The following is a 144,179-nucleotide window of genomic DNA, read 5'->3' as shown; positions in this document are numbered from 1 at the left end:
CCCCCAGTCCCGTCATCTAGATCGTTAATATATAAAGAGAACAGCTGTGCCCCAACACTGAACCCTGCGGGACACCACTCGTCACCAGTTGCCATTCCAAAAAAGAACCTTTTATCCCAACTCTCTGCCTTCTGCCTGACAGCCAATCGTGCCTTAATGTCAAGGACAGTCACTCTCACCTCACCTCTGGCGTTCAGCTGTTTTGTCCATGTTTGAACCGAGGCTGGAATGAAGTCAGGAGCTGAGTGACCCTGGCGGAATCCAAACTGAGTAGATATTGCTAAGTAAGTGATGCTTGATAGCACTGTTGTTGACCCCTTCCATTACTTTACTGATGATCAAGGCATGATGGTAGATTGATGGGGCAATAACTGGTCAGTTTTGTTGTACCTGCACTGGAGCACTTCGACAGGGTCACGGCAAGTTTGGAGCACAAGGGCAACATGGTGGTGCAGTGGTTAGCACTGCTGCCTCATGGCGTCAAGGACCTGAGTTTGATCCCGGCCCCGGGTCACTGTCTGTGTGGAGTTTGCACATTCTCCCCATGTCTGCGTGGGTCTCACCCCCACAACCCAACAAGATGTGCAAGGTAGGTGGACTGGCCATGCTAAATTGCCCCTAACATGGAAAAAAAAAAATTGGGCTATTTAAAAAAATATTTTTTAAATCACTGCAAATCTGGAACCAACGAAGGCAGCATTTCAAGCTGAGAGACATGTCCGTCTCAGCTCCCATTTGTAATAATCATAGATTCATCCCGGCCAGAATGGATGCCACACACAAGACTTGGAGAAGGGGTGTTGAGTTTCAGGGGCATGTACATTTTTGGCAAAGTGGCAACTTTGGCAGAACTAACAGAGAAGCTCCAACTCTTGAAAGGAAGTGAGCTCAGATACCTCCAGATATGGGACTTCCTCCGCGAGGAAGTTTCTCTAGTTACCTAGGCACGCCCTGCTGGACAGACTAATATCACAGGACAAGTTAGAGGAGGGAAAGTGCACAGACATATACGGACGACTGCTAGAGGAAGTAAAGACCCCATTAAACAAAACAAGAGAGGTGGGAAGGGGAACTAGGCCTCAAGCTAGGGGGCAGGACTCAGGAGCGAGATCTTATACAGAGTTAACTCCACCACCTCATGCGCAAGGCTGGACCTGTTACAACTGTAGGTGGTGCACAGGGCACAGCTGACCAGGACATGCATGAGCGATGCCAGAAGGTCTGGCAAACCACTCCCACATGTTCTGGTCCTCTCAAAACTGATCGAATTCTGGAACACATTCTTTGAAGCTATGTTCGAGGTCACGGGGGTTAAGGTGGAGCCATGCCCATTGGTGGCGGGCGATCTTCTGAATGTCACGTTGGCCAGAGCTCTTTGAGGGGAAGCGGACCGACGTCTTGGCATTTACCTCCCTGATAGCCCAGTGACGACTCCTACTTGGGTGGAGAGCGGCAGTACTGCCTGGGGCCTCAAACTTTCTGGCAGGACTGGTGGAATTCTTGAGGGTAGAAAAAAATCAAATCTGCCACCAGGGCACATTCAGAGTGTGGAGACAACAACTTGGAGGAGGGAAGCAGAGACTCATGGATTGTCTCTCCCATGCCTGTAATTTGTTCTCCCTGGCTACAAGAGCCAAAAAACCATAGCCGAGGGACAATATGTTGCATCTAGGTTCCTGATCACACTTAAAAAAACTCCACTGGAAGTGGTTAGCAACCTGGGTCCACGATGATAGATAACCTGTCCGTTGATGCAGAGCTCAATACACACATTGGTAAAGTAACTGCTACCTTGGGCCAATACTCAAATTGACCATTGAATAACACCAAGCTAATCCTTCGAACAAAGCCGATGGTTTGCATTACCCATGTTTTGAGGATCTTGCGATACAATGATGAAACCTCAACACAGCTACCAGGAAAAGGAGCTCAATCATTTCCATTCTGTTGTCTGCTGCGCATCATGGCTATATCCTGGCAGGATCAAATCATGAACACCTCAATAGATTGTTTGCTGTGTGTCTATCATCGCTTATAGATAGAAGGATGGCAACAGAAATGTTCCCCTAGTGACATTCTTAATCAACTGAATAGAAATGATTTTTAGAGTTTAAAAGAAATACTCACCAGCTGTTCAATCAGCTCCTTCACTCATCCAATGGCCGGGATTCTCGGTCCCGTGTCCGCCTCGCTACCATTGCCAGCGAGAACGGAGAATTATGGTGCTCGGCCAAATCTCCATTCACTGCAGCTGACGTGAAGGAATGGAGAATCCCGCCTAATTTTTTTATTTACCTCTCTCCGTAAAGTTTGCTATCCCTCACTATTGAACTCTGCAATTCCACATATTTTAAAAACTAATTTATTGCTGTAGATTAAGTTCTACATTGTTTATACACTAAACACTGTGAAATTTAATATTTTACGGTTCATGTATTTAATCAAAAGTGTCTTACATTTTAGTTTTTAACTCATTAATGTAGCTTGTATTCAAGCTAGATCGAAATTAATTAAATCTTTACAGACTGAAGCCTACACTGTTCCTTGTATTGTGAAGATTGTGAGAATCTTTTTCCCCAGTTCCATTCACTCACAGAGAGCAACAGGTAAGGGGAGAGAAAGAGAGAGAGAGACAGACAGGCAGACAGACAGAGGACAAGAGTATGTGAGAGAGCGTGAAATAGAGTGAGAAAGAGAGCAAGAGATATAGACTGCTCTGCTCACGGCCTCTGTGACCACTCCACTCAAGACCTCGGCCTCTGTGACCGCTCCACCAAGGCCTTGGCCTCGTAACCACTCCACCCAAGGCCTCGAACTATGTGATGGTTCTCGTGACAGTCTCGGCCTCTATGTCTGCTCCACTTACTTCTGTGACTGCTCACCTATGGCCTTGGCCCATTTGAATGCTCTGCTCATGGCATAGGCCTCTGTGAACACTCTGCTCCCGGGTTAGCCTTCTCTGAGGCCATATGGGTTGAAGTGAGGAACAAAGAAGGAGCAATCACATTGGATGTGTATTGTGGATGCCCATAAAAAGAGCTAAACAGAAAAACAAAAAGAGCAGCAATACGGGTTCGCAACTATCCTAATATTAGCTAGGATAAAATCAGAGGTACAGATGGCGCAATATTGTTAAAATATGTTCGAGACAACTTCTTTAGCCAGGACATAGAAAACTCAACAAGAAAAGGAAGAATTCTGGAGTTAGTTTCAGGGAAAGAATCTGGGCAGGTGGAGGTGGTGTGAATGGGAGAGGTTTTTAGTGGTAGCGGTCATAATTCAATTCAACTTGTAGAGATGGGAAGGCCAATTTTACTCAGATGAGATCTGATTTGACAAAAGTGGACTGAAAAAGATACTTGAGAGTAAAGGTCAGGTAAAGTCACCATAGTCCCAGATGACCAGAGGCTGCTATGCCCTTTGATGGGGAGAGTTGACTGTACAGAAGAACTAGGAGGAGTAGGCAATTCTATCCCTCAAGCCCGCTCTGCCATTCAATAGGATCATGGCTTCTCATCTCTGTTTGAAATCTGCTATCCCTTATCCTAAAACTATGACCTCTCGTTCTAGATTGCCCCACAAGAGGAAGCATTCGCACCATGTCTACTTTGTCAATATCTTTTATCATCTGAGATACCGCAATTAGATCTCCTCTCATCTTCTAAATTCCAGAGAGTGTCGGCATAAACTGCTCAATCTCTTTTCAAAAACAAACCCCTCATCTCTGGAGTCAATCTAGTGAACCTCCTCTGAACTGCCTCTAATGCAACTACATCCATGGTAGCACAGTGGTCAGCACAGTTGCTTCACAGCTCCTGGGTCCCAGGTTCGATTCCTGGCTTGGGTTACTGTCTGTGTGGAGTCTGCACGTTCTCCCAGTGTCTGCGTGGGTTTCCTCCGGGTGCTCCGGTTTCCTCCCACAGTCCAAAGATGTGCAGGTTAGGTGGATTGGCTATGCTAAAATTGCCCTTAGGTTAGGTTAGGTGGGGTTACTGGGATGGGGTGGAGATGTGGGCTTAAGTGGGTGCTCTTTTCAAGAGCCGGTGCAGACTTGACGGGCCGAATGGCCTCCTTCTGCACTGTAAATTCTATGATTCTATGATCCCTCCTCAAATAAGGGGACCAAAACAGGAATCAAACAGCAACAAAATATTCAGCTCACACCGAAGTCTGAATCAACCAAAATAACAAAACATTTGAAATTTACTCAAGAACTTTCGCAGAATGTGAAATCAATCTTGGAAGATAACCATGTCACACCGTTATTACATCTGCAGAGATTGACCCCCCCACTCCCTCACCATACTCAGGATAGTTATCCTCCCAGACTGGAGAGTACAAACATTAGAACATAGAACATTACAGTGCAGTACAGGCCCTTCGGCCCTCGATGTTGCGCCAACCTGTGAAACCACTCTAAAGCCCATCTGCACTATTTCTTATTTGTCATATGTCTATCCAATGACCATTTGAATGTCCTTAGTGTTGGCGAGTCCACTACTGTTGCAGGCAGGGCATTCCACGCCCTTACTACTCTCTGAGTAAAGAACCTACCTCTGACATCTGTCTTATATCTATCTCCCTTCAATTTAAAGGTATGTCCCCTCGTGCTAGACATCACCATCCGAGGAAAAAGGCTCTCACTGTCCACCCTATCCAATCCTCTGATCATCTTGTATGCCTCAATTAAGTTATCTCTTAACCTTCTTCTCTCCAACGAAAACAGCCTCAAGTCTCTCAGCCTTTCCTCATAAGATCTTCCCTCCATACCAGGCAACATTCTGGTAAATCTCCTCTGTACCCTTTCCAATGCTTCCACATCCTTCCTATAATGCGGCGACCAGAATTGCACGCAATACTCCAAATGCGGCCGCACCAGAGCTTTGTACAGCTGCAACATGACCTCATGGCTCCAAAACTCAATCCCTCTACCAATAAAAGCTAACACACCGTACGCCTTCTTAACAACCCTCTCAACCTGAGTGGCAACTTTCAGGGATCTATGTACATGGACACTGAGATCTCTCTGCTCATCCACACTGCAAAGAATCTTACCATTAGCCCAGTACTCAGTCTTCCTGTTATTCCTTCCAAAATGAATCACCTCACACTTTTCTGTATTAAACTCCATTTGCCACCTCTCAGCCCAGCGCTGCAGCTTATCTATGTCCCTCTGTAACTTGTAACATCCTTCCGCACTGTCCACAACTCCACCGACTTTAGTGTCATCCGCAAATTTACTCACCCATCCTTCTACGCCCTCCTCCAGGTCATTTATAAAAATGAGAAACAGCAGTGGCCCCAAAACAGATCCTTGTGGTACACCACTAGTAACTGGACTCCAGTCTGAACATTTCCCATCAACCACCACCCTTTGTCTTCTTCCAGCTAGCCAATTTCTGATCCAAACTGCTAAATCACCCTGAATCCCATGCCTCCATATTTTCTGCAGTAGCCTACCGTGGGGAACCTTATCAAACGCTTTACTGAAATCCATACACCACATCAACTGCTTTACCCTCATCCACCTGTTTGGTCACCTTCTCAAAGAACTCTATAAGGTTTGTGAGGCACAACCTACCCTTCACAAAACCGTGTTGACTATCTCTTAATCAAATTATTCCTTTCCAGATGATTATACATCCTATCTCTCATAAACCTTTCCAAGATTTTTCCCACAACAGAAGTTAGGCTCACTGGTCTATAGTTACCGGGGTTATCTCTACTCCCCTTCTTGAACAAGGGGACAACATTTGCTATCCTCCAGTCTTCTGGCACTATTCCTGTAGACAAAGATGACTTAAAGATTAAGGCCAAAGGCTCAGCAATCTCCTCCCTAGCTTCCCAGAGAATCCTAGGATAAATCCCATCCGGCCCAGGTGATTTATCTATTTTCACACTTTCCAGAATTTCTAACACCTCCTCCTCATGAACCTCAAGCCCTTCTAGTCTAGTAGCCTGAATCTCAGTATTCTCCTCGACAATATTGTCTTTTTCCTGTGTGAATACTGACGAAAAATATTCATTTAGCACCTCTCCTATCTCCTCGGACTCCAAGCACAACTTCCCACTACTGTCCTTGACTGGCCCTACTCTTACCCTAGTCATTCTTTTATTCCTGACATATCTATGGAAAGCTTGAGGGTTATCCTTGATCCTACCTGCCAAAGACGTCTCATGTCCCCTCCAGGCTCTTCTTAGCTCTCTCTTTAGGTCCTTCCTAGCTAACTTGTAACTCTTGAGCGCCCTAACTGAACCTTCATGTCTCATCTTTACATAAGTCTCCTTTTTCCTCTTGACAAGTGTTTTGACTGCTTTAGCAAACCACGGTTCCCTTACTCGACCACTTCCGTCCTGTCTGACAGGTACATACTTATCAAAGACACGCAGTAGCTGTTCCTTGAACAAGCTCCACATTTCCATTGTGCCCATCCCCTGCAGTTTTCCTCTCCATCAAGTCTTGCCTCATCGCATCATAATTGCCTTTCCCACTTCCGGTTGCGGCGGGGATGAGCTAGCCGCACGTTTCGGCGGCTCCAGCTCCGACGGATCTTCGGGCTCTTTTAAGAGCCCCAACGGGGACTTTGCCGGCCGAAAAACCCAGTGTGAGGTGCGTGGGAAGGGAGTTCCCCCCGAACGACGGAGGGAAAAGCTGGCGGCGGCGGCTGCAGCCCGAAGAATCTTCAACCACAAGGTCAGAGGGAGTGGAGAACAAAATGGCGGCGGAGAAATCGCAGGCGACATGGGGGTCTGAGCAGGATGAAGTAGTGAGACGGTGCGTGGATCTGCTGAAGAAGGAGGTAATGACCCCGATGTTACAGGCAATTGAGGTGCTTAAGGAGACTTTTAAGACCCAGGAGGCTGAGCTTCGCGTGGTGGAGCAGAAGGTGTCAGGTATTGAGGACGAGGTCCTGGGCCTGGCGGTTAAGACTCAGACGCACGAGGCACTTCATAAAAAGTGTGCTGACAGGATTGAGGCCCTTGAAAATGGAGCGCGAAGGAAGAACCTTAGGATACTAGGTCTCTCGGAGGGTGTGGAAGGAGTGGACTGTGGAGCATACGCAAGTAAGATGCTGAGCTCACTGATGGGTGCTGAGGCCCCTGCGGGCCCCATGGAGGTGGAGTGGGCAAATCGGATCCCGGCGAGAAGACCAAAAGCGGGAGAACCACCGAGGGCGATAATCGTGCGATTTTACCGCCTTAAGGACAGAGAAGAGGTCCTGAGATGGGCTAAAAAGGTGCGGAGTAGCAGATGGGAGAATGCTGTGGTAAGGATATACCAGGATTGGAGTGCGGAGGTGGCGAGAAGGAGGGCGAGCTTCAACCGAGCCAAAGAGGTTTTGCACAAAAGGAAGGTGAAGTTTGGGATGCTGCAGCCGGCAAGACTATGGGTCACGTATCAGGAGAGACACTATTATTTCGAGACGGCGGAGGAAGCATGGTCCTTCATCAATGAAGAGAAACTGGACCGGAACTGAGGGACTGATGCTCCTGGGAACTGTTATTGTTGTTATTGTTATTGTTTTTGTTAATGTGATGGTGAAAGTTGATCGAGAAGTAAACAGGGAAGGGGAGGGACACTGGGGAAATGTGGGCGCCGGTGAGGGGGGAAAGGCAGGACATAGTCGGAGAATGGGGAAGGAGAGGGGGAGGGGAAAGGGAGCTGCGCCATAAGAGGCGGGTCAGGTAAAGGGATGTTCCCGCGCCAGAAAGAATAAGGCGGGAAAACAGGCGCAAGGCGGATGGGAGTTCCCTCACACCGGGGGGGTCGAGAAGCGAGCAGGAGTAGCCGGGGTCAGTTGAGGTCAGCTGACTTACGGAAGTGATATGGGGGGAGCAATCAAGTTAGATAGGGATCTAGCGGGGTGGGGAGGGGGGGGCAGGGGACAACTGGGTTGCTGCTGCGGAAATCCAAAAGGAAATGGCTAAAGAGTGGGTGGTCGGGGGCGGAGTGCGACGCTGGGGGAGCGAGCGGGAGCGCGGAGGCGGGATATGGGACTGGCCTAGAGAAGGTAATGGCTAGTCGACACGGGAGGGGGGCAGGTAGCCCCCCCAGTGAGGCTGATCACGTGGAACGTGAGAGGCCTGATTGGACCGATAAAAAGGGCCCGAGCGCTCGCGCATTTGAAAGGACTAAGGGCAGACGTGGTTATGCTCCAAGAGACGCAACTAAAGGTGGCGGACCAAGTTAGGCTAAGGAAAGGATGGGTGGGACAGGTGTTCCACTCAGGACTGGACGCAAAGAACAGAGGGGTGGCCATTTTGGTGGGGAAACGGGTAGCATTTGAAGCAAAGAACATCGTAGCAGATAGTGGAGGTAGATATGTAATGGTGAGTGGTAGGCTGGAGGGAATGGAGGTCGTGTTGGTTAATGTGTATGCCCCAAATTGGAACCGTGCGGGGTTCATGAGACGGATGCTGGGGGGTATTCCGGACCTGGAGGCAGGAAATTTGATTTTAGGAGGGGACTTCAATACGGTGCTGGACCTGGGGCTAGATTGATCCAGCTCAAGGAGCGGAAGAAGGCCGGCAGCGGCCAAGGTACTTAAGGGGTTTATGGACCAAATGGGGGGAGTGGATCCATGGCGATTTCTTAGACCCAGGGCTAGGGAGTATTCCTTCTTCTCCCACGTCCATAAAGTGTAGATTTTTTTGTTTTAGGAAGGTCGTTGATCTCTAGGCTGAAAGAAGCTGAATACTCAGCCATAGCGGTTTCGGACCATGCCCCACATTGGGTGGACCTGGAAGTAGGAGAGGACAGGGAGCAGAGAACACTCTGGCGATTAGATGTGGGACTGATGGCGGATGAGGGAGTGTGTGCAAGAGTGAGGGGGTGTATTGAGAGATACCTGGAGGTCAATGACAACGGCGAGGTCCCTGTGGGAGTGGTATGGGAAGCACTAAAAGCGGTGGTCAGAGGAGAGCTGATTTCTATTGGGGCCCACAAAAGGAAAACAGAGGCCAAGGAAAGGGATAGATTACTGGGGGAGATTTTAAGGGTGGACAGGGAACTTGCAGAGACCCCGGAGGAGGAGCTGTACAGGGAGAGGAGACGACTCCAGACCGAGTTTGACCTTCTGACCACCAGAAAGGCGGAGGTACTGTGGAGGAAGGCACAGGGGAGGAGGTATGAATATGGGGAAAAGGCTAGTCGCCTGTTGGCTCATCAATTGCGAAAGAGGGCAGCAGCGAGGGAGATAGGAGGAATTAGGGATGAAAGGGGAGACACTGTGCGAAGGGCAGGAAAGATAAATGAGGTGTTTAAGACCTTTTATGAGGAACTGTATAGGTCTCAGCCCCCAGAGGGAGAGGAGGGGATGCGGCAGTTCCTGGACCAATTGAGGTACCCGAAAGTGGAGGAGCAGGCGGTGGCAGGCCTGGGGGCGCCGATTGAGGTGGACGAGGTTATTAAGGGACTGGGAAGCATGCAAGCAGGGAAGGCCCCGGGGCCGGATGGGTTCCCGGTGGAATTCTACAGAAAATATGTGGACTTGTTGGCCCCGTTGTTGGCGAGGACGTTCAATGAGGCCAGGGAAGGGGGGACTCTACCCCCGACGATGTCGGAGGCGACGATATCGCTAATTTTGAAGAGGGACAAAGATCCGTTAGCAGTGCGGGTCCTATAGACCTATTTCACGATTGAATGTGGACTCCAAATTGCTGGCAAAGGTGCTGGCATCGAGGATAGAGGACTGTGTCCCGGGGGTGGTGCACGAAGACCAGACAGGGTTCGTAAAAGGGAGACAATTGAATGTTAAGAGACCTGTTGAGGGAAGGGCAGGATTGGCAGCTAAACGTTCCAGGATTTAGATGTTTCAGGCGGGATAGAGGGGGATGTAAAAGGGGAGGCGGAGTTGCACTACTTGTTCGGGAGAATATCACAGCCATACTGCGAGAGGACACCTCAGAGGGCAGTGAGGCTATATGGGTAGAGATCAGGAATAAGAAGGGTGCAGTCACACTGTTGGGGGTATACTACAGGCCTCCCAACAGCCAGCGGGAGATAGAGGAGCAGATAGGTAGACAGATTTTGGAAAAGAGTAAAAACAACAGGGTTGTGGTGATGGGAGACTTCAACTTCCCCAATATTGACTGGGACTCACTTAGTGCCAGGGGCTTAGACGGGGCGGAGTTTGTAAGGAGCATCCAGGAGGGCTTCTTAAAACAATATGTAAACAGTCCAACTAGGGAAGGGGCGGTACTGGACCTGGTATTGGGGAATGAGCCCGGCCAGGTGGTAGATGTTTCAGTAGGGGAGCATTTCGGTAACAGTGACCACAATTCAGTAAGTTTTAAAGTACTGGTGGACAAGGATAAGAGTGGTCCGAGGATGAATGTGCTAAATTGGGGGAAGGCTAATTATAACAATATTAGGCGGGAACTGAAGAACATAGATTGGGGGCGGATGTTTGAGGGCAAATCAACATCTGACATGTGGGAGGCTTTCAAGTGTCAGTTGAAAGGAATACAGGACCGGCATGTTCCTGTGAGGAAGAAAGATAAATACGGCAATTTTCGGGAACCTTGGATGACGAGTGATATTGTAGGCCTCGTCAAAAAGAAAAAGGAGGCATTTGTCAGGGCTAAAAGGCTGGGAACAGACGAAGCCTGTGTGGCATATAAGGAAAGTAGGAAGGAACTTAAGCAAGGAGTCAGGAGGGCTAGAAGGGGTCATGAAAAGTCATTGGCAAATAGGGTTAAGGAAAATCCCAAGGCTTTTTACCCGTACATAAAAAGCAAGAGGGTAGCCAGGGAAAGGGTTGGCCCACTGAAGGATAGGCAAGGGAATCTATGTGTGGAGCCAGAGGAAATGGGCGAGGAATACTTTGCATCAGTATTCACCAAAGAGAAGGAATTGGTAGATGTTGAGTCTGGAGAAGGGGGTGTAGATAGCCTGGGTCACATTGTGATCCAAAAAGATGAGGTGTTGGGTGTCTTAAAAAATATTAAGGTAGATAAGTCCCCAGGGCCTGATGGGATCTACCCCAGAATACTGAAGGAGGCTGGAGAGGAAATTGCTGAGGCCTTGACAGAAATCTTTGGATCCTCGCTGTCTTCAGGGGATGTCCCGGAGGACTGGAGAATGGCCAATGTTGTTCCTCTGTTTAAGAAGGGTAGCAAGGATAATCCCGGGAACTACAGGCCGGTGAGCCTTACTTCAGTGGTAGGGAAATTACTGGAGAGAATTCTTCGAGACAGGATCTACTCCCATTTGGAAGCAAATGGACGTATAAGTGAGAGGCAGCACGGTTTTGTGAAGGGGAGGTCGTGTCTCACTAACTTGATAGAGTTTTTCGAGGAGGTCACTAAGATGATTGATGCAGGTAGGGCAGTAGATGTTGTCTATATTGACTTCAGTAAGGCCTTTGACAAGGTCCCTCATGGTAGACTAGTACAAAAGGTGAAGTCACACGGGATCAGGGGTGAACTGGCAAGGTGGATACAGAACTGGCTAGGTCATAGAAGGCAGAGAGTAGCAATGGAAGGATGCTTTTCTAATTGGAGGGCTGTGACCAGTGGTGTTCCACAGGGATCAGTGCTGGGACCTTTGCTCTTTGTAGTATATATAAATGATTTGGAGGAAAATGTAACTGGTCTGATTAGTAAGTTTGCAGACGACACAAAGGTTGGTGGAATTGCGGATAGCGATGAGGACTGTCTGAGGATACAGCAGGATTTAGATTGTCTGGAGACTTGGGCGGAGAGATGGCAGATGGAGTTTAATCCGGACAAATGTGAGGTAATGCATTTTGGAAGGGCTAATGCAGGTAGGGAATATACAGTGAATGGTAGAACCCTCAAGAGTATTGAAAGTCAAAGAGATCTAGGAGTACAGGTCCACAGGTCATTGAAAGGGGCAACACAGGTGGAGAAGGTAGTCAAGAAGGCATACGGCATGCTTGCCTTCATTGGCCGGGGCATTGAGTATAAGAATTGGCAAGTCATGTTGCAGCTGTACAGAACCTTAGTTAGGCCACACTTGGAGTATAGTGTTCAATTCTGGTCGCCACACTACCAGAAGGATGTGGAGGCTTTAGAGAGGGTGCAGAAGAGATTTACCAGAATGTTGCCTGGTATGGAGGGCATAAGCTATGAGGAGCGATTGAATAAACTCGGTTTGTTCTCACTGGAACGAAGGAGGTTGAGGGGCGACCTGATAGAGGTATACAAAATTATGAGGGGCATAGACCGAGTGGATAGTCAGAGGCTTTTCCCCAGGGTAGAGGGGTCAATTACTAGGGGGCATAGGTTTAAGGTGAGAGGGGCAATGTTTAGAGTAGATGTACGAGGCAAGTTTTTTACGCAGAGGGTAGTGGGTGCCTGGAACTCACTACCGGAGGAGGTAGTGGAAGCAGGGACGATAGGGACATTTAAGGGGCATCTTGACAAATATATGAATAGGATGGGAATAGAAGGATACGGACCCAGGAAGTGTAGAAGATTGTAGTTTCGTCGGGCAGTATGGTCGGCACGGGCTTGGAGGGCCGAAGGGCCTGTTCCTGTGCTGTACATTTCTTTGTTCTTTGTTCTCGTTTGTTAACGTGCGACGACTATTAGGGGTGATAATGATGCCCTCAATGGAGGGGGAGGCAGAGATAGTGGCCGCAATGGACGCAGAGAAGGCATTTGATAGGGTGGAGTGGGAGTATTTATGGGAAGTGTTAAGGAGGTTTGGGTTTGGGAACAGGTTTAATCGCTGGGTCAGACTACTTTATGGGGCACCAACGGCAAGCGTAGTTACAGGTCGACATAGAGCGGAGTATTTCCGATTATATAGGGGAACAAGACAGGGATGCCCGCTGTCTCCATTGTTGTTTGCATTGGCAATTGAACCTCTGGCCATGGCGTTGAGAGACTCCAGGAAATGGAGAGGGGTGACTAGAGGGGGAGAAGAACACCGAGTCTCGTTATACGCGGATGACCTATTGTTATACGTGTCGGACCCAGCGGGGGGGATGATAGAGGTTATGCGAATTTTGAGGAGGTTCGGGGAATTTTCGGGGTATAGGTTAAACATGGGGAAGAGTGAATTATTTGTGATACACCGAGGCAACCAGAGTAGAGAGATAGAAGGCTTACCGCTAAGGAAAGTGGACAGAAACTTCCGATACTTGGAAATTCAGATCGCTAGGAGCTGGGGAACCTTGCACAGACTTAATCTGACACGGCTGGTAGAACAAATGGAGGAGGACTTTAAGAGGTGGGACATGCAGCCTTTATCGCTGGCGGGCAGGGTGCAAGCAATTAAGACGATGGCCTCCCGAGGTTCTTATTTGTATTTCAATGTCTTCCTATTTTAATCACCAGGACCTTTTTTAATAAAATAGATAGGAGCATTACGAGCTTTGTGTGGGCAGGGAAAGTTCCGAGAGTAAGGAGGGGGTTCCTTCAGCGCAGACAGAGGAGGACTGGCACTACCGAACTTGGGAGATTATTATTGGGCCGCCAATGTGGCAATGATACGTAGATGGATGATGGCGGGTGAGGGAGCGGCGTGGAAAAGGCTGGAGAGAAGGTCCTGTAAAGGGACGAGTCTAGAGGCGCTGGTGACGGCACCGCTACCGCTCTCACCTAAAAAGTACACCACGAACCCTGTGGTGGCGGCAACACTGAACATATGGGGACAGTGGAGGCGACAGAGAGGGGTGCGGGGAGCCCTGGTGGGGTCCCCTATCAGGAACAACTATAGGTTCGCCCCAGGAAGAATGGATGGAGGATTTCAGAGCTGGTACCAGTTGGGAATTCGGAAGGTGGGAGATTTATTCATAGATGGGACTTTTGCGAGCTTGGGAGCACTGGAGGAAAGGTATAAGTTACCCCGGGGAAATTTCTTGAGATATATGCAGGTGAGGGCGTTTACTAGACAACAGGTGAGGGAATTTCCGCGGCTCCCGACACAGGGGATACAGGACAGGGTGCTTTCAGGGGTGTGGGTCGGAGAGGGCAAGGTGTCAGAGATTTACAGAGAGATGAGGGAAGAGGGGGAGGAGTCGGTGGGCGAACTAAAAGGAAAGTGGGAAGAAGAACTAGGGGAGATAGAGGAGGGTATGTGGGCTGATGCCCTGAGCAGGGTAAACTCCTCTTCCTCATGCGCCAGGCTTAGCCTGATTCAATTTAAGGTGCTACATAGAGCACACATAACGGGGGCAAGATTGAGCAGGTTCTTTGGAGTGGAGAACAGATGTGGGAGGTGTGGCGGGAGCCCGGCAAACCACGCACATGTTTTGGGCGTGCCCGACACTGGTAGGATATTGGAAGGGAGTGACGGGAGTGATCTCGCAGGTGGTGAATGCCCGGGTCAAACCAAGCTGGGGGTTAGCTCTATTTGGAGTTGCGGAAGAGCCGGGAGTGCAGGAGACGAAAGAGGCCGATGTCGTGGCGTTTGCGTCCCTCGTAGCCCGCGCAGGATCCTACTCATGTAGAAGGAGGCGAAACCCCCCGGACTGGAGGCCTGGGTAAATGATATGGCGGGGTTTATTAAACTGGAGCAGATAAAGTTTGCCCTGAGAGGATCGGCTCAAGGGTTCACCAGGCGGTGGCAGCCATTTCTCGACTACCTAGGGGAACGTTAGAGGGAAGACAGATGACCAGCAGCAGCAACCCAGGGGGAGGGGGGGGAGGAGGTTTAGTTGAGTATAGGTCAATAGAGTATGAGGTTTTGTTACTTGTGTATTATTATTATTGTTAAAAAGTTAAAAATTTCTGTTTTGTTATTGTTATCGTTTTGTTTGTTTTGTAAGCGGGAAAAATGTTGCTCAGGGAAAAAAAAAATTTCAATAAAATATATTTTTAAAAAAATAATAATTGCCTTTCCCCCAGATATAACTCTTGCCCTGCGGTATATACCTATCCCTTTCCATCACTAAAGTAAACGTAATCGAATTGTGGTCACTATCACCAAAGTGCTCACCTTCCTCCAAATCTAACACCTGTCCTGGTTCATTACCCAGTACCAAATCCAATATGGCCTCGCCTCTCGTTGGCCTATCTACATACTGTGTCAGGAAACCCTCCTGCACACATTGGACAAAAACGGACCCATCTAATGTACTCGAACTATAGCGTTTCCAGTCAATATTTGGAAAGTTAAAGTCCCCCATAACAACTACCCTGTTGCTTTCGCTCCTATCCAGAATCATCTTTGCAATCCTTTCCTCTACATCTCTGGAACTTTTCGGAGGTCTATAGAAAACCCCTAACAGGGTGACCTCTCCTTTCCTGTTTCTAACCTCAGCCCATACTACCTCAGTAGACGAGTCCTCATCAAACGTCCTTTCTGCCACCGTAATACTGTCCTTGGCTAACAATGCCACCCCTCCCCCTCTTTTACCACCTTCCCTGAGCTTACTGAAATATCTAAACCCCGGAACCTGCAACAACCATTCCTGTCCCTGCTCTATCCATGTCTCCGAAATGGCCACAACATCGAAGTCCCAGGTACCAACCCATGCCGCAAGTTCACCCACCTTATTCCGGATGCTCCTGGCATTGAAGACACACTTTAAACCACCTTCCTGCCTGCCGGTACACACATGCAACTTTGAAACCCTACTCATGACCTCACTACTCTCAACCTCCTGTATACTGGAGCTACAATTCAGGTTCCCAAGCCCCTGCTGAACTAGTTTCAACCCTCCCGAAGAGCATTAGCAAATTTCCCCCCCAGAATATTGGTCCCCCTCTGGTCCAGGTGCAGACCATCCCGTTTATAGAGGTCCCACCGACCCCAGAATGAGCCCCAATTATCCAGAAATCTGAAACCCTCCCTCCTGCACCATCCCTGTAGCCACGTGTTCAACTCCTCGCTCTCCCTATTCCTCGTCTCGCTATCACGTGGCACGGGTAACAACCCAGAGATAATAACTCTGTTTGCCCTAGATCTAAGTTTCCACCCTAGCTCCCTGAATTCCTGCCTTACATCCCCATCCCTTTTCCTACCTATGTCGTTGGTACCTATGTGGACCACGACTTGGGGCTGCTCCCCCTCCCCCTTAAGGATCCCGAAAACACGATCCGAGACATCACGCACCCTGGCACCTGGGAGGCAACACACCAACCGTGAGTCTCTCTCGTTCCCACAGAATCTCCTATCTATCCCCCTAACTATGGAGTCTCCAATGACTAATGCTCTACTCCTCTCCCCCCTTCCCTTCTGAGCAACAGGGACAGACTCTGTGCCAGAGACCTGTACCCCATGGCTTAACTCTGGTAAGTCGTCCCCCCCCCCCAACAGTATCCAAAGCGGTATACTTGTTACTAAGGGGAACGGCCACAGGGGATCCCTGTACTGACTGCTTGCTCCCAGCCCCTCTCACCGTTACCCATCTATCTTTATTCTTCGGAGTAACTGCGTCCCTGAAGCTTCTATCTATGACCAACTCTGCCTCCCGAATGATCCGAAGTTCATCCAACTCCAGCTCCAGTTCCCTAACGCGGTTTCTGAGGAGCTGGAGATGGGTGCATTTCCCACAGATGAAATCTGCAGGGACACTGACGGCGTCCCTCACCTCAAACATTCTGCAGGAGGAACATTGCATTACCTTCCCTGTCATCCCCTCTAGATAAAAAAAAAGAGCTTACCTGTTATTCACTCCCCTTCTCAGCAAGCACTCACTCAGCAACCTCTGCGCCCCGCACGATAACACCTGAGGGAAAATAAATAAAAACTACTTACCAGTCACCAGCCAATCCCTTACCTGCAGGCTGTGACGTCACGGTTCAACTTTCCACTCCTACCTGCCCTCGAGCCATGGTATTAGTCAAACACACGTCACCTGAAGAGAATCTGTCTATAGTTCACATCATCCACTAACGCAGGGTCCGAATCTACCCCATAATGACTCCTGAGAGTTGGCTCACTTTACTAACACACACAAAGAACTCTCTGCCCTTTGACTCTCCATTCACCACAATGCTTCTGTAGCCATCAATCTGGTTTAATCACCCCCTCATATTCACCTTCTGCACCCTTGTTCCCAACATTACTGTTATTCCCTTCCTGGTCGATCTCCCTGCTGCTCGAGTTCAGCGGGTGAAACTTTGAGTGTATCTGGTACACAATTGGTTAGCCATCCATCTCCAGATCTAACTGGACCACATCAAGCACTAGTGGTCCTGCTCTCTTCTGTCAAAACTGCTCATTACTCCAGGACCATCCTGAAAAGATAATCCACAACTTATCCTCCCCAAAACCAACTGTGTCCTTGTGGAAGTTCTGTTCCAGCTATACAGAGCTCTGTTTAGACTCTATCTGATGGGGACAGGTTGTACAGATTTGAGCTTGTTCCTCGAATGTAGAAAATGAATGGGTAATTTAATTGAAGTGTTTGAATGATTAAACAAATTGATAGAGTAGTTTGAGAGAAACTATTCCTCTAGTGGGGGAGTCCAGAACAAAGGAACATAGCATTAACATTAGAGCTCGAGGGCAGCACACGTTACAGTCAGAACAAAGGAACATAGCATTAACATTAGAGCTCGAGGGCAGCACACGTTACAGTGGTTAGCACTGCCGCCTACGGCGCTGATGACCCGGGTTCGAATCCCGGCCATGAGTCACTGTCCGTGTAGAATTTGCACATCCCCCCCCCCCCCCGGTGTCTGTGTGGGTTTCACCCCCACAATCCAAAGATGTGTAGGTCAGGTGGATTGAACACGCTAAATTGCCCTTTAATTGGAAAAAAAATAATTTGGTACTCTAAATTTATTGGGAAAAAAAATTAAAAAACTTAGAGCTCGGCTGTTCAGGGGTGATGTCGGCAAACACTTCTTCACAAAAAGGGGACTGGAACTCTCCCCACAAAAATCTGTTGAGGCTGGGGGGTCAACTGAAAATGTCAAAACTGAGATTGATAGGTTTATTGTTACTCAAGGGGATTAAGGGTTACAGAGCCAAGGCAGGTAGACAAGAGTTAAGATTCAGATCAGCCATGATCTAATTGAATGGTGTAACAGGCTCAAGGGATAATTCCAGTTCCTACATTTCAGAAATTCCTCTCGATTTCTCTCTCCACTGTCGTCTCCAACAACAATTGGTCAGTGTCATCCTCTTCAACCTCCAGCTGAGTTTACCGACCCATTACCCTCCCCATCACAAAGATCACCTACCTCCCCCTCTGTAAACATCGTCCATTTCCAACACCTCCACCCACCCCTGCATTAGTCCATCTGCTGTTGAAATCCTTGTCCACGCTGACTTGAGTGAAGTCTTTGTCAGACACCTCACACTGAAACTTTGTTTCCTCCGTGTGGATGGGTCAGTGTTTCATGAGCGTTGCGGACTGTGTGAGCCTTAGTCACTCAACTCACTTGCCTTCCCCGCTGTGTGAATACGACGGTGATCCAACATGCCCCACAATTGTTCAAAATCTTTCTTGCACACGTCACAGGTGAATGTTTTCTTCTCCCCTGTGTGAATGCGCCGGTGCTTCACCAGGCCTGTTAACTGAGCAAAGTCCTTATTACACACCTCACACTTGAATGGCTTCTCACCAGTGTGAAGATGTTCGTGTTCACGGAGTTTCGATTGCCGGGAGAATGATTTCTTGCACACTTTACACTTGAACGGTTTCTCCCCAGTGTGAATACGTTGGTGGACACGGAGGGTCGATGATTGGGAGAATGATTTATTACACAATTCACAGGTGAATGGTTTCTCCCCAGTGTGACTGCGTCGATGTTGTGCCAGTGCCGATGAACGTGTGAAGGCTCGGTCACACAACTCACACTTGAAGGGATTCTCCCCTGTGTGAATGCTCTGGTGTATCAGGAACTCCGTAGATGTTGAGAAAGCTTTATCACAAAATGCACACTTGAAGGGTTTCTGCCCCGTGTGGATTGTCTGATGGACCTGGAGGTTTGATAACTGTGTGAAAGCTTTCTCACACACGTCACAGCGGAATGGCTTCTCCCCTGTGTGAATGCGTTTATGAATGTGGAGATGTGATGACTGCGAGAATGATTTGCTGCAAACCTCACATGTAAATGGTTTCTCTCCAGTGTGAGTGCGTTGGTGATTACGAAAATGGAATAAGCACGAAAAGGATTTGTCACACAACTCACACTTCAACGGTTTCTCTTCCATATGGCTGTCCCTGTGGTTGCAGCTGGTACAACTACTGAGTCTATGGAGCCGTACTTACACCGCCCTCAGTCTTGACCAGACTTCCACCTGCAGGAATGAGTCAGTGGTTCATGAGGCTCGATGAGTGATTGAAGCTGTCACCACACGTGGAGCCCACTCACATTTTTTCCCAGGCTTACCCTGACCGATCACCCACAGCTTGTTTTGAATCTGGCGATTTGTCAAAGCTCCCTTGACCCAGCCAATTTCCAGATGATGGTTTCACTGCCCAACCTTCTCTGTGTTGAGCAATGCTGTGAAGGGACTGGATGCCTTCCCACAGTTGCTCTTTGGGTGAAGGGCAGGATCTATGTGCGGTGTCTATCCTCTCTGTATTCTCTGGTGTCCAACGCTGCAATCCTTCTGTAAAACAGGAAAAGGAAACATGATTTCCTCCAACACCCTCTTCTCCTTTGCTGAAGGGACTGACTCCTCAGTTAGAGACTGTGCCACAGTGAGCGTCAGTCTGCTATTCACCTGTACAGGAGATCAGAGGCAAGTCCTTTCTTTTTCCTCACTTGTCTGTCATACACCCTCTGTTTCCAGCAGTGATATTGGATCGCGACCAGGAATATATATAACTCCTTCTTTTCTCTGCCAAGTTCCCCCAGTCGCCATTTACCTGGCATTGTGAAGGCAATGGAGAGTGGTGGAATGGAAAATGGGCCATCAATTCACCATGAGCGCGTGCTGTGCTCGCCAAGACCAGTTTTACCGTTAAGAAAATGTGTTTAATATAAATATTTCAGGAGAAATGTTAATTCAATGGAGATTTTGGAATTTCTCCCCTTGATTTCCAAAACCATCTTAAGATGGAGCAGCATAGTAGCACAGTGGGTAGCATCGTTGCTTCACAGCACCAGGAACCCGGGTTCGATTCCCAGATTGGGTCACCGCCTGTGCAGAGTCTGCACATTCTCCCCGTGGTCTGCATGGGTTTCCTCCGGGTGCTCCGGTTTCCTCCCACAAGTCCCAAAAGACATGCTTGTAGGTGAATTGGGCATTCTAAATTCTCCCTCAGTGAACCTGAACAGGAGTCGTTGTGAGGCGGCAAGGGGATTTTCACAGTACCTTCATTGCAGTGTTAATGTAAGTGACACTAATGTGTGAGACTAATAAAAATTATTATTAAATTTCCTGACACAGGTTAGGAATTTCCTGTGCTGGAAGCTGAATACATTTTTTTTAGTGTAGCTGATTGAAGGGTTTTCGTTTATCCTGGGAAATTAGATACACTGCACTCACTCAGACTGCACATCCCAAATTCAGCTCTGACACAGCACTGGGCTATCAAATCGAAGGCCAGGCTTCTGGGAAAGGCCGAGGCCTTCAGTTAAAATCTTTAAAGAAACATTAAAAGACATTTCAATAAATGTGTCTCTGCCCCTCCCAGATAATTACACCTCACCTTCTCATATTCAGCAATGACCCATCAACAAAACTCAGCCTGTAAATCAGAAGGGAAATGCTTCCAATAAACACTCAATATCCAACACACAGCTCCAATCGAATTCAGCTCTGTGATTGATGGCTCTTGCAGCCAATCAGAGACAAAGAGACCAATAGCCCTGCCCACAACGTACATGTTAGTCATTCTGCTGAGCCAATAATAGAGTAGTCGGGCTCATTTCGTGCTCCGCCTAGTTCCGCGCAGCCTCCTTCCAAACAGACTCTCACCCAATCGGAATTACATTACCCATGCTACTTGTGGTCGCGGGGCCTGCGCAGTGAGAGTGGCAATATGGAATCAAGGGAGCCTGATGGGAGTTGTAGTTCCTCCGCGGTGAGGGAAGCCGAGAGCGGCTGAATCGAATTGAAAAGCAGATTTTGACTCTTCGTTGGAAGCAGAACGACGGCAGTGGTAAGATTCACCATTGCACCAGATTACAATTTAAGAGGGAAAAAGTGCCACAAGTCACAGCAGTGCCACTGACTGGACAACACAGAAGAGTTAGAGGAGGAGATAATGTGGTCGGGCATGTCAAAGGCTGCAGAGAGGTTGCTTCTCTCTCCACAGACCTGAGCATTTCCAGCATTTTCTGAATCGCTGTCACAATTTCCAGCATTCACAGTTTTTGCGGCATTGGATTCCAAGAGCTGGCTGTGTGCTTCAGGGAAGTGGAGACTATGGGCTTGAAAGTAACAACAGTCATGACTTCATGTGGACAAATTATTTCAATTGAAGAGGTTAGGGTGGACCAACGATATATTTACAAGTTGTGCAAGGGCAGAACGACAGATTCATCAATCATTAAAAGCTCAAAGGACATTTTAGAGAAAAAAAATCAAACAATAACACTGATCCATTTTTGGAGGAAGAATTGAAAAACAAAAAAGTGATGTTGAACTTGTCCAGAACCTTGTTTAGACCACACTGAGAGCTGTGCACAGTTCAAATCAACATATTGAAACAAAACAAAACTTGAAGATGCAAAAAACATTGATAAAGATGATATTGAAAATTGAGAGACTGTAACTATCAGGACACTCCTTTTAAAAAAAAAAAAAAAAGCCTGAGGGAACATCATACTAATATTTAAAATGATGAATTCTAAAATTAAGAATTTGGGAGCAACTGGGAGCGAAGATGTTCACACTTGCGGGGGCAGTCCAAAATTAGAGTCCAAAACTGCACACAATATTCCAGGTATGGCCTCACCAAGGCCCTGTGTCATTGCAGCAAGACTGCCTGCTTCTGTATTCGAATCATCTTGCAATGAAGGGCAGTGTACCATTTGCCATCTTTACCTAAATGCTCAGTGACTGGTGTACAAGGACACCCAGGTCTTGTTGCATTTTCCTCTCCTAATTTATGGCCATTCAGACAATTGTCTGCTTTCTTGTTTTTGCTCCCACTCAACTTGTCCAAGATGGTGGTGAGTTGTCGAGAACCGCTGCAATTCTTGTGAGACTTTGTCAAAAGCCTTCTGAAGGGCCAAATAAATTAGATTTACTGTCAGGGCTGGTTTAGCACAGTGGGCTAAATAGCTGGCTTGTAAAGCTGACCAAGGCCAGCAGTGTGGGTTCAATTCCCATACCAGACTCCCCGAACAGGCACTGGAATGTGGCGACTAGGGGCTTTTCCCAGTAACTTCATTTGAAGCCTATTTGTGACAAGCGATTTTTCACTTCATTCATCAATTTTACTAGTTACGTCCTCAAAAAATTCCAGTTGATTTGTCAAGCTTGACTTCCCCTTCATAAATCCATGCTGACTCTGTCCAATTCTGCCACTGTTTTTGAAGTGCTTTGCGACAAAATCTTTGATAATGGATTCTAAAATTTTCCCACTACTGACATTAGGCTTACTGGTCTATAATTCTGTTTTCTCTCTCCCTCCCTTTTTAAATAGTGGAGTTACATTAGCTCCCCTGTGGATCTTCCTCATTTGATCTGCTGTCATACACATCCGAGGCCACACATCCCACATTGATGTTGTCAGTTTGACAGCCTTCAAGAATGAAGAATGCTATTTCCACACTAGAAATTCTCTGTCAAAAGTTTACCAGGGGAACTGAGACAGCAGCTGTAATAAGTGAGGTTTTATTCAGATGGGACAATGACAAGTTTAAATCCCCACCTGATCTGCTGCTCAAAGTCGCCTCCGTTTCACTGATCAGTTTTCCGAGCTTCAGGAAACTTATGTTACTCCAAAATATTTGAAGAGACGTTTGGGCAGCACGGCAGCACATGTGGCTAGCACTGTGGCTTCACAGCGCCAGGGTCGCAGGTTCTATTCCCGGCTTGGGTCACTGTCTGTGCAGAGTCTGCACGTTCTCACCGTGTGTCCGTGGATTTCCTCCGGGTGCTCCGGTTTCCTCCCACAGTCCAAAGACGTGCAGGTTAGGTAGATTGGCAATTCTATATTTCCCTTAATGGTGGAAATGTGGTAGCCAATTAGTGCACAGCAAGATCCCACATGCAGCCATGTGATAATTACCAGATAATAATGTTTTTAGTGGTCAACTCTAATGTTGGTCAGGACACCAGGAATAACTCCCCTGTTATTCTTCAAAGAAGTGCCATGGGATCTTTTACACCCATCTCAGAGTAAAGAGCGGGACCTCATTTTAGATCTCATCTCAAAGACAGTTTTCTCCATCATTTCCCGATGTTGGTCAGGAATAGGGACACTGAACATAGGACATGGTACAAGCTCCATTCACAGGAGAGAGCACTGACTAAAAGCAAATTACTGCAGATGCTGGAATCTGAAACAAAAGAGAAAATGCTGGAAAATCTCAGCAAGTCTGGCAGCATCTGTAAGGAGAGAAAAGAGCTAACGTTTCGAGTCTGATGACTCTTTGTCAAAGCAGTGACTCCCTGCCTCAGCTAATCTGCTGCTGAAACCCTCATCCATACCTTTGTAGACTCCTGACTCAACTATTCCACTGCTCTCCTGGCTGCCTCACACCGTGCACTGTAAACCTACTCTTCCCCCAAAACTCTGCTGTGTTTGACATGACACCAAAATCCATTCACCAATCACCCCTGTGCTCACTGATCGACACTCCTGGTCAAGCAACACCTCAATTTTAAAATTCTCACCTTATTTTAAATCTCTCCAATGCCTTTGCCCTTCCCTATCTCTGGAATCTCCCTCTCAATTTGACTGCAATAACTGGAGACACATTTATTGAAATGTCTTTTAATGTCTTTTAAAAAATTATCTGAAGGCCCCGGCCTTTCCCAAAAGCATTGGCTTGGATTTGATAGTTTTGTCCAGTGCTGTGCCTGAGAGCTGAATTTGGGATGTGCAGTCTGAGTGAGTGCAGTGTATCTAATTTCCCAGGATAAACCAGAACCCTTCAATCAGCTGCATTGAAGAAATATTTTCCTTAGCTTCTAGCACTTCCTGCCCAGTGTGTTTTCTACAAATAAAAATTTGTGAAAGGGGAGAATTTTCAAAACCTCCATTGAATTAACATTTCCCCTGAGTGTTTCCTATATTAAACACATACTCTTAAAGATAAAACTCAAGCTCATAGTGAATTGATAGCTGGTTTTACGCTAGGCCTAACTTTTCCATTGCCCTCATGGTGTCTGGGAAGATGGGGACTGGGTGGAGGAAAGAAAGTAGCCACGTTGTCTGCTCCTTGTCACTATCCAGTGTCCCTGTTGGAAACAGAGGGTGTGTGACAGAGGATTCACACAGGGGAGAAACCCTTCAAGTGTGAATTTTGTGAGATAGCTTTCTGGCAAACCTCTGATCTCCTAAGGCACCAGAGGATGCACACAGGGGAGAAACCCTTCCAGTGTGAGGTGTGTGACCGAGACTTCACAGTCATCAACGCCGATTAAAACATCAACGCAGTCACACTGGGGAGAAACTGTTCAAGTCAGATGTGTGACACATATGTCTCGGAATCATCGCATCTCCGCAGACACCAACGCACCCACACTCAGGATAAGCCAATTCTGGCAAGATGTGTGACAAATCATTCTTGGATTTCCTGTCACTCTGTGCACAGCAACACATTCACACAGGGGGGACCTTTCCCAGATGAGGTATGTGATAAACCATTCTCAGACTCATCGACCCTCCGTGCACACCAACACATTCATGCAGGGAGAAACATTTCACAAATGGGGTGTTTGACAAATCCCACTCTAGGTCCTCAGACCTCCTGTTCCATCAGAGGATGCACGCAGGGGAGTGAGTCTTCAATTGTGAGCTTAGCATGGGGAAAGCAACACTCTAATTGCAAGAAACTGAAACACTTTGGCTGGTATACTTTCTCCATCAATGGGTTTATAATTTCTAGTTCATAGGAAGCAGTACATTTCCTGAAGAAAGACTTGCATTTTTATATCAACTTTCATAAACTTTCATAAGCATTTAAAAACACTCTACAGGAAATAAAGTCCTGAGACCATGAGACAGGAGCAGAATTAAGACAGGAGCAGAATTAGGCCACTCGGCCCATCGAGTCTGCTCCACCATTCAATCATGGCTGATATTTTTCTCATCCCCATTCTCCTGCCTTCTCCCTATAAACCCTGAACCCTTATTAATCAAGAACCTATCTATCTCTGTCTCAAAGACACTCCGTGATTTGGCCTCCACAGTCTTGTGCGGCAAAAAGTTCCACAGATTCACCATCCTCTGGCTGAAGAAATTCCTCTTCATCTCTGTTTTAAAGGATCGACCCTTTAGTCTGAGATTGTGTCCTCTTGGTTCTAGTTTTTTCTCCAAGTGGAAACATCCTCTCCACATCTACTCTATCCAGACCTCGCAGTATCTATAAGTTTCAATAAGATCACCCCTCATCCTTTTAAACTCCAACGAGTATAGACACAGAGTCCTCAACCGTTCCTCATACGACAAGCTCTTCATTCCAGGGATCATTCTTGTGAACCTCCTCTGGACCCTTTCCAAGACCAGCACATCCTTCCTTCGATACGGGCCCAAAACTGCTCACAATACTCCAAATGGGGTCTGACCAGAGCTTTATGCAGCCTCAGAAGTACATCCCTACTCATGTATTCCAGCTCTCTCAACATGAATGTTAACATTGCATTTGCCTTTCTAACTGCCGACTGAACCTGCACATTAATCTTAAGAGAATCATGAACAAGAACTCCCAAGTTCCTTTTGCTTCTGATTTCCTAAGCATTTCCCCATTTAGAAAATAGTCCATGCCTCCATTCCTCCTTCCAAAGTGCATAACCTCACACTTTTCCACATTGTATTTTATCTGCCACTTCATTGCCCACTCTCCTAGCCTGTCCAAATCCTCTGCAGCCCTCCTGCTTCCTCAATACTATCTGTCCTTCTACAGATCTTTGTATAATCTGAAGTGCTGTATTTTTGAAATGTGGTCACTGTTGTAATGTCGGAAACGTGGCTGCCAATTAGTGCACAGAAAGCTCCCACAAACAGCAATGTGATCATGACCAGATAATATGTTTTTGTGATGTTGACTGCTTAATCCATATTGACCAGGACATCAGGGATAATTCCCCTGCTCTTGTACAATGTAGTGTCATGGGATTTTTTACATTCACCTGAGAGGGCAGACAAGGCCTTAGTTTAACTGATCTGAAAGATGGTACCTCTGACCATTTTGTCAGTACTGCACTGGAATGTTAGCCTCAGTGCTCAAGACTCTAGACAAAGAACAATACAGCACAGGAAGAGGCCATTCAGCACTCCAAACCTGTACCGGTCATGAGACCACCCTTGGACAAAACCCACAGCACTTCCTCAGTGCTGTATTCATTTATATCCATGTATTTTTCGAGATGCCTTTTGAACGCCGTTAATATATCTGCTTCCACAACCTCCCCGGCAACGCATTCCAAGCATTCACCACCTGTGTAAAAAAACCTGTGTCGCACATCTCCTCTAAACTTGGCCCCACAGACCTTAAACCTATGCTCCCTGGTGACTGATACCGCCACCCTGGGAAAGAATACCCCTCATAATCTTGTAGACCTCTATCAGGTCACCCCTCAACCTCCGTTGTTCTAATGAAAACAGTCCAAGTCTATTCAGCCTCTCCATGTAGCTAACACCCTTCAGATCATGCAACATCCTGGTAAACCTCCTCTGCACCCTCTCCAAAGCCTCCACATCCTTCTGGTAGTGTGGCGACCAGAATTATGCGCAATATTCCAAGTCCGGCCTTACCGAAGTTCAATACAACTGTAGCATGACTTGCCAATTTATATACTCTGGAGTGAGACTTGAACCCACAACCTTCTGACTCAGAGACGAGAGTGCTAACTAATGACTGACAATAATGTTTAATATTTCTGTTGTATTAGATTCAGTTTCTGAGGGGTTAAGACTATATATTTATGAGGAAATTCAAGTGTAACAAAAACTTTCACAATGTTATCAACTTACATTATGTTGTTCGTGCTGTCCACGTTCGTGAAATTGTTGTGATCATTTTTCTTGGGAAGGCTACTGAAATTCAGTGGATGCATTGACATGTCTGTATGGTGATTAAATATATATGCACCATTACATGTTGACTTCAACAGAATTATTTAATCAGTCAAATCTTGCTGGGTGGACTATCTTGCGATGTTCCCAATTAGACATTTTTTCTCAACCTCCAGCTCAAACATATTTACACCATAACTTGCTGGAAGCGCAAGCCGATAACAGCACAATCGGGCAATAGAGCATCTGGGACCTTAGTGAGCAGTGGGATCAATAGTGTAACTCCAGAATGGGAATGAGGGAATAAGAAAGAAATAGAAGAACAAGCAGACTGAATTAGAGTTAAGTCAGATATAATAAGAGAAATAAAGACAGAAAGAGATACTGGATTATCAGACAGAGAGAGAGAAAAGAAAGTAAGACAAAACGTTGCATGCTGAAATGATACTGAACACTTCACATTGTTCCCATTCTGGGCCAGTGTGGTTGATTTATATTATATTAACAATTATCACTTTGTTATTAAGGTTCCTGTACCCCAATGTGGCGAGTTTGTAAAGCAATTAATGTGCAATTCCAACAAGTTCTTAAAAATAAAGGGTAGATTGAAACAATTACAACCACCAGAGAAAGGGTTCTGAGAAAATTGTTTAAACATGTGGGGCCTGTGTCACATTATTCTGCATTGCGGGCCAGTCTCTGCCCCATTGGCCCTCCTCCTGCCACCAGCTCTAGCCGAGGGGCTCCCTACTACAGGACCTCTGCCCATCCCCCACAAGGCACACCACGTGCAGGTGGATGACCTGGGATTCATTCTAGGGTCTTAAAGGAAGCAGCTGATGAAATAGCAGATGCAATCTGATGGTTCATCAGATTGGAAAATAGTGATTCTGACTCCTCTGTTCAAGAAACAAGGGAGACAGAAAGCAGGATTCTACTGACCGGTTATCTTAACATCTTTCTTTTTTTTAAATTTAGAGTACCCAATTCTTATTTTTTTCCAATTAAGAGGCAATTTAGCATGGCCAATCCACCTACCCTGCACATCTTTTTGGATTGTGTGGGTGAGACCCACAGACAAGGTAGAATGTGCAAACTCCACATGGACAGTGACTTAGGGTTGGGATCGAACCTGGGACCTTGGCGTCATAAGATACTAACCACTGTTCCACTGTGCCACCCATCTTACCATCTCCCATTGGAAATTTCTAGAATCTATTATTAAGGAGGCCATGGCAGGGCACTTAAAAGAGCTCAATGCGGCCAGGCAGAGTCAACATGGTTTTGTGGAAGGGACGTCATGTTTGATTAATTTACTGGAGTTCTTTGAAGAAGAACAAACAATATGAATGGAGGGGAACCTGTGGATGTGTTCTACTTTGATTTCCAGAAGACATTTAACAAAGTTTCAGGGCCAGGGCTTAGAAACTCCAAAGTTTGTTATGAAGCTCACCTGACCTATAACTTTTATGTTGAATTTGGCTTGGATGAGCACAAGAGCCTTCACTTAAGGTGTGATTCATCAGACTTCCAGTACGTTCATACTTGTGACAATAAAAGGTTATTATCATTATTAACATATATAAAACATTTAACAAGAATTTCTTATCAGCTACAAACATGAAAAAACACAAAAGCTACAGTAATCGATGTATATAACTCTTAATGAACGCCCCTTAGCTGTTCCAATTCAACACAAAATCCAATAAAACCAAAACCTCTTTCAAGGGCGAGGCCCAGCACACTGTAATCTAACTTGAATGGGACTGGTCCTTTCCCAGATTCTGATCCACTTTCCAACCAGCAGATTAAAAATCCTTGCGGAAAGCAACTCCAGCTTTAAGGTTCCCAAGGCAGTTTGCCACACCCAATGTGCTTTCAGTTCACTGGAACAGCTTTAAAATAAAACAGAGAAAACTTCCTGCAGCTTAGCACAGTGCTTTCCAACACTGCTTCTTCTTCTGCAGTCCAAACGAAAACATAAAAAATTAAACCAATAAACTAAGCCCCCTCTCACCTGACAGCCACAGCCCAGATCCACCCACAAATGACGTCACTGAGGTTGCATTACAAGCCATGTGGTAAAACAAACGCTTCTTAAAGGGACACTCACATGACAGCTACCCCCAAGAAAAAAACTCAACAACTTCAAAGATGGTTTTATTTTTCAAACTTTTCACTTGCACATTACTAACACTTTACAATAAACATATATACATTTTATAAAATCAAAACAGGCAAACAATAACAGTAACATAGTCCATTTCAGTTATTTGTCTTCCACCATCGAACCTTCTTCTCTTTATCACATGTGACAAAACATCAGCTATCACATTTTAGTCATCTGGACACCTCAAGATTCCATTTCAAAAAGATTTGCAAAGGTGTTACCATGGTGGGAGTCAGACTCGTAGCTGTCACCATCTCTCAGGTGCCAAACTCTTTCATGGAGTTTGCGTGCTAACGCGGCGTGTGCCGATGTGGGGTCCATTTCATCATTTCTCATCAAGCGACAGGAATTGTCACAGTGCCAGTGCTTCATGATCCGTAGGGAGATTGTCAGGGGGGTGTCGCTATCGTCCGGTGGCGGGTCAGGTTCCGGAGTGGGCAAATAAATTGTTTCAAAGAGGCTGAGCGTGTCGGGGTCTCTGGGCCTGTGGTGACTGGGGCCTGGTTCGTGGGATCTCTGTTCGGGTCTTTCAGGGGCGTCAGTGGTGCTGTCGCTAACAGCCGAATCAAGCGACAGGGTGAAATCTGATTCTGGGGGCATGGTCAAGGTAGTGTCTGTGGACGTGCTGCTGCTGCTGCTGGGGGAGGAGGAACTTGGGTTGTCAGTGGGTGGGTCCTCATTGTCTACCATCGCCAATGAGAGATGGTGCGAGCGGCTGCACTGCGTTCCATTAACCTTAAGCTGATTTACATGGAACCATCCTGATTTTCCGTTTGGAAACGTGATTTTGTAAAGAGGGGCTTGCCTTGTCCGAAATTGAATAGGGTCCTGCAAATTTAAGGGAGAGGAACGAACTAGGGTTGTACAAGGTGATCATTACCTGCTGTCCGACTGTATACTCTGTCGGGTGTACTGTTTTGTCAAAGCAGGCCTTACTCTGCTTTCGTTTAGCGCCTAGTTGAACAGCTGCAGCGAGCTGTGCTGCTTTAATATTGTCTACCATGTGCTAGACTGCTTTCTCATGGGTCAGGGCGGTGACTGCAGGGCTGGCCAAATCAAGTCTGAATAAGTATTCGGTGCCCTTCATGGCCCTGCTCGTAAAGTGGGAACCTTGGTCCGACTCAATAATGCAGATGAGTCCCCATCTTGTAAAAATCTGTTCTGTTAAGACCTTTGTGGTGGCCTTGGCTGTGTTTGTTCTCAATGGAACGCTTCGACCAATTTCGTAAATGTGTCTATCACCACTAACACATACTTGTATCCATTTCTGCATGGGGGGGGGGGGGGGAAGGGGAAGGGGGCCAATATAATCCAATTGGAGGTTTGTCCACGGGCCATTTACAGGGCGGGTGTGTCGGAGCTGGGCTTTCCTCGCATACCTATCGGGGTTGTTTTGGGCGCAAATGAAACAATTCTCGATGTAGTGGGACACGTCGGTTTTCAACTCGGGCCACCAGCAGAAGGGTCTGAGGTGGGCAAGGGTGGATTCAATCCCTTAATGTCCATGTCCGTCATGGAACTTGCAAATTATTTTGTCCCTGTCCTGGGTGGGGACTACATAAATTCCATCCTTTAAAACGATTCCCTCATGGACCGTCAAAGAATTTCTAAACCTGTCATATGGAGCTGGGAAGTTTCCTTTTAAAATCTCCTTTAATGCTTCGTCTTCTTTTTGTGCCTGGGCAACGTCTTGGATGTTGGTCTGTGAGACCTGAATTGTGTGTACTGGGGCTCTCGGGGGGGGGGGGTTGCCAAAAGTGGCCATGTCGTGAGCCTGCCTTCGCTAGTGTGTCTGCTTTCACGTTACCGGGTGAGGAGGAATGATGGTGGCTTCTTACCTTGACAATGCCATATTTCCTGCCTTTAGCTGTCTGAAGGATATGTTTGAGCAATGGGGCTGAGGGTAGAGGTTTTCCGTCGGCGGAAATAAATCCTTTCGATTCCCACAGGGGTAGGAATTCTGTCAGTTTGTTGCAGATGTACAAACTGTCCGAATATATGTCTGCAGGGGTCGGGAATGAATCGGGGTGCTGGACAATGTAAGCAACGGCTGCTAACTCGGCTGCCTGGGAACCTAAGTGTCCAGGCAACTTTAAAGCTATCTCTTCTAAAGCGCGTCCCTGCGCGTCCTCTGCATAAATACCACAGCCTGTTATCCTTTTTCCCTCGAGGACTGTGGAGGAGCCATCTACGTAAATTCTCAGTGCTTTGTCTGTGGGCTGGGGTCCGATACCTGTCTTTCTTGGTACCGACTTTGGAACAAAGGGGCCTGTGCTGTGCTTTGGGGCTATGATCTCGCACTCATGTGGGGTTCCTGCATAGTGCAAATTATCGGCCAGAAACGTGTGCGCTTTTGTCCGTTTCACGGTAATGTTGTGTCCCTGTAGGAGTAGGGTCCATCGCGCTGCTCGCGTTTGGCTTACTGTGCCGTCCTTTAATCTGCCGTCCAATAAAAGCTGTGTCGGGGTATGCACGGTCAAAATGGTTACTGGGTTGAGTCCGGTTACTTACGAGAAGTACTGTACCGCCCAGAAAACTGCCAACAGGTGCCTCTCGCAGGCTGAAAATCCTTGCTCGACTGGATCTAAGACTCGTGAGGCGTAGGCTACGGGTCCTAGACGATCATGCCTTTCCTGCAGGAGTACGGCCGAAAGGGTGCGATCTGTGGTCGCTACCTCTATCGCGTACGGGGAGTGTGGATTTGGGGCTTGCAAAGCGGGGGCTGTGCTCAGGGCACATTTCAATGCATCCACGGCATTCGTGTGCTGTGGAAGCCATTTCCATGGTGCCTGTTTCTTTAATAACTCGGAGAGTGGGGCTGCCTTTGTGGCAAATCCGTCGATATGGTTCCGACAGTAGCCAACCTGTCCTAAAAATGACCGGAGGGCTGTAACGTTCTGGGGCAAGGGCAAATTTACGATGGAATCAATCCGTTTGAGTTCTATTTCACGCTTCCCACGCGTGATGACTGTACCTAAATAAGTGACCTTTTCCTGAAGGATTTGGGCTTTCTTGGGGTTAATTTTGCATCCAATTGTTTTAAGGAGTTCTAATAATTCAGAAATAAGCGAGATGTGCTCTTCCTTGGTGTCAGTCTGTAGGAGCAAGTCGTACATATACTGAACAAGGCATTCAGGGCAGGAAAATTTAGATAATCCGTTTGCCAATTGTCTGTGAAAGATGGAGGGGGAGTTGTGGAAGCCTTGTGGAAGGCACGTCCACGTGTACTGCTGTCCCTGGAAAGTGAACGCAAATTTATACTGGCATGCTTTGTCCAGTGGAATGGACCAAAGGCCATTACTGATATCTAATACCGAAATTTTTTTCGACTGGAGTCCCTGTCTCAACATGGTCTCGGGACTCGTCGCAATGGTGGGGGCTGCTAGGGGAGTTACTTTGTTCAATTCTCGGTAGTCGAGGGTCAGTCGCCATGATCTATCGGGTTTTCTTACCGACCAAATCAGGGCATTATTTGTCGATGCAACGGGTCGAATGACGCCTTGCTTCAATAAGCTTTGAATTACCTTGGCTATCTCTCCCTCAGCTTGCTGGGGGAAGCCGTACTGTTTCTGGGGCTTGGGATCGGGACCTGTGATGTTTACAACACTGGGATTTTCCCGCAGTTGTGCTTGTGCTGGGCAAATGCTATCTTATGTCTTTTCAAGACCTCTCTAACTGCTTTGTCTGTGGTAATGGTTTGTGGATCAAACCAGTACTCTCCTACTGTGCTGATTCTATGGGCATAATCGCCCACTGTGAGCATGGCGGAGGCTCGCGCTGCTCTAGCCATTTTCCATATGCATCGATTGACTGGATCGAATGAAAGGTTGTGTGTACTCATGAAATCGATACCTCGAATGTGTTCTGCTGCCTGAGACAAGTCTACTAAAACAACCGAGTGTTTTGTCTTGATATTACCGAGCATTACGTCCACAGGGGCTGTGATGTGTCCCTGCTGGAGGTGACCTGAAAAGCCATTAAGGGTAATGGTGTCCGTAGTGGGCCATATCTCTTTCTGGTACATGATGGAGGAGTTTAACGTGGTTCGGGACCCTCCTGTGTCCCAAAGGAACTTTACGGGGTGTCCCCGGACTATGCCTACGACTACCGATCTTCCGGACTTATCCCAAAGGGTATCGCAGACCCAAGTTGGGGAGCCCGAACACAGTCAATCGGTGCCATTCATGACCGAATTACCTGGTCGGGCGCTAACGCTGTGAATGGGTCGGGTATGGATTCTGGGGAGAGCATTTGGGTGTGGATTCCTTTGCTGCTTCGGGGGGCATTGCATTCTCAAGCATAATGTCCTTCATGTCCGCAATTATAGCATTCCTGTGTCTTGGGGTGCTGCGCTGTACCTCTGCCTTCATTTACCCATGCGGGGTCTTGGTGTGGCCTTACTAGATTCATGGTGGCGTCTACTCTCTCATGCTATCTTTTTCTGGACCGACTGTTCCCAAGCTCTGGACAATCGTTTCAGAACCCACACTTCATTGTGCGCTGGGTCTGAGGGGTCATAATTGGCGCAAGCCTTCTGTCCTGTCTCAGCGGCTTGGGACACTAACGTACGGGTCCATTTGGCTGTATTGTCTGCTGATAGATGGGCGCGGGCTAACTCACCGAATACCGCAGTGAAATGGATCCAAAGGCATCCAGCAAACGCTGTTGGATGCTCTCCCTTTTTCTGCCTGCACCGGTTGAGTCCGTCTACCGGATCTTCTCTGTTATATCCTATGGCGTCTAAAATGTCCGTTTTCATTTCTTGGAGGCTACCTCCTCCTACATTTTGTGCGTTGGGAAGTGCTGAACTAACTGAGGGGTCTAAGCACATAACTATGAGATTAACCTGCTCCGGCTCGTCTAAACCATACATCAGGGTTTGCTATTTTACTAACTCGAAAAAGTGTTGTGGGTCCGATGTGGGGTGGAAAGTCTCTATCTTCTCACGAGCATCTTGTAACTGGGTGATCGATAATGGGGTGGTGTATACAAAATCAGGTTGGTCTTCCGTGGTAACCCTGCGCTGCGTGGTAATGGGATTCATTGGGTTGGGTGCTGCCTGTGCAGTCGGTGGTGCGGGTGCTTTTCTTTTCGGGGCCTGGGGGCTCTATTTTGAATCTCGGTCTCACTTACGTACTGGGAGGATGTGTGCAACACGGGCAACACGGTAGCATGGTGGTTAGCACAATTGCTTCACAGCTCCAGGGTCCCAGGTTCGATTCCCCACTGGGTCACTGTCTGTGTGGAGTCTGCACGTTCTCCCCGTGTCTGCGTGGGTTTCCTCCGGGTGCTCCGGTTTCCTCCCACAGTCCAAAGACGTGCGGGTTAGGTGGATTGGCCAAGCTAAATTGCCCTTAGTGTCCAAAATTGCCCTTAGTGCTGGGTGGGGTTACTGGGTTATGGGGATAGGGTGGAGGTGTGGACTTGGGTAGGGTGCTCTTTCCAAGAGCCGGTGCAGACTCGATGGGCCGAATGGCCTCCTTCTGCACTGTAAATTCTATGTATCTATGTATGATGTGCAGACTCCGCACAGACAGTGACCCAAGCTGGATTCGAACCTGGGACCCTGGAGCTGTGAAGCAATTGTGCTATCCACAAGGCTACCGTGCTACCATGATCCACCGAACTCTGCCTCTGTTCCGTGGTGGAACTGTGGAGTGCTCGGAGGGCTGCCTTCAAATCATCGCATTGTTTCTTTAAGATCTGTACCTGATTCTCTGTCTCTTCTCTTACCATTACAGCACGCTGTGTGTCCTGGTAGGCCTTATCATATTGGATTTGGAAGATGCTAAGGTGGCGAGACAAGATTGATGTGCCCTCTTGACATCATCCATTTCCTTGTCCTTCGCTGCTAGCTGCTCCCGGAGCTGGACATTTAACTTCTCGCACTCACTTAAATTTCCCTCTCTACTTTTCTCCTTCTCCTCTAGCTGCTTGCAGAGCGTCTTCACGACCTCCTCTGTGCCTCGCAATTGTGCCAGACAGGACACGATTGCCATCGGCTTATGAACCTTAGTCAAACTCTTTTTGTGGATCTCGGTCAGGCTGTCCCACCAAGTCTGTCCTATGCTGCCATGGACCTGTCTCATCATTGGTGCAAAATTCTGACCATAGGGGCCATCCTTTCCCCTTTAGGTACTTCCTGATCTCTTGTTCCCAAATGGGACACTGTTCTGATCTATTGGTCGCTGCGACCTCGGGCTCTTGTGGATGCATAAGGCGTTCCATTGCCTTCATGGCCATCCCTACAAATAATTCTTTCTACCGGAAATTTGGAACAAGGGGGAATAAAGCGGTGGTGCAAACACGGGTATGGCTTAAGCTATTTTCCGGTTTACGCAACTCCCGAAAGTTTCACGCAACAAAATCTATCGAGTTTACCTTATATCCCTTGGTTAATACACATGCAAATTACACACTTCCGAATTCTGGGTGTTTGATTGATCCTGGATTCGCTTGTGGTTTCTTTTACTTTGCCAATTTGGATTCTAATTCAAATGCTTTAGTGGGTTCTCTCGGAGTGACACGGTCATTTCTGGGTCGAGTCCCATCAGATGTCGCCAATAACAGTTGCCGATTTATCTCTACTACTAGGTCTTTTCTGTGGCTCTGTTCCAATTAGGGCAATCAGTGAATTTGCCTTCTTTCTATATTGTCTATGTCCGAATGCTTAGAGTCGCCAGGTATCGAATGATACCACCACAAGTTTCAACTGGCTATCGATCAAAGAGCCAAACACCAGTTAACTAGTTCAAGGTCAAGGGTACTTTATTTACATACAATCAGTCATGCAACATAAACACTACTAGTTAACTACACCTATTACTAAGACAACCAGTACTTAACTTCGGGCACTGGGTTTAGATCAGGAAACAGTGGCCGCTGTTCAATTCTGGATCTCTTGGGTTCGAAGGGGTAACTGCTGATCAGCTGGGCTCATCCATCTGGTAGAGGGCATTGAACTCGAACTTGCTTCTGGTGTTGCTGCGATTGCTGATGACCGTGACCGGGGTACCAAGGCCAAAAGAGAGTGAGCATATGGCGAACTCTTCCTTTATACTTGGGGGGCTTTTGCGCTCTTTTGGGCGGTCCTTCAATTTGGGCCTTACTAATTCGGTGATCCCTGATCACTCCGTTCGATTCCTTAGCCAATAAGTGGGCGGGGATCTGGATGACTGGGCATGTCTCAAGCGGTCATTGATCCCGTTGTTTGTGTTTCCCTTGGACAGGGAGTGGCGCCGAAATGTCTGGGACTGTCCCGGTTGCTGGAGTACCGGTCCTTTGTGTTGGGGGAGATTTCAGGCTCAGAACCTGCCTGACTCGTGGCTTCTCCATTTTACCCATCAGTCTTTGCGAGTTGCTCTCTGCTTAGTTGGGTGGCCATCCCAGATGGCTACAGTATATAGCATTTGGAGTCACAAAAGCTGAAATCCCCTTCGCCCTTTCAGATAAAGGTACCTGCTAGTAACCTTTGAGTGAATCTAGTTTGAAGATAAAAGTTGATTGTCCCAGCTTCTCAATGCAGTCCTCCAGACGTGGGATTTGATAAGAGTCTGTTTTTGTTACTGCATATAGTCTATAGTCCACACACAATCTTTGGGTACCGTCTGATTTCGGTACCATCACTATGGGTTAGCTCCACTCGCTGCAACCCACTTCAATTGCCATTTTGAAACATACTTTCAATTTCCTTTTGAACTTGTGCAATTTTAGAGGGTTAAGTCTATATGGGTGTTAATTGGAACAGAATTTCCCACATTGACATCATGTACAACCATTTTAGTACTTTCAACCTTATTTCCACAAACTTGCCCATGTGAATTTAATAACTCTTACAGGTCAGTTAGTTTTCCCTCTGGACGTTAGCTCAATAATTTATCCCAATTTTTAAAGAATATCCTCATTATCCAATTTAATTTGAGGTATGTCAAATTCAGAGTCATCTGGATTTGGTTCTTCACTTTGAGTCACAATCACTAAAACATCCTCCTTTTGCTCTCCTTCCCTTCCAAAATACCTTTTAAGCATATTCACACTTGGTGAGTTTTCCTTCAATCTGGCATTCTTACCAAATAATTCACCTCACTGAATTTCCTTTCAATCTGTTAAGGTCCACAAAACCTTGCTTTTAAAGCTTCACCTACCACTGGTAACAATACTAAAACTTTATCTCTACTGGCAAAACTACAAACTTTTGCTTTCTGGGGCAGCACGGTGGCGCAGTGGGTTAGCCCTGCAGCCTCACGGCGCCGAGGTCCCAGCTTCGATCCCGCCTCTGGGTCACTGTCCACGTGGAGTTTCCGCATTCTCCCTGTGTTTGTGTGGGTTTCGCTCCCACAACCCAAATATCTGCAGGCTAGGTGGATTGGCCATGCTAAACTGCCCCTTAATTGGAAAAAATGAATTGGGTGCACTAAATTTATTTATTTTTAAACTTTTGCTTTCTTGTCCTCTTCCTGTTTCATCACATGCTGTGCAACTTTTAAATGTTGTCTCGCCAATTCGCCTGCTCTATTTAATCATTCACTAAAATTTGACACGTAATCCAATAATGTAAGTTCCGACTGTTCACTCACCAATTTCTCCTGAATCAATTGAAGTGGTCCTCTTACTTCATGACCAAAAATCAGTTCAAAGGGACTGAATGTGGTTGACTCATTAGGTGCATCTCTAATTGCAAACAGTATGAATGAAATTCCTTTATCCCAATCCTCTGGATAATCTTGACAATAAGCCCTCAACATTGTCTTTAACGTTTGATGCCACCGTTATAACGCTCCCTGCGATTCTGGATGGTACGCAGTTGATTTAAATTGTTACACTCCTAAGCTATCCATAACTTCTTTGAATAACTTTGAGGTAAAATTTGATCCTTGATCCGATTGTATTTCTGTGGGTAGTCCATATCTAGTAAAGAAATTTAAGCAACTACTCCACAATCGTTTTAACTGTAATATTGCGTAATGGAATGGCCTCTGGAAACCTAGTAGACACACCCATTATAGTCAAAAGATATTGATTCCCACTTTTTATTTTAGGAAGCAGTCCTACGCAATCAATTAAAACCCTTGTAAAAGATTCCTCAAATGCTGGAATGGGTATTAAGGATGCTTTATCATCGCTTAAGGTTTCCCTATCACTTGACATGTGTGACATGATCGACAAAATTTAACTTGCATCTTTATGTAGTCCAGGCCAATAAAATTGTTTTTGTATTTTAGCTTGAGATTTCCTTACTCCCAAATGACTTTTGTGGCCATCTAAAATGGCCGCCCGCAAAGGATAATGGGAATTGTGGTCAAATTGAGACACAGACAGTACACAGCCCCTGTGTATTGTGCAAAGGAAAACCAGACCAAACTGAAACTTGCACCTGTTAAAGGTCAATCACTGATTTCCCCAGGACAATAGACTCAAATTAAGGAATAGCAACAGGAGCAGGCTCACTGGCGCCACGTCCCCTTATTTGGAAAGGCCTATGTACTTGGGACAATGGTGACTAGGACCTGCCCAGCCATTGAGGTACCATCCCCTAATTGGCCAGTATTGATTAGAGTGATCGAGACTCCTATCAATCCATTGGATCCGGAGTTAACTCCGCCCAAAAGGACACGAAAGAGGAAAAGAGGCCCTGCGGGCTAGGGATCGATCTCTTTTGGGACCGACCTGTGCCCACACCAATCGCACCATAATGACCAGCCAAGGTCAAGACCCATGTTCGCTACTTCAGAAAGATGAGCCGCAGCCGAGATGAACCGGACAACTTCCAGCCGACACTTGAGGGGACTCCGATAAAGGCCATATCTACCTGCACAGTCGGTCATCCAGAAGTTAAGTAAAGATCACCTGAGTTTACAGGTGCAGTTTAATGCATAGCCATGTGTATCATTGCACATAGAAATAAATGTTGTGTTTAATAATAAACTGTCTTTTGAACTAACATACTGGTTGTGTGGTCATTTGGTCAAATCAAGAAACATACTCGCTGCTTGTGGTTTGTTAATAAAAGTAGCAACAATTCCTACTGGTACCTCATGTGCTACTCGCAACACCTCCCTCCTTTCTGTACCCTACCGGCAATACCACTTGATGAACTTCTGCCCATCTATGACTCGATGACTTTTCATTCGCCTGCATATGTAAAGGTCTCCATTTTCTCATTAAGACGTCATTTTTAAGGTAATAACATTCTGGTCTGCACTCAGATTCCTCTTCTGTGTATGCTTTCTGATACAGAAGGATTATTTCTATATCCTTCTGTTGTAACTTTGCCAACTTTCCCGAACTAAACATATCCACCTCATCCCCCGCCCGTTCTTGTTCTTTTCCAACCATCTAATCAAAAATTGTTTCTGATCTTTGATTTCTCCTCTTGTCCTAACCTGTGACTTTGCGACCTTGTTACTACACATTCAGGAAAAATCCCAGGATATTTGTCTTTTAACAATTCAGTTGTTTGATTTTCCACTGGCTTATCAACCACAGAAGGCATCACACACACCTGTGATCCAGCTATATCATTACCCAAGATAAACTGTATTCCTGGACAAGATAATTTATCTATTACTCCTACCACCACTTCACCACTCTTCACTGGACTCTCCAACTTCACCTTATATAACGGATCACTACTCTTCTCACTCTGAATTCCAAATATTACCACCTTTTCTGGCAATATTCCTCCCAAACCACATAACTCCTCATCTCTTACCATCAAAGATTGCCTTGCTCCTGTGTCTCTTAAAATTTTGACTTCTTTATCGACTCCTCCCGGTACACGAGTAAACTTTACCCACACATGTAAATTATTTCAGGAGATCTGGCATCTTGTTAACAATCACCTCTTGATCAAGCTGTACATTCTTTTGCATCTCCTTCGCTTCAATTGGGCTTTCCTTTACCACTTTAACAAACCCCACTGGCTTATCGTGTTTTCCACATCAGCCTTCCCAGTGCTTTCCTTAAACCCCCAACAAATATCCAATTGGCTTCCTCACCCTGGATTCCGTGAGATTTAACCTTTTGCAACAACCTACCAAGCGGTATCCTGTCAAAGGCCTTGCAAAAGTCCATGGAGACAATGTTGACCACACTGTCCTCATCTACCTTATTAGTTACCCCTTCAAAAAACTCAATTAAATTCAAGACATGACATTCCCCTTACAAAGCCACACTTTCCCTAATTAGCCCTTTCCTGTCTAAATGCCTGTAGATCCTGTCCCTCAGAATACCTTCTGACAACTTACCCTCTACTTAAGTAAGGCTCACCAGTGTCGTTCCCAGGCTTATCCCTACAGCCCTTCTTCAACAAGGGAACAACATTTGCTACCCTCCAACCTTCAGGCACCTCTCCTGTGGCTGTCGATGATTCAAATATCTCAGCTAGGGGGCTAGCAATTTGCTCCCTGGCCTCCCACAATGTTCTTGGATACATTTCATCAGGTCGTGGGGATTTATCTATCTTAATCCGTTTTAATACCTCAAGCACCTGCTTCTCTGTAATATGTACACTCCTCAAGACATCATTTTTGACTTCCCCAATTTCCCTAACATTTGTGCCTTTCTCAACAGTAAACACCGAAAATACTGATGAGAGGTCATGAACAAACTGTCCCAGAGACAGGCTTTTGAAAAGGATTCTAAAGGAACTTGATTAACAGCAGAAAATTGTTTCGTAAATACAATTATCATCTTTGCCTGTCTGTGTAAGTGAATTGAGAGCTGTATGTTCATTTGAAGTGATGTTTAATGGGAACTCGTGTGTTAAGAAACTACATGTGATCTGTTACTGTTAGGGTTGAAGTTTTAACGTTTAAATATTGTTTTCTTTCTGTTTTAATAGAGTTTGCTTATAAAATAACCAAGCCCCATTTCTTATCGTATCACTCTTGGAACAAATCGATCTTTCTGCACCTCCTAAAAAACTTTTAAAATGTTATGATTTTGGTCTAGTTTCTGAGCCACTGTCGAGAGCTGACCAGGTATTCATAACACTAAGACAACCGGGTACCTGCCAATGTCCCACAGACCATTACACACCTCCCATTCGTGTCAATCAAAATCATAGTCGCCAGAAAATATACTTTCTTATGAATCAGGATCGCAACCAACCGGCCCTACTGTCAAATCCCGAATGAAATACTTGCCCAACCCAGCCCTTCTGTAATCTTGTCTGAACCTTAATCCACAAATGGGTCTCCAAAAACAGCACTTCAGATTTCAAAATCCTAAGATGTGCAAGCACTTTAGATCCTTTTTACTGGGTCATTTAACCCCCTCACATTCCAAGTAACCAGCATATAGGGGCTATCTACTTCAGAATCAGCCATTACCAACCTGTGGGGCAGTCCAGCAACTCAAGGAGAGCTGACACCATGTCCACCCAAGATGGCTGCCACATCCACCGTCAAGATAGAACAAAGAAAGGTTTAAAGTCACCATCAGAGAACTACCCTTCCCCAGCCTCCCACCAATACCACACCCAAATAACCCAGTGAACAACAAGGCAAACAAAGAACCCCACCCTCCCCCCTCGCCTTCCCAAACCCCAACCAACACAGTAACCTAAGCAAACACCAACCTAAGCTCATGCTAAAATAACTCCCCACAGCATAAGCTGTAGATACCCCCATCCCTCCACTCCCGTTAACTAACTATTGAACTATTTAGCGAGAAGGATGGTCCCCGCACAGAGTAAAATAAATATAACAATAAAAACCCATAACACCAACCAGCACTCCCCCCTCAATTCCAACTTTAATCATTCCAGGAAAACAGAAAGATACATGAACAACACCCGTCCCACAAAACCCGCAGTAAAAAAAATCAGGTACAAAGCTCCAAAAACGGCAAATAAACACCCCACCAAAACTCCAAAATTCAAACTCACACCCCCAGACACACAACAGACACCCTACCCCCCAGACATAAATCACGGTTATCATGATCGCAGTCCATGCTTCTGCACAAATGCCTCAGCCTTCTCCGGAATTTCAAAGTAGTAATCTTTCGAGTCATAAGTCACTTGGAGGCGCCCAGGGTAAACCACGCCAAATCAAACTTTGCTACGATACAAAGATGCCTTGGCCTTGTTGAAAGCTGCCTATCTCCTGCCTCTTGATAGATCCTCACAACGTGGCCTTCCCATCTGGAGCCCGATGCTCTTTGACCACCGCAGAACTTTTTCTTTCTCTTCAAAACTGTGAAAGCGCATGCTGATTGCATGCGGTGGCTCACCAGCCCTGGCTTTCTGCCTCAAAGAGTTGTGGGCCTGGTACAGCTCAAGAGGGGGTGTAATTTCTCCTTTCCTCACCATCTTCCAAAACCAATTGCACCATAAACTTTGTCGGACTCGGGGCCCTCGAAGCACTCTGGCAAATCAACCACCCTCAAATTCTGTCTTTTGAAATGATTTTCCAAAACATTCACCCTGGCTCTTAATGCCGTGTTGTCATTGACCAACCGAGCCACCTCCACTTCCAGATAGGTGATCTTTTCACTTTGCCTTGTCAGAGCCACCTCCACCTCTTTTAGCTCCACGCCCTGAGCCTTTACCACATCCTCCACTTTTGCAAAGGTCGCACGAATCGAGGACATCATCCCCTCAATTTCTCTTTCATGATCTTCTGAAACGTCTTGCCAAATTTCCGCAGCTGCTCCCGCTAGGATGACTGTGAGCATCACCACGGTTAGTGGAATGGCTACAACGCTCCAGGGGCCTCCACCATTTTCCTCGCAGACGGAGCTTTCGAGGCTTCAGAGTTCAACATCATTTCCTTATTTTTCTGTTGCCCAGTCTTGTCTTTATTGGGCATCCCTCTGTCGTGGGAGTCTTAAAACCATCAAACTAACCCAACTCCAGCCTTCCTAAAATCAGGCGAAAAGAGCTCAAGGAAAAGTTCTCTGGAGGGAGCCACTTCGTGCACGACTGCTCTTCTACATGTTGCCATCAGAAATCCAATCAATGGGTAATTTAATTGAAGTGTTGAAGATGATTAAACAGGTTGATAAGAGTCATTAGAGACATTAGAGAGAAACTATCCCTCTGGTGTGAGAGTCCAGAACAAGGGGACACAGCATTAAAATTACAGCTCGGTTGTTCAGTGATGTGTCAGTAAATACTTCTTCATAAAAAGGGGACTGGAAATCTGGAACTCTCTCCCACAAAATCTGTTGATGTTGGAGGTCAACTGAAAATTTCAAAACTGAGATTGAAAGGTTTATTGTTAAACAAGGGGATTAAGGCTGATCTACAGAGCCAAGGCTGGTCTTTAGAGTTAAGATTCAGCCATGATCTAATTGAATGGTGTCACAGGCTCAAGGGATGACTCTAGTTCCCACATTTCTTAAATTCCTCTCGATTGCCCTCTGCACTCACATCTCCAACAATTGGTCAATGTCATCCTCTTCAACCTCCAGCTGAGTTTCCAACCCCATACCCTCGCCATCACAAAGATCACCTACTTTGTCCTCTAAAACATCGCCCATTTCCAACACCCCCAACCACCCCCGCATTCATCCATCTGCTGTTGAAATCCTCATCCATGGTACTGAGTGAAGTGTTTGTCACACATCTCACACTGAAACATTGTTTCCTCAGTGTGGATGTGTCAGTGTTTCATGAGTATTGCTGACTGTGAGGCTCAGTCACTCACCTCACTTGTCTTTCCTGCTGTGTGAATGCGACGGTGATCCAACATCCCCCACAATTGTTCAAAGTCCTTATTACACACCTCACAGGTGAATGTTTTCTTCTCCCCTGTGTGAATGCGCCGGTGACTCACCAGGCCTGGGAATTGTGCAAAGCCCTTATTACACACCTCACACTTGAACGGTTTCTCCCCAGTGTGAAGGCGTTGATGTTCACGGAGGGTTGACGACCGGGAGAATGATTTCTTACATACCTCACAGGTGAATGGTTTTTCCCCAGTGTGAATACGTTGGTGAACACGAAAGTGAGAAGAGCGAGAGAATGATTTCTCACATACTCTGCATGTAAATGGTTTCTCCCCTGTGTGAGTGCTCTGGTGTTCCAGGAGCCTCGTAGATGTCGGAAAAGCTTTATCACAAACCTCACATTTGAAGGGATTCTCGCCTGTGTGGATTGTCTGATGGACCAGGAGGCTTGATAACTGTGTGAAGGCTTTACCACACATCTTACACATGAACGGTTTCTCCCCTGTGTGGATGCGTTTATGTACACGAAGGGTCACGGTCTGCGAGAATGATTTGTTGCACACATCACAGGTAAATGGTTTCTCCCCTGTGTGAGTACGTTGGTGTACAAGGAAGTGAGATGAGCATGAAAATGATTTGTTGCACACCTCACACTTGAATGGTTTCTCTTCCATGAAGCTGTCCTTGTGATAACAGTTGTGTCACAGAAGCACCTTGTGTGTCAAGAGATCTGATGAACCGATGAAGCCCTTCTCACACCTCACATTTGATGGTTCCTGCAAGAATGAGTCAGTGGTTCATTCAGGCTTGATGAATGAGTAAAACTCTCACCACTCTTGGAACCCACTCACACCTCTTTCCAGCTTCACCCTGACCGATCACCCACAGCCAAATCTTCAGAAAAGTTGATTCTAATAGAAGGTTCTGCACCACTAACCAGTTTCAGATCTGATGATCTTTCAAAGACTCGACCAATTTCTAGATGATGGTTTCACTGCACAACCTTCTCTGTGTTGCAAAATTCTGTGCAGTTATTTCTTGGGTGACGGTCAGGATCTATCGGTGGTGTCTATGATCTCTGTATTCTCTGGTGTAATGTGGTCCAACCTTCTCTGTGTTGAGCAATGCTGTGAAGGGACTGGATGTCTTCCCACAGTTATGCAGTCGTTGCTTGGATGATGGTCAAGATCTATCTGCGGTGTCTATCCTCTCCGTATTCTCTGGTGCAATCCTTCTGTAAAATAGGAATATGAAACGTGATTTCCTCCAACTTCCTCTCCTCCTTTGCTAAAGGGGCTGACTCTTCAGTTAGAGAATGTTCCACAGTGAGTGCCAGTCTGCTATTCCCCTGTGTGCAAAATCAGATACAAGTCCTTTCTACTTCCTCACTTCACTATCACACACCCTCTGTTTCCAGCAGAGACACTGGATAGTGACCAGGAGCGGAAAATGCCGCTAGTTTCTTTACTCTACCCAGTTCCCATCTTCCCGAGCACCGTGAGTGCAATGGAAATGATTGTCAGGCGGAATGTAAAACGGGCTGTCAATTCAGTATGAAGTCACGTCACAGAATATATCAATACGGAAACATCCGAGACTCCTCCCTCACCATCCCTGGTTATGTCCCATCCCACTGGCAGTGGGGAAGTCCGAAAATTGACTGCATGGTATCAAACAAGGTCAAGGAAAACTAGCACTCCTCTCCCAACTGTTAAATGAGTATTTCGCCATTTTAATCATCACTGGGGAAGTAGACCAAGGACAGATTCCAAAATTGGGTAACCATGAGGTGCAGTGAGCCATCAACCGCAGCAGGATTGTATCCACTACAATCTCACAGCCTGGCACATCCCTCATTCCATGATTATCATCAAACCAGTGGACAGACATGTCAAGAGCAGCATTATGTATATTTTACAGTCCAGTTTTGAACCTAAGGTTATTATTGAATCTGAATACACCACCCCATCAGACAGTGTATTCCAAATTCTAACCAGACGTTGTGTAAAATATATTTCCTCAAGTTGCCTTTGACTCTTTTCCAATCAGCTTTTATCTGTAACCTCTAGTTTCCACCAATGGAAACAGTTTCTCCTTATTTATTCTGTCTTAACCCATCAGGACTTTAAACATGATCTGGTTTCTTCTGTACTCTCACCGAAATTCAAAAATAGGATGACCATTCACAGTCCACAGGATAATAAGCAACTCTGAACGCACACAACATAATAGGAAATCAGGGTGAATCCTCAGACAATCTGCCCTTCCCAGATAATTACACCTCACCTTCTCATATTCAGCAATGACCCAACAATAAAACTCAGCCTGTAAATGAGAAGGGAAATGCTTCCAATAAACACCCTCAATATCCAACACAGCTAATCAAACAGCTCAGCACAAAGCACCGAGTAAACAGGTCTCTGAGCTGGATCTTCTCACACAGCATAAGGGGCATTTGCACACCTGGTTGCCCACAGGATAGTCAGACTGCCTGAACATTAGTGTGGATATTGTGCAATGTAATTCTTCTAAATTCTGCTCCTTCACTCACCATCTCCTGACTTGGTTTGAAGTCCCTACAGGAAGTGAAGCAGCTGTGGTAGAGGAAGAGGAGAGAATGGGCAGAGTGGGTGGGCTTTCTGATTGACGTCTCTCACAGCCAATCCAAACATTTCTGCAGGAACAGGAGTTTCCTGAAGTTTGGGAAACTGACCGGGGAAACGGAGGCGACTTTGAGCAGCAGCTCAGGTGGGGATTTAAACTTGTCATTGTCCCATCTGAATAAAACCTCACTTATTGCAGCTGCTGTCTCAGTTCCCCTGGTAAATGTTGACAGAGATTTCTAGTGTGGGAACAGCATTCTTCATCCTCGGAGGCTTCCAAACTGACAACATCAGTGTGGGATGTGCATCCTCGGATGTGTTTGACAGGAAATCAGGAAGAAAGTGAGTAATGTTTGATGTTATTTTTGTAAGGGCCATGAAGAATCCAGAACAGGTTAGTTGAGTCAACAAAACCTATTTTATTTCAAACACTTTTATCGACAGCTCCAGTTGTTCCCTACTGGGTCTTCTCTAGTCAATGCCTTACTGCCGATTCTATTTATACAAAGGAAATAGTTAATGGTTCACCTTATCGGGGGACCTCATACTCCACCCGATCCACGGGGTATGTTATTGAAAATATGGAAAGATGTGTCATTTGAAACCTGGAGGTCTGGCAATATCTGGTCTGAGAGAAACATGAGAGGATACGGGGAAAGATCCCACAAAGGGTTAACAGCAGCTGCAAAGAGCAGGATTGTAAAATGCAGATATCCTTGGTCAAGCAGGTTTAGCAAACAAGACAAACAGGATTTTGAATTAAGCTAAAAACAATGGCTCACACCTTCATTGAAAGTAACTATCTTAGTAAGCATCTGGAAAAGAAAGGATGAGGTTCAGTTGAATTTGGTGAGAATTCTAGGTGTGAAAATTTGCTAATACGAGGTAAATTAAAGAAAACTGGAGACTATCAGTCTACGGGAAACATAATTCAAAGCCAAAATCAAAGTCAAAATTATGAGCCTTGGACACAATTGGAAAATAAAACTATAGAAATGACAGGAACCAAACCAAAAGTAACACCTCTTGAAGTCAAAGCATTTTTGAATATCACAAAGGACACAATGTAATCAGAGACCTGAGAGGTGAGGTTATGTCAAAATGAGTACTTAGTTGGATTAGAATGTTTAGATCAAAGATACTTTTTACAATCAAAGAAAATCAAGAGTTACTTTACAATAAAGTCATAGAAACTAGACAACTGTTAGAAAAATATATAGACCCGAAGAAAGGGAACAGCAGCCAGAACCACAACCAGAACTCAGAGAGAGGCGGAGAAGCAGAGTCAGATTACAGTCAGCTCGGCCATGGGAAAGAGACAGGGCAAAGCAGCCAAGCTAAAACAGCTAATATATCTAAGGAAGACTAGAATTTAAAGAGTAGGCAGAGTCAGCTCAGAGATAGCCAGCAGAGCCAGCTCTCATAGCTCGGTACATGGGAAAGATAGGACATAGCAACTGAGCTAATCAGCGAATACATCTAAAGAAGACCAGATTTAAAAAAGAAGATTGATTGTCAAGTTGGGCCTGAAGGTCCCTTCAACCAAACAGAAGGATCCAGAAGCAAGATCTTTTTCCTTTCTGTAAAGAAAGTATTTGCAGCATTTAAAAGAAAAAATATAATAATAAAATAACTTAATGTAACCTGAAATAGTGGCTATTCCAAAGTCTTCTTTACTTACTTAGCAATGCTGGACCCAGGATCGATGCTACTAAGTGGTACGTAGATGAAATCTTCGGTGAAGGTATGGGTTATACCGGAGGATAACTTGAAAACATAGTTTGACCTGAATAGCACCCACTGAAGCCTGCATCGGAGTCGGGGTGTGAGAATCCCTGAACACCATTTAGAATGTTGGTCCTTTTTGGTATAGGAGGACTTCTAAGAATAGTGGTGAGCTTTTAAAAACAGGTAGGCATTCAACCCTACCCCATAATACCTGCCTGATTATAATATTTATTCTTACACTCTCTGTCTTTCTTGTCCTGAGTGGCCTCCTCCACTCTCACATAATCCTCCCTCTCCACTCTCCATACAGTGCAGAAGGAGGCCATTTGGCCGGTCAAGTCTGCACCCACCCTCTGAAAGACCACCCTACCCAGGCCCACTCCCCCACCCTATCCCCATAACCCTGTAACCCCATCTCACCTGCACATCTTTGGACACTAAGGGGCAATTTAGCACAGCCAGTCCATGTACATCTTTGGACTGTGGGATGTATGGATGTAAGGATACGCCTGTTTAAACTTGGTTTCCTTTGTGCAATTCCTTTATTTTCTGTTATCCTTTTCCTTTATAACTTGTGTGCCTGGACAGTTGCTGGAACTTCTGCCTTTCAGGTGGACTTCAACATTTAATTTTAAAACCAAGGAACTTCCCTGGTACAAAGTGCTAGGGGCTTTTCACAGTAATTTCATTTGAAGCCTACTTGTGACAATAAGCGATTTTCAATTTCATTTATATGGTCTTGCCCAAGGAGACCCCTGGGGCAATGTGCTATTTGGTTTGGTCCAGTGATTATATATTGCGATGGACTTGGCTGACAGTCAAGTGGCTACTCTCATTTCCCGGGATTTGACAGGCTCTCAATCTTGATGGGTGGCCAGATCCGGAAGGTTCTGGAAAAGAAAGATAAACTCCATTTTGGGAGTTTAGTTTCATTTTGACCAGGAGATTGGAAAGACAGGTTTGAACTCTCTCTCATCTGATGACTTGTGAGTAAAGACATTTCTCTCTCCAGCCAGCATGTGATAGTTTGACTCCTACTTGAGAAACTGAGGGAAGGCACAGTTCTGATATCTCTGTGATGAGACCTCTCAGTCTGAATAAAGTCCTTTTTCTCTCTCTCCGCACCACGGCCAGTAAAGACCTTTACGAAGATCCACACCTGCGGCAGATAGGCTGCATGGTTTGAAAACCTTTTTCTTTTATTCTCATGTGGAGAACTCTAGATTTAACTCAGTGTGGCTGATCATTAATCTAGTGGACGCAAGTTAGAATTGAACAGACTGGAGGGGGATTCTGTGTGAAAGCCCAGGTCAGTAAAAGTGAAAGTGACTCCCCAGAGGAAGTCTGACAGCCTGTGTGTTCTAATTAATAGTTCCAGCCAGAAGTTCCAAACCAATTGGTGGCTTCAATACTCCGTGTCCTGGGAAGATAGTTGGGGACAACAATCGCAATATCAGCAACAAGGACATATCCCTCTTTCTTCGATTTTTAATCCCGAAAATTATTTTTACCCTTCCCCTGTGTGCGTCTGTCTTGTGTGTGTTTGTGTAAAGGGTGGGATGGAAAACGGGGGGGGGGGGGGGGGGGGGAATAATTAGATTTGCAGGCCTTCTAATATCACTATTATCTGTTTTTCTCTTGTTATAAATAAACAGTTACTGTGTTTTACTTACAAATCTGATGCCTGTCAATCATGGAAGCAGTCAAGTGTCAAAGACCTCAGAAATTATATACAAACTATTGGTTAATTCACTTATGTTGGGACTCCAAAGCCTGTGGGGCTGAAATTAACCACGCACTAGCCCAGGGTGTTCTAACAGGGAGGAATTGAACCCGGATCCGTGGCATTGTGAGGCAGCAGTACTAACCACCGTGTCACCCTCCGTGTGTCTGTTTCTTTTCCCCCTTTCTCTATCTCTCTGTTCTCTTTTTCTGTTCTATCAGGAAGGTTATTGTAACTTGGAGAGTGGGGGTGGGGTCTGTCCATTTCTAAATGATTTTAAATACCCCCTCAGTGCATTCTCACCGGCACCTGCCAAAAACAAACCCTCCCCCTCAATAAAAAAACACAACTCAAAAAAAGATTCAAACAAAGGAGGACAGAGGACAATCATGTTTCCTTTTCCTGTTTTACAGAAGGACTATAGCAGAGAATACAGAGAGGATAGAGACTGCAGATAGATCCTGACCATCACCCATGGAACAACTCCACAACTGTGGGAAGACATCCAGTATCTTCGCAACATTGCTCAACACAGAGAAGGTTGGGCAGTGAAACCATCATCTGGAACACGGTCAGGCCAGGGGAGCTTTGACATATCATCAGATCTGAAACTGTCAGTTGTGTGGAATCTTCCATCAGGACCAACCTTTCAGAAGATTTAGCTGTGGGTGCTCGATAAGACTGAGATTGGGAAGAAGTGTGAGTGGGCTCCAAGTGTGTGAGCGCTTCAATCATTCATAGAGCCTCATGAACCACTGACTCATTCCTACAAGTGAGAGGCTGTTCATGTATGAGGTGGGTGAGGACACCGCAGGCTCGAAATCTGTCCTGGCACACAATGTGCCACTATGGTACCACCTGTAACACAAGGACAGCTACATGGAAGAGAACCATTCACGTGTGAGATGTGACCAAGGCTTCACCCAGTCATCAATGCTTGTGATTCACCAACACGTTCACACTGGGGAGAAATAATTTATCTGCAAGGTGGGTAACAGAGGATTGCCACAATCTTCAGACCTGGTAAAACACTAACGCCTGTTAAGAAATCCACCAACGCACCAACACAGGAGAGAAACCATTCACTTGTGAGGTGTGGAACAATCATTTGCGAGCTTTTTAAATCTCCTACTGCATCAGACGATTCATACAGGAGAAACTGTTCAAATGTGAAGTGTGTGACAAGATCTTCACAAAGTCGGCATATCTTCTGGTCCATCAAAGCACACACATGGGGGAACAAATTGATCTTTGTGATGGAGAGGATGTGGGGTTTGGAAGCTCAGCTGGAGATTGAATATAACAATTATTCTTGGAGATGAGTGGAGGGAGAAAGTGAGAGTAGTTTCATGAAGATTTGGAGTCACTTCTGGTGGCAGCTGGCGGCTATGAGGTGAACAGTTGCACAAGTGGTGACTCCCGCCTGGGGATTTGGATTTTTGGCCCTTTCTCCCTGGTTAACAGGTGATGTTTGGCAAGATATTGGTGCATTGTGTTGGATTAAGTTCCCCTCTTTAGAGTAATGTCTTGTGGATACAATACTAGGCACAAGGCAGAAGTCAGATTCAGAAGGTCCTTGAAAATGGTGGAGGCCTCTGTGCCTTTGCCCCTTCAGTGTACAATTGAGAAGTTGGCAGACTTCTTAACAGGCAAACTTAAGAAGCAGTGACAGGTGGTCGCTGAGGATCTGGCAAAGGCGATTGAGGAGGCTGTGGCACCTATTTGAGTGTCCTTGCATAGGTTGGAACACCAGATAGAGATACAGGGAGCGATGATCAACAAGGTGTGGGTGGCACTCAGTGACCATAGCGATCAGATTGTCTCTTTGGAGGCAGAGATGGTGTTCATGGCGGAGGAGTAGAAGGCGTTAAAGGCCAAGGTCGATGATCTGGAGAATCTCTCCAGACTACAGAATTTAAGAAAGAATTGTTGGGCTGTCGGAGCACCTGGAAGGTACAAACGCTAAGGAGTACAAATCGAAGACGTTTGGAAAGTTGGTGAAGGAGGGGATCGTTCCGACCCCTCCTGAGTTGGACCAGGCCCAGCAATCAGAGGCCCAGATCAGGGGAGCCACCACAGACGATCATCGTCCAGTTCCATAGGTACTTGGACAAGGAGCAGGTCCTGAGATGGGCAAAGGGCCACCGAGATGGTAGTTGGGAGGGCCATGTCATTGGATATACCAGGATGTTGGGGCCAGCAGCCCCCTGATAAACCCTTTATCATCCCAATTCAGTGCATATACATTTACCAACACCGACGTCCCCTCTAATACCCCGCTCACCATCTCATATCTCCACCTCTCGCGTCCCTCGCTTCCTTCGCACTTAAAAACCCCGTCTTCTTGCACATCAAGATGGATCCCCTTCTCCACTCTTGACCACGCTTCTCCTCCAACCCTGCCCCGCTGCAAATTCTTCCTCCCACCCCCCCTCCTTGCTTGGCCATCTCTCACAGCCATCTCCCCACCTCACCTTCGCCAGCATTATCTGCCAGCGTGGCAATTCCTGCCCAAAGGCTCCGCATACTGCCTAACCCCTCCTCCACCCTCACCTCTTTGTTCTGTGTAGAAGGCTCCCCGCGGACCTCAACCTCCCCCACCCAAACAAAGACGGGGTGACAGGGTGGGGCGTGGAGGTATGGCCATCCCTGCTACCCATTGTCGACCCATCAAGAAAAGAAAAACGCTCTACCTGGGAGGAAAAGACTCCCCCACCCCCCCACCCCAACTCTACCAGTTCCCCTGCCCCCAGTCTACCAGTTTCTTCCATTACTCCAAAATGCCGGTGTAGCGCACAATAACTTACGAGAGAGACGAGTAGTGATGAAGTCGATGAGACTTTATTAAGCGAGACTTGTCCCCAGCAGTTCAGCAACAGAATGAAGCGGCGGGGAGAAGCTCGGGTTCTTATACTCCGCCTTCAGGGCAGAGCCAGGAGTCAACAGCCAACCAGGACCCGGGATCTGTCAGCCAATAGCATCACGGCTTCACAGTCCCACATGACCCATAATACATACCACCACATTCACCCCTTGTTAAAAAGGAACCCGGCGGGGTGGTGGTTCGCATGGTGGTAGGAGTTTACAAGGCTGGTCCTGGGAGGAAAATTTTGGGCATGTTATTACAGTTTTAGCCCTACTGGGGCTATGTACAAGGTTTGTGAAACTATTTACAATATTAGTAAGAGAAAAAAAATTTTTTTGTTACAATCCAACAACATTCTTGGTCTCACGCCGATCCCACGAGTCGAGCGGGTGGTCTGGTCTTCCTCGTCGATCGCCTCAGCCCCGGTGGTGGTGCAGGTGCTTGTTCAGGCATTGTCGTCTCCGGGAGCGATTCGGTGTTCGTTCCTGTTTCACTCCTGGGCGGGCACGGGAGGAGGACCAATCCTCCCGGGAAGGGGGCGGTCGCGGGGTGCGCCGGTGGTAGGGAGGGGATGATCGGTGTCGGGGGGTGTGTGTGTTGCCGGCGGGCGCCAGGTCCCGCAGGGAGACCGTGTCCTGTCGGCCGTCGGGGTACGCCACGTAGGCGTACTGCGGGTTCGCGTGGAGAAGGTGAACCCTCTCGACCAACGGGTCCAATTTGTGCGCCCGCACATGTTTCCGGAGCAAGATGGGTCCTGGGGCCGCCAGCCAGGTCGGCAGCGACGTTCCGGAGGAGGACTTCCTGGGGAAGACAAGGAGGCGCTCATGAGGCGTTTGGTTAGTGGTGGTACACAGCAGCGACCAGATGGAGTGGAAAGCATCCGGGAGGACCTCCTGCCACCGGGAAACTGGGAGATCCCTGGACCGTAGGGCCAGTTGGACGGTCTTCCAGACCGTGCCGTTCTCCCTCTCTACTTGCCCGTTCCCCCGGGGGTTGTAGCTGGTCGTCCTGCTCGAGGCTATGCCCTTGCTGAGCAGGAACTGGCGCAGCTCGTCACTCATGAAGGAGGACCCCCTGTCGCTATGGATATATGCGGGGCAACCGAACAGTGTGAATATGGTGCCAAGGGCTTTAATGACTGTGGCCGCTGTCATGTCGGGGCAGGGCATGGCGAAGGGGAAACGGGAGTACTCGTCCACCACGTTCAGGAAGTATGCGTTGCGGTCGGTGGAGGGGAGGAGCCCTTTGAAATCCAGACTGAGGCGTTCAAAGGGGCGGGAAGCCTTGATCAGGTGCGCTCTATCCGGCCTGAAAAAGTGCGGTTTGCACTCCGCGCAGATGTGGCAGTTCCTGGTGACTGTACGGACCTCCTCCACAGAGTAGGGGAGGTTGCGGGACTTTATGAAATGGTAGAACCGAGTGACCCCCGGGTGGCAGAGGTCCTCGTGGAGGGCTTGGAGACGGTCTATTTGGGCGTTGGCACATGTGCCGCGGGATAGGGCATCGGACGGCTCGTTCAGCTTTCCGGGAAGGTACAAGATCTCGTAGTTGAAGGTGGAGAGCTCGATCCTCCACCTTAAGATCTTGTCATTTTTAATTTTGCCCCACTGTGCATTATCGAACATGAAGGCTACCGACCGTTGGTCGGTGAGGAGAGTGAATCTCCTGCCGGCCAGGTAATGCCTCCAATGTCACACAGCTTCCACTATGGCTTGGGCTTCCTTTTCCACTGAGGAGTGGCGGATTTCTGAAGCGTGGAGGGTTCGGGAGAAAAAGGCCACGGGTCTGCCCGCTTGGTTAAGGGTGGCCGCCAGAACTACGTCGGAGGCGTCGCTCTCGACCTGGAAGGGGAGGGACTCGTCGATGGTGCGCATCGTGGCCTTTGCGATATCCGCTTTGATGCGGCTGAAGGCCTGGCGAGCCTCTGTCGACAGGGGGAAGGTCTGTATTAGCGGGCGGGCCTTGTCTGCATACTGGGGGACCCACTGGGCGTAATATGAAAAGAACCCCAGGCAACGTTTCAGGGCTTTGGAGCAGTGGGGGAGGGGAAATTCCATAAGGGGACGCATGAGTTCGGGTTCGGGGTCGGGGCCTATTATCCCATTGCGCACTACGTATCCCAGGATGGCCAACCGGTTAGTGCTAAAAATGCACTTTTCCTCGTTGTATGTGAGGTTCAAGGCGTTAGCGGTCTGGAAGAATTTTTGGAGGTTGGTGTCGTGGTCCTGCTGATCATGGCCGCAGATGGTTACGTTGTCGAGATACGGGAATGTGGCCTGCAACCCGTGCTGGTCAACCATTCGGTCCATCTCCCGTTGGAAGACCGAGACCCCGTTCGTGACACCAAATGGGACCCTTAGGAAGTGGTATAGACGCCCGTCTGCCTCGAAGGCTGTGTACTTGCGGTCACCTGAGCGGATGGGGAGCTGGTGGTAGGCGGACTTGAGGTCCACAATGGAGAAAACCTTATACTGGGCAATCCGATTTACCATGTCGGATATGCGGGGGAGAGGGTACGCATCTAGCTGTGTGTACCTGTTGATGGTCTGGCTATAGTCTATGACCATCCTTTGCTTCTCCCCGGTCTTTACTACTACCACCTGGGCTCTCCAGGAACTATTGCTGGCCTGGATTATGCCTTCCTTCAGCAACCGCTGGACTTCAGACCGAATAAATATCCGGTCCTGGGCGCTGTACCGTCTGCTCCTAGTGGCGACGGGTTTGCAATCCGGGGTGAGGTTTGCAAACAAGGACGGCGTTTCAACCTTGAGAGTTGCGAGGCCGCAGATAGTGAGTGGGGGTATTGGGCCGCCGAATTGAAATGTTAGGCTCTGCAGGTTACACTGGAAATCTAATCCCAGTAATGTGGGCGCGCAGAGTTGGGGAAGGACGTAGAGCCTGTAGTTTTTAAACTCCCTCCCTTGCACCGTTAGGTTCGCGATGCAGAACCCTTTGATCTCTACGGAGTGGGATCCTGCAGCTAGGGAAATCGTTTGCGTACTTGGATGGATGGTCAGAAAACAGCGTCTTACCGTGTCTGGGTGAATGAAACTTTCGGTGCTCCCGGAGTCGATCAAGCATGATGTGTCGTGTCCGTTGATCAGCACCGTTGTTCTCGTCGTCTGGAGCGTCCGGGGCCGTGATTGATCGAGCGTCACCGAAGCCAGTCGTGGTCGTAGTGTCTCGGCGTCTTCTTTGGACCCCGTGGAGCCGTCGATGCTGGGGTCCTTTGTTGTCATCCAAGATGGCGGCGTCCATGAATCGCACGCGGCCGGGGGTGGACAAAATGGCCACCCCCATGGATCGCACGCGGCCGGGTGTGGACAAAATGGCCACCCCCATGGATCGCACGTGGTCGGGGGTGGACAAAATGGCCACCCCCATGAATCGCACGTGGCTGGGGGCCATGCCCATCCTCCCCTCATGGTGCCCGGGACCCAAATTGGCGGCGCCCGCGGGTCGCACATGGGGCGCTGGGGGAGGTTGGGGAGCGTTTGGGATGCGCTGGGCTCGTTCTTGCCCGTGGATTGCGGCGACCCCCCGGGACCGGCACACAGCCGCATAATGGCCCTTCTTGCCGTAGCTTTTGCAAATAGCTGCGCGGGCCGGGCAGCGCTGCCGGGGGTGTTTCGCTTGCCCGCAGAAATAGCAGCGGGCCCCCCCGGGATGGTCTGGCGCTTTAACCGCGCAAGCCTGTGAGGGAGGGGGGGGGGTTTGTCGCGACGGGGGTCCACGGAGCCCAAGGGGCTGCCGCGCGGTCGGGGCCGTAGGCGCGGGCGTTTTGCGAGGCCACATCTAGGGAAGCTGCAATGGCCCGTGCCTCAGAGTCCTAGCGACTCTTTCTAAAAGTCTTTGGCGGATTTGGGGAGAGTTCATACCTGCCACAAACGCATAGCGAATTAGCATGTCCGTGTGTTCGATCGCGTTCACCGGCGGGCAGCTGCAGCCCCGTCCCAAAATTAGCGCGGCGTAGAATTCTTCTAGCGATTCTCCGGGACTTTGCCGTCTCGTTGCGAGTTGGTAGCGCGCGTAGACCTGGTTCACGGGGCGAACGTAGATGCTCTTCGTGCTGCGAGCGCCGTCGGGAAATCCTCTGCATCTTCTATGAGAGGGTAAATTTCCGGGCTTCCCCTCGAATGCAGGACCTGCATTTTCTGGTCTTCTGTTGCTGAACTGCTGGGGACAAGTCTCGCTTAATAAATTGTAGCGCACAATGACTTACGAGAGAGACGAGTAGTGGTGAAGTCGATGAGGATTTATTAAGCGAGACTTGTCCCCAGCAGTTCAGCAACAGAATGAAGCGGCGGGGAGAAGCTCGGGTTCTTATACTCCGCCTTCAGGGCGGAGCCAGGAGTCAACAGCCAACCAGGACCCGGGATCTGTCAGCCAATAGTATCACGGCTTCACAGTCCCACATGACCTCTAATACATACCACCACAGCCGGCAACTCCCAGTAAAGTTCAGTTTCCCTTATTTTGTACTCTTAAAATAAGTCATTGTCCACTTCTGGAGTCTCGAAATATTATTCCTGGCCCTCGCACGTCACCCACAGTTTTGCCGGGTAGAGCACCCGAACCTGATCTGCTGTCGATACTGCACCGCCTTGGCACCGTTGAATCCAGCACACCATTTTGCCAGTTCAGCTCCAATATCCTGGTATATCCGGACCTTGTTCCCCTCCCATTCACAGTTCCGCTTATCCCTGGCCCATTATAGGTTCTTCTCTTTTCTATGAACATGTGGCATCTTACGATCACCACCCATGGTTGCTTCCCAGCTCTTGGCTTCTGCCTCAGAGACCTGTGCCCTCTATCCATCTCTGGGGCCTTGTCCAGCACCCACCCCGCTCACTAAACTTCCCATACTTATCCTTTCTCTCAGGAACGTGACTTTCCTCCATGTACCCCACTAGTCCTACCAACACCCTCAGGACGTACCACGTGGCATTCGTGCCTTCCAGTCCTTCAGGCAGACGGACGATGCGCAGGTTCTGCCTTCTCGATCTGTTCACTTGCTCTTCCACCTTTGCTCTCAGCATCTTGAAAGGTCTCCGAAGAGCCCCACCTCCGCCTCCAATGCCACCACCCGATCACTGTGGTCCTACATCACCCTCTCCATCTATCGGACGTGCGACCCCTGTGCCCCAAACACTTTTCAACCCTTTCCATCGAGCCCGTCAGGGGTGCCACAGTCCGTTCTCCTCCGACCTACAGCTACACTTTCCTCTCAAAGTTTCTCCCGTTTTCAGGTAAAAAGAGCTCTTTTCTGTGCCTTCGAGCAGGAGCTGCACCACTCACACCATGGCCGCCACCGGATGTCCTCAACAAAGGGTGTCCTTATATGTGGATGATTTGCAATTATACATCACCCAGGGAGGGGTGCGGTTCTGGTGAGGCTATCGTTTTGTCTGGCCAGGGCTAGTTACCAGTATCTGAGAATTCGGATGGCCCATGATTAGGCCTCGTTCCATAAACTTAACTTGGCAGTCTGGTGGATAGGGTGATGGCTGATTTGACGAGGTGGGATGCTATTCCTCTGAACTTGGTGGGAAGTGTACAGGCGGTGAAGATGGATATCCTCCCTAGGTTTTTGTTCCAGTCATTCTTTCTAAACGCTTCATTTGGTAGGGTCAATAACTGAAAATCTACTTTTGTTTCGATGTGTAAGACCCCTGGGGTTTGCAGGGCGTTTTTGCAAAGGGATAGGCAATCTTGGTCGGGGGGGTGGGGGGTGGGGCATTGGCACTACCAAAATCTCTGTATTATTACTGGGCGGCAAACATTGAAAATGTGCGGGGGTGGCTTAAGGATCCGGACTATATATGGGGACGGATGAAGGAGGCTTCGGCATAGGAACAAGTCTGAGCCCCTGTTACTGCTCCACTCCATTTCTCTCTGGTAAGACTTTCATCAAGCCCAGTGGAAATAGCCTCTTTGAGCATTTGGAGTCAATTTAGGCAGCATTTAAATTAGACTCTACGTCGTTGTTAGTGCCAATTTGTCGGAATCATGGTTTTTGCCGTCTGGTTTAGACTCAACGTTCAGGGCTTGTGGCGGGGGGGAGGGGGAGGGGGGTTACGGGGAGTGGGGGTTGCGGGGGGGGGGTGGCTGGAGAGGTTTAGGGATTTCTCCCTGAGGACAGGTTTGCTGGCCCAGATGAGATTGCGGAGAAATTCCAGCCCCCAAGGGGGAATATATTCAGGCACTTTCAGGTGCATGATTTTATGCGTAAGGAGCTTCCTTCGTTTCCCCTGGTACTGGCACCCTCGCTTCTGAATAGGATTCTGTACTTGGATGAGCTAGGGGAGGGAAGGACCTGACATTTACGGACAGCTGTTGGTGATGGATCAGGCATCACTGGAAGAAATAAAGGGGACTGGGAGGACGAGCTGGGTTAAGTCTTTGAGGTGAGGGGTTGTGGAGTGCGGCACTTCATAGGGTTAACTATATTTCCTCATGTGCAAGGTTAAGTCTGATACAGTTCAAGATGGCGCACAGGGCACACCTGACCAGGGCGCATATTCTTCCCAGGGGTGGAGGACGGCTGTGAGCGGTGCTTTAAGGAGCCTGCGAACCACACACTTTGACCCAAACTTGTTAATTTATGAGTCTCCTTTTTTGAAATGATGTCAGGGATTCTGGGTGCTATGCTGGAGCAGTGACCGTTGGTGGCCATTTTTGGAGTATCAGGCTTGCCGATGCTGCAGACAGGGATGAAGGAAGATGTCTTGGCCTTTACCTCGCTAATAGCCCGGAGACGAGACCTGCTCGGGTGGAGGTCTCAGCTGCTGCCGAAGGCTGCCTGGTTGGGGACCTGATGAAATTCCTGGAGAAGATCAAATATGCAACGAGGGGGCTGGTGGACGGGGTTTTCTCAAAGTGGCAGCCGTTTATTGCCTTTTTCAGGGAGCTGGTTACTGTCAGCTGTTGGGAGGATGGTTGGTTAGTCTTCTAGGCTCTGCTTTGTGGGGGTGGGTGATAGTATTGGCATAACACTTTGTTGGAATGGGCTGTGTTGTGGTTATATTTGTATTATTGTAAAAATTTGTTTGAATATGAATATTTAAAAAAAAGAATGATCTGCGGCGGAATTCTACGTTCCTGAGGCTAGGAGTGCGATTCTCCGGCCTCGCTGTGCTCCCGCTCAAGTGAAACAAGGCCAGTGAACAGCGGGACAGGCCAAAAATTAGAACCGTGCCAGGTACCGAACAGTTTGCCGGCGCAACTCCCGTAGGCGATACCGGGATCTCGCTGCAGCGTGACAAGAAACCAATTATCACCACTTAAGCCCTATTTCCATACAATTAACGGGAGCCACCCAGTGTCCACCAACGGCCTCCTGTCATTCATCAGCCTCCCCAGCAAGTGGTCACACTGATGCGGATTAGTACACCTTTTTAAATACGTGAACCTGGCGGAAGTACTTCCGTGGGGAGCTGAAGCGGTGAGTAGCCACCTTGGCTCACAGGCAAAGAGCCTGGGGGCGCTGGGCTTGCCACCCCGATGCTCAGTGAGGGGGTGAACACTGATGCAAAGTACTCATTTAGTACCTCACCCATTTCCTCTGGCTCAACACATAGATTTCCCCCACTGTCCTGTCCTTAAGTGGTCTAATCCTTTCCCTGGCCACCCTCTTGCTTTTTACATATGAATAAAAAGTTTTGGGATTCACCTTAACCCTACTTGCCAAGGACTTTTCATGACCCATCCTAATTTTCCGCTTAAGTACCTTCATACTTTCTTATACCCCTCAAGGGTTTTGACTACCCCACCCTTATAGACCGTACAAAAGTCTCCTTCAGCGACACAGTAGCACAGTGGGCAGCATTGTTGCTTCACAGCTCCAGGGTCCCAGGTTCGATGCCTGGCCTGGGTCACTGGCCGTGTGGAGTCTGCATGTTCTCCGTGTCTGCATGGGTTTCCTCCCAGCACAAGTCCCGAAAGATGTGCTGTTAGAGAATTTGGACATTCTGAATTCTCCCTCTGTGTACCTGAACAGGCGCTGGAATGTGGCGAGTTGGGGCTTTTTACGGGAACTTCATTGGATTGGATTGGATTTGTTTATTGTCATGTGTACCGAGGTACAGTGAAAAGTATTTTTCTGCGAGCAGCTCGACAGATCATTAAGTACATGGGAAGAAAAGGGAATAAAAGAAAATACATAATAGGGCAACACAACATTTTAACTACATAAGCACTGGCATAGGATGAAGCATACAGGGTGTAGTGTTAATGAAGTCAGTCCATAAGAGGGTCATTTAGGAGTCTGGTGACAGTGGGGAAGAAGCTGTTTTTGAGTCTGTTCGTGCGTGTTCTCAGACTTCTGTATCTCCTGCCCGATGGAAGAAGTTGGAAGAGTGAGTAAGCCGGGTGGGAGGGATATTTGATTATGCTGCCCGCTTTCCCCAGGCAGCGGGAGGTGTAGATGGAGTCAATGGATGGGAGGCAGGTTTGTGTGATGGACTGGGCGGTGTTCACGACTCTCTGAAGTTTCTTGCGGTCCTGGGCTGAGCAGTTGCCATACCAGGCTGTGATGCAGCCCGATAGGATGCTTTCTATGGCGCATCTGTAAAAGTTGGTGAGGGTTAATGTGGGCATGTCGAATTCCCTTAGTTTCCTGAGGAAGTATAGGCGCTGTTGTGCTTTCTTGGTGGTAGCGTCTTCGTGGGTGGACCAGGACAGATTTTTGGAGATGTGCACCCCTAGGAATTTGAAACTGCGAACCATCTCCACCTCGGCCCCGTTGATGCTGACAGGGTGTGCACAGTACTTTGCTTCCTGAAGTCAATGACCAGCTCTTTAGTTTTGCTGGCATTGAGGGAGAGATTGTTGTCGCTACACCACTCCACTAGGTTCTCTATCTCCCTCCTGTATTCTGATACTCCTGTATTGCAGTGTTAATGTAAGCCTACTTGTGACAATGAAGATCCTTCTTATTATTATTCTTTTTGACGAGGTTCACAATATCCCTCGTTATCCAAGGCTCACTAAACTTCCCATACTTATCCTTTCTCTCAGGAACGTGACTTTCCTCCATGTACCCCAGATGGCGACCCACACCCGTTCACACGCCTACTCCTCTGCTGGCAGCCCCACATCCAAACTCCACTGCGGGCGCTGAGCCCCCCCCACCCTGCTGATCAACCATATCCCTTCATCGGCCAGCCCCCCCACCCCCCCCCCCCCCACCCCCGTGTTTTGCGACCCTCCAGGGCCACCCCCAGATGTCCACCATCACCTCTCCCTCCTATATGGCATCACAGGAACAACACCTTTGTCAGCAACCCCCCCCCTCCCCTAAACAAAACAACCCCATCCCGGCAGCACGGTGGTGCAGTGGTTAGCATTGCTGCCTCACGACGCCGAGGTCCCAGGTTCGATCCTGGCTCTGGGTCACTGTCCGTGTGGAGTTTGCACATACTCCCCCACAACCGAAAGATGAGCAGCGTAGGTGGATTGGTTGTGCTAAATTGTCCCTCGATTGGAAAAAATGAATTGGATACTAAAAAAAAATAACCTCATCCCCCACTGCTACACTACCCAGTTGATCACCCCCACTGCGCTCCCGTTAACCGGCCCACCCAGCTAGCCTGGCAGCCCCCGCCCAAGGCGCCATCTCCCCGTACCCCCACTGATTTTCCCCCCTGCCACTCGCTCGCCTCCCTTGCAACAGTGCAGCAATAAACAGAAGAAAACACAAAACAAAAGTCAAAATGGTGCACTCACCCCCTCATTGCTTCAAAACGCCTTGGAGGAGATGAGTTCCTCAAGCACCCACCAAACAAAAACAAAATACAAGAATTACCAAAGAACAGGACAAAAGATACCACATTCATCTCCACATCCCTCGTGCACACTTCAATCTCCTACTTCACCAGCCAGTCCATTGTCCCTCAAAAATTCCGTCGCCTCCTTTGGTGTTCCAAAATAGTGTTCTTTGTTATTCAAGGTCACCCAGAGACGAGCTGGATACAGCATCCCAAACTTCACCCCCTTTTTAAGCAGCCTCCACTCGATTAAACCCTGCCCTGCTCTTCGCCAAGTCTGGGCCAAGGTCCTGATCCACTCGCAGCTCACTCCCTTCCCAGGTGCTTCTCGTCTGCCTCGCTCACCTCAAGATTCTTTTCTTCTCTAGAAACCGGTGAAGACGCACCACCACTGCCCTCGGCAGCTCGGTCGCCTGCAGCCTCCTCATTCGCGCCTGGTGCGCTCAATTGACCTCCAGGGGCTGGCTAAAGGCCACCACTCCCATCAGCTTCTCCAACATTCCAGCCATGTATGTGGCAGCGTCCGCTCCCTCGATGCCTTCAGCATCCCTACAATTCTCAAGTTCTGCCTCCGGGAGCTGTTCTCAAGGTCCTCCACCTTCTCCTGCACCTGCCTCTGGATATCTTGCATTACTCCAATTTCGGCTGCCTGCGAAGCCAACTGCTCCTCATGCACCCCCACTGCCTTCTCCGCTTTCCTGATGACCTGACCCTGGGACTCCAGCCTTTGCTCCACTTGGTCCATTCCGGACTTCAACAGGTCTACCACCTTGGCTAGGTCCTCATGGGCCCTTCTCCTCTGCTGGCTGAACTTCTCATTTAAGAAGTCCACCAGTTGGTCCATCGACCATTGGGTGGGCAGTGCTGGCCCTACACCCTCCGCCATCTTAAGCTGTGGTGCACGAAGATTCTCCTTCTCCAGCTGCTCCCTTCTTCTTGACCTACTTCTGATCCTTGGATCCATCCACCAGTCCAGTAGATTCAGACTCCCCTCTGACACGTTCTACACCTTTTTCAGCCACACATCCACCGTCCAAATGGGGAAAAGGTCCGAAAAACCAGCCTCGAGCGGGAGCTGCCAAATATGCGACCGTTCACACCATGGCCGCCACCGGAAGTCAACCCTCACTCCTAAACATGGATGCCAAAGTTCTGGTGAAGGCCCTGGTGAGTCAAATGGGGAGTTGAGTGCAGGAGGTAGTTACAGAGGAGCAGATAGGCTTTGCCAAGGGCAGACAACTAACAGCGAACATCAGACGCCTCCTGAACGTGGAAGAGACTCCTGAAGTGATCATCTCCCTTGACCCAGAGAAGGCCTTCGACAGAGTCGAATGGAGGTACCTCAGAGGTACTGGAATGGTTTGGGTTTGGACCAGAATTCCCCTCATGGGTGAAACTACTGCATGAGCATACGGACAAACACCAACAACTCTAAATACCTCCGGCTGCACAGAGGCAGGGATGCCCACTGTCCCCGCTGCTATTTGTCCTGGCAATCGCACCACTGGTCAGAATTATCATGTGCAGAAGGAGGCCATTCGGCCCATCGAGTCTGCACCAGCTCTTGGAAAGAGCACCCTACCCAAGGTCAACACCTCCACTCTATCCCCATATCCCAGCAACCCCACCCAACACTAAGGGCAATTTTGGACACTAAGGGCAATGTATCATGGCCAATCCACCTAATGTGTGGTAATGGCTTTCAGATCAGCAAAGGGGTAGAGAGGCATTCAAAGAAGAGGGGGGGGGGGGATTAAGAGAGCATAGAATCTCTAGGCGGATGACCTGCTTGTCTATGTCTCAAACCCTGCGGCCGTTAGGCCCTCCCAAACCTCCTTTTCTTCCAGTGGGCAGCTACTGGAATGTAGGGATGGGTAAAGGTGCCAGGAGTGTAGTGCAAAATGGAGAATTCCTGAATGGGAATGTCGCTCCAAACACTGCCCATGGTCCCTCTCCCATTATCCCTCAGCCAAACACTCAAGTTGCCCAGTGGTGGTGGCCATGTTGAGAATGTGGGACCAACTGTGACCCCACTTCGGCCTGATGTCCACCATGGCCCTCATCTGCAAGAACCACAAATTCACCCCCGCAACCATGGATGCCTCCTTTAAAAGGTGGAGCCAGGAGGAAGGGGTATTGAAAGTAGGGGACAGATACGTGAATGGCAGAGTAGAGATCACGGGGTGGGGAACGCACGGACAAGCTCCGACTTCCGAATGGGAACAAACTAAGATACATGTAAATCAGAAACATCACCCGAAAGGAGACAGCGACGTTCCCCCAGCTACCAGGACACTCCCTACTGGACAGAGTCCTGACTGCGGGTGAACTAGTGGACAGTAACTGGGCTGACATGTACAGATCACTACTAGAGGAAGTACGTTCACCTCTTGGCGAGACACGGGAGAAGTGGGAGGAAGAGTTAGTCATAGAGATAAGGGGAGGACTCTAGATCGAAGCACTGCAAAGGGCAAACTCTACCTCCTAATGCACAGGGCTGAGCCTAACGCAGCTAAAGGTGGTGCACAGGGCACCAGAACACGGACAAGTGGGTTCTTCCCAGAGGGGAGGACAAAAGTGAATAATACCAGGGAGGCTCAGCCAACCACACCCACAAGCTCTGGTCTTGTCCCAGACTTGTCGGGCACTGGACAGCCTTCTTAGAGGCTATATCCAAGGTTTTAGGGGGTGAGGGTGAAGCGGTGCCCATCATTGGTGGTCTTTGGGTTATCGGAGTAGCCAGAGCTCTTTATGGGAAGAGAAGCAGACGCTACAGCCTTCGCCTCACTTTATAAAAAAAAAAAAAATTTGAGTACCCAAATAATTTTTTCCAATTGAGGGCAATTTAGCGTGGCCAATCCACCTATCCTGCACATCTTTCGGTTGTGGGGGTGAAACCCAGGCAAACATTCGCCTCCCTTATTGCCCACCAAAGACTCCTGCTCGGCTGGCGATCGGCAGCGCCACCCAAGGCTGCAGATTGGCTGTCCGATTTGGCAGTTTCTCAAATTGGAGAAAACAAAATACTACATTTGGGAATCAGAGGAAAGATTCCACAACATGGGAGGCTATTCACCAGCCTCTTCCAAGACCTGTTTGTGACCAACCATCAATAAGCAAAGGACAGGGGGGTGGGTGGGAGGAACAAGACAGACAATGGAAGAAAGAGAGGAAGGGGGGTGGATAGATGGGGTGGGGGTAAGAAGAGGGTGCTAGTGGAGGGGACACCAGAAGAAACACAGCAAAAGCAGGAAAGGGGAACCGGAAGAGACAAAGGGCAAGGACACAGAGGGAGGCGATCACAACGCAAGAACCAAACACGCCCGGCAACTGTTGGTGCTCAGTAGCATGAAGCAGCTATGACGTGAGTGAAGTTAGACGCCATGGTAGCTGAACCACCGAGGGGCTCCCAAACAGAGGGCTCCATACCTGTACATAGGTTCTGTACCGGGAAGACATAAGTAACTGTCGGCCCACATGGTTTTGTTTCTTGGTTACTTTTTCTTTGTTGTACGCACTAAGTTTGTAGACCCCATTGTGTCTTTTTTTTCCTTTCTTTGGTATGGCTGTATATCAATATTAATACGAAAACCGATAAAAAAAATAACTTAAATAAAACTGAGAGGAACCAGAGCCTGAGACCAGAGCGGGACAGCAGGCAATTGTGAGAGGCGCATCGGCCTTAAAAGAGTGAGAGGAACCAGGCCGGAGACCAGAGCGGCACTGGAAGCAAGCATGGGAGGAGCGATAGCCTTGGTAAGTCGAAACGGGTGATTATTTCTACTGTCCAGTGTTTAAAGTAAAAAGTGGTCTTAATTTTAGATTAAGTTGTGCTTAAAGTATAAACATATTGTCCCCAGTATATACTTAATATTCCTTAAACTAGAGGAAGTAAAAATGAAGGGAATAATTGAAGGCAAAGTCGTGGCAGCACAGCACGGCCATGTCGAATGCTCCTCCTGTGCCGTGTGGAAAGTCATGGACACTTCCAGTGTCCAAGATGACCATGTGTGCAGGAAGTGTCTACGGATGCAGTTACTCAAAATCCGCGTTTAGGATCTGGAATAACTGTGGGGTATCTGCAAGGATGAGAACTCCGAGGATCGTATGTATAGTGAGGTGGTCAGAGATGCACACTCCTGTTTACTGCCTGTTCTTGACTTCAGGAATTTAAAAAAGACAAATTTACTCAGACACAGGGCTCAAACAGAAACATGTTTATTGACAAAACAAAACACCCCCAATGCCCTAATACAAGATCTCTAAAGTAGTTTAATGATGCCACACAACACTCAAAACTACAGCTTGTTAATAAAATCCTCCACTGAAAAACCACAGGAGAAAAATCCCGTTTCTGCCCAAACCTCAACTCCAATCCTCTTGCAACCCTTAATCTATCCTTAAACCTCAGCCGCACTATCCCTCACATATGGCTGATACAACACGTTCGGTCGTTCTGGTGCAAGCTGTAGGTCTGTGAATAAAATTGACCCTTCCTGACTCTCCTTAGTGACTGCGTGTCAGAGCCTATGGTTGCGGCTTTTTTTATTACAAAACGTTGTCGAAAATATCAAAGCTGATGGACTTCCGGTTGCGGTGATGCCTAGCTAGCCGCACGTTTCGGCGGCTCCAGCTCCGACGGACCTTCGGGCTCTTTTAAGAGCCCCAACGGGGAATTTTTTGACGACGCAACCCGGTGTGGGGTGTGAGAAGGGAGTCCCCCCCCAAACGAAGGAGGAAAAAAACGGCGGCGGCGGCTGCAGCGCGAGGAATCGTCGACCAAAGGGTCAGAAAGAGAGAAGTACAAGATGGCGGCGGAGAAAGCGCAGGCGACATGGGGGCCTGAGCAGGATGAAATTGTGAGACGGTGCGTGGAGCTGCTGAAGAGGGAGGTGCTGACCCTGATGCTACAGGCAATTGAGGGGCTCAAGGAGACACTAAAGACCCAGGAGACAGAGCTCCGCGTGGTGGAGCAGAAGGTGACAGATATTGAGGACGAGATCCTGGGCCTGGCGGTTAAGACACAGACGCACGAGGCACTTCATAAAAAGTGTACTGAAAGGATCGAGGCCCTAGAAAACGGAGCGCGAAGGAAGAACCTTCGGATACTGGGTCTCCCTGAGGGTGTGGAAGGAGTGGACTGTGGAGCGTACGCAAGTACGATGCTGAGCTCACTGATGGGTGCTGAGGCCCCTACGGGCCCCTTGGAGGTGGAGTGGGCAAATCGGACTCCGGCGAGAAGACCAAAAGCGGGAGACCCACCCAGGGCGATAATCGTGCGATTTTACCGCCTTAAGGATAGAGAAGAGGTCCTGAGATGGGCTAAAAAGGTGCGGAGTAGCAGATGGGAGAATGCAGTGGTACGGGTATACCAGGATTGGAGTGCGGAGGTGGCGAGAAGGAGGGCGAGCTTCAAGCGAGCCAAAGAGGTGTTGCATAAAAGGAAGGTGAAGTTTGGGATGCTGCAGCCGGCAAGACTATGGGTCACGTATCAGGAGAGACATCATTATTTCGAGACGGCGGAGGAAGCATGGACCTTCATCAAAGAAGAGAAATTGGATCGGAACTGAGGGACTGATGCTGCAGGAAATGTTATTGTTAATGTTATGGTTGAAGTTAATTGAGAAGTAAATTGGGAAGGGGGGAGACATTGGGGAAATGTAGGCGCCGGTGAGGGGGGAAAGACGGGACATAGTTGGAGAATGGGGAGGGGGAGGGGAAAGGGCGCTGCGCAATAAGAGGCGGGTCAGGTAAAGGGATGTTCCCGCGCCAGAAAGAATAAGGCGGGAAGACAGGCGCAAGGCGGATGGGAGTTTCCCACACGGGTGGGTCGAGGAGTGAGCAGGAGTAGCCGGGGTCAGTTGAAGTCAGCTGACTTACGGAAGTAATATGGGGGGAGCAATCATGCTAGAAAGTGATCTAGCGGGGGAGGGGGGGGGGAACAACTGGGTTGCTGCTGCGGAAATCCAAAAGGAAATGGCTAAAGAGTGGGTGGGCGGGGATGGTGTGCGACGCTGGGGGAGCGAGCGGGAGCGCGGAGGCGGGATATGGGACTGGCCTAGAGAAGGTAATGGCTAGTCGACACGGGAGGGGGGCAGGTAGCCCCCTAGTGAGGCTGATCACGTGGAACTTGAGAGGCCTGAACGGACCGATAAAAAGGGCCCGAGTGCTCGCGCATTTGAAAGGACTAAGGGCAGACGTGGTTATGCTCCAAGAGACGCACCTAAAGGTGGCGGACCAAGTTAGGTTAAGGAAAGGATGGTGGGACAGGTGTTCCACTCAGGACTGGACGCAAAGAATAGAGGGGTGGCCATTTTGGTGGGGAAACGGGTAGCATTTGAAGCAAAGAACATCGTAGCAGATAGCGGAGGTGGATATGTAATGGTGAGTGGCAGGCTGGAGGGAATGGAGGTCGTGTTGGTTAATGTGTATGCCCCAAACTGGGACGATGCGGGATTTATGAGACGGATGCTGGGGCGTATACCGGACCTGGAGGTAAGAAACTTGATTTTAGGAGGGGACTTTAATACGGTGCTGGACCCGGGGCTAGATAGATCCAGCTCAAGGACCGGAAGAAGGCCGGCAGCGGCCAAGGTACTTAAGGGGTTTATGGACCAAATGGGGGGAGTGGATCCATGGCGATTTCTTAGACCTAGGGCTAGGGAGTTTTCCTTCTTCTCCCATGTCCATAAAGTGTACTCCCGGATAGATTTTTTGTTTTGGGAAGGTCGTTGATCTCCAGGGTGGAAGAAGCTGAGTACTCAGCCATAGCGGTTTTGGATCATGCCCCACATTGGGTGGACCTGGAATTAGGAGAGGAAAGGGAGCAGAGAACACTCTGGCGATTAGATGTGGGACTGATGGCAGATGAGGGAGTGTGTGCAAGAGTGCGGGGATGTATTGAGAGATGCCTGGAGGTCAATTACGACGGCGAGGTCCCTGTGGGAGTGGTATGGGAAGCACTAAAAGCGGTGGTCAGAGGAGAGCTGATCTCCATTGGGGCCCACAAAAGGAAAACAGAGGCCAAGGAAAGGGAAAGATTACTGGGGGAGATTTTAAGGGTGGATAGGGAATTTGCAGAGACCCCGGAGGAGGAATTGTACAGGGAGAGGAGACGACTCCAGACGGAGTTTGACCTTCTGACCACCAGAAAGGCGGAGGTACTGTGGAGGAAGGCACAGGGGAGGAGGTATGAATATGGGGAAAAGGCTAGTCGCCTGTTGGCTCATCAATTGCGAAAGAGGGCAGCAGCGAGGGAGATAGGAGGAATTAGAGACGAAAGGGGAGACACGGTGCGAAGGGCAGGAAAGATAAATGAGGTGTTCAAGACCTTTTATGAGGAACTGTATAGGTCTCAACCCCCAGAGGGAGAGGAGGCGATGCGGCAGTTCCTGGACCAATTGAGGTTCCCGAAAGTGGAGGAGCAGGAGGTGGTAGGCCTGGGGACACCGATTGGGGTGGACGAGGTTATTAAGGGACTGGGAAGCATGCAAGCAGGGAAGGCCCCGGGACCAGACGGGTTCCCGGTGGAATATTACAGAAAATATGTGGACTTGTTGGCCCCGTTGATGATGAGGACGTTCAATGAGGCCAGGGAAGGGGGGACTCTACCCCCGACGATGTCGGAGGCGACGATATCGTTAATTTTGAAGAGGGATAAAGATCCGTTGCAGTGCGGGTCCTATAGACCCATCTCATTATTGAACGTGGATGCCAAATTGTTGGCAAAGGTACTGGCATCGAGGATAGAGGACTGTGTCCCGGGGGTGGTGCACGAAGACCAGACAGGGTTCGTAAAAGGGAGACAACTGAATGTTAACGTGCGACGACTATTAGGGGTGATAATGATGCCCCCAGTGGAGGGGGAGGCAGAGATAGTGGCGGCAATGGACGCAGAGAAGGCATTTGATAGGGTGGAGTGGGAGTATTTATGGGAAGTGTTAAGGAGGTTTGGGTTTGGGAACAGGTTTATTAGCTGGGTTAGATTTCTTTATGGGGCTCCAACGGCAAGCGTAGTTACGGGTCGACATAGATCGGAGTATTACTACATAGGGGAACAAGACAGGGATGCCCGCTGTCTCCATTGTTGTTCGCGTTGGCAATTGAACCTCTGGCCATGGCGTTGAGAGACTCCAGGAAATGGAGAGGGGTGATTAGAGGGGGAGAAGAACACCGAGTCTCGTTATACGCGGATGACCTATTGTTATACGTGTCGGACCCAGCGGGGGGGGGGATGATAGAGGTTATGCGAATTTTGAGGGGGTTCGGGGATTTCTCGGGGTATAGGCTAAACATGCGGAAGAGTGAATTATTTGTGATACATCCAGGGGACCAGAGTAGAGAGATAGAAGGCTTGCCTCTAAGGAAAGTGGAAAGAAACTTCCTATACCTGGGGATTCAGATCGCTAGGAGCTGGGGAACCTTGCACAGACTTAATCTGACACGGCTGGTAGAACAAATGGAGGAGGACTTCAAGAGGTGGGACATGCAGCCTCTATCGCTGGCGGGCAGGGTGCAAGCAATTAAGATGATGGTCCTCCCGAGGTTCTTATTTGTATTTCAATGTCTCCCTATACTAATCACCAAGACCTTTTTTAATAAAATAGACAGGAGCATCACGAGCTTCGTGTGGGCAGGGAAAGTTCCGAGAGTAAGGAGGGGGTTCCTTCAGCGTAGTAGGGACAGAGGAGGATTGGCACGACCGAACTTGGGCGATTACTATTGGGCCGCCAATGTGGCAATGATACGTAAATGGATGATGGAGGGTGAGGGAGCGGCGTGGAAAAGACTGGAGAGAAAGTCCTGTAAAGGGACGAGTTTAGAGGCGCTGGTGACGGCGCCGCTACCGTTCTCATCTAAAAAGTTTACCACGAACCCGGTGATGGCGGCAACACTGAATATCTGGGGACAGTGGAGGCGACAGAGAGGGGTGCGGGGAGCCCTGGTGGGGTCCCCAATCAGGAACAACCATAGGTTCGCCCCAGGAAGAATGGATGGAGGATTTCAGAGCTGGTACCAGTTGGGAATTAGGAGGGTGGGAGATTTATTTATAGATGGGACTTTTGCGAGCTTGGGAGCATTGGAGGAAAAGTATAAGTTGCCCCGGGGAAATTTCTTGAGATATATGCAGGTGAGGGTGTTTACTAGACAACAGGTGAGGGAATTTCCGTTGCTCCCGACACGGGATACAGGACAGGGTGCTTTCAAGGGTGTGGGTCAGAGAGGGCAAGGTGTCAGAGGTTTACCGAGAGATGAGGGAAGAGGGGGAGGAGTCGGTGGGCGAACTAAAAGGAAAGTGGGAAGAAGAACTAGGGGAGGCGATAGAGGAGGGTATGTGGGCTGATGCCCTAAGCAGGGTAAATTCCTCTTCCTCATGCGCCAGGCTTAGCCTGATTCAATTTAAGGTGCTACATAGAGCACACATAACGGGAGCAAGATTGAGCAGGTTCTTTGGAGTGGAGGACAAATGTGGGAGGTGTGGCGGGAGCCCGGCAAACCACGCACATATGTTTTGGGCGTGCCCGGCACTGGAAGGGTATTGGAAGGGAGTGACGGGAGTGATTTCGCAGGTGGTGAAGGCCCGGGTCAAACCAGGCTGGGGGTTAGCTCTATTTGGAGTTGCGGAAGAGCCGGGAGTGCAGGAGGCGAAAGAGGCCGACGTTGTGGCCTTTGCGTCCCTAGTAGCCCGGCGCAGGATCCTACTCATGTGGAAGGAGGCGAAACCCCCCGGACTGGAGGCCTGGGTAAATGATATGGCGGGGTTCATTAAACTGGAGCAGATAAAGTTTGCCCTGAGAGGATCGGCTCAAGGGTTCACCAGGCGGTGGCAGCCACTTCTCGACTACCTAGGGGAACGTTAGAGGGAAGACAGATGACCAGCAGCAGCAACCCAGGGGGAAGGGGGGGGGGTTAGTTTAGTTTAGGTCAAAAGAGAAGGGGGTTTTGTTACTTGTGTATTGTTAAAAAATTCTGTATTGTTTTTGTTGCGTTTGCGTTGTAAGAGGGGAAAAATTGTTGTTTGGGAAAAAAATTTCAATAAAATATATTTTTTTAAAAAACCAAAATATCAAAGCTCATTTCCTGCAGACATTCTGTTTGGACAATCGGTCCTTAGCACCTTTTTAATCTATTTAGCCTGATTCCTGCCTTGGCCCAGACAAACCCATTCATCGCGGTGTTATTTCTCAACCGAAACAATGGAGCCCATTCAGGTGAGATGTCTGGCTTGCATGTTGATGTGTATGTGATAAAGTCAATTTCTCATTACCTGTTGTCAGTGTTGTTTGTTTGTCTGTTGTCTGATCAGCTCTGATGGTCTCCCAGTTTCTTTAATCGGATTGTCTGATGGCCACTATTTTGTGTCTGCCGTCTTTACACAGAATTGACTTGATCTCGGTATCAACATGCTTTGTAGATTAACCCTGGACAGTACAACTCTGTGTTGTGGTTTGGCCTGTTAATTTGTCATGTTTATGTCCATCCATGAAGCTTCTTGTTTCTTATATTTAATAAAAGTTCAATTGGAGGGGATTCCGATCCTACAAATCCCCCTTTTTGTTTACAATTTACTCCACATGAATAGTCCTTAAAGAAAATGATCGTTCTGGAACAAAAATCTTTGTTCTTTTTAGTCTGTTCCAATTTTGACTGCCGCTGCACACATATTGCACATGTAATCTTTAAATTATTCAGGTCTTCACTTTTAAATATCTCTGCAAATGCAGTAACATCATTTGTTAATGCTTTGGAGCAGATAGAAGTGGTTTAAGATGCTGTGAAGTGGCTTGTGATCAGACTCTACCATTACTTTCTCTCTCCCAAACAGATACCAGTTAAAATGCTCACAAGCAAAGACAATTTCCAGGCATTCTTTCTCAATCTGTACTTGCATTCTTCAGTCTGTTAATGCTCTGGATACAAACACAACTGGTTGACTTGCTGCATGAGGGTTGCTCCAAGTCCTATTTCACTGGCATCTCACTGCAGGGTGACTTCATCATTGACATCATAGTACCTCAGCACTGGCATTGTTGTCACTAGTAGCTTGATGTGAGTGAAAGCTGCTTCTTGTTCTGTGCCCTAACACCACTGAACATTCTTTGCAGTGAGCTTGTGTCCAGCTTCACATTCTGATGACAGATTGGCAAGAACTTGGTGAGGTAGTCTCCATGTGGATTCACTTCCATGTAGGTTCACTTGGCGAGGCAAGGTTTGATCAGGAATAATCAGCATGGCTTTGTCAGAGGGAGGTCATGCCTAACAAATTTGATTGAATTTTTTGAGTTTGTGACTAGGTGTGTAGATGAGGGTAGTGCAATTAATGTGGTATACATGGATTTCAGCAAAGCCTTTGACAAGGTCCCACATAATAATAAAATAATCTTTATTGTCACAAGTATTTACACTGCAATGAAGTTACTGTGAAAAGCCCTTAGTCGCCACATTCTGGCGCCTGTTCGGGGACACGGAAGGAGACTAATAAAGAAGGCAAATGCACATGGGATACAGGATAACTTGATAGGGTGGATCCAAAATTGGCTTGGCTGTAGGAGCCAGAGGGCGATGACAGCCGGTTGCTTTAGTGACCGGAAGTCAGTGGCATACCACAGGAATCTGTTCTGGATCCCCTATTGTTTGTCACTTATATAAATGACACAGATAACTATGTGGGGGGTAGGATCAGTAAGCTTGCGATGACACAAAGATTTGCCAGGTGGTTAACAGTGAGGTTGAGTGTCTTGCATTATAGGAAGATATAGAGGGGATGGTCAAATGGGCAGAAAAGGGGCTGATGGAATTTAACCCTGAAAAGTGTGAGGTGATACACTTTGGAAGGAGTAACGTGACCAGGAGGTATTCAATGAAAGGCGTGACACTGGGAGGTTCTGAGGAACAAAGGGACCTTGACGTGTTTGTCCACAGATCTCTGAAGGCAGAAGGGCAGGTTAATAGAGGTGAAAAAGGCATATTGGACACGCCTTTATCAATCGAGGCACAGGTGGCAAAAGCAGTGAGGTCATGTTGGAGTTGTATAGAACTTTGGTGAGGCCAAAGCTGGAGTACTGTGTGCAATTCTGGTCACCACATTATAGGAAGGATATGATTGCACTGGAGGGGCTACAGAGGTAATTCACCAGGATTTTGCTTGGGATGGAACATTTAAGTTAGGAAGAGGCTGGATAGGCTTGGGTTGTTTTTGCTGGAGCAGAGAAGATTGAGGGGTGACCTGATCAAGATGTACAAGATTATGAGGGGCATGGACAGGGTGGATAGGGAGCAGCTGTTCCCCTTAGTTGAAGAGTCAGTTACGAGGGGACACAAATTCAAGATCAGGAGGTTTGGGGGATTTGAGGAAAAACCTTTTTACCCAGAGTGTGGTGACAATCTGGAATGCACTGCCTGGGAGGGTGGTAGAGGTGGGTTGCCTCACATCTTTTAAAAAGTACCTGGATGATCACTTGGCACATTCAAGGCTATGGGCCAAGTTCTGGCAAATTGGATTAGGTCGGCAGGTCAGATGTTTTTCCTGCGTCGGTGCAGACTCGATGGACCGAAGGGCCTCGTTTGTGCTGTATTATTTTGTGATTCTGAGTCTATGTTTCAGGAGATCCAAAAATTGTGTGAGGGTTTTATTACCGAACTCACATCGATAGATGTTTCTCCCCTGTGAGTGTGTTGATGGAGACGAGGAGATCCACTGACTGTGTGAAAGACTTGTCAGATATCTCACACCTGAACGATTTTGCATCAGTGACAATCTGTTGTTCAGAAAATCAGAGGGTTTAATGAAAACTCTCACGCAAATATCGCATCTGAAGAATTTTTACGTGATCCCGGGAGGGTTGAAAACATCATCAAAGCATTATCACAAACCTCACATTTAAATGGTTACGCCTTGTGTGGATCCTCTGGAGGAGGATCAATGATCTAAAAACCACTTTTTCGCACACTTCACATGTGAATGCTTTCTACCCCGTGATAGCTTTGGTGTACACGGAGACTTGATGATAAAGAGAATGACTTATCACTCACCTCACACTTGAATGGCTTCTCCCTTGTGTGATTGAGTTGGTGTCTGGAGGGTCGATGTAGTTGTGAATGATTTGTCACATACCTCACACTTGAATGGTCTCTCTCCTGTGTGAATGCGTTGGTGTAAGAGGAGTTCCGATGATGAACAGAATGATTTGTCACACACCTCACACTCGAATGGTTTCTCCTCTGTGTGAATGCACAGGTGTCTACAGAGAGTCGATGACTGAGAGAATGATTTGTCACACACCTCACATGCATATGGCTTTTCCCCTGTGTGAATCCGTTGGTGTTTGTGGAGAGTCGATAAAGCCGCAAATGATTTGTCACATACCTCGCACTTGAATGGCTTCTCCCCTGTGTGAATAATTTGGTGTATGCGGAGAGTCGATGACAATGAGAAAGATTTGCCGCACACCTTGCACGTGAATGGTTTCTCCCCTGTGTGAATGCATTGGTGTTTGCGGAGGTTCGATGAATTTGCAAATGATCTGTCACACACGTCACACGTGAATGGCTTTTCCCCCTGTGTGAGTGCATTGGTGTTTGCGGAGGTTCGATGAATTTGTAAATGATTTGTCACACACCTTACAGGTGAATGGTTTTTCCCCTGTGTGAATGTGTTGATGTTTGCGGAGATTCCCTGATAATGAGAATGATTTGTCACACGCTTCACATGTATACGGTTTTTCCCCTGTGAATCAGATGGTGTCTGTGAAGAGTCGATAAAGCCGCAAATGATTCATCACACACCTCGCACCTGAATGGTTTCTCTCCTGTGTGACTATGTTGGTGTATGCGGAGAATCAATGATAATGAGATAGATATGCCGCACACCTCACACATGAATGGTTTTCCCCCTGTGTGAGTGCGTTGGTGTTTGCGGAGATTCCCTGATAATGAGAATGATTTGTCACAATCCTCACATGTATACGGCTTTTCCCCTGTGTGAATCCGTTGGTGTTTGTGGAGAGTCGATAAAGCCGCAAATGTTTGGTCACATACCTCGCACTTGAATGGTTTCTCCCCTGTGTGAATATGTTGGTGTATGCGGAGAGTCGATAACAATGGGAAAGATTTGCCGCACACCTTGCACATGAATGGTTTCTCCCCGGTGTGACTGTGTTGGTGTTTGCGGAGGTTCGATGGATTTGCAAATGATTTGTCACACACGTCACACGTGAATGGTTTTTCTCCTGTGTGAATATGTTGGTGTATGCGGAGGGTCGATGATAACGAGAAAGATTTGCCGCACACCTTGCACGTGAATGGTTTCTCCCCTGTATGAGTGCGTTGGTGTTTGCGGAGGTTCGATGGATTTGTAAACAATTTGTCACACACCTCACACGTGAATGGCTTTTCGCCTGTGTGAATACGTTGATGTGTGCGGAGGTTCCATAACTGTCAGAATGATTTCTTACACACCTCACATGTGAATGGTTTTTCCCCTGTATGAATGCGTCGGTGTTTGCAGAGGTTCGATGAATCTGTAAATGATTTGCTGCATACCTCACACGTGAATGGATTTTCCCGTGTAGACGGGCCGGTGATTTAGCAAGCCAGATGACTGTGCAAAGCCCTTGTTACACACCTCACATGTGAATGGTTTCTTCTCTGTGTGAATGCGTTGGTGTTTGCGGAAGTTCACTGGATTTGTGAATGATTTATCGCACAGTTCCCACGTGAATGGCTTTTCCCCGGTGATAACAGGCTGATGATTTTCTAGGCCCGATAACTGTGCAAAGCCCATGTTACACACCTCCCATTTGAATGGCCTGTCCCTGGTGTGGCTGCATCGGTGAATCATCAGCTTCCTTTGGTGTGTGAAGACTCGGTCACAGACCTCACACTTGAATTGCTTCCTTCTATGAAGTATTAATGGTTATACAACAGATGCATCTTTTGTATTAGGAGGTCTTATGAGCCTGTGGAGCCCTCCGCACATGCCTTACACTTGAACAGCCTATCACCTGCAGGATTCAGTCAGTGGTACATGAGACTCGATGAATAATTGAAGCTCTCACCACACTTGGAGTCCACTCACACTTGTTCCCAGCCTCACCCTGACTGATCACCCACAGCCAAACCGTCAGAAAGTTATGTCCTGATGGAAAGCGCCACTCCACTGACCAGTTTCAGATCTGATGATATATCAAAGCTCCCCTGGGCTCGACCGATTTCCAGGTGATAGGTTCACTGCCCAACCTTCTCGGTGTTGAGCAATGCTGTGAAGGGACTCTATGTCTTCCGAAAGTTGTGCAGTTGTTCCATGGGTGATGGTCAGGATCTATCATCTCTGCATTCTCTTGTGTAGTTCGGTGCAATCCTTCTGTAAACAGGAAAAAGAAACAGGGGCTGACGGGAACAGGGACTGCGGGGAGGATGACCAAACTGACCACAGCACTGGTGCAGGGAGCCATTCAAGTGGGGGGAGGGGGGGGGGGGGGGAGGAGGTGAAGAGAAAATAAATGTTGTCATAATTGGGGATGGTATAGTTAGGGACATCGACACTGTTCTCTGTGACCAGGGTCGAGAATCCCGAAGGTTGTGTTGCCTGCCTGGTGCCAGGGTTCGGGATATTTCATCTGGGCTGCAGAGGAACTGGAGTGGGAGGGTAAAGATCCAGTTATTTACCAACGGCATTGGAAGACCAAGGACAGGTTTTGCTCAGGGAGTATGAATAGCTAGAAGCTAAGTTAAAGGCAGAAACAAAAATGTAATCTCTGGATTACTACCTTAGCCACAAGCTAGTTTGCACCGTCACAGACTTCATCAGCAAATGTGTGGACGACTGCGTGCCAAAGAAAACAGTACATATATTCCCCAACCGGAAACCATGGATCAATCACGAGATTGACTCCCTACTGAAGGACAGGTCTGAGGCGTTCAAGTCAGACGTCCCTGACCTACACAAAAATCCAGGTACGACCTCCGCAAAGCCATCCGAGATGCCAAGAGAGTCTATCAACCAAGCTAGAGTCACAGACTCCCGGTGGTTGTCGCAAAGACTAAACAACATAACAGGCTACAAAGCGAAGCCGAACAGTATCTCCGGCGGCAGCGCACCCCTCCCCGATGAACTCAATGCATTCTATGCTTGGTTTGAGCAGGAAACCAACAATCCGCTGTTGAGTGCCCCAGCAGCCCATAACTCACCCATACCCACCATCACAGCTTCCGAAGTCAGATCGGCCTTCCTGAAAGTGAACCCTTGGAAGGTGACGGGCCCGGATGGGATCCTGGTCGTGCACTCAGAGCTTGCGCGGACCAGCTGGCAGAGGTGTTCACGGACATCTTTAACCTGTCCCTACTCCACTGCGAGGTCCCCACCTGCTTCATACCGGTGCCAAAGAAGAACCAGACAACATGCCTCAATGACTACCGTCCGGTGGCCCTGACTTCAGTCGTAATGAAGTGCTTCGAGAGGTTGGTCATGAAGCGCATCACCTCCATACTCCCAGAACGCCTTGATACACTGCAATTTGCATACCACCGCAACCGGTCTACAGCAGACGCCATTTCCTTGGCCCTACACTCATCCCGAGAGCCTCGCGACAACAAGGACTCCTACATCAGACTCCTATTTATTGACTACAGCTTCGCCTTCAATACCATAATCCCAGCCAAGCTCATATCAAAGTTCCAAAACCTAGGACTTGGCTCCTCACTCTGCAACTGGATCCTCGACTTTCTGACCCACAGACCACAATCAGTAAGAATAAACAAGAACACCTGCTCCATAATAGTCCTCAATACCGGGGCCCCGCAAGGCTGCGCACTTAGCCCCCTACTCTACTCCCTAGAGACACATGACTGTGTGGCAAAATTTGGTTCCAACTCCATCTACAGGTTTGCTGACGATACGACCATAGTGGGCCGGATCTTGAATAATCACGAGTCAGAATACAGCAGGGAGATAGAGAACCTAGTGGAGTGGTGCAGCGACACCAATCTCTCCCTCAGCAAAACTAAAGAGCTGGTCATTGACTTCAGGAAGCAAAGTACTGTACACACCCCTGTCAGCATCAACGGGGCCAAGGAGGAGATGGTTGGCAGTTTCAAATTTCTAGGGCTGCACATCTCCAAAAATCTGTCCTGGTCCATCCACGTCGACGCTACCACCAAGAAAGTACAACAGCGCCTATACTTCCTCAGGAAACTAAGGAAACTCGGCATGTCCACATTAACTCTTTCCAACTTTTACAGATGCACCATAGAAAGCATCTTATCTGGCTGCATCACAGCCTGGTATGGCAACTGCTCAGTCCAAGACCGCAAGAAACTTCAGAGAGTTGTGAACACAGCCCAGTCCATCACACAAACCTGCCTCCCATCCATTGACTCCATCTACACCTCCCGCTGCTTGGGGAAAGCAGGCAGCATAATCAAAGATCCCTCCCACCCTGCTTACTCACTATTCCAACTTCTTCCATCGGGCAGGAGATGCAGAAGTCTGAGAACACGCACGAACAGACTCAAAAACAGCTTCTTCCCCGTTGTTACCAGACTCCTAAACGACCCTCTTATGGACTGACCTCATTAACACTACACCACTGAATGCTTCATCCGTTCTGGGGCCTATGTAGTTACATCGTGCACCTTCTGTTGCCCTATTATGTATTTTCTTTTATTTCCTTTTCATTTCATGTACTTAATGATCTGTTGAGCTGCTCGCAGAAAAATACTTTTCACTGTACCTCAGTACACGTGACAATAAACAAATCCAATCCAATCCAACAGGGTAAATAGGTTTGAATACATGGTATACCCAGTATTGGGGAAGAAGGGACCTGTTCCAATTGGACGGTCTTCATTTGAATCATGCTGGGACCAGTGTCCTAACGAATCACATAACTGGGCTGTCGAGTTCATTGAATTTATTAGATATTATTTATTGGAACAATATGTTGTGGAACCAACCATGGAGCAGACTACTCTGGATTTGGTATGGGGTAATGAGGAGGGATTAATTGATGACCTTCTAGCTAAGGATCCTCTCGGGAATAGTGATCATAGCATGATCGAATTCAAAATTCAGTTTGGGACCGAGAAAGTGGAGTCCCACACTAATGTTCTGGAATTAAATAAAGGTAATTCCATAGGCATGAAGACAGATTTGGCCCGTGTAGAGTGGGCAGGAAGGCTAAAAGGTAGGACAGCTAATGAGCAGTGGCAGTTGTTTGAGGAGATACTCAATTCCTCACTACTGATATATATTCCAGAGAGGAAGAAAGATGGTAAGAGGGGTAAAAAAAATCCATGGCTGAACAAGGAGGTCAAGGACATTATAAAGCCAAATACTAAAAAATTAATAAAAAGAGCAAAGGTAAATAACGAAAGAGTGCAAAATATCAAAAAAGATAGCAAAAGCTTCTATAAGTACGTAGAAGGGAAGACAGTTGCTTACACGAATGTTGGTCCCTTGGAACATGAAACCAGAGAGTTAATAGTGGAGAACACAGAAATTGCAGAGATGCTAAATCACTATTTTTCCTCAGTTTTCACAGTGGAGGGCATTACTACCATTCCTACAGAAACGGGCGATTCAGAAGTAATGGAAGGGTGGAACTTAGAACAATCAGCACCAATAGGGAAACAGTACTCAACAAATTATTGCAATTGAGGGCCTACATCCTAAAGTGTTGAAGGAAGTGGCAGCGGAGATTGCAGATTCATTGGGAATAAAATTCTAAATTTCCCTGGACACGGGAAAGGTTCCAGTCGATTGGAAAAATGCTAATTTTAATGAACCTTATTCAAAAAGGGAGGGAGGCAGAATGCGGGAAATTGCAGGCCAGTTAGTTTATCTGTTGTTGGGAAATTGTTAGAATCAATTATTAAGCATGCAATGTCAGGACATTTGGAAAGTCAAAACGCAATCCATCAGAGTCAGCATAGTTTTATGAAGGGCAAATCATGTTTGACTAATTTGGTAGAGTTCTTTGAAGGTGTAACAAGCAAAGTGGATATGGGAATCCTGTAGATGTATATCTGTACTTCTGGAAGGCATTTGATAAGATGCCGCATCGAAGGCTAATACACAAGGTGAGATCACATGGGATTAGGGGTCATTTGTTAGCTTGGAAAGAGGCTGGCAGAAGACAGAGCCGGGATAAATGGTTTTTTTACTGGGAGACATGATGAAACTGGTAGGGTACCACAGAATCCGGTCCTTGGGCCTCAACTATTTACATTCTCTATTATTGACTTGGATACAGGGCTAGAAGGTTCTGCAGGCACATTTGCAAACAACACAAAAATAGATGGGACAGTAAGTTGCAATGAGAAAATAAGAACTTTATGAATGGATATAGATAGGTTAAGAGAGTGGCCGAAAATGCAGCAGACGAAGTTTAACGTGGATAAGTGTGAGGTTATGCATTTTGGGCAGAAATATGGGAAGGCAACTTATTATCCGAATGGAGAGAGACTTCGGGGTGCTCCGGTGCAGAGGGATCTGGGTGGCCCCGTGCATGAGTAGCAGAAACCTAGCAAGCAGGTACAGCAGGTAATAAAGAAAGCAAATGGAATGCTGGCATTAATAGCTAAAGGAATTGAGTATCAAGGTAATCAAGTGTTGTTGTAACTATACAAGGCATTGGTGAGACTGTACCTGGAGTATTGTGCACAGTTTTGGTTCCCTTATTTGAGGAAAGATGTAGTGGCTCTGGAGACAGTTCAGAGGAGCTTCACTAGGTTGATTCCAGAGATGAGGGGTTTGTCTTACGAAGAGATATTCATGTGGAGATGCTGGCGTAGGACTGGGGGGAGCACAGTAAGAAGTCTTACAACACCAGGTTTGTTTCAAATCACGAGCATTTGGAGCACTGCTCCTTCCTCGGGTGAATGAAGAGAGATTGAACAGTTTAGGCACATATTCTCTGGAGTTTAGAAGAATAAGGGGAGATCAAATTGAGGTATACAAGATGATAAATGGTACAGATAAAGTAGATGTGGAGCAGATGCTTCCTCTTGTGGGGCATTCTAAAACGAGAGGTCATAGCCTCAAGATAAGGGGTAGCAAATTTGAAATATGAGGAGAAACTACTTCTGCCAAAGGGTTATACGTCTGTGGAATTTGCTACCCCAGAGTGCGGTGGATGCTGGGACGTGAGTAAATTTAAGGAGGAATTAGACAGATTTTTAATTGGCAATGGGTTGAAGGGTTATGGAGAATGGACAGGTCATGATGAGATCAGCCATGATCGTATTGAACAGCGCAGCAGGCTCAAGAGGCTAAACTGCCTGCTCCTGCCCTTAGTTCATAAAATCATAGAATCATAGAATTTACAGTGCAGAGGGAGGCCATCCGGCCCATCGAGCCTGCACTGGCACTTGGAAAGAGCACCCCATTTAAGCCCAGACTTCTTACCTATCCCCGTAACCCAGTAACCCCACCTACCCTTTCTTGGACACTAAGGGCTATTTAGCATAGCCAATCTACCTAACCACATCTTTGGACTGCAGGAGAAAACCCACGCAGACACAGGGAGAATGTGCAGACTCCGCACAGACAGTGACCCAAGCCGGGAATCGAACCTGGGACCCTGGAGCTGTGAAGCAATTGTGTTAACCACTGTGCTACCGTGCTACCCTGTTGTTCTAAGGAAGAACTATTCTGTCTGATCTCACCATCCAGCACTTGGTCTGTAACCCTGCAGGTAACAGCACCTCAAGCACAAATCTGGCATTCTTGATTAATAAGGGTATTTCATGATTAATATGGAGATCAGGGGTTATGGGGAGAAGGATGGATGAGGAACATATCAGCCATGATTGAATGGTGCAGCAGACTTGATGGGCCAAATGGCCTAATTCTGTTCTGCTATCTTATGGTTTTTTGGACTCCTCAGTTTTTTTAAATTTATACTTTGACGGGGTGTGGATCTCACTGGCTAGGCAAACGTTTATTGCCTTAAGGAGCTGGTGATGAGCCACTTTCTGGAACCACTGAACACCATGGGGTACCAGTACACCCACAGTGTGATGACGGAGGGAGTTCCAGGATTTTCACCCAAAGACAGTGAAGAATCAAAGATTAGGGACGCAATCTAACCAAATTAGATCAGAGTCCTGTGATGAGTGGGTTTCCTTCACTGAGGAGCTCCGCTCGCCAGAACCCCTCAGTACAGGAAGAGATTGGGGCGCCATTTAAAAATTGCATCCCAATCTCTTGACTCGCCCAAAGGCTCCCTGAACCTCCCCAAAGCCCCAACAAAGGGGGTCATTGGGCTCCCCTCACAAGTCCAGGACCTAAACCCTCCCGCGGACAAATGCCAGCCTGGCACCTTGGCACTGTCAGTCTGGGACTGTGGCAGTGCCTCAGCCATCCTGGCAGTGCCATCTGAGAACCTTGACAGTCCCAGGCTGACACTGCCTGTGTGCCAGGCAGGCAGTGCCAAGGTCCCGGTTGGCATCAGCCGTGCCAGAGTGCCACCATGCCCAGAGGGCAATGACCTGGGAGTCTCTGATCCCTTGGGAGACCCTCACAAGTGCCATTCCGTCTGGTCCTCATTTGTGGGGACCAGCACTGAATAGCAATCGCCCGAGGTCTCCGAGGCAAAGGGTTTAGATCCCAATGCCTTGGTAGATCAGGGGTGCGCATATTAGAGTAAGACTAGCTGATAAGCAATTTGCAAAATAGTTATCCCGCCCCACAATGGGCAGGATTTAGACCGGACGTCTCGTGAGATCAAGTTAGGAAGAGGCATCTCCCAGCATCCACCAGCCATGCTGCTTTTAGAGCGCAATGTGGCCAGTAGATCACGCTGATAGTTCCAAGTCAGGATGGTGTGTGGTTTGTACCGGAATTTGCAGGTGAGTCTGTTGCCATGCAACCAGTACCCTTGTCCGTCGAGGTGGCAAAAGTCATGGGTTTGAAAGGTGCTGCCGAAGAAACCTTGGTGAGTTGCTGCAGTGCATCTTGTAGATGGTACACATTGCTGCCACTGTGCTCTGTTGGTGGAGGGAGTGAATGTTGAAGGTGGTTGCAGTACCAATCAACTGGACTGCTTTGTCCTGAATGGCGTATATTTACCATAGTTTTAATGATTCCTTACCAGCAGCTTGTAGTTGAACAGGGGCATTTTAGGAGAATGCTTGGGTGACGTCATTGGCCGTTTGCAAGAGTAACTGAGCAGTGTAACATCACAGCCTGGAGTGTTAACATCTCCTGAATAAAATTCTTGTTTTTTGTTGAACCTCCACAGCCTCCTAAAGTCAACACAGTGAACACCACACAAAACAACAGGCAATGAGGAAGCTGGACAACATTTGTAGCCACTTGAAGGAACACCGAAAAAAGTGAAATAAAATCGTCACCACACAAAATGATGATGAGGGAGTCGAACAACGGTTGCAACCATCCCCCCCCCCCAAAAAAAAAAATTTGAAGCAAATAATTTTGGAGAGAAACTCGCCACATGCTTCACCCAAAATGAACTCGGTAGCTATGAGTAGCAATTACCCTGCAACAACAATTTAAAAGCTGGGGGTGGTGTACAAATAAAGAAAATTGTCTGAGCTCAGATTGTGCCTTGTTTTAGGAGAAAGGAAGCAAGATAGTGCTAAAAATCCATGACACATTGTGCACATGCAGATCCTTCCGGAGAGAGAAATGGAAGGAGCTTTGGTGCCGTGAGACTTTTTGATGAGAATACAGAGCGATAGAGTTTGTATACAGAACGATTTGACTATTTTGTCCAAGCTAACAATTTAGCAGCAAATCTAAAAGCGTAAGAGTCCTTCCTGTTCATTTCCTTCGTTCACATTTCTTTTATTTTATTATTTTAGGTCCGTAGACCCATAATTGGGATGCACCTTTATGTAGAAGAGTGCTTGCCAGGGCAGTGTGTTCCTAGGACTTGTATTTTGGAGAGGAGGAAAGCAGACCCATCGGCGTCGATTGAATCTTAGGATCCGGTTTTGGAGGAAGTCGGTTTGTTTGGCTGACTAGCAACCAATGGGTTAGCCAGGGACAGTGTTCTGCCTGACTAGTCCAGGGTATCATGACAAAAGTCCCAACGCTCCTGAGCATAATGAGGTGGGAAAACATTTAACCTCTTTCGGAGTCTGGTGCAGCCAGAAAAGCCAGGCACAAAAATATACAAGAAATAGCGGGAGGTTTACATGGTCACTTTACACCAAAATCTCTAGCTATCGCAGAGAGGTTTATGTTTCATAAGCGCACCCAAGGAGACGGTGAATCGATTCCACAGTTTGTCGCTACACTGAAAAGACTGGCTGAAAACTGTGTGTTCGTGGATGTATCAAACGATACCGTCAGAGATAGGTTAGTCTGTGGTTTAAGAACTGAAGCAATTCAAAAGCGGTTATTAACTGAAAGCAACCAGAATTTAAAGAAAGCTTTGTATCAATGGAATTAGCAGCCAAAGAAGCTCAACGGTTGAGTTCAAACACAAGAATTCACAAGATGTCAGCTGAAACTCAAAAACAGACTCAGACTGGCCACAGGTGTGCTAAAATCGGGTACTCAGCAGCAGATTGTTGGTGCAAAGACATCATATGGTGAAACCGTGGAAGAATGGACCACATTAAATTCAAATGTTGGGAAAAAAGTTGCAAAAAGCAACAGCTGAATAAAACAGATGGGAAACAGAACAAAGGAAAAAGTGCCCATGTTGTACAAAAAGGACTTGTGGAGATGCCCAATTCACAGTCCGAAGATGAGCTGTGATTAAATGTATTAGATACTGCTACTAATCAGTATTGGATCACTCCAATACTGGATGGACAGTCGGTAAAGATGGAGGTAGACAAAGGGTCAGCCGTCTCACTGCTGCCAGAGACTGTTTATAAACAAAAGCTCTGACATACCTCTCCGAAATCCTCAAAGATAGTGTTAAAAACTTACAATGGAAAAGTGGTTCTGTTGAGGGGCCATATTGATGTAACAGTACAATTGAATAGACAGACGGCAGATTTGACCTTGCACACAGTCAAAGGAAATGCAATAGTTATAGGGGGTTCAAATGTAAGGGGAATAGACAGGCTTTTCTGTGGCCGCAAACGAGACTCCAGGATGGTATGTTGCCTCCCTGGTGCTAGGGTCAAGAATGTCTCGGAGTGGTTCCAGGACATTTTGGAGGGGGAGGGTGAACAGCCAGTAGTTTTGGTGCACATCGATACCAACCACATTTGTTAAAAAAGGGATGAGGTCCTGAAGCAGAATATAGCGAGTTAGGAAGAAGGTTGAAAAATCGAACTTCAAAGGTAGTGATCTCAGGATTACTACCAGTGCATGTGCCAGTCAAAGTAGAAATAGCAGGATGTATCGGATGAATACGTGGCTGAAAAGATGATGTGAGGGGGAGGGTTCAGATTCCTGCGGCATTGGTACTGGTTCTTGGGAGGGCAGGACCTGTACTGATGTCCTTGGGGGGGGGGGGGGGGTACTTGCTTGAGTGGTTGGGGAGGGTTTAAACTAATATGGCAGGGGGATGGGAACCTATGTATGGATTCTGAGCAGGGTGGAATCAAAAAGATAAAAAGACAGAAAGGAGAATGAGAAAAGTGATAGGCAGAGAAATCAAGGGCTTTTATCAGATAAAAACACTATAAAAAATAGTAGGGGTGGGGCAAGGCACGTTAAAAGGACTGGCCTTAAGGTTTTGTACCTGAACGCACAGAGCATTCTAAATAAAATGGATGAATTAGTTGCACAGATAGATGTAAAGGGTTAGGATATAGTTGGGATTACATAGACATAGCTCCAAGGTGACCAAGGATGGGTACTTGACATTGGAAGCTATTCAATTTTTAGGAAGGATAGTCAGAAAGGAAAAGGAGGAATTGCATTATTGATTAAAGGAGATATTGATACAATATTGAGGAAAGATATTAGTACAGACAATGTGGAAACTGTCTGGGTTGAGTTAAAAAAACATCAAGGGGCAAAAAACATTTGTTTTTAAAAAAAATGTATTTTGTTACAAACATGTATCAAAACAGGTTACAACACATAAACACCCCGGGAAACATACTTCCCAGCAATCAACTATACAGTCTGTACAAATTTTCCCCCTTTTCACCCTCTCCCCCTCCTGCAACAAACAGCTCCTCAAACACTGTCACAAACATCCCCCAACCTTTTCTCAAAGCCCTCTGCAGAGTCCCTTAACTCATACTTTATCTTCTCCAACCGCAGGAAGTCATACAGGTCACCCAACCAAGCCACTACCCCCGGTGGCGATGACAACTGCCACTCCAGTAAAATTTGTGCAATCAGAGAGGTGAAGGCCACGACATCGGCCTTCCTCCTCTCCATGAGCTCCGGCTTCTCTGAGATCCCAAATATTGTCACCGGAGGTCCCGGGTCTACCTCCTCCTCCACTATCCTGGCTAAGGCTGTGAACACTCCTGCCCAGAATCTTCCCAATTTTTCGAAACCCCAAAACATGTGCGTGTGATTTTCTGGCCCCCACCCACATCTCTCACACTCATCTGCTACCCCCTGAAAGAACCCACTCATTCTCGCCGAGTCATATGCACCCTGTGCATTACCTTAAACTGTATCAGGCTCATCCTTGCACAGGAGGAGGTCCCATTTACCCTTCGCAGTGCCTCACTCCATACTCCCCAACTGATCTCCCCTCCCAACTCCCCTTCCCATTTCTTCTTGATCTTCACCACCCGCTAGCCTCCCTGCTCCCCCAGCCACTTGTATTTATCTTCAATTGTTCCCTTCCCTTCCACATCCGGAAGCAGCAGTTGCTCCAGCAGGGTGTATTACAGCAATCTATGGAACCCCCTCCAAACTTGGCAAAAAACATTTGTAGGGGTGGTATATAGACCACCAAACTGCAATGGTAATGTTGGGAATAGCATTAGACAGGAAATCAGAGATGCATGTGATAAAAGAACATCTGTGATTATGGGTGACTGCAATTTGCATATAGATTGGGTGACTCAAATTAGTCACAGTACAATTGAGGGGGAATTTCTGGAGTGTATACGGGTTGGTTTTCTGGACCAGTATGTTGAGGAACCAACAAGGGAACAGGCATTCTTGGACTGGATGTTGTGCAATAAGAAAGGATTAGTTGGCAATCTATTTGTGAGAGAACCCTTGGGGATGAGTGACCAAAATATGGTAGAATTCTTTATCAAGGTGAATAGTGAGGTAGTTGATTCTGAAACCAAGGTCCTGAACCGCAATAAAGGTAACTATGATGGTATGAGGCATGAGCTGGCTATGACAGACTTGGAAATATTATTGAATTGAAGGACAGCGGACAGGCAATGGCAGGCATTCAAGGAACAAATAGGTGAACTCCAAAAGTTGTTTATTCCTATTTTGCACAAGAGTAGAAAGGGAACTGTGGCCAAACCATAGCTTACAAGGGAAATTAGAGATAGTATGAGATTCAAAGATGAGGCATACAAATTAGCAAGAAAAAGCAATAGACCTGAGGATTAGGAACAGTTTAAAATTCAGCAAAGCCAGACCAAGGAATTGATTAAGAAGGGGAAAATACAATTTGAAAGCACATTAGTGGGGAACATAAATACTGACTGTAAAAGTTTCTATAAGTATGTAAAGAGGAAAAGATTAATAAAAACTAATGTAGGCCCCTTACAGTCAGAAATGGGGGAATTCATAACAGGGAACAAAAAAATGGCTGAGGAGTTAAATTCGTACTTTGCTTCTGTATTTACAAAGGAAGACATGAATAATGGATCGGAAGTTCTGGGAAGCACACATTTTAGTGACGAGCTGTGGAAATTAGTATTCGTAAAGAAATGGTTTTGGGGAAATTAATGGGATTGAAGGCGGACAAATTTCCAGGCCTGATAATCTTCATCCCAGAGTACTTAAGGAAGTAGCCTGAAGGAAACCTACTATTTCTGATAGGTAAAAGGATCATTAATTAGCCATTTTATTATAAATATATAAAGCCCAGTTTAAAAATCATTTTAAAATGGATTCCACTATGACATTGTAAAACTGTACAATCAGTTTTCAAAGCACATAACTTGCAAAAATAAGGCACAACATTAGCACCAATTTGCAGGGCTAAAAGCATAATGCAGCATTTCTACTGGAGGTCAGATTGACATTTTAGTTCACATGAGTTCTCCATTGTTCAAAAGAAAGAATTGCAGATTTCAGCACACACCAGTCCAATGATTAGAGCAGAGTTTGCATTCTAACACACATTTAAGTATTTCAGATGCAACATTTATATTAACTTTAAGGTTCAACGAGATAATGTAGCACGTTGAAGACTTGACAGCCCAATCATCAAATCAAATGTATTGAAAACTCACCCAAACCAATCCGCATGTTACAGGGGTAGGAATATATTGACTTAGACTGATAACAAATTCCTTAAAGGTAGTAGTTCAGACTGCCATTTTCCATTCTAGAATCACTCTGTACTATTTGTCTAGCTTGTCTATCTACTATCTTTGTTTCATAGTTCTAACTTCTAATCTGCACAGCTGTTTGCTTTTAAGAAACCGTTACAGCTGTTATATTATGAATTCGAGTCGTTTTGTAAGTTACTAAATATAATCATCTCAAGTAAAGCCTTCTGCAGGGCCCTGTATTGAAAACATTTGATTTGGTAATACAAGAAGATTTACCCTTTTTATAATCAATAGATACCAAATAAAATTTCATTTCGCACCCGAGAAGTGTAGCGCAAATTTCTGCCTAGTTAAGTGTCTAGGAGAATACATTAACACAAGGGCAGTCTTCGACAATTGGCGTGGTGGCAGAGGGAAGGAGATAGCAGAGTCGGAAGACGATTGGAAAGAGTCAGAAACAGTTTTGGGGAAATTAATGGGATTGAAGGCGGACAAATTTCCAGGCCTGATAATCTTCATCCTAGACTACTTAAGGAAGTAGCCCTCGAAATAGTAGATCCATTAGTGGTCATTTTCAAAAATTCTTTGGACTCTGGAATAGTTCCTACAGATTGGAGGGTAGCGATTCAAAAAGTGAGGTAGAGAGAAAACTGGGAACTATGGACCAGTCAGCCAAACATCGGTACTGGGAAGTTGCTGGAGTTCATTGGCAAGGATTTCTTAGCACAGCATTTGGAAAGCAGTGGTGTAATCACACAAAGTTAGCATATATTTACAAAAGGAAAATTATGCTTTACAAATCAACTAGAATTCTTTGAAGAAATAACTAGAGTTGACCAGGGAGAACCGGTGAATGTGGTTTATTTAGACTTTCAGAAGGTTTTTGACAAGGTCTCATATAGCAGATTAATATGTAAAGTTAAAGCGCATGGGATTACGGGTAGCGTCTTGAGATGGATAGAAAACTGGTTACCAGACAGGAAGCAAAATGTTGGAATAAATGGGTCTTTTTCTGATCGGCAGACAGTGACTGGTAGGGTACCGTAGGGATCTGTGCGAGTACCCCAATTGTTCACATTACATATTAAACATTTGGATGAGGGAACTAAATGCATTGTCTCCAAATTTGCAGATGATACAAAGTTGAGTGGGAGGGTCAGCTGTGAGGAGGATCAGAGATGCTTCAGCAGGATTTGGACAGGCTGAGTGAGTGGGCACATGCATGGCAGATGCAGTATAATATGGATAAATGTGAGGTTTTCTGCTTTGATAACAAAAATAGGAAGGCAGATTATTATTCGAATGGGTGTAAATTGAGAGAGTGGATACTCAAGCGAGACCTTGGTGTCCTTGTGCATCAGTGACTGAAAGTCACTGCAGGTGCAGCAGACAGTAAAGAAGGCAAATGGTATGTTGACCTTCATAGCGAGAGGATTTGAGTAAAAGAATAGAGATGTTTTACTGCAATTGTACAGGGCAATGTCCTTATCTGAGAAAGGATGTTTTGCTATGGAGGGAGTGCAGCGAAGGTTTACCAGGCTGATTCCTGGGATGGCGGGACTGTCATAGGAGAAAGAATAAATCGGTTAGGATTATATTCATTGGAGTTTGGAAGAGTGAGAGGGGATCTCATGGAATCTTACAACATTTTAACAGGATTAGACAGAGTAGATTCAGAAAGAATGTTCCCGATGGTGGAAGAATCCAGAACTAAGGGTCATAGTTTGAGGATAAGGGGTAAATCTTTTAGGACTGAGGTGAGGAAAATTTTCTTTAGCCAGAGAGTGGTGAATCCATGGAATTCGCCACCAGAGGAAGTAGTTGAGGCCAAAACATTGTGTAATTTCAAGAAGGAATTAGATCCAGCTCTTGGGGAGAAAGGAATCAAGGGATATTGGGGGGAAGGTGGGATCAGGGTATTGAACTTGATCAGCCAGGATTATAATGAATGGCGGAGCAGGCTCAAAGGGCCGACTTGGCCTCCCACTGCTTCTATTTTCTATGTTTAGATGTTTCTATGAAATTATGCGGCACAAATTAAAAGAATTTGGTTGGAAAAGATCAGGCTAAAGTGAGCCGAAGTAAACCTCATGACAGTTTCTGAATTAGGCCAACCAAAATCCTGAAGAAATATACTATTGTTTTCAACGGTGAACTGGGAAGCATGAAGGATCTCTCAGTCAAGTTGAAAATCAAAGAAGAGAGTCAGATGAAATGCTTAAAGGCTAGGTTGGTGCCTTGTAATCAGATCTAAAGTAGAAGCAGAATTAGAGCGACTGGTCTAATAATGGGGGTGGCACGGTAGTGCAGTGGTTAGCACTGTTGCTTCACAACTCCAGGGTCCCAGGTTTGATTCCCGGCTTGGGTCCAAAGATGTGCAGCTTGAGTGGATTGGCCATCCTAAATTGCCCTTAGAATCCAAAAAGGTTAGGTAGGGTTACTGGGTTGCGGGGATGGCGTGGAGCCGTGGGCTTAAGTAGGGTGCTCTGTCCAAGGGCCAGTGCAGACTCGATGGGCCGAATGAACTCCTTCTGCACTGTACATTCTATGGTTCTATTCTATGGTCAAGGCGGGAGTCCCAGAACCTGTTAACATGAGTGAATGGGTGACACCAATAGTGCAAATGAAAAACAGATCCATACGATTTGTCGTGATTTCAAAGTAACTTTTAATCCTGGTACTCCATGCAGAACAATACTCTCTATGGCCTGTTTATAGATTTGGCTGGAGACTAACACACGTGTAAGATCAACCTCAGTCAAGCATATCTACATCAGGATTCACAATAGTCCTGAGAATTGTTTTTTAATATAAATTTAGAGTACCCAATTCTTTTTTTTCCCAATTGAGGGGCAATTTCGCATGGCCAGTTCACCTACCCTGCAAGTTCCTGTCGATTGTGTTATACTGATGCAAACAATTTGGCCTCACTTCAGCTCCAGCATCGTTCCAAATATCTACGGACCAAATTTTACCTGGGTTAAACTGAGTCCAGTGTTACCTGGATGACATCCTGGTGACTGGGAAAAACAAGGAAGAACATCTCTGCAACCTTGATACCACACTTCAGAGATTAGAAGATCATGGATTAAGAGTCCGAAAAGACAAATGCAAATTTTTCCAATCTTCAATTGAATATTTGGGACATGTAATCGGCGTTCATGGAATGCATAAGGTCAAAGTTATCACCGAAGCACTCACACCTCAGAATGTTAACCAACTTTGATCTTTCTTCAGTTTACGAAATTACTACGGAAGGATTGTCCATCATCTGGTGCATATTCTAAACCCTTACATAATCTACTGTGTTGCAATATAAAGTGAATGTGGGTTGATCAATGTGAGAGAGCGTTCATGCAATCCAAAGAGGCGCTGCTCAAGTCAGAAGTCCTGTCACATTTTAATCCAAACCATCCTTGTAGTTGGTGTGTAACACATCACCCTTAGGTGTTGGGTGGTGGTTTCCCACATCAAGCCGACACGTAAAGAGAAGCCTGTGTCCAGAACATTGAATAAAGCATGAGAGCAATTAAGCACAGATAGAAAAAGAAGTCCAAGGAATCATCTTGGGGATAAAATAGTTCAATCAATTCCTGTATGGATGGGAAATCACAATATTGACAGGCCATCGTCCATTCATGACAATGTTTGGACCACATAATGGGAATCCGTCACTGGCAGGAAGCAGAATACAGAGATGGGCATTGCTGTTGTCAGCACACATCTATACTGGCAAGTATCGTCAGTTAAGCCTTCATGATAATGCAGATGGGCTTTCCCGACTACCAGAATGGCCAGAAGAAGCTTGGCAATGGGTACACGTTGATTACACAGGACCGTTGAGGGGCTCATGATTCCCATTCAAGTCGCTGCTTATTTAAAATGACCAGAAGTTGTCATATGATGAAATTAACTTCATCAGAGAAGACTGATCAATCAATTGACTGATCATGAGAGATTTGGAGAAATCTTCAGCAGATTTGATTAACCTGTACAATTGTTGAGTGATAATGGACCACAGTTCATAACTCCAAGAGTTTGAAAACTTCTTGAAGGAGAACTCAATACAACACATCAGATCTGCACCATCCCATCCTGCTACAAATGGACTGGCAGAATGTTTTGTGAAAATGATGAAGTACATGTAAAAGGTAACCAGAAAACAAGGTTCATTGACCAAATGCTTGAGTCAATTCCTGCTCAGAAATACTGCGCATTTAACAACCTAAGTGTCTCTAGCATTGCTGATGATTAAAAGTTAATTACTTACAGCATTTGACTTACTAAAACAAAATAAATTGTCAAAGGATCAGGAAAACAAAGCAAAACATCGTGGTTTTCGCCAGTGACAAAGATTCAGACAAAAAAAAACTATACAGGTGAAAAATGGATTCCTGCCACCATCATTGCACAGACCGGACTGGTCACCTACAACGTCCAAGCCAGAGATGATGTAGTCTGGAGGAGGCATCCAAACCAACTTTTGGCAACTAGAACCATTCCTTCTGAGGCAGAACTGACAGATAGTCCAAATCCAGGTGTGCTGAGAGACAACCAGGACCTTCCCGAAAACCAGACACTAACAAACCCGATTGGGGAAAAACAGCACCTCAGTTACCAAGAAAACACCGAGTCAACCTCAGATCATAATGTCGACTCCGATTTAAACAAGCCTGATGACATTCACACTGAGCCAAAGACACCAGACGTTGCAGCAAGTATTAAGAAGCAGACGCCCAAGGTTCACCAACAACCATTCAGAGAAAGACGACCCCCAATACTTGACTTGTTAATTGATTGTTCATGTAACACTGTTTGATGTCCTGGGGAACGTTTGATTTAAAGAGGGAGGGAATGTTGTGTATTAATAGTATTTTTAGTGATTCCTTACCAGTAGCCTTCCAACTGAACGGCACTTTAAGAGAATGCTTACATGACATCATTGGAGATATCCTCATCGGCATCTATGTGGGTGACTGGGCAGTGTAACATCTCCTGAATAAAGCTCTTTGTTTCTCCTAAAGTCAACCGTGTGAACACCACTGTGTTGGGTTCATGCGTTGATGAAACTGCAAGTGGAAAGTATTCCATCACATTACTGACTGCCGAGGAGCAGCATGGTGGTACAGTGGTTAGCACTACACCTCACAGTGCTGAGGACCCAGGTTCAATTCCAGCCCGGGTCACTATCCGTGTGGAATTTGCACACTCTGCCCGTATCTGCGCGGGTCTCGCCCCCACAACCCAAATATGTGCAGGGTAGGTGAATTGGCCCGCTAAATTGTCCCCGAATTAGAAAAAAAAGATACTCTAAATTTAAAAGAAAATATTACTGACTGCCGGACAGATGGTAGATAGCTTTCAGAAGTTGGGAGGTGAATTATGTATCACAGAATTTCCAGCCTCTGACCAGTTCTTGTGGCTACAGTATTTATTTGACTCGTCCAGTTCAGTTTCTAGTCAATGCTAACGCCAGGATGTTGGTGGTGGGGATTCAGCAATCCTATAACCAACGGATCAGATCTAAGCTCTGCAGTTCTGCCACATCTAGTTGTCAATGGTGGTTGGCAATTAACCAACTGGAGGATGTGGCTAGACTAATGTCACCATCCTCAATGATGGAGGAGATCAGCACATCGGTGCAAAAAAAGCATTCGCAACAATCTTCAGCCAGGAGTTCTAAGATGATCCAACCCGGCCTCCTCCTGAGCTACCCAGCATCACGGCTGCGGTGCAGAAGATTGCCACCAACAGAAGGTTTCCTTGCCCATGTTTAACCTAATGCCATGGAACTTCATAGGTTCAGAATCAATGTTGAGGACTGTCAGCATAACTCCCTCTGAATGTATTCCACTGCAACCTCCTGTAGGTCTGTCCTGCTGGTGAGATGGGACATTCACAGTCAGGGTGATGCCAGTGTCGGGGACATTGCAAAATGGGTATTATTCATTGAGTGTGACTATGTGAGGCAGTAGCTTGGCTAGTCTGTGGGACAGCTCTCCAATTTTGGCACAAGTATCCAGATGTTGGGAAGGAGGACTTTGCAGGGACAGTAGGGCTGATTGCCGTTTCCAGTGCCTAGGTTGATGTCTGGTCTGATTTCATTGCACTGTGAATAGGCATTGGATGCAACAGAGTGGATTGCTGCATTCATTTCAGAGGGTATTTAAGAGTCACGCACATTGCTCCGAGTCTGGAGTCACATGTAGGCCAGACCAGGTTAGGACGGCAGATTTCCTTCCCTGAAGGTCATTAATGAACCAGATGGGTTTTTATGACAATTGACAATGATTTGATGGTCACCATTACGGAGATTAGCTTTTAAATCCAGATTATAAATTGAACTTGAATTCCACCAACTGCTGTGAGGTGATCTGAATCCAAGTTCCCAGTGCATTAGCCCGAATCCCTGGTATTATTTGTCCAGTAAGTGTGCCGCTGCCACCTCCCAGTTAGAGACTGTTCCACAGTGAGTGCCAGTCTGCTATTCCCCTGTGTGGGGCATCAGATACAAGTCTGTACTTTTTCCTCACTTGACTGTCACACACCCTGTTTCCAGCAGGCATATTAGAGAGTGACCAGGAGCAGACAACGTGGCTACTTTCTTTCCTCCGCCCAGACCCCCATCTTTCCAGACACCATGAGGACAATGGAAAAGGCAGCTGGGTGAGTGTGAGATGACTATCAATGCACTCTGAGCTCAGGTTGTGCTGCTAAAGACCAGTTTTACCTTTTGAGTTTGTGTTTAATATTAAAAAATGCACAAGAGAAACGTAAATTCAAATGGATATTTTGAAATTTCTCTTTGTTTTCCAAAATTATTTGAAGAAGACACACTGGACAGGATGTGCGAGAAGCTCAGGAAAACCATTGCTTCAGTGTAGCTGATTGAAGAGTTCTGGTTTATCCTGGGAAATTAGATACACTGCACTCACTCAGACTGTCCATCCCAAATTCAGCTCCCACACACAGCACTGGGCTAAACAATCAAATTCAATCCCAGGTTTCTGGGAAAGGCCAAGGCCTTCAGGTAAAATCTTTGAAGAAAACATTAAAAGATATTTCAATAAATGTGGCTCTGCCCCTCTCAGATAATTACACCTCACTTTCACATATTCAGTAATGACCCATCAACAAAACTCAGCCTGTAAATCAGACGGAAATACTCCCAATAAACACACACAATAATCAACACAGCCAATCAAACAGCTCAGCACAAAGCACCGAGTAAACAGGTCTCAGCTGGATCTTGTCACACAGCATGAGGGGCATTTCCACACCTCATTGCCCACAGGATAGTCAGACTGCCTGAACATGTGGATGTTATCCAATGTAATCATAAATTGCTTCACACTGCCAGAATCCCATGTTCGATTCCAGGCTAGTCATTCTGAATTCTGCCTCAGTGTACCTGAACAAGTGCCGGAGTGAGGCGACCATGGGGATTTTCACAGTAACTTCATTGCTATATTAATGTAAGCCTACTTGTGACAATCATAAAGATTATTATTATTCTGCTCCTTCACTCACCATCTCATCACTTGGTCTCCAGTCCCTGCAGGAAGAGAAGCAGCTGTGGTAGAGGAAGAGGAGAGAATGGGCAGAGTGGGTGGGCTCTCTGATTGACGTCTCACACAGACAATCCAAATATTTTGGGAGTATATTTTGATTTTCCTGAAGTTTAGGAAACTGATCGGTGAAATGGAGGCAACTTTGAGCAGCAGATCAGGTGGGAATTTAAACTTGTGATTGTCCCAGATGAATAAACCTCACTTATTGAAGCAGCTGTTTCAGTGGGCACAGTAGCACAGTGGTTAGCACCGTTGCTTCACAGCACCAGGGTCCCAGCTTTAATTCCCTGCTTGGGTCACTGGCTGTGTGGAGTCTGCACGGGTTTCCTCCACGTGCTCCATTTTCCTCCCACAAACCTGAAAGACATGCTTGTCAGGTGAATTGGACATTCTGAATTCTCCCTCAGTATAGCTGAACAGGCGCCATAGTGTAGCGACTGGAGGATTTTCACAGTAACTTCATTTGCAATGTTAATGTAAGCCAACTTATGACACTAAGAAAGATTATTTTTATTATTAGTTCTCCCTGGTAAATGTTTGACAGAGATTTCTCGTGTGGGAATAGCATTCTTCTTCCTCGGAGGTGCGAGCGAGACCCCTGAGGGCTCGTTCTGCCAGGTGAAATTTTGTACCCCAGGGGCGTTTGTTTTCACCACGGCGGAGAGCTGCGGAAGCTCCCTGAACTCACGGCCATTGGGCCCCTCCGCCCCAGCCTCCGACGTCGGGCACCACCATCTCCATTCCGGGTTTATTTCGGAACTGTTCCTGGATCTATCGGTCGCCTGGCGTTGCAAGAGATGGGGGTTCTGAGCCGCCGCCTCCCTCTGGCCTGATACCCCAAGAGGAGCCTGCAAAGGACCCATCTGTCGACGATCCGGTGGGTGGGTTTGAGGCAGACCCAGGGATGGTTGGTGGGACTGTGCCGTCCGCCACACTCAATGTAGCTGGAGACCCGGTCCCAGACGGTGACTGCCCGGAGGAGGACGGTGTTTGGTGGGGGGCACGTGGGATGATTTTGGGTCCATCTGCAGTGAGGCGGCGGGCTCCCTCATGCCTGACAGCGAGTCGCCCCGCATCCCCCGAATGCAACTCCAGGATTTTTTAAATCGTGGTCACCGAAGCCAATTGCAGCTAGCCCTCGACCGGTGGTCGAAGATGGTGCTGTTCAGCTGGTCTTCCCACACCTAGGTTAAAGAGGCGCGAGATGCGGATGCAACTGAGCAGCGCTGGCTCAAATCTTTCCTCGCCAGACTCCTGAGGGAGCAGAGGGGCCTGCTCTCCTTTGCTCCCTCTGAACACTGAAAAGGTGAAGGGGAAGGTCTCACTTTACTACTGACATGGAGGTGACCATAGCCAGCCTCAACATTAACAGCAGCAGGGGCGCGCTCTGCAGGTTCCAGAACTTGTTGGTCCTCCGGGAAGTATGCAGCGTGCTGCCCGGAAGAAACCCACACAGCTCGGTAGACAAAGCCACATGGCTTCTAGAGTGGTGAGGGGGGGGGGGTCTACATGAGTCACCTAACCTCATGGTTAGGCGGGGTGGCTATCTTGTTGGCCCTACATTTTCAGCTGGAGATCTTGGGCGTCAAGGACCCATTGCCAGGCCAGTTGCTGCACCTGACTGTCCACAAAGGGGGCGAGGTACTTTACTTTGTGAATGTCTACGCTCCCCTGGCTGGACAGCAGCACATGACTTTCTTCAAGCACGTGTCCACTCATCCTGGCACCATCGCTGTGGCGGGTGCATTGTCCTGGGGGGGTGGATTTTAACTGCACTCTCAGTTTCTGTGCTTGTTTCGTCATTTCTGGACCGGTTGAAGAAGGAAGCTTGAGGCTATGGTGGGAATTTGGGAAAGACTCACGCGTGTACCTTCTGTCAGGAGTATGCAAGGGGGTCGACAAAAAGGCAGAAATCCAGGATCGAGGAGTTGGAGAAGGAGGTGCTTGACCTTGAGTCACGTTTTGGTCAGCCCAATGAGGACCCAGCCCTGTGGCTGGTGTACAGGGAGAAGAAGGGCGCACTGTGGGACCTGCAACTTGTTAGGTCCCGTGGCACGTACGTGAGGTCAGGGATCCAGATCCTCACGGACATAGACCGCACCTCCCCCCTCTTTTACTCTCTGGAAATAAGGTGCGGGGTCCGTCAGCCAGCTCCTTACGGTGCTGGCCGACGCCGGGTCCCTCGTCTTGGATCTGGAGGAGGTCAGGGCCCAATTCGAAACTTCTACAATGCTCTTTTTTCTCCCCGGATCCGTCCAGTGAGGATGCTTGCAGTGTTTTGTGGGAGGACGAGTTGCCGGTCAGCCTGGAGGGAGCCGGGAGGCTTGATACCCCTACAAGCCTTAGGGAGCTGACAGGCGCCCTCGACAGCCTGTCCAGGGGCAAAACCCCAGGGCAGGTTGGGCTGACCATGGAGTTCTTCAGGGCATTCGACGCCGTCCTGGAGAGCGACTACACGGGTGTCCTGGGGGAAAGTATCACGACCGGGGAGATGCCACTCTCATGGCGCAGGGCCACCATTACCCTGCTGCCAAAGAAGGGGATGTATTTGCACTTGGCACCGTGCTGGACCACATGATCTACCCTGACCAGTCCTACATGGTCCCAGGCCACACAATCGATGACAACATCCATGTGGTCCGGGACCTGGTCCATCATTCCCAGGGGGCTGGTCTGCCGAATGCCTTCCTGACCCTTGGTAAGGAGAAGGCATTCGACAGGGTGGATCACGGATATTTATACGGGACTCTGCAAGCATTCGGGTTCGGGGTGCATTTCGTCGCTCGAATCCGACTTCTGTACGCTGCCACAGAGTGTCTCGTTAAGGTTAACGGGCACCTGCCAGTGCCCCTTTGATTTGGGAGGGGTGCACGTCAGGGCTGGCCCTTGTCTGGCCAACTTTATTCTATTTGCGTGGAGCCTTTCCTGCACCTCCTATGGGGGAAGTTGTCGGGTCTGCTTCTGCGAGGGCCGGGTATTGGGCTGGTCCTCTCAGTTCACTTCCAATTATGGATCCATGGAACAAAATAAGAAATAACATAAAAGAAATGGGAACATAGGAAATAAACAGGAAGGACTCTGAAACCTATGTGAAAGCGCCAATGATACATTAGGCCCGATGATTGTGCAAAGCACTTGTCATATACCTCACACTTGAACCGCTTCTCTCCAGTGTGAATCCGTCGGTGTTTCACACGTTGATGAATGTGCAACGGTTTGATTGCAGACATCACACTTAAAGGGTTTCTCTTCCCTTGTGTTTTCAATTCTACAAGCATATTTCACATATCCAGAGACGTAATGTGGACCCCTCCTCACACACCTCCCATTTGAACCCACCTGAGGGATGAGTCAGTGGTTCATGAGGTTCGATGAATGATTGAAGCGCTCACATGAAGCCTATTCACACTTCTTCCCAGCCTCACCATAACTGATCACCACAACCGAACCTTCAGAAAGGTCGGTTCTGATGGAAGGTTCCACACCATTGACCAGTTTCAGATCTGATATGTCAAAGCTCCCCTGGCTTGACCGATTTCCAGATGATGGTTTCACTGCCCAACCTTCTCTGTGTTGAGCAATACTGGATGTCTTCCCACATTTGTTCCTTGGGTAATCTATCTGCAGTGTCTATCCTCTCTCTCTATTCTCTGGTGTAGTGTGAATCATAGAATTTACAGTGCCATTCGGCCCATCAAATCTGCACCAGCCCTTGGAAATAGCACCCCACTTAAGCCCACACCCGTAAACTTTTTTGACACGAAGGACAATTTATCATGGCCAATCCACCTAACCTGCACATCTTTGGACTGTGGGAGGAAACCGGGGCACCCGGAGGAAACCCACGCAGACACGGGGAGAATGTGCAGACTCTGCACAGACAGTGACCCAAGCCGGAATCGAACTTTGGACTCTGGAGCTGTGAAGCAACTGTTCTAACCACTGCGGTGTAATCCTTCTTTAAAACAGGAAAAGGAAACATGATTTCCTCCAACTCCCTCTCCTCCTTTGCTGAAGAGGCTGATTCCTCAGTTAGAGACAGTTCCACAGTGAGTGCCAGTCTGCGATAACCCTGTGTACGGATCAGATAAAAGTCTTTCCAATCCCTCAGGAGGAGGCTGGGTTTGATCACCCACTCATCATTTCTGGCTGAAGATCCTTTAGCATTGTGTCCAACACTCCTGTGCTGGGCTCTAATATGGTTGAAATGGAAGTGTTCATGTTGCCACACAATTCTGATCAGGATTTGGAAGGCTGACAGAGTGTTTTGTTTGATAAATTTAGATTACCCAGTTCAGTTTTGGGTGCTCCAGTTTCCCCCCACAGTCCAAAGATGTGCAGGTTAGGTGGATTGGCCATGCTGAATTGCCCTTATGTAGAGGGTGCCATCTCCGCTACTCCACTACTGGGCCGATATCTGGGGTTTGAATATCTGTGTGTGTCTCTCTCCAGCTGGCACTGAAACTTCAGAGGCCAGGGGATGTCGCACTGGGACACTTCCACTGACGAGAGCACTGATTCAAGCCTGCCGTTTATTCCTAACCGACAGCCTGAGACTTATATCACACAGATCTCCAGACCCCTACCAATACCCAGGTGATTCTCTCTCTTGCCGGTGGTACAACACCCACCCGGTTCCTACTCCACTAGAGTAGCTTTCCCAAGAGAGAGAATAGGACACTGCTGTTTATTTCCTAACCAGCAGTCTGTCCTGAGTGAATCGCTCAAGATGACCCTCGATTCTTGAACCCGGAATTAAGGTGAGGAGTATTTTAACAATGACTTGGTCAGAGATCGCTGGTGAAAGATTGAAGAATTTAAACGACTCCAATTATCATCAAATCAAGGTTTATTGCAAAACCCAGGTCAAAATCATCAACAGAAGAAACACAATAAAATCTTATGCTCTAATACAAACTAAGTCTATTCAAAAGTAATATAGCGGACACAACGAAAATTCTTATGATTACACAGTTTTTAGCAATATCACAAGGCACAAAACAAGTTCCCTTCCCCAAAGCCTCAACCACTATTAAAGTCAGGGAGTTTCGCAAGCTGCTGCAGGATACTTACGGTCACAGGCTGCAGAGGTCAAGTCAGGGGTGCAGAGGTCGAGCCAAGAACGAAGAGACCCCCAATCGAAAACACAGCCCCTTTTATATTGTTTTACCTGGCTTTGTCCTGTGATCGGCCAGCCCCTTTTGCATTGAAAAAGGTAAGATTTAAAGTTCCCGCTGGTCCCGCCCCCTTTGAGCCGGTCAGACCTGTCGAGATGGGAGTACCTCCCCTAGGTCCGCCTCCAGTCTGTTTTTTTGAGATAACGAGGTTGAGCTCCCTTGAAGATTTTCAAAGACTTCCATCTGCTCCGGAGATAGCTGCTATGTTGATGGGGTGTTGATTGGATTCTGCTCTGGTGGAGGCCAGGTCATTTACATTTGCATGGGGCTATGACCATCCCATTGTCCTGCTTGCATGCAAGCCTCCTGTGTATTCCCGTGCCCCTTTGTCTGTGTTTTGATGTTATCTTGTTGTCTGGCTCCTTCTTCCTTGTAGCTCCTAGGGGGGTGTTTGTAAATATTTATGTACTTATGTCCCTACTCAGCTCAGCGGACCAAGCCTGCTGGGAAAACTGGTTCTGTTCTCTTGGCTGAAAAGTCAGTTTACAGTCTCTGAGTTTTTATGCTTGGGCAGTTCCAAAAGGGCCGAATTGCCCGAAAACCTTACAGATGCCCCTTCGATACGTCCCTACCTGCTTGGACCGTATCGACACAGGTGAAGGGCAATTATTTCCTTTTGTGTGGACCGTAGGTCCCCCCCCTCAGCAACATGCGAAATTACAATTCCCAAGACAGTTCCCTTAATCTAGGCTACCCCTGGTTTCAATGAAAGGGAAAGACAAGACCATATCTAATTTAAACACACAGTAACATATACACATTTCACCGGAACCCCAAACGTAAGGGTCCCTGTACATATATCACAATCAAGTACACATTTCACCGGAACCCCAAACGTAAGGGTCCCTGTACATATATCACAATCAAGTAACTGAAACCCGCGAATCCATACAACTATTTACAATTGCATCTCTTTATTTCACCAAGGATCCTCCTTTCTTGGCTGCACTTCGTTTCTTCCCGTTGAAGGCTCTTCATTTATCCTCCATCGTCGATACCTGCAGCTGAGAGGTTTAGTCCAACTGAGGCGACAGCATAATGTACCCCCTGTACAACATTTCCTTTGTGGGGGCAAACACTAAACCATTCTCAGGCCCCCCCCCTGGTGGTGATCGGACAGTTGTGAGGGTCGATCGGTTGGGCTGTGGGCAGGGGTCGCTTTACCTGAACCAGCAGTTCGGTAGCTTTTACAGTCATCCCTTCCCTGGGCGTTACACATCCCTCCCCAGTGCGGTCAATTTATCCCGTTCCCTGGGTTCTGCCACCACCTTACAAAAGTGATTAATGCCCCTTGTGGACATGCCTTGGTAGATCCCCATAAACACAAATAAATGCCCTGGTCAGAAGCCCACCCCTTATCCCCGCAAACGGTGATCCTACCCGGTGACCCCGTGATGGTCCGTTAGGTGTTGGTGTCCAGGCGTTCCCAGTCCGAGGACCGATCCCTCATGTCCAGGCTCAGCTTCCTGAGCCACCACCATCTCCCTAAAGGAACGTCCCCCTCACAGGTTAAACACACCCGCCTGCCCTCAGTCACCCTAACCCGGTCAGTCGAAGGACTCTTCTGTCTCGCCTCTGCGGAGTTCTCCCGGTCCCACCATCGCCAAGATCATCAAACTCCACATCGTCGGGTGCCCCACCTGTAAAAACAAAACACATCCTTGCCTCTACAGCCCTACCTATCTTAAAGTGCATGGGTTCTATCCAGCGGCAGCAGCAGCTCCCGCTTTGAAGTTGCCGCAGCCTGTCTGTGATTCTGTGTTTACAGCCCGGCTCCCCAGGGTCCTAGTGCCTGCCGCTATCCGGCGGCAGCAGCAGCTCCCGCTTTGAAGTTGCCGCAGCCTGTCTGTGATTCTGTGTTTACAGCCCGGCTGCACCAGGGTCCTAGTGCCTGGTGCTTCATCATTTTACCATTGCACCAGGCGCTTATGTGTTCCCACGATCCTAAATACTTCACACACAACTACACACTAATTAGAACTAGCAGGGGAAAAGGAAAAGGAATATGATATATACAATGCCACCCGTCTCCGGGTGGCCAAATTAAAACTGGGCCCCGCTAAACTGGGGCAGTTTGCCTGTTTGGTCGAACGGCTCGGGCCAGACCGTCCCCTCCCGGGGGTTCGGGCTGCCCCTTGCCTCTCCTTCCCCAACAGGGTTCGGGGATCCCTCAGCGTTCCCTTCTACTCGGGCCCCCTTACTGCGGGACCGGGTTCTAGGGAGGTGTGATGGGGACCATCTTAGAGGGGGCTTGGAGACCCGATTGCTCCTTCGTCCCCTGACTGGTTCCCAAGCCCAAGGTGATACTTCCACTTCCTCCGCCTCCTTAGCCTCTATACTAAGGCAGGCCACCTGACCCACAGGTAAGGGCTTGGGAATCGTTACTGTCCCTGGGCTGGGTGCTTGCAGCACTGTCGGTCTCTTTGGGACTGCCCCTTCGGGACAGCACCTTGTCACCGGTTGTGTGACCGTGGAGTCAGGGACCTCCCCCACCGTCGTTAATTTTACGGGGGGTTTCTCCACTACCACCCCCAGTCTTCCCCCCACCTTGCTCTTTTTTGTCCTTATGGGGTGGAACAATTTAAATTGACTGATGTGGCGTTCGCATGGGTCCCACCTTAAGGGATTTAAACTTCAAATAGCCCCTGAGGCAGCCTCCAGAATGGGACCCTGCACCTGGACCGGACCAGGGTCTGGGGCTAGAACTACCCCTGCGCTCCCTTTTTCCTGAGGCTGCTCCCTGGGTAGTCATACGGGTTCTTGTGGTGTGGGTGCGGGCAGGCCCTGGCCCGTTGCCATTGCCACCTGTCCTGAGCCTTGCAAAAGGGCTAAAATTTTACTTATCTCGATGGTTCCCGGGGCAGCTGCTCCTACCGCCGGGGTCTGACTCTCTACTGCGGGAGCCCTCTCCTGCTTGCTAGGGTTTCTACATTCCCTCTTGAAATGCCCGGCCTTCCCACACCCGTAGCATACCAGTTTCTCGTCGGAGGTCCGGGTGCCCTCATGCTTCCACTCTCTCTTAGGGGCTGCTGGCGCGATTTCATGCACCCTACCCTTAAGGGGCTTGTCCTCACCCCTCGCCCCATTACGATATGCGAGGGTAAGTTTCCTAAGGACCTCTTCCTCATTAAGGGCCGGGGTCTGCGGGTCGAACCAGTGTTCGGCTTTTGCCCTAACGTTAGGGAGACAGTTGGCAACTAGGGTCTTCAGCCAGTGGGCGGTTCTTTCCCCTAAATTCCGTCTATCCCCGGGAACCCCGCATGCCTCCATATAGACAGTCCACAGTCTGTCTGCGAACATGGTGGGAGATTCCCCTGGTTGCTGCTTGGTTTCCCCCACCCTCATGAAAGGGCTCCCCAGATTCAAGCCCATCGCCTCCAGAACAGCAGTCTGTGCTGCCGCCCATGTGTCAGGTCTTCCCCCATTCCCAGAGGTCACTGTCCTGCATAGCTGTGCATCTAGGGTCATCAGGAGCATCCTTATCTGCTCCCCCTCGTTGCAGTCATTAATGCTGGCTGCCTGCTCCACCTCCATAAAATGAAGCGACGGATCCCCCTTTGGAGTTAGCCTGGGAACGTGGGCCACCATCCCCCTGAGCGCGGATGCCTCATGAGGAATGATAATGTCGCCCTCAACCGGTCCCCTATTCGCCAGCCCCGCCGGGGGACCATACCTTCTTTGTCTAACAGGGCACATCTGCCCTACCTGGGGTCCCTGCTCCTCCTCCCCACTGTCCAGCTCTCCTGCCCCGTTGGGTAGCCCCCCTGTCCCCGGGCTAACTACCCATATAGGAGACGCCGCTATCTGGGGATACACCACTGACCCCCCTTGGACCTGCCCCTGACCGGGCGGTCCAAACCCTACCTGCTGACCCGGCCCCATCACCGGCCTCCCAGGCAGCGGTCTGTCCCCATCCCATGGGGACCCACATACGAAACCAGGCGGACACGCCGCCAGCTGGGGGTACCCTGCCGACCCCCCTTGGACTTGCCCCTGAACGTGCAGTCCGATCCCCCCCTGCCGACCCGGACACAATCCCGGCGCCTCAGGAGGCGGTCTATTCCCCTTGGCCTTTGGGGAATCATCCGCTGCGAGGAGCACCTTGCCCCTAGGGAACCCCCCTGGACCTACCAGGTGTATCTGTCCCCTGAACTTGGACAAGGTCTCCTCCAACTCCGTTATTCGTGCCTGGCACGGCCCATGGGCCCAGTCCCCTACTTCCTCGCGAGCCACTCGGTACGCTGCCTGGATGTCCCGGAACTTCCCCTCCAGCTTCCTACACTGCTCTGTACTCCGAGCATAGAGTTCCTGGAGCCTCCGTTCCTTTTCTTTACCCTCCACTATCTGGCAGTGGAGATAGTCCTTCTCACACCTGTTAGACTCGCTTTCCTGTTTCATTTCTGCCAATTCCCCCCGCAGTCGTTCCGCTGCGCTAGCCTCCTGCTCTAACTCTTCGATCCTTTGCTCTGCGTTGACCACCTGCTGAGACAGGCAAACCAGCCAAACTGCCTTCTCCAAGTGCCTTTTGTGCGCTTTGCTTTCTGTCCATGCAGCCGCTGCCATTACCGGTTGCTCCGCATTGATCAATTCTGAGACCCAAGGTTTGGTGAGGTTGACCTTTTGCCACAAATATGAGGATATTCTCTCCTCCATTTTGCTTCGTTCCCTCACCCGCTCTGCCAAGTCACATACTCCAAACCACCGGGCTCCTGCCTGACTCGCCATTGTAGAGGGTGCCATCTCCGCTACTCCACTACTGGGCCGATATCTGGGGTTTGAATATCTGTGTGTGTCTCTCTCCAGCTGGCACTGAAACTTCAGAGGCCAGGGGATGTCGCACTGGGACACTTCCACTGACGAGAGCACTGATTCAAGCCTGCCGTTTATTCCTAACCGACAGCCTGAGACTTATATCACACAGATCTCCAGACCCCTACCAATACCCAGGTGATTCTCTCTCTTGCCGGTGGTACAACACCCACCCGGTTCCTACTCCACTAGAGTAGCTTTCCCAAGAGAGAGAATAGGACACTGCTGTTTATTTCCTAACCAGCAGTCTGTCCTGAGTGAATCGCTCAAGATGACCCTCGATTCTTGAACCCGGAATTAAGGTGAGGAGTATTTTAACAATGACTTGGTCAGAGATCGCTGGTGAAAGATTGAAGAATTTAAACGACTCCAATTATCATCAAATCAAGGTTTATTGCAAAACCCAGGTCAAAATCATCAACAGAAGAAACACAATAAAATCTTATGCTCTAATACAAACTAAGTCTATTCAAAAGTAATATAGCGGACACAACGAAAATTCTTATGATTACACAGTTTTTAGCAATATCACAAGGCACAAAACAAGTTCCCTTCCCCAAAGCCTCAACCACTATTAAAGTCAGGGAGTTTCGCAAGCTGCTGCAGGATACTTACGGTCACAGGCTGCAGAGGTCAAGTCAGGGGTGCAGAGGTCGAGCCAAGAACGAAGAGACCCCCAATCGAAAACACAGCCCCTTTTATATTGTTTTACCTGGCTTTGTCCTGTGATCGGCCAGCCCCTTTTGCATTGAAAAAGGTAAGATTTAAAGTTCCCGCTGGTCCCGCCCCCTTTGAGCCGGTCAGACCTGTCGAGATGGGAGTACCTCCCCTAGGTCCGCCTCCAGTCTGTTTTTTTGAGATAACGAGGTTGAGCTCCCTTGAAGATTTTCAAAGACTTCCATCTGCTCCGGAGATAGCTGCTATGTTGATGGGGTGTTGATTGGATTCTGCTCTGGTGGAGGCCAGGTCATTTACATTTGCATGGGGCTATGACCATCCCATTGTCCTGCTTGCATGCAAGCCTCCTGTGTATTCCCGTGCCCCTTTGTCTGTGTTTTGATGTTATCTTGTTGTCTGGCTCCTTCTTCCTTGTAGCTCCTAGGGGGGTGTTTGTAAATATTTATGTACTTATGTCCCTACTCAGCTCAGCGGACCAAGCCTGCTGGGAAAACTGGTTTTGTTCTCTTGGCTGAAAAGTCAGTTTACAGTCTCTGAGTTTTTATGCTTGGGCAGTTCCAAAAGGGCCGAATTGCCCGAAAACTTTACACTTAGTGTCCAGAAAAGGTTGGGTGAGGTTACTGGGATAGAGTGATGGTGTGGGCTTGGGTAGGGTGCTCTTTCCAAGAACCGGTGCAGACTCGATGGGCCGAAGGACCTCCTTCTGTACTGTAAATTCTATGAAATCCTATTCCATAAACTACCCCTCTCTCCAGAGCCCTCTATAATCTGCATCCCCTCTCTCTCTTGTGCCCCTCTCTCTCCTCCTGTGTCCCTCTCTCCTGTACATGTGCTGATCCCACCTCTGCTCATCATCGCTACCTTGGATCTTCCTCTTCTGATCTGCTGGCAAACACATCCGAGGCTACACATCCCACATTGATGTTGTCAGTTTGAAAGCCTCCGAGGATGAAGAATGCTATTCCCACACTAGAAATCTGTTAAACTTTACCTGGGGAACTGATACAACAGCTGCAATAAGTGAGGTTTTATTCAGATGGGACAATGACAAGTTTAAATCCCCACCTGATCTGCTGCTCAAAGTCTCCTCCGTTTCACTGGTCAGTTTCCCAAGCTTTAGGAATATCATGTTGCTCCAGAAATAATTATGTCATTTGAATTTTAAACACTGTTCCATGTGGTGTGTAAAACGGTTACTGCCCAAAACGTTTATTTACGTTTGATGATATCAGAAGTCACATTAATAGGGGATTCACAGTGTACAAAGGCATTTATCCAAATGTTAATCTGTTCATAAAAAATAAAAAACTTCCATGCACTGTAATTTAAAAATTACTCCACATACATAGTCCATAAAGAAATTCATCACACATGAACACAAAACTGTTTGTTCTGTCTAGTCTGTTCCAATTTCCTCCCTCCCTACAAATACATTACATTGTAAGAAAGACAAATACATTGGGGCGGGATTCACTGTTACCCGATGCCTATTTCGTAATCGCCGATCGGGTGGAAAATCCCTTCTGCCTCCGAAATCTAGGGCGGCGCCTGTTTGATGCAGGTTTTGTATCCTCCGAAATGGCGTCATCGCATCGTGCGCAGCACTCTGTTGGGACGGCGTTAACGCATCACCTGAAGGCCCTCCCCTGATGTACCGCCCCCGATGGGCCGAGTTCCTGATCGCGCGGTTGAAATGTGGTCTCAGCGGTTGGAACCCGGTGTGGCAGCTGCGGACTGTGCCGTGCTGCTGGCCGGGGGGGCTTCCGCAAGGGCTGAGGGAACTGGTGAGGGGTGGTCAGGGGGCACTATCTTCCAGGTCCGTTCCGCGCACAGCGGGCGCCGTGTCTTACGGCAGGTCGTCGCCATGCGCATGCAGGATCGGTGATGATTTCTTTTGTCCTAAACCGCCACAGTTCCTCCATACTTAGTCTCATAAATGGTGAATCCAGCCCATAATCTTTAAAGTGTTCAGGTCTTCTTATGGGACGTGTGCGAGTTGTTGTTGGCTGCTTATCTGATGTCTGCTGATTCCTGAGGTGACATTGGGCGCAATTCAGGCACGGCATTATGCCCGGTGCGGAGCTGTGCGAATGGGTGAATCCCGGGAGGGTTCCAAATCGGGCTTCGCACCGGACTCCGGCCCAATCACGAGTCACCTGACTTGCTATGCCCGATGCGATCTGGATCACATACTCACTGGACGTCATGTAGATAATGATAATTAAATGAGCCATTCTGCTCACTTATGTATGCCGAAGCAGCATTCACCTGGTGTCCGGAGTCACCAGTTGAGCTGCAAGGCCTCAACCGAGTGTTGATTAGTCCTGGTTTCCACAAGGGTGGACCAGACATGTTAACAACTCGGGGGAGGGCGGGGGTGATCTCGGAGGCTGTTACAGCCTCTGTGTGATCGGCGTCAGAGCAAACACCCTGGAACTCGGCCTGGCACTATCAGGGTTCTGGGGTAACACCCAGGTGCCAGACTGGCAGTGCCCGGGTGCCAAGTTTGCACTGCCAAGGGGCGGGGCCTGATGGGGGCCATGCCTATGAAAGAGGGTGAGGGGGGTATGAAAGGGCTGCAGAAAGGTTAGTGGGAGATAAAGGGGTGTCCTGAAAAAGGATCCTGAAATGGTGGGTGTGGGGGACCTTCAATCTCACTTAGAGATTGGGGCAGCCTTTCGAAATGGGTTTGCTGGCGAGTTCAGCTCCCCAGTGCCAGAAAAATTTCAAAGTATGGCCTTGACCGATCAGAAACTACTCAAGGCCACCAAAAAAGGCAAAGTGCCGTTGAGTAGCGATCTTCATGTCGACATTGTAGTTATCGCAAAACACTGCCAAACATGCCCAAAACCACACCTTGGAATTTTTCCAGTGAATCCCGCCTATTGTCTCTCTGGGGGATGTTGTTGCCCTGGTGAGTGCTGTTGCTGTTGCAGTAATTTATGCTGCTGATCCGTTGCATATATTGGGGACCGGTTGGCCTCCGGGACTGATGGTTCAGTTTTTTGCTCAGTTGGTGAAATCAGATCTACCTCATCAGCTGTCTGCTGGAATTGAGCAGCTTCTCCAGTTGGACATAGATGTCTGTGGTTGTAATGACAGATCCAGTCATTCACTTTCATCGTGTACGATCGAGGTGCCAACTTCTCTACACAGGTCCCAGGTTTTCCAGTGAGCTGACTTTTGCTGAGTGAATTGAATGTTTTCACACTGACCGGCTCTCCAATTCTCAGCTCTGGTAATGATGTGGCAACTTTATCACAATGAAACTTGGTTTTCTGTCCATAAGACATAGGATCAGAATTAGGCCATTTGGCCCATCCAGCCTGCTCCGCCATTCGATCATGGCTGATATGTTTCTCATCCCCATCATCCTTGATTCCCCCTAATAATCAAGAGCCTAGCTATCTTTGTCTTAAAGACACTCAGTGATTTGGCCTCCATGGCCTTCTGCGGCAAAGAGTTCCACAGATTCAACACCCTCTGACTGAAGAAATTCCTCCTCATCTCAGTTTTAAAGGATCGCCCCTTTAGTTTGAGACTGTGCCCTCGGGTTCTAGTTTTTCCTACCAGTGGAAACATCCTCTCCGTGTCCACTCTATCCAGGCCTCTCGGTATCCTGTAGGTTTCAATAAGATCCTCCCTCATCCTTCCAAACTCCGAGTACAGACCCAGCGTCCTCAACCGCTCCTCATATGACAAGCTCTTCATTCCAGGGATCATTCTTGTGAACCTCTTCTGGACCCTTTCCATGGCCAGCACATTGTTCCTTAGATACCGGGCACAAAACTTTAATGATTTGGGTGGGTTTATTATTGTTGTAAAATGTAAAAAGTTGAAAATTTGGAATAAAAATACTTTAAAATATCTCTCATCACAATGTCAAGAATAAATACCATGTTGATGGGCGCACAATGGCGCAGTGGTTATTGGTTCTGTCCCGGCCTCGGGTCACTGTCTGTGCGGAGTTTGCACATTCTCCCCATGTCTGCCTGGGTTTCACCCCCACAACCCAAAGATGTGCAGGGTAGGTGGATTTGCCACGCTAAACTGCCACAAATTGGAGGGAAAAAATTGAATCGGGCGCTTTAAATTTAAGAAAATGGAACACCATGTTGACTGAAGTGTGCTTTCAGGCATTCTAGTCTCTCTGGTAGTCATTGATGGCAGCTAGTCTAACTCCCAGTAATCTGAATAATAGTCAACTGCAGTTAAATAATCGATTCAGTGAGAGTGAAGAGGTCTTCATGCATAGAACCATAGAAAAGATACAGCACGGAAGAGGGCCATTTGGCCAATCTTGTCTGTGTCGACCCACAAGCACCCAGGTGCCCTTTCTCATTCCATCTTCCTGCACACGGCCCATACAACATTTAAGGTGCAGATCCAGGTACTTTAAAAAAACGTTCAGTGTCTCTGCCTCCACCACCAGCGCAGGCAGTGAATTCCAGACACCCACCACCCTCTGCATAAACATGTTTTTCCTCATGTCCCCTCTAATCCTTCTGCCACTTAAATTCAATCTGTGACCCCTAGTTTTTGAACTCGTTGCCAAGGGAAACATGTTCCTTTCTGGCGTGTCAGGAGTCATAAACAGCTCTTTATCTTGCTGAGCTTGATGCTTATTACAAATTCTGCACTGGCTGATCTGGTCCTTAATCTTATTGCTCATGTTTGGCCAGAGAATGTATTGATGTCTGTGGAGTTCTGATGACTCCAGTAATGATTTCTCAGACACCTCACTGGCAACAAGACTCAATTCCATGATGGATTGTGTGGATGTGCTTCAGCCTCTCCTTTCTCATCTCTTTAGAGATAAGATATTACTTCCTTTGTACAAGATGCCATCATTCAGTTAATGCTCTGGATACAAACACAACTGGTTGTTCTTGCTGCTTGAGGGTTGCTCCAAGTCCTGTTTCACTGGCATCTCGCTGCAGGGTGACTTCATCATTGACATCAGTACCTCAGCACTGGCATTGTCGTCACTAGTAGTTTGATGTGAGTGAAAGCTGCTTCTTGTTTTGTGCCCCAACACGACTGGACATCCTTTGCAGTGAGCTTGTGAAGAGATTCACTCTGATTAGAAATTGGCAAGAACTTGGTTAGGTAGTCCCCATGTGGATTCACTGATGTTCCAGGAGGTCCAACAACTGTGTGAAGGCTTAATTACAGAAATCACACTGGGCGAAATGGGCGAGCACTACACCTGAAGAGTATTTCCCCTGCGTGATACCTGGTGTCTGAGGAGAGTTGAAGACATTATAGAAGCATTATCACAAACCTCACACTTAATTGGTTAATCTGCTGTGTGGATCCTTTGATGGCGAAGGAGGTTGGATGACATCGAGAAGGATTTGTCACACACCTCGCACCTGAATGGTTTCTCCCCTGTGTGAGTGCGTTGGTGTTTGCGGAAGGTCGATGAAGCTGAGAATGTTTCCTTGCACACCTCACACGTGAATGGCTTCTCTCCTGTGTGAATCCTCTGATGCTGCTGTAGATGTGCTGACTGCGAGAATGATTTGTAGCACGTCTCACACTTGAATGGCTTCTCTCCTGTGTGAATGCGTTCATGTTTATGGAGGTCTGAATGTGACGAGAATGATTTGGCACACACCTCGCACGCGAATGGTTTCTCCCCTGTGTGAATGCGTTGGTGTCTGAGGAGAGTTGATGACCGCGAGAATGATTTCTCACACACCTCGCATGTGAATGGTTTCTCCCCAGTGTGACTGTGTTGGTGTCTACGGAGACTTGATGATGATGAGAATGATTTCTCACACACCTCACACGTGAATGGTTTCTCCCCAGTGTGACTACGTCGGTGTACTTCAATGGCCGATAATTGCGAGAAAGATTTATTGCACACATTACACTTGAATGGCTTTTCTCCAGTGTGAATTCGTCGGTGATTCACCAAGCCTGACAACTGTGTAAAGCCCTTGTTACACACCTCACATTCAAATGGCTTCTCCCCAGTGTGGCTGCGTCGGTGATTATCGAATGTCGATGGATGTGTGAAAGCTCGATCACACACCTCACACTGGAATGGTTTATTTTCCATGCAGCTGTCGTTGTATTGTCGGTGGAATGACAGGTGCACTTTCTGTGCTGGGAGATCGTATGAGCCTGTGGAGCCCTGCTCCCACACCTCACACTGCTTCTTGCCTGCAGTAATGAGTTTGTCGTTCATGAGGCTCGATGAACGATTGAAGCTCTCATCACACTTGGAGCCCACTCACACTTCTTCTCAGCCTCACCCTAACCAATCACCCACAGCCGAACCTTTGGAAAGGTTTGTTCACACCATTGACTGGTTTCAGATCTGATGATGTGTCAAAGGTCCCCTGACTTGATCTATTTCCAGATGATGGTTTCACTGTCTAACCTCCTCTGTGTTGAGCACTGCTGTGATGTCTTTCTACAGTTGTTCCTCAGGTGATCGTCAGGATTTATCGGTGGTGTCTATCCTCTCTGTATTCTCTGGTTTAATACAGAGCAATCCTTCTGTAAAACAGGAAAGGAAAAACATGATTTCCTCCAACTCCCTCTCCACCTTTGCTGAAAGGATTGCTTCCTTGGGATGTGGGCGTCGCCACAATAACCACATTTATTGCCCATCCCTAATTGCATTTGAGGTGATGGTGAACTGCCTTCTGAAACTACTACAGTTCATGTCATGTAGGTACATCCACAGTGCTGTCTGGGAGCAAATGTTATGATTTTGACCCAGCACAGTGAGGAAACAGTGATATAGGTGTTCAGGGTGGCGTGTGACTTGGAGAACTTCCAGGTGATGGTGTTGCCAATGCATCTGCTGTCCCTGTCCTTTTATGATGTGGAGATGCCGGCGTTGGACTGGGGTGAGCACAGTAAGAAGTCTTACAACACCAGGTTAAAGTCCAAAAGGTTTGTTTCAAACACTCGCTTTCGGAGCACTGCTTCTTCCTCAGGTTCCACACCTGAGGAAGGAGCAGTGCTCCGAAAGCTAGTGTTTGAAACAAATCTGTTGGACGTTAACCTGGTGTTGTAAGACTTCTTCCTGTCCTTTTAGATGGCAGAGGTTGTGGGTTTTAGGTGGTGAGGGAACCAACAAGAGGGAAAAAGCTATGTGACCTTGTCTTCACCAATCTACGTGTCACAAATGCACTGTCCATGTCAGTATTGGTAATAACCACATCAGAGTCCTTGTGGAGACAAAGTCCTGTTTTCACATTGAGGATACCCTCCATGCTGTTATGTGGCGCTACCACCGTGATAAATGAGATGGATTTCAAACAGATCCAGCAACCCAATCATTGCTGGAATGTGGTCGAGGCCCATAGCCTTTGCTATCAAGTGCCTTCAGCCGTTTCTTCATATCACAGGGAGTGAGTTAAATTGGCTGGAGACTGACATCTGTGACACTGGGAACCTCAGGAGGAGCCTGAGATGGATTAACCACTCAGCACTTCTGGCTGAGTATCATTGTAAATGCTTCAGCTTTGTCTTTTGCATGGAGTGCTGGGCTCCTACATCATTGAGGATGGGGATATTTTTTGGAGCCTCTTCTAACCCTCCAGCTAGTTCTTGAATTGCCAACCACCATTCACAGTGCACATGGCAAGACGTGGGATTGCTGTAAATCCCCAACTACCAACATCCTGATGGTAACCATCCTGTTGGAAAATGCCATATAAATACTATGACTACAACGGAGGTCATGCCTAACAAATTTGATTGACTTTTCTGAGCATGTGACCAGGTGTGTAGATGAGGATGGTGCAGTTGATGTAATTTACATGGATTTCCAGCCTTTGACAAGGTCCCACATGAGAGACTTATAAAGAAGGCATATGCACATGGGATACAGGATAACATGATAAGGTGGATTAAAAATTAGCTTTGCTGTAGGAGACAGTGGGTGATGACAGACAGCTGCTTTAGTGACTGGAAGCCAGTGTCCAGTGGCATACCACAGGGATCTGTGCTGGATCCCCTATTGTTTGTTATTTATTTCAACAACGCAGATTACTATGTGGGGAGTAGGATCAGTAGGCTTGTGGATTAGGAGGGGTTATTGGGTTACGGGGATTGGGTGGGAGAGAGGGCTTAAGTGGGTCAGTGCAGACTTCATGGGCCGAATGGCCTCCTTCTGCACTGTATGTTCTATTACACAAAGATTGGTTAACAGTGAGGTTGAGTGTCCTGGGTTACAGGACGATATAGATGGGATGGTCAAATGGGTCTGATGAATTTTAACCTGAAAAGTTAGAGGTGATACACTTTGGAATGGGTAATGTGACAAGGAAGTATTCAATGAATGGCATGACACTGGGAAGTTCCGAGGAACAAAGGTACCTTGAAGTGTTTGTCAATAGATTTCTGAAGGCAGAAGGGCAGGTTAATAGGATGGTGAAAAAGGCATATGGGACACTTGCCATTATCAACCGAGGCATCAGATTACAAAAGCAGGGAGGTCATGTTGGAGTTGTATAGAACTTTGGTGAGGTTACAGCTGGAGTACTGTGTGCAATTCTGGTTGCCACATTAAAGGAAGGATGTGAGTTCAGTGGAGGGGCTGCAGAGGCGAGTCGCCAGGAAGTTGCTTGGGATTGAACATTTAAGTGATGAAGAGAGGTTGGATAGGCTTGGATTGTTTTCACTGGCGCAGAGTAGACTGATGGGCGACCTGATCGAGGTGTACAAGGTTATGAGGGGTATGGACAGGGTGAATAGGGAGCAGCTGTTCCCCTTAGTTTAAACATCAGTTACGAGGGATCACTAGTTCAAGGTGAGGGGCAGGAGGTTTAAGGGGGATTTGAGGAAAAACATTTGTACCCAGAGGGTGATAACGGTCTGGAATGCACTGCCTGGAGGGTGCTGGAGGTGGGCTGCCTCACATCCTTTAAAGAGTACCTGGATAAGCACTTGGCACATCACAACATTCAAGGCCCTGGGCCAAGAGCTGGTAAATGGGATTAGGTAGGCAGGTCAGGTGTTTAACATACGTTGGTGCAGACTCAATAGGCTGAAGGGTCTCTTCTGCACTGTATTATTTGTAACAGCCGGCCAGAGGCTGGGAATTCTGTGGAGAGTAACTCACCTCCTGACTCCCCAAAGCATATCCACCATCCACAAGGCCCCTGCCTGGATGAGAGCAGCTCAAGCAGCTCGGCACTATACAGGACAACGCTGCCTGCTTGATTATCACTCCCTTGTGATAGGTTGTGAGCAGCCAGATGTTTCCTTGCCCATATTTGATTTGTTGCCATGAAATTTAATTGGGGATTCTCAGGATAAGTCCCTCGGGGAAGGAGATGCGGAAGGTGATAGAGATCAACAAGGATCTGTGAGGCAAAATGGAAGACCTTGAAAACAGATCCAGGCGACAAAATTTGAGGATTGTGGAGCTGCCCGAGGGAGTGGAAGGACCGAGGCCGACTGAGTATTTTGCCATGATGTTGGCAAAACTATTGGGGGAGGATCCCTCCCGATATGAGCTGGATCGGGCACATCGGTCGTGGAGGCCTGTTCCAAAGGCGAGTGAGCCGCCAAGAGTAGTGACTGTGCTTCCGTAGGTACAGTGTAAAGGAGAAGGTCCTGTGCTGGGCTAAGCAGAAGCGGGTGGTGCAGTGGACTGGAGCTGGTACACGCGTATACCAGGACTTTACGGTGCAGCTGGCGAGGAGGCGGGCTGCCTTCAACCGGGTGAAAAGGGCACTGTACGTTAGCAGGGTGCAGTGCGACATTGTATATCCAGCGAAGCTGAGGGTGACCTACAAGTTCAAGGACTTTTATTTTGGGACGGCGGAAGCAGCGGAGGAGTTTGCGAAGGCAGAAGAACTGTAGCAGAATTGAGAAATGGTCATGTACCGATGTAGCCTCATGATTGTATTTTTTCTTTTTTGTTTTGTGGTATATATTTGGACAAGGGAAGAAATGGGACTTTCAGTCGGAATGAGGATTCTTTGGGGTGAGGGGTTTATGTGCTAAAGGGGACTTCTGGGTTTTTCTGGGGCCGGGCAAGGGGGAAAGAGACCCGGACGGGGGTCTCCACGCTGGCCGGTTTAAGCCGGCCAGTGAACGGGGGTGAGGTGGGGGGAGGGGCTGCGGCCATCGGAGCCTGGCAGAACAGGGTCCGAGGGGTCTAGCCGGTGTGGAAAGTTGGGGGGAAGGAACCGAGGTTGGGGGGAGGAGTTTTACAAGAGGAAGTGGAGGGGAGGAGTTTGGGAGGGGGGTTTACGACTCTTGGGTGTCATTTACGGTACTCTTTTGGAGATTGGATGGCATTGAGTGTCCCCGGGGCGGGGTGGGGGGGTCGACTCAATAGGTTAATGGTGGCCATGGGCGATTCCGGGCTCTTTTCCCTTTTTCGCCTTTGTTTTTTTTCCACCGTGGGAGGGTTTGTTTTATTGGATGCATATATTGACAGTTGGGTGGAGTGGTGGGAGGATGGGATCGTTGTTGATGTTAAGGGTATTGACTTTGTATTTGTTACCATTTGCTGCCTGTTGGTGGGATGTAAATTTTGAAGGAAAATGTGAAAATGGAGAATAAAAACATTTTAAAAAAAAAGATAAATCCCTCTGACGTAAACCACTGCGCTCACAAAATCCAGTGGGTCTGTCCTGCTGGCGGGAGAGGACTTATGCAATAAGAGTGTCTGGGACACAGTCATACTCAAGGAATCAAACCTTACAGACAATGGTTGTTGCCTGGCTGTAGGACAGCTCTCCCATTTTTGGCACAAGTTCCCAGACGTTAATTTGCAGGGTCGACAGGGCTGGATTTGCCATTGTTGTTTTGAGTGCCGAGGTTGATGGCAAATGTTACGGCTGGTTTAATTGCTTTGTGGCTATCTTGTGGTTGGATACAAACAAGTACTTGCAAGGCCAATTTGGAGGGCATTTAAGAGTCAACTTTTTGCTGAGGATCTGGAGCACATGGAGGCCAAACCAGGTAAGGTCACACACAGATTTACTTCCCTGAAGGACATAAATGAACCAGATATGTTTCTTCGACAAATGACAATAGTACTAGAAGCTAAGGGAAATATTTATCAAGTGTAGCTGATTGAAGGGTTCTGGGTTATCCTGGGAAATTAGACACACTGCATTCACTCAGACTCCACATCCCAAATTCAGCTCTCAGACACAGCACTGGGCTAAATTATCAAATCCAAGCCCAGGTTTTTGGGAAAGGCCGAGGCCTTTAAATAATCTTTAAAGAAGACATCAAAAGACATTTCAATAAATGAGCCTCTGCCCCTCCCAGATAATGACACCTCACCTTCTCATATTCAGCAATGACCCATCAACAAAACTCAGCCTGTAAATCAGAAGGGAAATGCTTCAATAAACACCCTCAATATCCAACACACAGCCAATCAAACAGCTCAGTCCGCTGATTGACATCTCCAACAGCCAATCGGACCGAGAGAAACCATTAGCCGCGCCTGTATCACTCATCCGGTCACATTGGGGCGGGACATTACTCACTCCGTTCTCCGCCCAGCTCTTTCCAGACAGACTCACCCGGTCGGAGCCGCCTGTGCCCACGGAGCATACACAGTGAGGCGCAGCAGTTTGGAATCAGGGTCAGAGGCAGGCTCCTGTGCCTACTGGGAGTTGTAGTTCTGCCGCGCGCAGCGGCGGTTGGCACCCAGCGTTCGGAAATTCGAATGTGAGGAAGCGCGAGCCCGAGCGGCGAATCGAATTGAAAAGCAGAGACTGACCCTTGGTAGGAACCAGAGCGATGGCGGTGGGAAGATTCACCATTGCAGCAGATTCTCGGCATACAACTGAAGAGGAAAAAGTGGCACAAGTCAGAGCCGTCCCACTGACTGGACAACACAGAAGAGTTGCAGGAGGAGGATAGTGTGGTCGGGCATGTCAAAGGCTGCAGAGAGGTTGCTTCTCTCTCTACAGATGTTTCCTGACCTGAGCATTTCCAGCATTCACAATATTTTGCCCCATTGGATTCCAAGGACTGGACGTGTGCACTTTCGGGGAGTGGAGACTATGGGCTGATTTGATGGAGCTTTGAAAGTAACAACAGTTTGTCTTCATGTGGCCAATTTATTTCAATTGGAGAGGTTAGGGAGGACCAAAGGTCATGGGCGTCATTCTCCACCGGCGGGAGTCTCCGTTTTGCCGGCACCCGGGGGTTTCCCGACGGCGTGGGGCTGCCCCACAATGGGGAACCCCATTGACCGGCCGGTGTTACGGAGACTACCGCCGGCCGGTCGGGGCAGAAATGTGGCGGGGCGGGTAGGAGAATTTCGCCCCATATTTGCAGTTTGTTCAAGGGCAGAACCACCGATTCATCAATCATTAGAAGTAACAAGTCTGTTCAACAAGGGCATTTTATAAAAAATCAAACCAGAACACTGGGGTCCATTTTTCGAGGAATAGAATTGTAGTACCCTGAATAACGACATGAGAGTGCAGAATGGTAAAAGAAGGCTTTAATAAGCAGAGAACTAGCGTGTTGCCGAGATGGGTGCTTACTGTGTGCTGCCTACAGGGCGTCACCTTGTATACGACTCCCTGGTGGGCAGAGCTGGAGGCGGAGTCCCCCAGGGTCCCCAGCCTGGTCTTAAAAGGGCATCACCTGCATGATAAGGGTACAGTAACCATTCATCACACTCACCCAATTTTAAAAAAAACGCAAAGTCCTTCGGGAGTGAAGTGGAATCACATGTCTATTCTTTTCGGCGGCCTGATCGTCTTCGTCGACCTCCTCAGCTGGGGCGGTGGTGCGGCGGACACGGACGTCTTCGGTGAGGGTACATCCGGGAGCACAGTGGTCGGAGCTTTGGTCCGGGTCATGGTAGGGGGTCGGGTGTAGGGGGAATGGCTGGAGGTCGCAGTCGGTGTCTACCGATGGAGTGGGGGACCCGGGGGGGGGGGGGGGGGGCATCAGTGGGGAAACCAGCGGGTGCCAGGTCCCGCAGGGAAACCGTGTTTTGCCTGCTGTCGGGGTGCTCGACGTAGGCATATCGGGGATTCGCATGGAGTAGTCTGACCCTCTTGACGAGGAGGTCCGTTTTGTGGCTCCTCACGTGTCTCCGGAGAAGAGCAGGTCCCGGAGTCGTCAGCCAAGGTGGAAGCGAGACCCTGGCATGGACTTCCTGGGAAAGACAAACAGGCGGTTGTGAGAGGTCTCATTCGTGGCCGTGCAGAGGAGCGACCTAATGGGGTGGAGGGCATCGGGTAGGACCTCCTGCCAGCGGGTGATTGGGAGACTTCTCGACTATAGGGCCAGAAGGACAGCCTTCCAAACTGTTGCATTCTCCCTCTCCACCTGCCCGTTTCCCCACTGGTTATAACTGGTCGTTCTGCTCGAGGCGATGCCCTTGTTGAGCATATACTGACGCAGCTCATCGCTCATGAACGATGTACCCCGGTCGCTGTGGATATAAGCGGGGAAACCGAACAGGGTGAAGAGGCTGTGCAGTGCCTTTATCACGGTGGCCGAGGTCATGTTGGAACAGGGGACGGCGAATGGGAAGCGGGAGAACTCGTCGCTGACGGTTAGGAAGTAGATATTGCGGTTGGTGGATGGGAGGGGACCTTTGAAGTCCACGCTTAGTCGCTCAAAGGGCCCCACGGCCTTTACAAGGCAAGCCTTGTCAGGCCGGCAGAAGTGCGGTTTGCACTCCGCGCCGATCTGGCAGGTCCTGGTCATGACCTTGACTTCTTTGGTGGAGTAAGGTAGGTTGCGGGACTTGATAAAGTGGGCGAGCCGGGTAACCCCCGGGTGACAGAGGTCATTGTGGATGGCCTGCAGGCGATCCTCCTGCACGTTGGCGCATGTGCCGCGGAACAGGGCATCTGGGGGCTCGTTGAGCTCCCCTAGATGATACATGATATTGTACGTGTAGGTGGAGAGTTCGATCCTCCACCTCGATTTTATCATTTTTAATTTTGCCCTGTTGTGCGTTATCAAACATGAAGGCTACCAACCGTTGGTCGGTAAAGAGGGTGAACCTCCTACCGGCTAGGTAGTGCCTCCAGTGCCGCATGGCCTCCACAATGGCTTGTGCCTCCTTTTCGACTGCAGAGTGACGAATCTTGGAGGCTGTGGGGGTCCGGGAGAAGAATGCTACTGGCCTGCCTGCCTGGTTGAAGGTAGCAGCCAGGGCGATGTCTGATGCATCGCTCTCTCACTGGAAAGGGATGATTTCACCCACTGCGTGCATAGCTGCCTTGATATCGGCCTTGATGCGACTGAAGGCCGACCGGGCCTGAGCCGTCAGGGGAAATGTCGTGGTCTTTATGAGTGGGCGGGCTTTGTCCACATATCTGGGGACCCACTGGGCGTAATAGGAGAAAAGCCCCAAGCACCGTTTGAGGGCCTTGAGGCTACGGGGGAGGGGAAGTTCCTTAAGGTCGGGGTTGGGACCTAGGACCCCGTTTTCCACGACGTAGCTGAGGATGGCTTGTCGGGTTGTGTGGAAAGCGCATTTTTCGTTCTTGTAGGTCAGGTTGAGGGCTTGGGCGGTCTGGAGGAACTTTTCAAGGTTCGCGTCATGGTCCTGCTGATCATGGCCGCAGATGGTGACATTGTCCAAGTACGGGTAAGTAGCCCGCAAGCCGTTCTGGTCCACCATTCGGTCCATCGTCCACTGGAAGACGGAGACCCCATTTGTGACACCGAAGGGGACCCTGAGGAAGTGGAAGAGCCGGCTGACTGCTTTGAAAGCAGTATAGAGGCCGTCTTTCGGTCGGATAGGGAGCTGGTGGTAGGCAGATTTGAGGTCGACAGTGGAGAATAAACGGTATTGAGTGATCCGATTAACCATTTCTGCTATGCGGGAAGGGGGTACGCATTGAGCTGCTTGAAGCGGTTTATGGTCTGGCTGTAGTCCAAGACCATCCGCTTCTTTTCCCTGGACCGTACCACCACCACTTGTGCTCTCCAGGGGCTGTTGCTAGTCTCGATGACCCCCTCTCCCAGTAAACGCTGGACCTCTGACTTGATAAAAGTCATGTCTTGGGCACTGTACCGTCGGCTCCTGGTGGCGATGGGCATACAGTCAGGGGTGAGGTTCGCGAATATAGAGGGGGGCGCGACTTTCAGTGTCGCAAGGCTGCATCCCGTGAGGGGGGGGACAAGGGTCCGCCGAACTTTAGTGTCAGGCTTCGGTGGCTGCATTGGAAATCCAGGCCGAGCAGCAGGGGGCGCAGAGGTGAGGGAGGATATAGAGTTTGAAACGAGCGTATTCGGCGCCCTGGATCGAGATCCGCAATACAATACCCCTTGATTTGGACTGGGTGGGACCCGGAGGTGAGGGTTTGGGACGTGGGATAGGTGCGCAAGGCGCAGCGCCTTACCGTTTCTGGGCGGATAAAGCTCTCTGTGCTCCCGGAGTCGAAGAGGCATGGAGGGTCGCGCCCATTGACCTGGACCTGCCATCATGGAATTCTGCAGGTGCTTTGGTCGAGGGTGATCGCTCCCAGTTGCGGGTAGTCGGAGTCCTCAGCCGAGTTGGATTCACAAAATGGCCGCCGCCGTCGGTCATGCGTGTCTGGTCTAGAAGATGGCTGCCGCCAAGATGGCCGCCCCCATGACTTGCACGAGGCAGATGACGTGTCAGAAAGGGGCGTGTCCAGTCAGTGCACAGCCGCATTGCGAGGCCTGCGGGCCTATGAGCTCGATTTTTGGGCCTGGTGAGCTTTTTGTTTCAGGGCCTTGGGCTTCGCCAGGCAGACCCTCTCAAAATGCCCCTTCTTCCCGCAGTCGCTGCAGATGGCGGAATGGGCTGGGCAGCGTTGATGTGGATGCTGGCCTTGCCCACACAAATAGCACGGTGTGCCACCGGTCTGGGCGGGTCGCAGCGCAGGCCCATAGCGTAGCCAAGTCTGGGGAAGTCCGACGGGGGCTCACAGGGTCCGTGGGGTACCTGCCTAGGTTGTGGCGGGCCACTTCCGTGTCTTGAAGGTCTTTAGCTCCATTTTCAAGGAGTCGCTGCCTGATATAGGTGGAACAGATGTCGGACACTAATGCGTATCGGATGTGCAGGTTCATGTGGACTTCCCCCGTCACATCCTGATGATTGCAGTTCCTGGCGAGCGCGGTGAGCTTTTCCATGAACTCGTCTAGCGTTTCCCCTGAGCGCTGCCGGCAGGTAGAGGGCAGGTACCGTGCATATACCTCATTTATGGGTTTGACGAAACGCTTGCGTAGGATCTCGACCGCCTCGTCGTAAGTAGTCACCTTCTCGATCATGGCGGAGATTCTATGGCTCACCCAGGCGTGGAGTAGGCACAGCTTGCATGGCCCTAGGACGGGAGTCTCCGAGGATTCCAGGTAGGCCTCGAAGCAGCGGAGCCAGTACTTAAAAAATACTTTGGCCTCCGGTGTCCATGCTTCCAGGTTGAGCTTCTCTGGCTTGAGACCTGCATCCACCCTAACAAACCTGTTGGACTTTAACCTGGTGTTGTAAAACTTCTTGCTGTGCTCACCCCAGTCCAACGCTGGCATCTCCACATCAACCCTAACGTAGTTCTGCTTATTAAATTGTAGTACCCTCAATAACGACACGAGTGTAGAATGGTAAAAGAAGGCTTTAATAAGCAGAGAACTAGCCTGTTGCTGATACGGGTGCTTACTGGGTGCCGCCTACAGGGCATCACCTTATATACAACTCCGTGGTGGGCAGAGCCAGAGGTGGAGTCCCCTAGGGTTCCAAGCCCGGTCTTAAAGGGGCATCACCTACATGATGTTAAGGGTACAGTAACCATTCATCACAAGAATTTAAAAGCTGAGAAGTGATGGTGAACTTGCCTAGAACCTCGTTTAGACCATACTTGAGAGAGCTGAGTACAGTTCAGATCAACATGTTGAAAAGGGACAAAACTGGAGAAGGTGCAAAAAACATTGATAAGGATGATATTGAAAATTGAGAGATTCTAACTATTGTAACTATCAGGACATCCTTCCCAAAAAAGGGAAGGCTGAGGGGGAGCATCATAGAAATCTTTAAAATGATGAATTATAAAATTAAGAATTTCGGGGCAAGTGGAGAGAAGATGTTCACACTTGTGGGGGAGTTCAAAACTAGGGTCCAGAAATATAAGATGGTCAAGAATTAATTCAGGAGAAATTTATTTCCCAAGAGAATGATTGCAATGTGGAACTTGCTCCCATCCTGAATGGTTGAGGCAAATAGATTTGATGGGAATCCACGAAAGTATATGTGGAAGGAAGGAATAGATAGGATGAGATAAAGTAGGTAAAGTAGCTGATGTGAAGCATAAGCATTTATTATCTCTGGGTTGTTACCCGTGCCACATGATAGCGAGACGAGGAATAGGGAGCGAGAGGAGTTGAGCACGTGGCTACAGGGATGGTGCAGGATGTAGGGTTTCAGATTTCTGGATAATTGGGGCTCATTCTGGGGTCGGTGGGACCTCTACAAACGGGATGGCCTACACCTGGACCAGAGGGGTACCAATATCCTGGGGGGAAATTTGCTCATGCTCTTCGGGAGGGTTGAAACTAGTTCAGCAGGGGCTTGGGAACCTGAATTGTAGCTCCAGTATACAGGAGGTTGAGAGTAGTGAGGTCATGAGTAAGGTTTCAAAGTTGCAGGAGTGTACCGGCAGGCAGGAAGGTGGTTTAAAGTGTGTATTATTCAATGCCAGGAGCATCCGGAATAAGGTGGGTGAACTTGCGGCATAGGTTGTTACCTGGGACTTGGATGTTGTGGCCATTTCGGAGACATGGATAGAGCAGGGACAGGAATGGTTGTTGAAGGTGCCGGGGTTTAGATATTTCAGTAAGCTCAGGGAATGTGGTAAAAGAGGGGGAGGGGTGTCATTTATTAGTCAAGGACAGTATTACGGTGGCAGAAAGGAAGTTTGATGAGGACTCGTCTACTGCGGTAGTATGGGCTGAGGTTAGAAACAGGAAAGGGGAGGTCACCCTGTTAGGGGTTTTCTATAGGCCTCTGAAAAGTTCCAGAGATGTAGAGGAAAGGATTGCAAAGATGATTCTGGATAGGAGCGAAAGCCACAGGGTAGTTGTTATGCGGGACTTTAACTTTCCAAATATTGACTGGAAACGCTATAGTTCGAGTACTTTAGATGAGTCCGTTTTTGTCCAATGTGTGCAGGAGGGTTCCCTGACACAGTATGTAGATAGGCCAACGAGAGGCGAGGCCATATTGGATTTGGTACTGGGTAATGAACCAGGACAGGTGTTAGATTTGGAGGTAGGTGAGCACTTTGGTGATAGTGACCACAATTTGATTACGTTTACTTTAGTGATGGAAAGGGATAGGTATATACCGCAGGGCAAGAGTTATATCTGGGGGAAAGGCAATTATGATGCGATGAGGCATGACTGAGGATGCATCGGATGGAGAAGAAAACTGCAGGGGATGGGCACAATGGAAATGTGGAGCTTGTTCAAGGAACAGCTACTGTGTGTCCTTGATAAGTATGTACCTGTCAGGCAGGGAGAAAGAGGAAGTGGTCGAGTAAGGGAACCATGGTTTACTAAAGCAGTCGAAACACTTGTCAAGAGGAAGAAGGAGGCTTATGTAAAGATGAGACATGAAGATTCAGTTAGGGTGCTCGAGAGTTACAAGCTAGTTAGGAAGGACCTAAAGAGAGAGTTAAAAAGGGCCAGGAGGGGACATGAGAAGTCTTTGGCAGGTAGGATCAAGGATAACCCTAAAGCTTTCTGTAGATATGACAGGAATAAATGAATGACTAGGGTAAGAGTAGGGCCAGTCAAGGACAGTAGTGGGAAGTTGTGCTCGGAGTCTGAGGAGATAGGAGAGGTGCTAAATGAATATTTTTCATCAGTATTAACACAGGAAAAAGACAATGTTGTCGAGGAGAATACTGAGATTCAGGCTACTCGACTAGAAGGGCTTGAGGTTCATAAGGAGGAGGTGTTAGCTATTCTGGAAAGTGTGAAAATAGATAAGTCCCCTGGGCCGGATGGGATTTATCCTAGGATTCTCTGGGAAGCTAGGGAGGAGATTGCTGAGCCTTTTGCTTTGATCTTTAAGTCATCTTTTTCTACGGGAATAGTGCCAGAAGACTGGAGGATAGCAAATGTTGTCCCCCTTGTTCAAGAAGGGGAGTAGAGACAACACCGGTAACTATAGACCAGTGAGCCTTACTTCTGTTGTGGGCAAAATCTTGGAAAGGTTTATAAACGAATAATCATCTGGAAAGGAATAATTTGATTAGAGATAGTCAACACGGTTTTGTGAAGGGTAGGTCGTGCCTCACAAACCTTATTGAGTTCTTTGAGAAGGTGACCAAACCGGTGGATGAGGGTAAAGCAGTTGATGTGGTGTATATGGATTTCAGTAAAGCGTTTGATAAGGTTCCCCACGGTAGGCTACTGCAGAAAATACAGAGGCATGGGATTCAGGGTGATTTAGCAGTTTGGATCAGAAATTGGCTAGCTGGAAGAAGACAAAGGGTGGTGGTTGATGGGAAATGTTTAGACTGGAGTCCAGTTACTAGTGGTGTACCACAAGGATCTGTTTTGGGGCCACTGCTGTTTGTCATTTTTACAAATGACCTGGAGGAGGGCGTAGAAGGATGGGTGAGTTAATTTGCAGATGACACTAAAGTCGGTGGAGTTGTGGACAGTGCGGAAGGATGTTACAAGTTACAGAGGGACATAGATAAGCTGCAGCGCTGGGCTGAGAGGTGGCAAATGGAGTTTAATGCCGAAAAGTGTGAGGTGATTCATTTTGGAAAGAATAACAGGAAGACAGAGTACTGGGCTAATGGTAAGATTCTTGGCAGTGTGGATGAGCAGAGAGATCTCTGTGTCCATGTACATAGATCCCTGAAAGTTGCCACCCAGGTTGGGAGGGTTGTTAAGAAGGCGTACGGTGTGTTAGCTTTTATTGGTAGAGGGATTGAGTTTCGGAGCCATGAGGTCATGTTGCAGCTATACAAAACTCTAGTGCGGCCGCATTTGGAGTATTGCGTGCAATTCTGGTCGCCGCATTATAGGAAGGATGTGGAAGCATTGGAAAGGGTGCAGAGGAGATTTACCAGAATGTTGCCTGGTATGGAGGGAAGATCTTATGAGGAAAGGCTGAGAGACTTGAGGCTGTTTTCGTTAGAGAGAAGAAGGTTAAGAGGTGACTTAATTGAGGCATACAAGATGATCAGAGGATTGGATAGGGTGGACAGTAAGAGCCTTTTTCCTCGGATGGTGATGTCTAGCACAAGGGACATGGCTTTAAATTGAGGGGAGATAGATATAGGACAGATGTCCGAGGTAGGTTCTTTACTCAGAGAATAGCAAGGGCGTGGAATGCCCTGCCTGCAACAGTAGTGGACTCGCCAACACTCAGGGCATTCAAATGGTCATTGGATAGACATATGGACGATAAGGGAATCGTGTAGATGGGCTTTCGAGTGGTTTCACAGGTCGGTGCAACATCGACGGCCGAAGGGCCTGTACTGCGCTGTAATGTTCTGTGTAAACACTGGTCGAATGCATTTGGGTCGAATGGTCTGGTTCTCTGCTTTGAAAACTCGAATCAAAATAAAAAAACGTGGATATACTCAGCATTTGTGGAATTGCAGCAAGATATACCTGCACTCGAATCCCCTCGCAATGAAGGGCAGTGTACAATTTGCCTTCTTTACTACCTAATGTATCTGAATGCTTACCTTTTAGTGACTGGTGTACAAGGACACCCAGGTCTCGCTGCACATTTCTTTCTCCAAATTTATGGCCATTCAGATAGTAGTCTGCTTTCTTGTTTTGCTACCAAAGTGGATAACCTCACAATTATCCAAATTATACTGCATTTGCCATTCATTTGCCCACTCACTCAACTTGTCCAAATCACACTGAATAATCTCTGCATCCTCCTCACAGTTCACCCTCACACCCAACTTTGTGTCATGTGCAAATTTGGAGATATTACATTTTGTTCCCTCATCTAAATCATTAATATGTGTTATGAATATCTGTGGTCCTTGCACCGATCCCTGCAGTACCCCATTAGTCACTGCCTACCACTTGGAAAAATACCCATTCATTCAGACTCTGTTTCCTGTCTGCCAACCAGTTTTCTATCCATCGCAATGCACCACCCCATATCCCATGCACTTTAATTTTACACGTTAATCTCTTATGTTTTCTTTTCTGAAATTCGTTTTCTTTTCTGAAATTCTGAAGGAGCAGAATTTATAATAATTACATTGCAGAATATCCACACTAATGTTCAGGCAGTCTGACTATCCTGTGGGGAATCAGGTGTGGAAATGCCCCTTATGCTGTGTGAATAGATCCAGCTCAGAGACCTGTTTACTCGGTGCTTTGTGCTGAGCTGTTTGATTGGCTGTGTGTTGGATATTGTGTGGAAGCATTTCCTTTCTGATTTACAGGCTGAGTTTTGTTGATGTGTCATTCCTGAATATGAGAAGGAGGTGTAATTATCTAGGAGGGGCGGAGTGTCTCAGGAGTCTCATTGATTTTTTAATGTTGAGTTGTGTAGCTGTTGGGAGCTGGTTATTATCTTGCGGACTGTGAATGGTCAGTTCTGTTTGTATGCGTTTGGATCTGGATGTTTCCAGATTTTTTAAATCCCCCCCCCGCCCCCCCGCCAAGACCTCCCACCCTACATGTAAAAAAAAAAAAACCTCCTCAGAAAAATTGACTTACAACTTATATGGAAAATCTCATGACCAAAATATGTTCCAAACATTTTACAGCCAATGAAGAACTTTTGAGTTGTGGTCATCGTTGCAATGGTGGAAATGTGGTAGCCAATTAGTGCACAGCAAGATCCCACACGCAGACATGTGATAATCACCAAATAATGTTTTTAGTGGTGCTGACTGAAGGATTAATGTTGGTCAGGACACAAGGAATAACTCCCCTGTTATTCTTCAAAGTAGTGCCATGGGATCTTTTACACCCATCTCAGAGAGTAAAGAGGGGACCTCGTTTCAGATCTCACCTGAAAGACAGTTCTCACCATAATTTCTCTATTTTGGTCAGGAATAGGGACACTGAACATAGGAAGAGGTACAAGCTCCACTCATAGGAGAGACCAGTGACTCCCTTCCTCAGCTCATCTGCTGCTGAAATTTTCATCCATACCTTTGTAGACTCCAGACTCAACTATTTCACTGCTCTCCTGGCTGCCCTCACACTGTGCACTATAATCCTGAGCTCCACAAAAAAATCCGCTGTCTAGGTCTGAACTGACACCAAATTACATTCACTAATCACCCCTGTGCTCACTGATCTACACTGGGTGCTGGTCAAGGAACACCTCAATTTTAAAATTCTCACCTTGTTTTCAAATCTCTCCATTGCCTTTATACTTCCCTATCTCTGGAATTTCCTCTCAATTTGGCTACAATAACTGGAGACACATTTATTGAAATGTCTTTTAATGCCTTCTTTGGTAATTTTCCCTGAAAGCATCGACCTTTCCCAAAAGCGTGGGCTTGGATTTGATAGCTTGCCCAGTGCTGTTTCTGAGATCTGAATTTGGGCTGTGCAGCCTGAGTGAGTGCAGTGTATCTACTTTCCCAGGATAAATCAGAACCCTTCAATCAGTTACATGGAAGCAATATTTTCCTCATCTTCCAGCACTTCCTGCCCAATACGTTTTCTTCAAATTAATATTTGTGAATCAAGAGGAGAAATTTGAAAACCTCCATTGAATTAACATTTCCCATGAGTGTTTTCTATATTAAACACATACTCTGGGTAAAACTCAAGCTCATAGTGAATTGATAGCCAGTTTCATGCTCGGTCCAACTTTTCCATTGCCTTCAGGGTGCCTGGGAAGATGGGGGCTGGGTGGAGGAAAGAAAGTAGCCACGTTGTCTGCTCCAGGTCACTATCCAGTGTCCCTGCTGGAAACAGAGGGTGTGTGACTGTCAAGTGAGGGAAAATAAAGGTCTTGTATCTGATGCCCACACAGGGTGATAGCAGGCTGACACTCACTGGAACAGCCTGCAACTGAAGAATCAAAGGAAGAGAGGGAGTTGGAGAAAATCATGTTTCCTTTTCCTACCACACCGTACTACACGAGAGAATACAGAGAGGATAGACACTGCAGATAGATCCTGACCATCACCAAAGGAACCTCTGCACAACTGTGGGAAGACATCCATTCCCTTCACAGCATTGCTTAATACAGAGAAGTTTGGACAGTGAAACCATCATCTGGAAATCGGTCGAGTCAGGGGAGCTTTGACATATATTAGATCTGAAACTGGTCAGTGTTGTGGAACCTTCCATCAGAGCCAACTTTTCTGAAGGTTTGGCTGTGGATGATCGATCAGTGTGAGGCTGGGACGAAGTGTGAGTGGGCTCCAAATGTGGTGAGAGCTTCAATCATTCATTGAGCCTCATGGACCACTGACTCATTCCTGCAGGTGAGAGGCTGGTTAAGTGTGAGGTACGTGAGGATGGCTCCACAGGCTCATATTCTGCATCACACAAGGTGTACCTGTTATACCACTTATAGCACATGGAAGAGAAATAGTTCAATTGTGACATGTGCAACTGAGCCTTCACAAAGCTATCAAGGTTCGTGAAAAATCAACACATTCTCACTGGGGAGAAACCATTCTCGTGCGTGGTGTGTGACAAATCATTCTCATAGTCATCAAATCTTTGTGTACACAAATGTGTTCAGAAAGGTGAGAATCTATTCACATGCAAAGTGTGCAGCAAATCGTTCATGCAGTCCTGGACCCTCCGTGTACATCTGCGCATTCACATGGGAGAAACCATTCATGTGTGAGGTTTGCAATAAATCATTCAGGCAATCAGCACATCTCCGCGAACACAAAGCATTCACACAGGTGAAAAACCTTTCACATGTGAAGCGTGCGATGAATCATTCTCGATCTTAAGGTACCTCCATGCACATCAGCACATTCACACAGGGGAGGAAGTGGTCAAATGTGGGATTTGTGGCAAAGCCTTCACAAACGTAAGGAGTCTCCAGCTACATCAGACAATCCACACAGGAGAGAAACAATTCAATTGTAAGTTTTGAAATAAAGGTTTTGCAACATCATTATCTCTGCTGATACACCAGAGGATTCACACACGGGAGAAACCTTCAAGTGTGAATTTTGTGAGATGGCTTTCTCGCAAACTTCTGATCTCCTGAGACACCAGAGGATGCACACAGGAGAGAAACCCTTCCAGTGTGAGGTGTGTGACCGAGCCTTCACACAGTCATCGATGGTGGTAAAACACCAACGCAGTCACACTGGAGAGAAACTGTTCAAGTCTGATGTGTGTGACAAATATTTCTCAGACCCATCACCTTTTTGCAGACACCAACGCACCCACACTCGGGATAAGCCAATTCTGGACAAGATGTGTGACATATCATTTTTGGACCTCCTGCCACTCTGTGCACACCAATACTTCACACAGGGAGGGGGATCTTTCCCAGGTGAGGTGTGTGACAAACCATTCTCAGACTCATCGACCCTCTGCGCACCAACACATTCACGCAAGGGAGAAACCCTTCCCGGATGATGTTTTTGACAAATCCCACTCTAGGTCCTCAGACCTCCTGTTTCATCAGAGGATGCACGCAGGGGAGTGAGTCTTCAATTGTGAGCTTAGCGTGGGGAAAGCAACACTCTAACGGCAAGAAACTGAAACACTTTGCACACAAATGCTTCATCGGAGCAAAGAAGAAATTGTAAATTCTTGGAACAGCCAGAAAGGATTCTGATCAAAGAAGGAACGAGTTGGCGCAAATAAGAAGCCATTTTGAAGTTGTTATCTCAAAAAGAGAATTTAAAATGTTGGAGTCTGGAAAATTAGGCTGTGCCGACAGCTAAAGAAGAAGAAGACAATTTAACCCTATATCTAACTAAGACATTCTTTGTAGAGTTTAAAGATGAGAAAAATACAGACATAGAGACAAATAAGGTTCAAAAATTGAAATCAGCACTGGCTGTTTTAAATAATGAGCTTGAAAATTTAACTGTGGGGGCGGCATGTGGCGCAGTGGTTAGCACTGAGACTGCGGCGCTGAGGACCCGGGTTTGAATCCCGTCCCTGGGTCACTGACCATGTGGAGTTTGCACATTCTCCCCATGTCTGCGTGGGTTTCACCCCCACAACCCAAAGATGTGCAGATTAGGTGGATTGGCCACACTAAATTGCCCCTTAATTGGGAAAAGAAAAATAATTGGGTACTATAAATTTGTAAAGAAAAAGAAAATTCAGCTGTGAATAAGAATTAAGAATCTTCTTTTGCGAAAGGAACTTTGCTCTATAAATATTGTAAGATGAAAACTCTATGAAAACATCACTAAAAGTAATATTTTCATCTTAAACTGGACATGGAATTCAGCAGAGTACTGATGAACTTGTGAAATTGATTGAACAATATTGGGGTAAGTGAGTGCAAATCAATTCCCATAGGGAAACTTGGCAAGCTAGCATAACTATTTTCCTTTTCTATTTTGCATGTCCTGAAGTCATGAGCCACAACTCTTGGAGATTTTAAATATTATATTGAAACATTTATTAGAAGAGAAGAAAATGTAGGGCGGCACGGTGGCATAGTGGTTAACACTGCTGCCTCACAACTCTGAGTACCCGGGTTCGATCCTGGCCCAGGTCACTGACTGTGTGGGGTTTGCACATTCTCTCTGTGCCTACGTGGGTCTCACTCACACAACCCAAAAAGATGTGCAGAGTAGGTGAATTGGCCACACTAAATTGTCCCTTAATTGGGGAAAAAAGAATTGGATACTCTAAATTTAAAAAAAAGAAAACTTAAAACACAATTGGTGTGGTGCGGAAGGAGGCCATTTTGGTCATCGTGTCTACACCGGCTCTCCGACTGTCATGACTTAGTTCCATTCCCCTGCCTTTTTCCCATGCCCCTGCACATTGTTTCCAGTCAAATAATCATCTAATACTCTCTTGAATGCCTTGATTGAACGTGCCTCCAGTACACTTCCAGGCAGGGCATTCTAGATCTGAACGATTTGTGTGAAGAAGTTTTTTCTCACATCACATTTGCTTCTTTTGCAAATCACTTTTAAATCTGTGTCCTCTGGATGCTTTTGCAAGCTGTACCAGTTTCTCCCTCTCTACTCTGTCCAGCCCCCTCTTGATTTTGAACATCACTATCAAATCTCCTCTTCATTTTCTTCTCTCCAAGGAGAACTGTCCCAAACTCTCCAATCTATCGTCGTAACTGTAGTTTTTCATTGTACACAATATTCCAGCTGAGATCTAACTCGTGTCTTGTATAAGTTCATAAGGACCCCTTTGCTCTTGTAATCTATACCCCTATTAATAAAGCCCAGAATACTGTGCTTTATTAGCTGCCCTCTTTCCCTCTATGACCACTTTCAATGATCTATGCACATATACACTCAGGTCACTCTGCTCCTGCACCACTTACAAATTGTGCCCTTTATTTTAGACTGTCTCTCCATGCTCTTCCTACCAAAATGCATCACCTCACACTTCTTCACATTGAATTTTGTCTGCCACCTATAGCCCACACTATCAACTTTTCAATGTCCTTTTTGAAGTTCTACGCTGTCCTCTTCACAGTTTACAACATTCCCAAGTTTTGTGTCTGGTAGTCTGTGTGGAGGTATTACGGTACCTAGTAATGCTGGAAAACCATTGGTAGATATTGTATGTTTCCCATTGGTCAAGCTGTATGGTAGCTCCGCCCCACAAGGCGGGGTTTAAGAGCCCGTGCCGCCCCAGCAGTCTTCTTTCTGTACCTGAGCTGCTGGGGAAACATCTAGCTTCAGATGGGCTACAACCTCGCTTTAGTAGTCATTGATCGTGCATCAATTTAATAAGCTATATTTAAAAGGATGGAGCTCTGAATCAAGCCGGAGTGTCTGCAACTCAGCCCCCATGCGACAAACTCAGCGGCAACCTTCAAGCACAGGCAGCGTGTTTTAACGGATATCTCGGAACGGCCGAAAACACACCCACGGGAGGACAGAAATTGAAAGTCCTGCACTCGAGGGTGAGCCCGGAAATTTACTCCCTCATCGAGGACGCGGACGACTTCGATGCAGCAATGGAGCTGCTAAAAGGACATTATATTCGGCTAGTAAACCAGCTCTACACCTGACATCTGCTTGCGACGAGGCGACAAATCCCTGGGGAATCGCTGGAAGAATTCTACCGTGCGCTCCTGGTGTTGGGGAGAAACTGCAGCTGCCCGCAAGTCTCGGCGAGCGACCACGCAGAACCTTTGAGCCGGCACGCTTTCGATGCAGGTATGCTGTCCTCCCAAATCTGCCAGCGATTGCTGGAGAAAGACACGCTATGCCTCAAGGAGGCACGGGCCCTTGCTGGCTCCCTGGATGTGACCTCCCGAAACACCTGCGCTTACGTCCCTGACCGCGCGGCAGCCCCCTGGGCAGCGTAGAAGCCCCCCCCCGCGGCCGACCCCGAGACCTCTCCCATCCCCCCTTCTGCTGCAAGACGGCCTGGCAACCCCAGGGGGCCCCGCTGCTATTTTTGCGGGCAGGCCAAGCACCCCCGGCAGCGCTGTCCGGCCCGTGCATCCACCTGCAAGGGATGCGGTAAAAATCGCCACTTTGTGGTGGTATGCCAGGCCCGGGCGGTCGCTGCGGTCTCCGGTGGCGAATGCGGACCGCCACCACAATCCTCTCAACGGTCCCCATGCGGCCAGTGGGTGCCGCCATGTTCCTCCTCCAGGGCCACGTGTGGCTTCCGAGCGCCGCCATTTTGTCCCGCGGACGCCACGTGCGATGAATGGGCGGCGCCATTTTGTGCATCCCCAGCCATGTGCGACCAATGGGTGCCGCCATCTTGGATGGACTGCCAGGACTCCGAGCCCTCCACGAGGACCTCTGCCACCTGGGGATTACTCGCTTATTCCAGTTTATCAAGACCCGCAACCTGCCCTACTCCATCGAGGAGGTCAGGACAGCCACCAGGAATTGCCAAATCTGCGCGGAGTGCAAATCACACTTCTACAGGCCAGAGAAAGTGCACCTAAAAAGGCTTCCCGTCCCTTTGAACACCGCAGCATGGACTTCAAAGGCCCCCTCCCCTCCACCGACTGCAACACGTACTTCCTGAACGTGATTGACGAGTACTCCCGGTTCCCATTCGTCACCCCCTGCCCCGACATGACTGCACCACCGTCATCAAGGCCCTCCATAGCATTTTTACGCTGTTCGGGCGCACAAGTCGGACCCGTTGGTCGAGAGGGTCCATCTTCTCCACTCTAACCCCCAGTACGCCTACGGGGCATACCCCGACGGCCAACAAGATACGGTCTCCTTACGAGACCTGGCGCCCTCCGGCTCCCCATGCACACCCCAGCCACCAGTCCCACCCTCCCTCCCACCGGTGCACCTTACAGCCGCCCCCTTCCCAGGAGGATCGTTTTTTCTGCCGGCCCCGTCTAGGCCCCACCACCCACCGACGCACCCCGCAGACGCTCCCTTCCCAGGACAATCGGCTTCCCCACCAGCGCTGTCTAGGGGTGTTGAAGCTGCCACAGAGATCGAGGCCAGGCTCCTGGAGCCACAGACGCCTGAGCCTCCACCACCAAAGCTTTGACGATCACGGAGGACGACCAGGGCCCCCGATCGACTGATTGCTTCATTTTAAAGAGTATATAGTTCATTGTGAAATTGTAAATAGTTACGACAATAAGACAAAACGCTGTACGGAAGTATTATGGTACCTCCATAACTATAACTTCTACCACGTTACCATGTTGTAATACCAAGCCACCACCCATGCAGGACTCATTTTTAACAGGGGGTGAATGTAGTAGTCTGTGTAGAGGTAATACAGTACCTAGTAATGCTGGAACACCATTGGTAGATATTGTATGCTTCCCATTGGTCAAGCTGTATGGTAGCTCCGTCCTGCAAGGTGGGGTGTAAGAGCATGTGTCACCCCAGCAGCCTTCTTTCTGTACCTGAGCTGCTGGGGAAAACATCTAGCTTATTAAAGCCTTCAGTTGGACAACAAACTCGCTTTAGTAGTCATTGATCGTGCATCAGTGTCATCTGCAAACTTTGAAATTGTCCCCTGCACACCAAGATATAAATCATTAATGTATACCAGGAAAAGCAAGGGTCCCAGTACTTACCTCTGTGAAACACCACTACAAACGTCCCTCCAGCCCGAAAAATTACGTTTAAACAGTTAAAATTAGTCTTGCTTGCAGAACATGCCTCAAAACTATTTCCCAATTGGGACTTACAAGTAGACATTCCTTCATGCAACAACCTCTTATGGATATTTCATCTGTAAAATATTCCAGTAATATTACCACTGTTCTTGTTGAGGAGGTATGTCACAGGGCTCTCTCTCCCTCTCTGCTGTAGCAATTGAAACAAAAATGAAAATGATACCCTGCTTTCTCAAAATCAGACACTTTTTGTTGTTGGCTGGCAGCTGCTTCACTTTGCTTCTTCACAGTTCTGTCCCAGCGCAGAGCACACTCCAGGAGGCCTTACAAACAAGCCTACTTTAAATAGGGCGCGATTTAACGGAAATGAATCAGTTCTGTGTCGAGCACATTTAGCCGCGAGTTTCCTGATGCCGGCAGTGGCCAGAACGAGGCCGCTATCGATCATTTTGCTTCATTTCAGGGCCTGGGCAAGGAACGCCCCGCCGAGGCCGCACTCAGTCCCATTTCCTGTAAGAACGAGCTCTGCTCGAAGCCACAATATCGAGACCCTCCCCCAATGTGTCCTTCGGATCCCCAATGCCTCAATACACCTATAATGGGGTCTTTGTACTCCCCCACTTTATAAGAGTGGCATTCCCAGGCCCTTTCCCTGGTACGGGCAAAATGTCACCTGGGCACCTTGGCACTGCCAGGCAGGCATCCAGATGGCATCAGGTGCCAGAATACCACCCTATGCAGAGCCTGACCATCTGGGGGCCCTGATTGCCAGCAGTGTTGGTATGCCTGGTCCCCATCAGTGGAGACCAGTGCTTAACGGCATCCGGTTGGGGTCTCCTCAGTGCGTGGATTCGATCCTGGGTACTGGTTCGACCTGGCGAGTGCATGTCTAAGTGTGCCTAACTGCACACTTTAATATGCAGTCTAGGGTCCCGCCATTGTTGGATCTCGCAAGGTGTAGCCAGCCAGGTAAATCTCACGAGAGACCTCTTGTGAGATTTACCACCCACATCAGTCCTCGGGTCTAGTGCAGCAGTTAGATTTCGTCCATCATTTTCGGTTAAGGTGAAAAGTGTCAGAATAGAGGGAGCTATAAAACAGTATGTGGAGACACCGGGCGAGATTACCGTTTCCCGACAGCGCGTAATCGGCGGTCGGGCGGAGAATCTTTTTCTACAATGAAATCGGGGCGGCGCTTGTTTGGTGCAGGTTTTGTATGCTCTGCCCCCTCTGAAACGGCATCATTGCGGCGGGCACCGCACACCGTTGGGACTGCTTCAGCATGTCACCTAAAGGCTCTCCCCCGATGCTCCACCCCTGATGGGCTGACCCAGCCATGGGTGAACCCGGCATGGCTGCTGCGGGCTGCGTCCTGCCACAGTCGGGCAGGAGCCGTGCTGCTGGCCAGGCTGCCTCAGTGGGGGGTGGCGAGGTAATGTCAGGGGGGCACTATCTAGCATGTCTGGTCCGTGCAAGGCCGGCGCCATGTTGTACGGTGCGACCACTGCAGGTCGTAGTATCGGTGAGGGGGCGCCGCCAATTTTTTTCCATATAAAACGCCATGGACCTCACGCACATTCTCAGAATCAGAGAATCTGGCCCATGATGTATGCACGCTGAGTAGTAACGAGTTGGAGATAATTCAATTTAAAGCATTCAGTGACCCTGAAAGGCTATAAAATCCATTTACTTCATCAGAGCAAACAAGAAATTGTAAATTACTTTCAATGCACAACACCTCCTCCTCAGTCTGTGGTGCATCAAATGGTGACATCAGCCATAGAAGGAAGAGATGGATCTTGTCTCTAATCAGCTGACCATCAGGTCACTCACTTTCCCCGAACATGGGTGTGATGTCCGAAAGAGAGAGAGTGTCTGGCATTGTCTTTGCATGTGAACATTTCAACCAGTACCTGTTTGGGAGAGAGAAATTGGTCCTGGCTCTGTTACTTGTAACCTGCCTGGTCTGCACAGGTCCAATCTCTCCAGAACTCATCCCAATGTCCCAGGAATCGCCTGCTAGTCTGCATGTTCCAGGGACCATTTATACACCATAAAAACATCCTTGCCTGCTCTCCCCATTCAGCATGCTGAAGAGAGATGTGGCGGAGGTGAGAGTGACTGCGCTTGACATCAGCATTTGACCGAGAATGGCATCAAGGAGGCAATCAAGCGTACTGCTTTGTCTTGGATGGTGTTGAGCTTCTTGAGTGTTGTTGGAGCTGCACTCATCCAGGCAAGTGGAGAGTTGTCCATCATATTCCTGACTTGTGCTTTGTAGGTGGTGGACAGGCTTTGCAGAATCAGGAAGCGAGTTACTCTTCCTGGATTCCTAGCCTCTGGCCTACTCTTGTAGCCACAGTATTTATATGGCTTGTACAGTTTAGTTTCTTGTCAATGGTAACGGCCAGGATGTTGATTGTGGGGGATTCAGTGATGGTAATGCCATTGAATGTTGAGGGGTGATTGTTTGATCTTCTCTTGTAGGAGATGCTCATTTCCTGGGACTTGTATGGCGTGAATGTTTCTTGCCACTTGTCAACGCCAGCCTGGATATTATCTCGTATTGTTGCATTTTCACGTGGTCTGCTTCAGTGTCTGAGGAGTCGTAATTGTGTTGAACATTGTGCAGTCATGAGTGAACATCTCCCATATCTGACCTTATGTTGGAAGGGAGGAAGGTCATTGATGACGGAGCTGAAGATAGTTGAGCCTAGGTGACTACCCAAACTGAGCGTTTCAAATCTTCCATTTGTTTTCAGTAGGAACTTTGTTTCAATAAAAGCCAGACCTCAAAACTAATAAATGAGTTCTCAGTCAGAGACAATGAGATAAGCGAAATTCAGTAAAAACGGTTGTATGGACACTCCTTGTGCCTGATCAAATTATGAACTAAAACAGTTAGATAATGATGTTGAATGAAAAAAATATAACTTTAACAGTGTGAAAACGGCAACATGAGGACACAAGTACAAGGTGAGGTCTCAGGCCAGAGTAAACGACCGATGTAATGATACACAGAACATCAGAAATAAATTGCATACACACATTTATTGTGGACTGGCGCCATCTCCTGGCTCAACGGAAATCGTGCGACCAAGACCTCATTCATGAGCATCTTAAATTTGAAGTTGAATAACATAAAGTAAGAGTTATTACAAAATAGTTTTCAAGCAAAACACAAAATAAAATGTAATGCTAAAGTGGCCCTAGTCCCAGGCTGTTTTCTCTTTTGAGGGGGAGAGAGCTGAGTGTTAAATCAGGTGATTTAACCTGAGGATCACCACACCTGGTGAAAGGGGCAAGGTTGAGAAGGCGGGATCTTCCTGAATAACCTCAGACGGTCCACGCTGCTGACCGCGCTCTGAATCACAAACCAACTCGCCAGCCACCTGAGCTAAACCATTCTCCCAATTACAAAGTAAGTGGTGCTCGGGAGTGACCTGTGTGTGTTTGTGTAGTGGTGAGTGTATCGGCTTCCCAAGCAATAGACTCTGGTTCGATTCCCGTCCGTCGCAGTAATGGTTTATTTTCAAATGTGTGCACGATATCGTGAGTTTTAAATTGACGAGCGAAAAAAGTTCTAACGCAGAATTTATGAGAAATTAGGACGGGTAGTTAAATGAGCAACTTTATCATAATTATTTTTTGAAGGTAAAATTAGATTTTAATGTTCGACTATTTATCAATAAATTTATTATTTTCATCATCATTGGGTGAGGGCAGCATTTATTGCCCATCCCTGGTTGCCCTTGAGAAGATGGTGGGGAGATGCAGTCCCTTAGGTGTTGGAAAAGAGGGAATTCCAGGATTTTGCCCCAGTGACAGTGAAGGAACAGCGATATATTTCCACGTCTGGTGGTGAGTGACTTAAGGGGGAACATCCAGCTGGCGTGGTTCCCAGGAATATGCTGCTCTTGCCTTTTGAGATGGTAATGGTCATAGAATCCCGACAGTGCAGAAAGAGGCTATTCGACCCCTCGAGTCTGCACCGACCCTCTGAGAGAACACCCTACCTAGGCCCAATCCCCAACACTATCCCCCGAATCCACCGAGGTGCAGTTTAGCATATCCGGTCTGAGGGGCAAGGTTGAGAAGGCGGGCGCTCATGATTCAGATATATTCTAACCTCGTGATCCGAACTGGAATCTAATTCACCTAGTTCTCTCTCTGTTAATACTGTCTCTCGGTGAGGAGTACCTCACTGATTGGATGGACAAGTGACCGTTCTTCAGTCCGGCAATGGACAGGCCCAGCTGAATAATGAAGCACTTTCTGATAAGTTTACATTTCAAACTGGAATAGTCTAATCGAAACACAAAAATGTACTTTTAATCTGCTTTCGCGATGTACACTTTCGCGACTCGCTGAAACAATATGTCTATTTCCTGGCGCAATGAAGTCAGGCTGGATACCTGTAACTCAATGATCAGATAATGTCCATCATGAAGCGTGTGTTCCGATGATCGATGGATTCCTCTGTGAAACCGGGAGGGTTTGTTTTTGCAGTCAAATGATTGTTGATTCCAGTCTTTCAGGGTTGGCTGTCACACTGTGTCGAAACTTCTTGGACATGATATTGAAGTGCATCACATCAGTCCATTCACAAAAGTCCCTGAGCTGAAGTGATGGCAATTCATTTGACTGACATAAACTACATTTCCAACATTGAACACACGGCTGAAGTCAAAGAGGAATATATTTCCCAACAGTTCATGGATGTGAAAGGAAGTGAAGGCGGTTTGACAAGCGTACTTGTGAGACGAGGTGGCCGAGTGGTTAAGGCGATGGACTGCTAATCCATTGTGCTCTGCATGCGTGGGTTCGAATCCCATCCTCGTCGATCTTTCGTGCACCGTTTTCTCAGAAGTGAGTCACTTTTGCCATAAGGTGGATCTGCAATCAGTCCAAGTTGTGAGGCCATATTGCATCGAGTCGTGTTGGAAGAGCTGGAATTCAAAGATTGAGTTGAAGGATAGTAAGAGAGGAACTACTTTCTCTGTTGGGGAGTGTCAAAGTCAAGCTACATTTCTTTGTTCAGGGGAATGACGAGTTGAAGAAATGCTGACATGAACCCAACAAAAATTTGCCGAAGCTGGGGAATGAAGGGATTCAAAAAATGAATGATACAGGTATAGAAAGTTTCAATTATGAGGACAGCTTCGAATCATAGAATGGTGACAGCACAGGATGAGGCCATTCAGCCCACGTGTCCGTGTCAGTCGCCAGTAGATGTCTCGTATTCCCGTGATAAAAACAGTAAATTATGGAAAATCTCAGCGGCCTTGCCTTTCTACTCGACACTTCTATTTAGAAAGCCAGGTTCCAAATGTCTTTTGTTCTGTTCCGTGCGGAGACCAACGAACCAAAAAGAACTAAATTAACCCAATGATCTAAATGAGAAAATCAAGAGGCAACATTTTATTTCTTATGATTTGACTTGAATAATCAAACAAAATTCAACATCAATTAAACATGAATGAAGGAGCAAATTGCAGTTGATCTAATCTACAAATTCTGCATTATTTTTGGTTTCGCCTTTAAGGAATGTTCTGTCTGTTCAATTAATTTGGTTCCGTATTTGGAGCCCTCAGACTCTCAGCTCCGCCTGAGTTCCAAACTTCCCAGCAGTTACTAAACAATATGATGAATCTTTATTCTGCATTAAGTGAATGATCGCACACTTCTCCACATAAAACTCTTTCTGATCCTATTAACACTATTTACTGTGTCACCCAGCTGTGTCACCCAGGAGTTCAACGTCCACCTTTCCAGCACTGTTGCAAAGGAAGCAGATGTGATGTTTGAAAACAAAACATTCACACAACGAGTGGTGGATGTGGAATGCATTGCCTGGAAGTGTGGTGGAGGCAGGTTCAACTGAATATTCAAGAGAGCATTAGGGGGTTGTGGGGGAAAGGCAGGGTAATGAAATTAAGTCATAATATTTGTTTGAGACAGTGCAAACATGATTGTGCAAATGTCCTCCTTCTGCGCCGCAACAATTCTGATTTTCTGTGATGTGGTTCCCTCAATTCCCTGTATAACTCAAGAATAACATCCTCACTTTGATGTTTAATTCCTCTCGAAATAAAGGATAGAATTATATTCACCTTAATTACTTGTTGTACTGACATACTCAGTTTTCGTGACTCGTGCACTAGAAAATCGAGACCCCTCGTAATTCTGCAGTCGTCGGACATTTAGGTAATGCTCTGTTTATTTGTATTCTACCTGCCATAGCAAAAACTTTGCAATTAAAACATTGACTTTAAGCTGCCAGGATTCTGCCACTCACTCAACCTCTCTGCATCTGACTGTAAGCTCCGTATGTTCTCTTCACAACATACTTAATGACCTATCTTTGTGTCATTTGCAGAACATCCCCACACAATGAACTTTGTTGGATATAAAATCCAGAACCCGCTGCAAAGAATTCCATGAGCCTGACACGATCTGAACAGAGAACCATCTGATTTGGATTCAGCCACGCTACCGCCGCAAGGCCACTTCGCAACAGTGAAGCCTTAATGCTCACAGATGTCCTTATTTACGCCTTGACTATATACTGCAAATTGAATATCAAACGGGGATCATGAAAGGAAACAGTATTTACATCGAATGGAAGAGTAACGGGACGGGGGTGGGCGGAGGGGGTTGATGAGAGAGCAGAAACACAACATTATCCCGTGGGATAAATTTATTCTCACATTTCCATTACATTCAGTAAGTGAGAAATACTTCGACATTTGGGTTCAAAGTGAATCCTAATCTGACTGAATCCACGATTGATAGAGTTTTATTTCCTTTTGTTTTTAATCAGTGAGGTGCTACAAACTGTGGACCAGGAGTGACCCAGGTACAAGAGAGCAGATCCATCCTTTCTTT

The 144,179-nt window shown here is 47.8% G+C and overlaps 2 protein-coding genes and 1 non-coding gene across 4 annotated transcripts; 1 reads left to right on the top strand and 2 right to left on the bottom strand.

Annotated features, from left to right (window-relative positions):
• Positions 1 to 17,844: 17,844 nt before the first annotated feature.
• LOC140390172 (uncharacterized) lies at positions 17,845 to 28,490 on the bottom strand. 2 transcript variants are annotated; one of them, XM_072475118.1, is made up of 3 exons: positions 28,471 to 28,490; positions 26,976 to 27,066; positions 17,845 to 19,486 (listed from the first exon to the last, which is right to left on the bottom strand). In XM_072475118.1, the coding sequence occupies exon 3, from the start codon at positions 19,082 to 19,084 to the stop codon at positions 18,293 to 18,295; it is 792 nt and encodes a 263-aa protein (XP_072331219.1). In that variant the 5' UTR covers positions 19,085 to 19,486; positions 26,976 to 27,066; positions 28,471 to 28,490; the 3' UTR covers positions 17,845 to 18,292. The 2 variants fall into 2 exon arrangements, with proteins under 2 accessions (XP_072331219.1, XP_072331218.1); XM_072475117.1 differs by lacking the exons at positions 26,976 to 27,066; positions 28,471 to 28,490 and adding an exon at positions 20,532 to 20,657.
• Positions 28,491 to 35,937: 7,447 nt separating this feature from the next.
• LOC140389074 (uncharacterized) lies at positions 35,938 to 119,506 on the bottom strand. The gene is given in 10 exon segments (XM_072473235.1): positions 35,938 to 44,565; positions 75,196 to 75,308; positions 75,523 to 75,628; positions 75,630 to 76,108; positions 76,110 to 76,273; positions 76,275 to 77,107; positions 77,109 to 77,447; positions 94,847 to 94,982; positions 113,450 to 114,658; positions 119,423 to 119,506. Coding segments are annotated over 9 exon segments (3,801 nt in total). The 5' UTR covers positions 114,345 to 114,658; positions 119,423 to 119,506; the 3' UTR covers positions 35,938 to 43,829.
• Positions 119,507 to 142,052: 22,546 nt separating this feature from the next.
• Positions 142,053 to 142,134, top strand: trnas-gcu (transfer RNA serine (anticodon GCU)). Its single transcript has one exon. It is a non-coding gene; the product is annotated as a tRNA-Ser (tRNA).
• Positions 142,135 to 144,179: the final 2,045 nt, after the last annotated feature.

Source organism: Scyliorhinus torazame, chromosome 14 (genome assembly GCF_047496885.1).
Source record: "Scyliorhinus torazame isolate Kashiwa2021f chromosome 14, sScyTor2.1, whole genome shotgun sequence".
In the NCBI taxonomy this organism is placed as follows: Eukaryota; Metazoa; Chordata; class Chondrichthyes; order Carcharhiniformes; family Scyliorhinidae; genus Scyliorhinus; species Scyliorhinus torazame.
This window is presented reverse-complemented; position numbering and strand designations above follow the sequence as displayed.

Bases quoted from the DNA above. Each gene is read 5' to 3' on its own strand.
- LOC140390172 (XM_072475118.1), bottom strand. From the start codon at position 19,084: ATGGAAGAGAAACCGTTGAAGTGTGAGTTGTGTGACAAATCCTTTTCG.